The sequence below is a fragment of the Wyeomyia smithii genome, chromosome 2, assembly GCF_029784165.1.
Source record: "Wyeomyia smithii strain HCP4-BCI-WySm-NY-G18 chromosome 2, ASM2978416v1, whole genome shotgun sequence".
Taxonomy (NCBI): domain Eukaryota; kingdom Metazoa; phylum Arthropoda; class Insecta; order Diptera; family Culicidae; genus Wyeomyia; species Wyeomyia smithii.
Window position 1 is genome coordinate 263,129,703 of NC_073695.1, and position 144,179 is coordinate 263,273,881.

At 38.4% G+C, this 144,179-nt stretch overlaps 1 protein-coding gene across 1 annotated transcript; it reads left to right on the forward strand.

The window, feature by feature from the left end:
• Positions 1-32,633: 32,633 nt before the first annotated feature.
• LOC129722115 (zinc finger protein sens) lies at positions 32,634-81,915 on the forward strand. Its single transcript, XM_055675351.1, has 6 exons — positions 32,634-33,202; positions 45,693-45,840; positions 45,898-46,050; positions 46,117-46,847; positions 66,081-66,231; positions 79,789-81,915. The coding sequence occupies exons 2-6, from the start codon at positions 45,693-45,695 to the stop codon at positions 80,307-80,309; spliced, it is 1,704 nt and encodes a 567-aa protein (XP_055531326.1). The 5' UTR covers positions 32,634-33,202; the 3' UTR covers positions 80,310-81,915.
• Positions 81,916-144,179: the final 62,264 nt, after the last annotated feature.

The window sequence follows — 144,179 nt, forward strand, 5'->3', positions numbered from 1 at the left end:
TTTATATCAAACTATCATAATTTGACTTTCTTTTAACCAACGGAGAAACAAACAGAACAGTCAGAAAATGTTTTGATGAGTTATTTAAAAAAATATGAGTACCTACTTAGGGGTGGTTAAGCTTTTTTTACATACTGTTTTCAAAATACAATTAAGCGATGTTAATGAAAGATCTTTCGTTACTCAATGAATTAAAATATAATGGTATTGTGTATGCGCAGTGACAGTTCCTTTTTTGACAAGCGTAGCGTGCAATAAACAGGATAGTCTAGAGTGTAAAGATATATTCTCACTTTTTAGTGTCGGTTAATCTAGTCCAAAAACAATAACCAGCTAAGCTGCTCATAATAAAATGTGTTAACAGCTCTACCCGAATGACACCTTTTGGTCTCACATCGATTACAACATCCGAATAAGTGTTCTTCCTAACCCCCTCCCTAGCGGTGAAAACTCTCCCACTTCATAAGCCCCAATATAAGTTATTATAAAAATAAATTTTAATAACAAAGAAAAAGACCAAACGATCAGATCACCTTCGCCGTCCCCGGCTCAATCGAGCGCCCAGAGCTCAGGTGAAATTACAAATCCTTGAAACAGCAATGTGCCGGCTGAGCGAACGCGGTTGGAGGTGGTGCGACGAGGGGCCGAAGACTGGTAATAAGATCACGCAAGATCCGGGGAAGCCAAAGTGAGATGGCACGTGGATGAGCACGCGTCGAACGGAGAAGCAGTTGGAAGACAGGTGGATTTTTCAGTTGATACCTGATGACCGTTTTATGTTTGTATGTTCTCCGTTCCCGCTTCCATTCCCGGTCCAGGGGTTTCGGGCCCTTCGAGCAAGTTTGGTGTGGTTTTTATTTCTCCACTTCTCGCAGCTTTATTACTGCGACCTTCTCGGTCAAGAAAGAGCATCCTTAATCCATAAATAGGGTGCAGCTACGAAAAGAGGAAGTTTATAAACTAATGTCGGTTGATTTCAGTATTTTTTTATTTAATTTTAATCCAATATCAAAGGTACTAAAAATAAATTGAAGCAAATGGAGACAAACTCTCTCTGCAGTTTTAAGTTGAACGAATTCAAATAACGCCAAAATGTGTACATACTATTGCAACGTTGGCTACGATCGTTCACCTCTCAATTTCAGATTCGGGCGATGCACTTACGCTCCATAATTCATCGGAACTCATCTCGATTAATCAGAGTTCATCGCGATTCGTCGCGCACCTTTAGCTCGCGGGGCGGTTGGACGTAATCAAATCGAAAACCCAAAAAAAAAAACTGAAACAGGCAAAAAAAAAAATCGGTAAAATATAGTCCCCTCTCGACTGTCTATCTGTCTGTACGTACGTACGTATTTTCACATTAAACGGCTATGCGGACGCGTGCCAGCCGCTGGCGGCACCTAACGCCTGGCGTATGCCAACGTAGGGAAGCGGACCGCAAAACCGGTTTTCACCCCTCAACGTGGTCCTGCTAGTGACCCACAAGGATTCTCTGCACGCTTCGGTAAACACATTTTTCAAATATTCTTTCGAGCAGTGATCTCTCTGCGTGTAGGGCAATCAGGAGGTCCGATCACCCGGCAGATTCGGCTGCGAAGGTTTTCGACTTATGTTTATTGTTGTTATAATATCTGAACAAGTTTATCGACTGGATTCTCTGGGGTCATTAATGGCGAATAGCGCTTGGGCCAGTGACGTTAAAGTTAATTGTTTTTAATTTTTTATGGATCTCAATTTTTTTTATTATCTAGCAAAATATCATACCAATATATATAAACGATGGTACTTTTACATTTCAGATCAACAACCGAAAATCAAGCATCGAGTGACATCGGTTTTTTTTTTGCTTTACATGTTCTTACGCAATTACCGGCAATAATAATTCCTTTTTAAACTTTCAAATGTTCCATCACCGGGTTGCACATTGTTATCAGCGCCGATTCCGGTGCTCAATTACGAAACGGTTTCGTCAGTGGCAAAGGTGTGATCTCGATAGTGTGCTCGTAAGATGCGAAAATGGCCTTTACGAGGAGTGCACGAACGCAGGTAAGCCTGGTGCCGATGGTGATGATGGTGGGAATAATTTTCACACCTTTCGCGTGGAGAAACCAAACCAGACGTTCGGTTCTGTCAAGCTGTGTCCTGTTTCTTGGGCTCTTCCCGAATGCAAATACATACGCTTGGAACAATGAGCGACGACCGGTGCGCTGACAAAAGGACAACTGATGTGCAATCATCATTACGGTAGCTCCTGCTTTTTTGTCGCTCTCCTGGAGTTGCATATGGAATTCATTGAATCTAAGTATCATCGGAACAGGACCCGAAACGGTTATGCACGCCCATAACAATTTGGCTGGCGGTGGTACAGCAGTCGTTAAATGTTATCGTACTTGTGTGGGCTTGTGTGATGGCAATCACCGTTTAGCGGTTTTTACAAATAAAAAAAAACTTTGAACATACGAAACATGAAAGTAGTTTTTGTAATCGATCTTAAATCGCAAATTGTGAAGCAGTTCCTAGAGCAAAAGCGTAGAAAGAGAAGTATGGATGCAGGTCAAAAGCTAGTAGGTACTCTTCTAATAATTTCATGAAGTGACAACGTTTCTGTTATGAGATGATGCGATAGGAGATATTAAAGTTTTTCAACCTTTTTTGTGAATTTTGAGGTCCCTAGCCACCTCGGAAGTGCGTCAAAAGACCGCAGATTAATTGCTCGCCGGGCTCGTCGCTTCTACATTCGCTTATGGGAACACTTCTTGTAAGTTTCTGAAGACATTACGCACTTACGACTAGGCCATGGGCACCAAAATTCACAAGAACGGTTAAAAAGCTATTATAATCCTAATTTTTTTCAAGTGCGATTTTATTTTCGCTTTTGTCGATCAGTTGTCAATAGGTTTGTCTTAGAGTTTACCCTAAACTGAAAAAAAGAGAGCATAGCTTTTAAACCGTAACTGTGAATTTTGGTGCCTCAAGCCAGTTCGGAAGTACTTAAAATCTTTAGAGACTCGAATGAAGTTTTCTGGTAAGCAAACGTAGAAGCAGCGAACCCGACGAGTAATTACTTTGCGGCCTTTTAACACACTTTCAAGCTGACTAGCAGCACCCAAGTTCACAGAAATGATTTAAAAAACTGTGATCTTTCATATTTTTCCACTTTAGCTCCAGGGCAAAACCTATGTTGACTTGTGTAACCAATGATGGGTTCCCTCGAAGATCCGGAAATCAAGCAATAAAATAGTGTATCCCACTTTGGTCGAGTAAATCATATGTTTGCCATTTAGAAGGGATTTATCGCTATTTTGGGCTCGTTTTACTTCTTTTTGCTTTTGCTGGCTTTTAGGGGTGTTTTTCGTTATTATGAATTAAGGGGTTATATACCTTTTTGGTTTGAGCAAAAAAAAAACTTTGTATTTTTTTTAAACGTGTAGCATCTTTTGACGTTGACTAACGTCTATATCGAAGTTAGGCCACTGAGTTTGAAAATCTAGTAATTCAACCAGGGAAAACCAGAGAAAAGTGGTCAGGTTTTGAGCGCTTATTTTGCAGTCATCTATAATCAGGTTTTCGAGGTTTTGGCATCAATCGATCAGAAATTCTTTTACGGTTAAATTTATGTAACAAAAACAAACTATTGTTTGAGATACACTATTGAAAAATTGGTAATTAATATCGATTGTCTAAATCATACCGCGCAGCCAATCACTACCTCTCTTCCCAAGCACAGTCGACACTATCGGATACAATCGATCTGACTTTGTTGTTATTGTTGTTGTCACTTTCTGTTTCCGATGTTTATGCTGCTGCTAGCGGAAAAAACCTTGCAAATATGCATCTTTTTGTTGGTGTTAATTTTACGACAGCGGCCGGCGCCCCATCATTCTGATTCCAAAACCGCACCAGTGACATGCGGACGCTAGGTGATAGCAGCTGAAAGGAGGAAATACAAAAGAGTACCGCTCAATGCAATGCATATGAGCGGGGGCCTAGTGTGGTTGGTAACGTCTCCGCCAACCACGCTCGACGCCTGGGTTCGAATCCCACCGCCGACATAGGTGTCGATGGTTGTGAGGTGGCGTGATCCACTCACAACCAACCCAACTGGTCTAGATTCAATCCTAGCCGACACCGGGAGATTTTCTGAGGCGAAAAATCTCTGGGATCACGCCTTCCATCGCATGAGGAAGTAAAGCCGTTGGCGCCGGTCCGTTAATAAACGGGTCGTGAGCTAGGGTCCTGGGTGTGGAGTCGCCTCCCTGGGCGTCGGTGATTGGCCACAACAGTGGCGGAACTAGACCGACGGAAAATAAGCGAGAATAAAAAAAAAAAAAAAAAAAGAGTACCGCTCATCTCGTGCCGGTTTCACCTGTAATGCTGGTGGCTTTAGTAGTAAATGGCTACTGCAAAACACTTAAATGGCTGGAATTCTGGACGGACTAACCAGGAAACTATAATCGGCAACTGGCACCTCTTGGTGCCTCGAAATTTTGGTACAGAAGCGGCTAATTGAATTTTCTGTTTTACCAAATGCTGCTGCTAGCGGAAAAACCTTGCAAAAATGCATGTTTGTGTTGGTGGTAATATTACAACAGCGGCCGGCGCAGCTTTCAAGAAACATTTGTCTCTACCATTCCATCATCTATGTAGCCCCTCCTTCTTTCTAATTATCTGACGAAGCCTTGGTATAAAACGTATCGTTCGAACATTTCACCCCATCAGTTTCATTATTAAACCGTACCGGATACATACGGACGCTCGGTGTTAGCAGCTGAAAGGAAGAAAGACAAAATAGTACCGGTCATCTCGTGCCGGTTTCACCTGTTATGCTAGTGGCTGTTAGTAATAAATAGCTACTGCAAAATACTAAAATGACTGGAATTCTGGACGGACTACCAGTAAACGAGAATAATCGGCAACTGGTACCTTTTGGTGCCTCGCAGTTTTATAATAGAAGCGGTTAGTTGAATTTTATGTTTTACAAAATGCTGCTGCTAGCGGAAAAAACCTTGCAAAAATGCATGTTCGTGTTGATGTTAATTTCACGACAGCGCTAGGTGTTAGCAGCTGAAAGAAGGAAAGACAAATAGTACCGGTCATCTCGTGCCGGTTTCACCCGTTATGCTGGTGGCTGTTAGTAATAAATGACTACGGCAAAATACTAAAATGGCTGGAATTCTGGACGGACTAACCAGTAAACGAGAATAATCGGCAACTGGTACCTTTTGGTGCCTCGAAATTTTGTTACAGAAGTTTTGTAAAAGAAGCGTTGCAATTCCCTCTACTATTTGGTTCAATGGAATATAAGAATACGGTAGTCAACGTCATGCGGTCGTGTCTTGAATACCACCCTCCTACTATTTATTGCATAAGAGTAGTAGGGTAATCGCTCCCATATTCATCTTAGTACCTATATTCATCTCATCACGCCTTTTTGATCAATTTATCGTCAAATTTTACCACATTTTCAACATAAAACTTTCAACCATTTGACAAAAACGAGAAGCAAATAGATTTACTTTCAAAAATTCGCAGAAATTTGACGGTAAATTGGACAAATGAGAGAAATAAGATGAATATAGGTTCAGCTAGCTGTTGAGATGAATAATGGAGCGATTACCCTAGTTTTTTGAAAGTTCTATCAACAACAACAAAACACGTTTGTTTAAATGAAAAATCAATTATTTGTGGAGTAAAGGCCTGGAACGCTGTTTTATGCAGGGGTTTGCGGTGTTGAGTTTGTCTGGCCTTTTTTTTTTTCATTTTAACATCTGCTGTCTATTAGAAACATATCCTTCCAGTTGGTCTCGAGGTACGATGCTAGCCTAACAAGCCAGTCGTCGTAAGTTCGAGTCTCGACTCGAAGGAGACTGTTAGTGTCAATAAAATCGTAGCGTTAGCCCCGCAATTGTCCTGTACACTAAACAGTTGACTGCGAAGTCTGTGTATAATAAACAGAAGATCAAGTTCCGAATCGGAATGTAGCACCAAGGACTTGCTTTGCTTGGCTATTAGAAATGTTTAAGGCCATTGAAAGCTAAAGCTGGTGGAATTTTATATAATTTTTTTTAGGAAGCGTTTCTTCGCTATTCAATTTATAAATTTGAGAAAATTTTACGTTTTCGAGTTTCTGTGCTCAATATACCGAAACAACGACCTCCGGTCTGGATAATTTGTTTTTTGACATACATGGCCTTAAGAAGTATTTTTTCGCTATTCTATAACCTATTGATTGTCATGATGCGGGTAATTACCTGGGTATTACAAATACTTCAATTGTTTTTAAATTGTTTGAGATAATAATGAGCGGTGTACTTTCTGGCAGTTCGATCAGTAACAACGAATCTGGTAAACTTTACGTCAGCAAAGCTGGAAAAGAAAGTTCAAGTCGATGAAATCTATATGGAGTTGAAGGCGGCGTTTGAAAAATTGACCACAAGATACTTCTGCGCAAACTGTCTCGTCCAGGTGTCTCTTTGTAATTCACGTCTTGGCTGGAATATTATTCAACCGAGTGTGAACTTTGCGTTAACATGGACTGTTTCGTAACAAGACCGTTTTCAAACAAATCGGGAGTGCCTCAAGGTAGCAACCTTGGCCCGCTACTGATTTTCAACGATGCACATAGGTGTAAATCAAGTAAAAACCTGATCAAAAGTCAAAAAAGCAAAAGTTTATCAACCATGTTCTGTATAGTTTCATTTCGAAGTGTGATGCCTACTGAATCTTTTGACAGCTCATGAGCATCCAGAAGTATTGTTGTCCTTTTCAACCAGCTGTTTTGGAAAGGGGATGCCACGCTTGCTTCGCGTTTACTGCATCCTGCACTAGGCTGTAGCTATAGCTCTCTAGACTTAAGCAAATCGTGACCTGAGCCTGTAATTTCACACTCTCAGGAACGCCTTCGTCATCACCTTTAACTGCAAGCCAGCTTCCTATAAGAATTAAAATCATCCGAACGTCGCAAAAAACCACGTCGAATAATTGTCCCTTCCTTACAGCTTCTTAATTGTCGGCAGTGCCACGGAACTTTTGCTTACTCGAACGCTTCCAGCTCCAGTGACTCTTCCGTTGGTACCTCAAGATCCAATTTGCTGCGCGGAATTTTAATTTTCTCCCGTATACATTTTTGCTTCGAATTAAAATTCAATATCTTCATCATTGTATGTCTCTGGACCTTTCTTAAGCAGTCATTAGACGAGGCAAATATTTGCAATATTTGTTATGTAATTTATTTGCGCAAATTTTTCTTTCCGGGTAAATATATTTGTTACGCCCTGTTTGCTCGAATGACATCAAAGTCTCCCCGCTCATATTTTTGCAAATATATTTGCTGTGCTATTAAACGATGCATTCGTTTAGCAGCATCAACAAAAAATACCTGTTCTATTTTTGTTTCAGTGCAAATTACCCAGTATCATACACATGTAGTAGTGACATCTTGTTCTTTGTTTACACACTCTGCATCAGATCGCTAGCATTGTTGAGTGAAGTGTAAGCGTCTGAACGTGTTTTTTTTTCGGTTTTGGTGCGTTGCATTCGTTTAGATGCAGTACACGGTAAGAGTCGAGAACCCATTAATGGGTATTGTTGTACCCATTTTTTTCTGTCGTATGTGTCTGTCAAAAAAATGGGTAAATTTAAAAATGTGAAATGGGTAAAATTGTACACATTAGAAAGACATATTCTTAGAAAAAAATGGGTCATTTGTTTACCCATTAATGGGTGAAAAAATACTTCGATACTACTGTCGATTTGTTCGCACGCGTTACTTCTACGATCTGTTTTGTTTATTATTTGTCACAATTGCCATGGAAGGACTTTAAAAGAGATTTGATACTGCGTCGTTTAAAAAGTTGCAAGGTAAAGAGTATGTTATATCAAGTATTGAATTTTACAATGTGAGATTTTTTTTTATATTAGGTCAAGAATGTTCACTATCCGTATGGTATTGGCTTTGTTGCAGAGAATAGCGATTCTCACAATTGATGATAGCAGATGAAATACTCCTGTATTCATAAATAAGATTCATTTTAGCCAATAATTAAAAATAATTGATTTCACTTTCACTTCTTTTTATTTTTTTGACAAAAATTTCACAAAATTTCCGTTTGTTTAATAATGGGTAAAATTTCACCCATTTCCTTGAAAAAATTCATTTCTCAAAATGAATGAAATTGTATCCAGTTTTTGACGTTTAATTGGTATACCCGTTAATGGGTAAATCGAGTTTACCCACTAAATGGGTTGGCTCACTTTTTGGCGAAATGGTTGAAAAAGTACCCATTAATGGGTTTTCGACTCTTACCGTGTAGATATTTAAAGCAAATTTTCGTACGAAAGCTGAAGTATTCGCAAAGTGTTTGTTGTATTTGAATCCAAGTGAGTGTTTTGTCTTATTTAGACTAACTGCTCACCATTTATTTGCATTTTTTCAGGCATGGGAAAAGAGAAACGGTTGAACGACGTGAAAAAGGCCTAAATTAAAGTTCTGGTAGATACTGGTTGTTCAGAATAAATGGTATAATAGTTCGTCAAATCAACAGGTCAGAGAAGATTGTTCGAAATTTTCTGAAAAATCCACAAAAGTACGGAGTTAAGGCACGTACCACCGGAAATGCGAAGTTGACGGCTAGGCAAAAAGGACGAATTCGGGAAGAAGCGACGAAAAATCACTTGAGTTGTCGTTAGATAATTAACAAACTTGATCTACCAGTACATAAGTGCACCGCGTTCTGAATACATCCTCATTAAATAGACGAAACCGAAGGGAAAACCCAGACTTACGCCTCAACACAAAACGAATCGACTAGAATTCGCAAAAAAACACATGCACTGGAATGGCGCCAAGTAATATTTTCAGATGAAAAAAAGTTTAATCTGGATGGCCCCGATTGCTATAGTCACTATTGGCATGATTCAAGAGATAAAGATGTCACACGTTCTAAGAGAAACTTTGGTGGCGGCACAGTCATGATATGGGGTGCGTTTTCATACGACTCTAAGCCAATCTGCTAAATTTCCACAAAACTGAACTCGAGTAATTACTGCGAGCTCCTGGAAGAAGTTTCAATACCACATTTGGACGATCGAATGACCAATTCGATAATTTTCCAACAAGATAATGCTTCGATCCACATATCACGTCAATCAAAAGCATGGTTTGCAGATGAAGAGCTCACCGTTCTCGAATGACCGGCATGTAGCACAGATTGTTATCCGATTGAAAACCTCTGGTGCATACTTTCCTCTAATAACGAATTTCTTTATTCCACCAGCTCACCTCGTTTTGACCTGGAAGCGCAGTAACTGCTGTCAAAACCCTTCTTCATTCGCTCGACATTGACCCAGTTTTGACCTGGAAGCGCCTGCAAAACAGACAGGTTCGCACTGTGATTTTTGCCAGTTTTGCGAGTGGATTCACCAATACTATTACATCGTATCTGTCAAAACGGTCAAACCACGCGGGTGATGCTGAAAACAAAAGAAGAATGTGATTTGTCGTCTGTGCAGTGAAATCATGGAACGCAGAGAAGAAATAATTGCTGCAGCAAAGGTGTTTGTTATGGAATTATTGGAATCGGATTTAGATTTGGATTCCGATTCCGATTCCAAGTTCGAAAGTGCTTTAATCAGAATTTTCAGTAAGCCATCGAGAACAAGCAGGAGTCGGGTGCACAGTGGGGCGACTCCATACAAATGCTGGCCAAGCAAAAAAATGTCTTCAAATCATGGAAAATATATGGTTTTTCTGTAATTTTGGGATGCTGAGTCCGAATTGGATATTTTTGCATGAAAATGCATATTTTTAACGCCAGGGAAATTTTCATGTTTTTATATATATTATATGAGAAAAATTTTACGTCGGTTTCAATCTTTTGGTAAATAAAATGCATGATGCTTGAAAGACTTTCATATGCCATAAAAAAACATAAAATATTGATCAGTTATTATGAAAATAAAAAAAAAAATAAAAAAATATGCTTTGTGTTCAAAATCACTTATGACTTGTTTTTTTCAAATTGACTATTTTACATTGCTTCTATTCATCGCATTCTTCTTTTTATTCACTTCTACCTTCATCTTCATTTTTGTGTTTATTTTCAATACAGTTTTAATATCTTAAGGGAAGGTTTTCCAAAAGCAGTTTCTAACGTCGAAATAATAATTCACTATTTGCTCTGTAGAAATTAGCAGGCGATGTATTATATCATGGTTTATGCTTACACGATTGTTTTTACATGTGACTGGTATGATGTAAACTTAAAACATGATTTTGGTACTCAGTGCTGGTGATCCAAAACATAAACAATGATTAGTTTATGATACTTCGTTAATTATCGGAATATAGATAAGTTAAACTTGTAAATTTGAAAATAGTCTGATTAATTATACTGAAACATGTTTGAAAATGTTGTTATTATCAAACTAATACGAGCTATTTGTTATTCTGTTGACGGTTCGCAGTGTGCAATTTAAATTTACATTTTTAAAGTCCGATATGTGCCGAACGCTCGTTGTTTCTCTTCGAAAGAAGGGTACTCTGCGCAACTCTGCGCAGGATCGGACTAGATGCATTTTAAAGCATTTTTTCCAAGCTATCTCTTAAAACTAGTGCCAATAGTGCCAAACCCTGCCGTATAAACTTCAAACGCTGTTTTATGCAAAAAATACGTAATTTTTTTATTCCGCTTAATTTTTTTAAGTATTACAATGAGATTATACATTGTCCAATGATGAGGATTTCTTCTCCACTATATTATATACAACTTTTCCTTAGACTTCATCAAGATTCAAGTTACGCAAGATTGCATTTTTTGCCAAGAAAAACGCTGAAAAACGCTGACTCAGTACACTTTGAAAAATCATAGAAAATTCAAATTTTGTCGTAATGCTTCAAACATTTGGATTCTAACATTTCAATAGTATTCAACTATAGGAAAAATAAAATTTAAACGAAATTCGCATTTTCAATTTTGGATCGATGGCCAGCGATTCCCCACTGTGGGGTGGCGAGACAAAAAAAAGGCTGACCAGATTTTCTAGGGACGAATAGGTACGAAAAAACGGGACACTTGGAAAAATCAATTTTTGCAAACTATTACTAACCAAAGCGACACATACAAAAAATTATTCATTGCCTTGTTCTGTACAAAAATACTTAACCGGTAATAAAATTTTACGCAGTAGAACGTAATGTTAATGGTCATATAAATTGTCATCAGAAAGATCGGAATCTTGTCTAACAATTATCATGGCTCTTACGGTCTCAACTTGCAATCACGAAATTTAATCAGCTCACATACCGTTGTTGATTGGAAATGCCCTTTACTGGACACGGTACTACCAGCAAAGCACGGCATGTACTCAATAGAGCAAGAAAAACATATTTTCCTTTTCGTAAAATATTTGAATCCAACGGTTTGCAACTGTCATGAGCTCTATTACTGAAGCTTTATCAGAAAAATTTTCAACGAGTAAGTACAAAACGGCAAAAGGACAGGACGGTTGCTAATTGTCGAAAAACGGTACGTCTGGTCAGCATAGACAAAATTCTTACTCGATTTTTTACGGAGCAGCACACTACCTTCACCATGCCATGCGATGCTGCCAAATTTATCCAGAACCATATCATATTCCTGGAGGTTGATGGTTGATGGTCCTTCCATTTGGCAGAAAAGAAAATTTTCCAAATACACCAGAATTTCAGAAAAAATAAAAAGAAAATTGTGCGCGAACAAAAGAGCGAAAAAATGCCAAAACCGATGTGCACAACGCTTATTTTTTATTGTCAATACCAGAACGCAGAGATGGCGGGATGGAGAAAAGTATTTTGACAGCATAAGGCAGTCCACGGGTGGCTTTTCAATGCTTGTACGTTTGTTATTGTTGCTGTTTTTCGAGCTGCAAAACCAAAACACGACCAAAACAGAAATCTTTTAATGTCGGCAATAATATCAAAAATGATTTGTTAAGGGCTATTCCCACTGCTTCCGTTCCGGGATCGGGCCGGGCCCGGGCTCGTCCGGGACTTTTCAGGCATTCACACTGCGCCGTGCTTGAACCGTGCCTGCGCTGCGCTCTGGCTGAGAAATGTTGATGTGTGTATGTGAAAGAACGTCTTTCTCTTTTTTTCATACCGCAGCTCACTCCGCGCGAAATATGTCACTACAACATACACGCATCCACCCGAGTGCCTTCCGTGCACTCTCCGGCCAACACAAAGTATCGTCGGCAACGATAGTTTTTCTCTCGCACTGCGGCAGCACGACGGCAACTCAACGCTGCCCCGGTCTGGGCACGGCGCGTCGGTGTGAATGCGTTCATAAGAACGCATGCAATCAATCTCAAACGAGCCCGGACGACACGCGGAACAGCCACGGCCCGGTCCCGGAACGGAAGCAGTGGGAATAGCCCTTTATTGTTGTATTTAGGATTGGCACCCGCAATACGAGAGTTACCGATCGGATAACATTTGTTTTTCACGCTTCTGGATCCGGGTTGCATCTGCATACGTAAAGCTGTCCTAAGTTGAAAACAGACTGAAATCAGCTGATCGCAACTGTCTCGTGGATTGCCTTATTTATATTTACATCGCACATGGTCTCACGCACACCAACGCAAGGCTTCAGATCGTAGATCGAGATCGTTTTTTTTGAGGATTTCTTCTCCACTATATTATATACAACTTTTCCTTAGACTTCATCAAGATTCAAGTTACGCAAGATTGCATTTTTTGCCAAGAAAAACGCTGAAAAACGCTGACTCAGTACACTTTGAAAAATCATAGAAAATTCAAATTTTGTCGTAATGCTTCAAACATTTGGATTCTAACATTTCAATAGTATTCAACTATAGGAAAAATAAAATTTAAACGAAATTCGCATTTTCAATTTTGGATCGATGGCCAGCGATTCCCCACTGTGGGGTGGCGAGACAAAAAAAAGGCTGACCAGATTTTCTAGGGACGAATAGGTACGAAAAAACGGGACACTTGGAAAAATCAATTTTTGCAAACTATTACTAACCAAAGCGACACATACAAAAAATTATTCATTGCCTTGTTCTGTACAAAAATACTTAACCGGTAATAAAATTTTACGCAGTAGAACGTAATGTTAATGGTCATATAAATTGTCATCAGAAAGATCGGAATCTTGTCTAACAATTATCATGGCTCTTACGGTCTCAACTTGCAATCACGAAATTTAATCAGCTCACATACCGTTGTTGATTGGAAATGCCCTTTACTGGACACGGTACTACCAGCAAAGCACGGCATGTACTCAATAGAGCAAGAAAAACATATTTTCCTTTTCGTAAAATATTTGAATCCAACGGTTTGCAACTGTCATGAGCTCTATTACTGAAGCTTTATCAGAAAAATTTTCAACGAGTAAGTACAAAACGGCAAAAGGACAGGACGGTTGCTAATTGTCGAAAAACGGTACGTCTGGTCAGCATAGACAAAATTCTTACTCGATTTTTTACGGAGCAGCACACTACCTTCACCATGCCATGCGATGCTGCCAAATTTATCCAGAACCATATCATATTCCTGGAGGTTGATGGTTGATGGTCCTTCCATTTGGCAGAAAAGAAAATTTTCCAAATACACCAGAATTTCAGAAAAAATAAAAAGAAAATTGTGCGCGAACAAAAGAGCGAAAAAATGCCAAAACCGATGTGCACAACGCTTATTTTTTATTGTCAATACCAGAACGCAGAGATGGCGGGATGGAGAAAAGTATTTTGACAGCATAAGGCAGTCCACGGGTGGCTTTTCAATGCTTGTACGTTTGTTATTGTTGCTGTTTTTCGAGCTGCAAAACCAAAACACGACCAAAACAGAAATCTTTTAATGTCGGCAATAATATCAAAAATGATTTGTTAAGGGCTATTCCCACTGCTTCCGTTCCGGGATCGGGCCGGGCCCGGGCTCGTCCGGGACTTTTCAGGCATTCACACTGCGCCGTGCTTGAACCGTGCCTGCGCTGCGCTCTGGCTGAGAAATGTTGATGTGTGTATGTGAAAGAACGTCTTTCTCTTTTTTTCATACCGCAGCTCACTCCGCGCGAAATATGTCACTACAACATACACGCATCCACCCGAGTGCCTTCCGTGCACTCTCCGGCCAACACAAAGTATCGTCGGCAACGATAGTTTTTCTCTCGCACTGCGGCAGCACGACGGCAACTCAACGCTGCCCCGGTCTGGGCACGGCGCGTCGGTGTGAATGCGTTCATAAGAACGCATGCAATCAATCTCAAACGAGCCCGGACGACACGCGGAACAGCCACGGCCCGGTCCCGGAACGGAAGCAGTGGGAATAGCCCTTTATTGTTGTATTTAGGATTGGCACCCGCAATACGAGAGTTACCGATCGGATAACATTTGTTTTTCACGCTTCTGGATCCGGGTTGCATCTGCATACGTAAAGCTGTCCTAAGTTGAAAACAGACTGAAATCAGCTGATCGCAACTGTCTCGTGGATTGCCTTATTTATATTTACATCGCACATGGTCTCACGCACACCAACGCAAGGCTTCAGATCGTAGATCGAGATCGTTTTTTTTATTCCACCCGAAAGTTGGCACTAACCCCGCGGAATAAAGAAATTTAGTATAAGATAGCGAAGTATTCGAGATTATTTTTTATTTTGCCTTATAGATCTGTTCTAGTTTTCCACCATTATGATTTCTGATTGAAATCACTTTTTTTGCTAATCTGAGTTCGATTTGAGAATCGTGGTTTTAGGAATAGGAATAAGGTTTAGGAATAGGAATATGTATTGAGATTCGTGGTTCCAGAAATAACCCAAAGAAGCGTTTGTTACTATTCTGCGATTGATTTGGGACGATTTTCCTGTCTTTTTTGGGCATTATCTGGAATAATTTTCTTTCAGAACAAATGAGGCGTTTGGGGATTGTTTGCCCTTTCTGACATTTAAAATCGTTGTTTCACTATTCTAAGCAAACGTTAGTTAGTTTATCTTGTTTGGTCTTGAAAAGCGATGTTTTAGTAATTCTTAGTTAAAATTTGTAATTACGATTTGCCTTTTTTTGGTATTTAGAAGCGTTTTTTTTCCAATTCTTAGCTCTATTTGGGATTACTTTCTTCGTCTCATTTGGGCTTTCAAAGCATGTTATCGCCTGCTGCGTGATCTTAATTTAAAATTATGTTCATTTTTACTTTTTTCTGACACGTTATTTAGCTATTCTTAGCTCGATTTAAGTTCATTTTTTGTTCGTCTTTCTTGGTTTTATGATTGGTATGATTTTTCACCAATTTCAAAATATATTTCTGTAATAAATAATATTTTGCTATTCGGAGATCGATATTAGGTAGTTTTTGTAAGTGTGAACTTAATTTAAAGTTATTTTGTTGGCCATAAGAAGCATTTTTACGCTTTTCTGATCTCAATGTTGGATTATTGTATCTTTTGACCTTTAGAAACGTTTTCTCGAGCGGGGGCCTAGTGTGGTTGGCAACGTCTCCGCCAACCACGCTCGACGCCTGGGTTCGAATCCCACCGCCGACATAGGTGTCGATGGTTGTGAGGTGGCGTGATCCACTCACAACCAACCCAAACTGGTCTAGATTCAATCCTAGCCGACACCGGGAGATTTTCTGAGGCGAAAAATCTCTGGGATCACGCCTTCCATCGCATGAGGAAGTAAAGCCGTTGGCGCCGGTCCGTTAATAAACGGGTCGTGAGTTAGGGTCCTGGGTGTGGAGTCGCCTCCCTGGGCGTCGGTGATTGGCCACAACAGTGGCGGAACTAGACCGACGGAAAATAAGCGAGAATAAAAAAAAAGAAACGTTTTCTCGTTATTCTGTGACTCGATTTCAGATCCTGCCATTCTAGAAACCGTTCTGGGAACGTTCTTCTCTATTCTGCGCACAATTTCAATACTTTTGTCTGGCCTTTGTAAGCGTTTCTCACCATTCTTAGTTTAATTTTCAAACAGTTTTGTTGCCATAAAATACGCTTCATCGTTATTTCGGGCTCAATATGGAATCACTTTATTCTTTTTCATCATTTTGAGCTCGATTTCAAGTCATACTCATTTCTTTCCTTAACTCGGAATATTTTTTCGGTTTTTAGAAGCAGTTTGTTCCGAGTATATTTCGGAATTATTTTCTATTTTGACTTTCAGAAACGATTTTTAGATATTCTATGTTAAAATTGGGATAATATTTTTTGGTTTTTACCGTCATCTGGTTTTTTTTTCGATATTTTATGTTCAATTCGGAATCGTTCTCTTTGTTTTTCTTCTGACCGATTGTTTACCAATTATAGTGTGGATTTCGGTTTTTATCCAAGGACAAAACAAGAACACGTTTTAATTTTTTCACTCCGTATTTTTATTATTGAATAAGAAACGACAAAAGGACTATAGTTCGACATTTGTAATAGATCGATATACACTGACAAAAAATAAAAGAATTAATTCATTTTCGAGGGAAGTAAAAGCGATTCAATCTGTGTACACTGATGAAGACATGTTTTTACTAGTCTGTCATTTATTTTTTTAAGTTTTAGCTGTTCAGAATTCAACTAGGGATCATTTACTTTGCTGGCCTTCCCTGGTCTTGCCCTATATTAGTCTTTAAAAGTGTTCTTGCGTCGGCCTGAGCTCTATTCGGGATAGTTTACTTTTGTAGCCTTTCCTTGCTTCGCTTTTTCTCGCTATTTCTGGCCTTTGAGAACGTGTTTCCGCAATTCTGTGTTTAATTTTGAATTCTTTTTCTGGGTATAAGAATCGATTTTTCGCGATTTTGAGTTCGACTTGGAATCATTTTTTATTCTCATTTTTACTAGTTTTTCGGAGCGTTTTTCGCAAATCTGTGCTCAATTTCAATTTACTTTTTTGCTGGTCATAGGAATCAGTTTTCTAAGTTCAATGTCGGATATTTTTTTGTTTTTTGGCCTTTCCAAACTTCGTTTCGCGTTTTCGCCATTTTGAGCTCAATTTCATTTAACGTATGCGTCATAAGAAGGTTTTAATTTAGCATTAGAAACACTTTTTCGCATCTTTAAGATCAGTTAAAGCTCATTATCTTGTTTGTCCTTTTCTTCACATTTAGAAAAGTTTTGCCATTCTGTGTCCAATTTCGGATCATTTCATCATTTGGTTATAAGAAGCGTTTTCTATTAGATTCGATTTGGAATCATTTTTTCCTCGCCTTTGCAGGCTGCTGAAACGTATTTCGCAGTTCTGTGCTCTGATCCGGTCAATTTTGAAAAATTTATTTTTTGATCATACCTATATTGTGGTGAAGCAAACATAAAATAGCGTTTTTAGAGGGAACGCATTTTCTATTTCCAAGTTTTGTGCTTCTGAAAATTCGAAGTGGTGGTTCGAAACCGGCCGTTGATGGCTTCGACACCTTTTCACCTCTAGGTCGAACGGTATTGAAACCAAAACTGGCCGACTTTGTGCCACTACTTCGAATTTTCAAAGGCATAAGGCTCGGTAACAGTTAATGCGTCACCTGTGAAAACGCTATTTTATGTTTGATGCCGTGAAGCAAACATGAAATGACGTTTCCGCAGGGAACGCATTCTCTATTCTCCGCATTCTCCGAGTCTTGTACTTCAAAAAATTCGAGGGCTCCAGATTGCATTCTACCCCAATTTTAATTTTGATCGCCTTTAGGTTAAAGTTGATAAAAGTTAGTGAAATAAATTGAAAAATTCATAGTATTATTTTGAAGTTAGAGGAACTATAGTTTTATGGAATTTTTATTTTTTTAAGGAACTGGAAAACATTGTTTGGCGCAGACGCATGAACCATGAAGTGTACCAGAGGCGGATATGGAGTTAAGCGGATGAAACATGGCAGGTTGCAGTGGGCTGGGCATGTAGCTAGAATGCCGAATGAACGACCAGCGAAGACTATATATAGCAGAAATCCCGATAGAGGCCGTCGACTTCAAGGTAGGCCCCGGACTCGTTGGATGTGTGCTGTCGACGAGGATGCCAGCGAATTAGGTGTTAGGGCCGTATGGAAGATAACAGCCCAAGACAGAGTGACATGGCGACGTATTCTGGATTCGGCGTTGGATCGATAATCGGTCCGTCGTCGTTCAAGTAAAGTAAGTAAGTTTCATGGAATTATTAAAAAAAAAAAAAACTTAAGTGAATGATCACATGTTGGACAGAGCCAGAGTTCTCCCCTATTTGAAAATTCGAAACATAACCATAGGTAAACCGAACATCTAAATCTATTTAGAAACGAAGGTTAAATGATGGTTAAACTTTTGAATGTTGGAAAGTGCTGAAGATTGACCTTGCGTTTTATGTTTCACCAGTTATTTTTTTCACCTAACAGCTCCATTATATAACGTATATAAATCAAATCTAAACCCAGTATGAAGCAAAACACAAAATAACTTGAGCGCAGTGGATCAGTTCACCCGCCTCTGTTTATTATGAGTTCATTCTTGTACATAAATGCAGTCTATCTGGAGAGTGAGAGAACGAGAGCAAAAAAGGGGTGGAGCTTGCGGCAACGAGCATGGCACATGCTCTTTCTCTTCGACTGCGCATGTTTCAAGAGACAGGAGCACGGTCGATGAATGGTTGAATAAATCATAGGAGATTGCACATAGGCTCTAGTGCAAGCCTGGAGAAACCAACGCTGGTTGGATGGTTTCGTTTCTGATTTCATGGCTTTATGGAGAAATAGACGTAGAGGTTGGGTATGAGATTTTCCCTTTGTTTGCCTATGTTCCGCCGGTGCAATTTCATTGGACTGTTGGCGCGTTGCGTTTGATTTATTTCTCCACCCGAACGCCCGTAGTGGAACTTATGAGAAAATGGAGAACGTTGAGCTTTGGGCTTCGTGTTTTAGTGCGCTGATTGCTTGAGACTAACTGACTCTGTTCGAACCAATGAGATAATTTAAGTTTATTTAATCCATAAAAATAGATAAAGAATCACAACTCCAGCATTATTTCGAAATGCTGACGCTAACACTCAACGAACCATTCGAACCTCAACGGTAGAAATTTCAAGTCGCTTCACATTGGGACACGGTTCAAGCACCTCAACTTGGCGCATCTGCTTTGCTTTCATTATCTCATCCATTTTAATTCCAGTTTGAACCTCAAATGCATGAGGGTGCCCTCAGGTTTCTCGATCCCCGTGTCGGGCGCCTTGCTGAAGAGCGCTCTAGCGTCGTCACCCATAGCAGGGCCTAAAGCAAAACCCAAATCAAAATGGCTTCTAAGCGGAGTAATCAAAATCATCCACGGCACCGAAATGCACCCTCCGATACGATCCAGTGCGTTCAGGATTCACCATTGCCGACAATCAGAGGGATCTTCTTTCAGTTACCCTTACCTACTAATAAACTAGCCACAGCGGGCAAACGAAACGAAACGAACCCCTGACGAAGTGAAATTTTAAAACGAGCAAAGAAGAATGCTTGTCCGTCCATAACCCTCACCCATGTGGTGCATCCTCGATCGTGCAATTTGTAACGGAAAGTCACGTGCCCCACGTTTCATGCGCCGCTAACTTTCCACCGGGCGAAGTCCGGCAGGCTTGGGCAACGAACCGCGAAACATCGGCACCACCCAGCCGCAGCAGCAGCAGCAGGGTGAAGAATCCTGACGGAAAAATTGTCTGTTCGTGCCCTGAATTATAGCGCTGCTGATGGAATAAGTGCTGCATGAGAAAATTACGAAACAAGAGGGCGCGTGCCTGATATTAGAGGCTTCCTGGCCGCTCTTGGAACGGAGGGATGTCGACAAACAGGAACTGCAATAAAAATCGTAATGAAACCTTATAAATATATTCGCAATTAGAGATAGGCTTGAAACGTGAGTAGTAGAGTTGGATGATTTTTTTGTGGAAGAGTATTTCGAAATCACTCAATTTACACGTAAAAGTTGAATGAGGTGGAACCATGTCAGGCTTCATTTTCAACCCCGTTTCATTCCCAGTGACCGAATGTGTTTCAGCTGTAACGCAACTTAAGTAAAGTGTGTAAATATATTGTTTCAACTTATTGAGCTGTAAAAATCACTGGATTATCAAGATATTTGAAGTGTTTTGTATTGTCTTTAGTTTCCGAGAAACGATCAACCAAATTTACTTACATATTGAATGTGAATATTCGCTGTTCTTTTCATACATTTTTTTTTGTAAAATCAAATCAAAACTTGACTAAGTTAGGAGAAACCAGCAACTTATTAGGGGTTTTACCTTTTTTTTCTGACCTTGATTATTTGTACAAATAATAAGTTTTTGATGAGTTTCTAGTATCAAGCGGCCTTATTCTTGAAGAATAACGCTGCATTGTCTGTGTTATACTATTTGAATAGAGTTAAATGAGTTGGAGTAAAAAAAACTGTTGATACCAAATGCGCAACTGCGCAGTTGAAACAACTACCTTCAATCGAAATTATACCACCTTGAACATTTTTGACAGCATCAGTCTTTAGCAAATCCTTGCCTGTCACGAACGGTGTCTAGTTCAATGTTCCCACTTCAATTGTTGTACTGAGAGGCGCACATTAACCCAAGCCAAAGCGGTAAAAAAGCCGTTGACTTATCGAGGGCTGCAGCCGAATATCGTTCAACTTCCCCATCATCATCATCGTCGTCGTTGTATAGTGCAGGGGAAACGAAATTGACGTCGTCGAAAATATGCGGTACCCTCATCTGAAATGAACCGAATAGTGGAACGAAAACAAACCTCCACAACTCATCCTCAAATCAGCTCATCCATCCATCCTCGGCCAGCCGTCGTTTAACTGCCAGCACCAGCACCGCGCGGTGGAAGGAAAGCACCATACAGGTATTATGGTAGAGGTTTTATGTATAGTATTAAAAAGGTTGAAAAAAAAAAACTAACGTTCGGTTTTTTATCTCTATTCCACCGTCTCCTACTGACGGTTGTTGGACCCTCACCAATGACTGCGAAAGTCTGAATGTCGTTGGTTTATCACACGTACATGGAGCAATTCAGCATAAATTTTTCCTATGAGTTGAAATATAAATTTTACGTTTGTTCCGATCAAATGTTTGAGTTCTAAGTTAATAATAGTTTTTTTTTATCGGGATACATTTTCGACCCACAGAAACGTGGTTTCAAATAAATTAAAATGCCGAATTGAATGCAGTTTTAGACACTCACGATTCAATCAATTACGAAATAGGAATTCCAGGAATCTTGCAATACATGTTGTATTCTAGATTCTCACTCTCTGATTTACCAACTTGGATTGGGATTTTCGAGTTTGTTTGATTTCATGCTTCCCATTTCTATTTTGTGTTATCAAAATTTTATTGTAGTCCCTGGTTCGAATTATAATATAGGAATTAGAAATTCCAAATTTGCACATTGGATTTTAAATCCAGACTCGGAGTTAAGAACTTTGGACCTCGATTACCAATGTTCTTCAATAGCTCGATCCCTTCATCTTGGCAAAGTTAGTCTCTCTTAAAATAAACACAAAGTCATACAGTGAGCGTAAAAAGAAGGGTAAAAACATGATAAATAATAAGCATCTCACTAACTCTCAATAGTGCTATGGCAAAAAATATCATAACAGAATAAAGTTTTTGTTCGCAAAGATAAGTCCATACAGGAAAAAAATAAGGTTATCGGATATCGACTTATGCGTTTAAGTTTGTGTGCTTTTAAAATAATAGTTTCGACATTCAAGGTTTGGAGTATTGATTCCTGTTACGTACTTACTTTACTTTCATGGCGACAGATTGTTGAGATCCTATGCTGAACTTAAAATTTGTATCAACGAAACTCGATCTTGGGCTGCTCCTCTCCAGTTTCTTCCTCCACCCGTTGCTCTGGCATCCATGTCGATAGCACACATACAGATCTGCCTCGAAGCAGTCGGCCTCTATCCGGTTTGGATTAATCTGGCCTTTTTCAAGGAAAGCTTAATTAGGTCGTATATTAAACTTCCCTTGGAAAAGCTTGAACAGATTGTCGTATAGATAGTATTTTTAGAAAGACTGAGAAAGCCAGATTAATCCTATCCGTATAGCTTATACCAGTCGATAATAATACACAACCTGACCGGTTCTCTGCTAAATATTATTTTTACCCGTCGGTCATCCGGCATCCGTGCTACGTGGCCAGCCCACTGTAACCTGCCGTGTTTCAGCAGCTTGACAATATCAGCGTGTTTATATACCTACTTCGTACAACTCGTGATTCATGCTCCTGCGCCACACCCCGTTTTCTAGTTTGCCACCGAGTATTGATCGCAGGATTCTGTGCTTGAAGAGCCTAAGCGCTCGTCGCCTACCACGGAGTCGACGGCCTCTTCCTGGTTCTCTACTGAAGATAGTTTTGGCGGCTCTCGTCAGGCATCCTGGCTACATGTCCAGCCCACTGAAGCCTGCCCCGCTGTATTACCTTCACTATATCAGCATGTTTGTATACCTGGTACAACTCGTGATTCATGCGTCTGCGCCACACTCCATCTTCCAGTTTACCGCCAAGTATCGATCGCAGAACTTTATGCTCAAAAACTCCGAGCACTCGTCTATCTGCTTCCTTCAGCGTCCATGCTTCATGTCCGTAGAGGGCCACCGGGAGTATCAGCGTCCTATACAGCGCTAGTTTTGTGCGAGTTTGCAAACCACGGGACCTTAGCTGGTTACGCAGTCTGTAGAAAGCCCTGTTCGCAGCTGCAACTCGTCGTTTCACTTCACGGCTCATATCGTTGTCACATGTCACAAGCGTACCAAGATAAACGAATTCGTCAACCACTTCAAATCGTTCCTCATCAATCTCCACCTCAGCACCAACACCACGGGAACTCCCACGCTCTCTGCCAGCTACCATGTACTTCGTTTTGGCAGAGTTAATGACAAGTCCCAATCTCGCTGCTTCTCTCTTAAAAGGTACGAAGGCCTCCTCCACGGCCTTACGGTTGATACCGATGATATCGATGTCGTCCGCAAAGCCAAGAAGCATGTGAGATTTCGTGATGATCGTACCGTTTCATTCGACGTTTGCTCTTCGTACTGCACCCTCAAGAGCGATGTTAAACAGTAGGTTGGAGAGCGCATCCCCCTGCTTCAGTCCATCCAATGTTATGAACGCGGCTGATGTTTCGCCAGCTACGACTCAGCTTTATTAGTTTCGTAGGGAAACCGTGTTCCAGCATGATCTGCCACAGCTCGTTTCTTTTCACTGAGTCGTATGCCGCCCTGAAGTCCACAAACAGATGGTGAGTCGGTAAGTTGTACTCCCGGAACTTATCGAGGATCTGTCGCAGGGTGAAGATTTGATCCGTCGTGGAACGCCCTTGTCGAAAACCAGCCTGGTATTCGCCAACAAAGGATTCCGTTAACGGTCTCAATCTGAAGAACGGGAGAGCACTTTATATGCGGAGTTGAGCAACGTTATTCCTCGATAGTTGCCACAGTCCAATCGATGGCCCTTCTTATAGATAGGGCATATGAGGCCTTCCAACCAGTCGTTCGACATTTGCTCGTCCGCCCAGATTCTTAGTATTATCTGGTGGATCGCATAGTACAGCCACTCGCTTCCCGCTTTTAGAAGTTCGACCGGAATACCGTCCTTCCCAGCGGCCTTGCCGTTTTTCAGCTCACTAATCGCCTTTTTCACCTCCTCCTGTGTTGGTGGCTCCACAGCTTGTTTGTCACTCATAATCGTCATCCTGTTCCTGCTCTGCTCATCCGGCTCCTCACCGTTCAATAGCGCCTGAAAATGCTCTTTCCACCTGGCTGCAACCGTCGGTTTATCAGTAAGCAGGTTGCCGTCCTAGTCATTACACATGACCGGCACCGGGAAATTCCTGCCTCTGACTCTGTTGACAGTTCTATAGAATCTCCGCACGTCGTTTTGAGCATAGCTGTCCTCTGCGCTGGCGAGCACCTGCTCCTCGTACTCGCGCTTCTTCCGACGGTGGGTTCTATTTTCAGCAGCTCTTGCCACCCTGTACCGGATCAGAGTCCTATAGAGCGCAAATTTCGCACTTTCGCACCCATTTTCGCCGATTTTCTATTTTAGTCCATCCATTAGTTATTATAGTTTCGAATGTGATATTACAGGTTCACCTGAATTTCATTTCATATATTAGATTTAAGACTTTCAATTTCAGAATTCGATATTTGGACTTTGAATTAGGCACATTAGGTTTCAAATATTGTACGTACAACAATTTCGGATGCCAAATTTTGGACTTCAGATTCCGAATCGGATTTCGAAGTGTTGAATTTGAGGAATCATGATACCGAACTTTTTTAGGATGCAAATTTCAAATTTAGGTAACTCCTTTCTAGTTTTTGTATTTATACTTCGGATCCTTGTATTGTGATTCTGGTACGCGATGAAAATATTCAAATTTTAGATTCCGACAATCGGAGATCGAATATCGAATTTTTCGATTTCAGTTTCAGATTTCAGATAAGATTTGGTATTTCAAATTTGTTATTCCATTTTTGATAAATTATCACTCGCGCTCATGTTTTTCGCAAGCAAAAACTCATTTACCGAGCACAATTTTGAACAACTTTGTATGACAAACGTAGAGTCCTCAAGTAGTACTACGACATTGCCGAAGAGAGTACTCGTACTTAAACACCGAAACCGTGAGAGAACATTTGAGAAAATGCAAATGAGACTGACATGCTATGCGACTGAAGCGCATCGAGAGTAAAAAAAAATATGAAAATGCTGCTCCAAGTGAAACCACGTATCATGATTAGTTTTATCGCGTTCAAGACAGTAATTTCGGCGTTAACGAGTGTCTGCGTGAAGGAAGGCCAAAAACTTTCGAAGATGCAGAATTCAAAAATGTTCGATGAAGATCCATGCCCAGGAAAAGCTAGTTTCGGTATTGTGAGTTATTCACCAAGCCATTTCCAAGCTTCAACATGCTTTATTAAAATAAAGTACGAAGGCACGCACTGCGAAGGTCGGCTATCGCGTCGATCCACCAATACGACGGTGACCTTTTTTTGTAGACTGACAACGCCTAGGCATGGTGGCGTCGCACGCCCTCGATAGTGTAGTAATAAGTTGATCAGCACTCACCTCTTCGAGATCCCAACTTTCTACTTCCGAAAATACATCGGCATCAAAGCGCGAAGTCTTCCAGCCGCGAATGGATGGAGTCCCTACTCGTCGCTTGCCGCCTCGTGACCATGTTATGGCTGACCTACTGCTGGTCGCTATTAGTGTGGTCGTCGTCTACCCTCCAGTTCGTGTTAAGGCTGCCGAACGACCCTACACCGTTTCCGCTGTAGGTGCTTTTTGCACCAACATTGGCCAGGTTTAAGTTGAGCTTCCAACAAAGTTTCCAACGAAATCTCGCCTTTCCCATTCGTCAACCCAAGCGTTGAAGTCACCCGCCACAATTGACGACAGTGTTAGGCTTGTTAGTTCGGTTACACGATCGACCATCTGGGCGAAACTTTCTGAAGACAAACGCGGCCAAGCATAGCAATTGCAGTAGAATACTCCATTCACCTTGGCAACCACGTAACTCGAGGTTTCAAGGTTTACACATTTTCCTGAGCCGGGAACCAGCCCGTCGTCCATATGACGACCATCCCGGTCTTATCCGCTTCCCAGTTACCGTTTCCGGGCATGACGGCAATGTCCGACATCGACTCCCTAGTACCAAGATTGGTTTTATCAAAGTTTTATAGCACCTAATACAGCCAAAACAGCGCTATAAAACTTTGATAAAACCAGTTTTGTTACTTGGGCTCAGTGGTAGCTTGGCATAGCAGTTGTTCAGGTTTAATTGCGTCACCCTCACGCCTGCAGCTTAGTAACCGGCTTCCTAACCGGGCACTTGGGGCCTCCTGTGACGTGCTAAGCGTCCCGTTTACCGGTGCATACCAAACATCTTGGAGGCGCCCCGCAGCGGGTATAGTGACCTGCTGATCTTCAGGTTAGTTTTCGTTAGAATTGCCTCTGCAGCCACACCACACTCTTTTTCAAAGGTTTGTGCAATGTCGCACCCTTCGGTGGTTATTCCAGTTTTTCAAGCTGGAGGGTCAACTCTGAGGTGAGGGCCCGAACTTGCACGTCCTTCCCTAACACTTTTTGAGCTATCGATCGTACGAAATCGATGAATGGTCCGCACGTCCTCACCTAGATCATTTAGCTGGACGTCGCCTCTCATGACCCTCAGACCTCGGAATATTTAAGCCCGTCGGTCTTGAATATGAGCCCGTTGCCTTTGCTCCTCTTTTCTTTTCGTGACTTCTTGGAGTGACTTTCGTGTTCTCCACGCGTTTCTCGCTCTTGTCGCTATTTGTCTACCACGACTCTCTGTTTTAAGACTCGGTTTCAAATGCTTCGAGATATTGCTACGGCAATCTGCGGCATCGAACTTTACCAACAGAGCCGCCGCTCAAGGTATGTCCATCTCGGCTTGAATCGTCGCTACAAGCAGGTCGCCGGAAGCTCGTTCGTTGTTAGGAGTAGCCTTAGGCGTACGAGCACTGCTACGCCTTTTAACACATACGTTTAGATGGTCGTGTAGAGACCGCTGGATGCTATCTCTAGCGTATGGATATGGTAGTCCATTCGCTTCCGCCTTAGTTTTTGTAAACCTTTTTGAATTTAGTAAGTTGGGTCCCAGCCGTTATTCTTGTTCATTGGAAACAGTCGCTTATATGGTCTCATGGTAAGCTAGCCGAAACCGAGATGTCATGGCTAGAGAAGATCGTCATAGCGCTTTACGGGCCACTATGTACCACCCCCGACCGGCGTAAGTCAGGAAAAAGCTCTGATCATACTCTTGCCTGATTACCACTAGGTAATGAACGCGGAACGTACTGGAAGGCCTGCCAGATTCTTCGGGACGGAGATCCCTGCATCCGTTTGCTACCTCGCCGTTTGAAACTAAGAGAACTTGGTGCAGGTGTCAGCCAATTCCGTGGTATAGAAGCTTATTTCGACTCATATCCTCAACCCTGCGACCAGTTATCATAACTAAAACCTTTCTGGTATCGGTCCCAATAAACAGGTTAGTGGATTTGGGTGATGCAAGCGGCTCTACTCGCTCTGTCAGAGTTGATTACTGGTACCGTGGCTTTTACGGGAAGTCGGCGGCTCATCACGCCCTAGGCAAGCTTCAGCTCCTGATCCGAGACTGTTATTTCGTTATTTGGACACACACCTCGCATGCATGCCCGCGACGGTCGGCAAACGCGACCCGTGACCAAAGCTCACTGTAACCTTCTGTGTTTCATCAGTAATAAGCCCTTATCGCTGCCGCAATTCGTCTCTTTATTTCGCAGCTCACCACGTTATCACACGTTAGAAGTGTACGTGAAGTGTAAGTGTGAAAAGTTCGGCCGGTAAGCCGTCCTTACCAGCGGCTTTGTGGTTCTTCAGCTCTTTGCAAGCATTCTTCACCTCGTCCAATGTTGGTGGGTCCACAGCTTGTTCGTCCTCCTCAATTTCTATCCTGTTCCTTACTTTTCTTTTGAGAGCTGTAAAGGCCTCCGCCACAGCTCTACGATTAACACCGATGATGTCGACGTCGTCTGCGAAGCCAAAAAGCGTGTGATACCTCGTGATGCAGGTGTCGCTCCTCTGTATACTTTCCAAAGCTATGTTGAACAGCAAATTCGAGAGCCCGTCCCCTTCATATAGACAATGGATTCCCAAATCATGCTCCACGCCGTTTTTATTCAACAAATAAACAGTAAGATTTAGGATATCTTTCCTGTCAGTTTCCCACTTCGGCGGAATTTTTAAACCAATAACATTATCGGAGCACCTGTATGTATGAATCTAGGACAAAAATTTCCCGAAAAAGGTTCTATCTGCGTCAATGCAACAGCTGCTCATAGCCGACTTTGAAAATTTCGGCAGTCCTTTGTGGCTTGTAAGCTCTTTACAAGGTTTCTTGGACTCATTCAAGCTTGGCGAATCTACTGTTGGTCCATCTTCCTAAGTTTCGCTCCTGTTTCTGCCGACAGCTCTTTCCTCTTCGCCGTTAAACCTCCAAATGTTGGTTATCAGGTTTCCTTCCATGTAGTTAAACTTGGGGGAGCTCCGTAGCCGCAAGGTCACAGAGTCCGCTTTGGTAAGCGGGCGGTCGAGGGTTTGAATCTTAGTAGAATCAGACCATTTGGTTGTCAAAAGGACTTTAGCATGGGCTTACCCTGAGGCTCCCCACCACGTACCCTTCCTTCAATCTGAATTCTACAGTACCCCTGTTGACTCTCCTTCTAACAAAAATAAGTCCCTATCATAATAAAACTGGTGTGAGTAACATATGAAAGTTCTCTCCAGGGATTTGTAATTGGGTGATATTATAAGGATGGACAGAGGCTCCGTATAGTAGAGCAGTAAGCTTGAAATGGATGGTAAAACTTACATACAAGCACGGACATGAATGATAGCGTATCACTTACTTCAATAGTGATACTGCCAATAATATGAAGTGCAGATTACAGAAAACACCTGGGCAATATCACAATAATCTTTGGTCGCAGTGATGAGTCCATACAGGGAAAAAATGTAGTTGAACTCGGCAAGGATTGGAACAGTTTAGTTCTGGATTTCGTTGACTACTTTATGAAACCTTCTAGTGTCGTGTCGAGAACTATACCTCAGCTTCCACAAGAGATCGTTCGCAGTGTTCGCGTTTTTTGCGTTGGTAGTGACTCTTTTCAGCTGATCTAGCCTCCCGATATGTCACCCTCATCTGACGTGTCACACAAATTTCTGTAACCATCGTGCGAACACGAGCTGGAAGAACTAATCCTATCCAGCATGTGCGTTTGCGTGACGATATTTATATCATGTTCTGGATACTCGCCGCATATTTTATCGAATAGATCTTTGAACTCCTCTTTTAAATCATCGGGTTTGTCGCTTGGCGGTGCGTATACATTGATTAGGCTGTGATTGAAGAATCTGCCCTTGATTTCCAATACCGCGTGACCGCTAATTGCTAGCGGGTTTCAACCACCAACTGAAGACATGCCAAGATCGGTCTCCGAAACAAAATCAACACTTCGTTCATCTCTGTTGACGCCGTTGCAGTAGATATGGTACATGAAAGTCGTTCTTGCCGGTAGGATATACGCTTGGAACTAACCATCTCTCGTCTTCGGTGATCGCACTTCTTGGATGGCTGCGACTTCTACCTTCACATTTCGCAGTTCTCTAGTCAATTTGCCCACGCGTGCTGGTTCAAATATATTTCTGATATTCTAAGTACCGATTTTACAGGCATTGTCTTTTTTAGTTCGTCTGGCAGGGTTAATATTTGTTGACACTCCTGAGTGAAAGTGAAAAAAAAAAGCATCCACAAACGTTATTTTTTTACAATCCTTTCAGAGTTCTCCCTTCCCGCTTTTTGCATGAAAGTGAATTGTCAAAACACCTTATTATATTTCATGCGATGGAAGCAAGACAACAAAATCAGTTTATCAGTTAACGAATATTGTCAAGGCATCGGTCAGTGTCAGTGAAAAAGTGTTTCGGTGAGGTTCATTTTGGTTGAGTGGGCTGTTTGTTTTTCTTTTTTGCTTTGAAGTGAAGATCATTTGGTTGGATTTGTCGTCAAATTTTATTCCGTAACCGTGAACGATGCGCGCGATCTATTTCATCTGAGTATAACAGCACGTTACTAGGACGAAAATCTAGTTTATCTGAAAGAGTGCTGCGGTCATTGGCAGTGAAAATTGAAAACGATTGGCTGTAATTTTCGAAAAAATTTGCTGGGGAAAATGACTTTTATCAGCACTGCGTCTGAGTTGTACCGGCTGTTGCGATTTGTATTCACGTCTAAATTATTAGTAGTCAGGTACTTTCAGCGGTCCGCCGTCCGCTTCAAATCAGACGTTTGGTTTGACATATTTTCTGATGTTTCCACATTAGCAAGCCTGTGTAGTTCATTCGTGCCAAAACAGCGAGGACGATTCAATATCATTTTCAGAAGTTTATTCTGAATCCTTTCTAGTTGCACAACAACTTGCCCAGCTGGGGACTGCATGTAACATTGCTGGTCTAAATATTTGTTTGTAAATTAACAGTTTATTCTTGAGTATCTCAGTTAGTTCCCGAGCAGTTTAAAATATAGGGATGTTCTTGCTTGAAGTGATAGGTCGCAGCAGCCTAGATTTACACTACAGTCAAAATTTACTAACCAACTTACATTTTTTAATCAATTTACTCATTGAGTTACAAATGCAGGTGCTCCGCCAAATGCTCAGGCTTGAAAAAGTGCTCCGCCGAGTTAAAGATCTGGGAACCCCTACCATTCAAAGTCACAAACGCGTCCGAAAACTCGCTCGCTGTCCTGACTCTTGATGTGATAAAATCATCAAGCTGTATTATCCTGATCAGTTTTGAAGGGAAATCATGTTCAAGTATAACCTGCCGCAGTTTATTGCATTTTACTGAATCGTACGCCGCATTGAAGTCTATAAACCAATATTGTGTCTCCAAGATGTGTTCTCGAAACTTGCCGATAATCTGTTTCAATGTGAACAGCTGGTCCTTTGTAGTTCGTTCTGCTCGAAAATCGTAATGGTATCCACCAATAGAAGCTCCCTAAAACGGCTTCAGTCTATGGAACAAGACACAAGGAAAAATTTTATATGCGCAATTGGGTAGATGTCCCTTTTTGAGTCCTTTCAACCCGTCCGCAAATAGTTTCTCCTCAGACCATACCCTCCTTTAGATTAATCTGATGAAATGCTCTATACAGCCGTTTCCTTTCGATTTTTGAAAAATTCGGCCGCTAAGCCGTCCTTCGCAACGACTTTGTGGTTTTTAAGGTCTTGAAAATTCGAATTCCGGGTAGGGAGTTAGATTTTTAATCCGGAAGATTGTTATTAAAAACAGCTTTGATGTTATATTTCAATAAAACTTGAATCGCAAATTTCGAAGTATGAATCATTAGGTTTTTGCTTTCGCTTTAGAGATCGCGTATCGGATTACGTGTGTTTGTTTTTTTGGATGCGAATTCCCGATTTTTGTTTTCGGTTTGCGGCTATGAGCATCCTAAAGTTCTAGGATTTTGTACTTTGATCAGTAGATTCAAAATTTTAGTTACGATTCCTGATTTTAAGTTGCTCCTGATATCGAATGATGAACTGTAGATTTACGAATTCGTAGTCTAACATTTGAAAATTACAATCTCAATCCTGATTTCTGCAATTAGTAATGATCAGTTTGCTGATTTCGTAAAGTGGATTGAGGCTTTTTAATTTTCAAGTTGGTATTTCCAATGTTTATAACTAATTTTTGTTTTATTTAGGATTTTTGATCTACGCTGCCAAGTTCTAATTCCTCAGTTTTTGAGCTGCCAGATTCGAAATTTTGATACGAGCCTTATTCCTGACTAAAAATTTCACTATTTTATCACAATAATTGATTAGAGGAATTCCACGAAAAAACGGGCAACCATTTTGATCGACCATTTTTTATCTGACTGAAATTTTGTATAGACGTTTCTATAAGCAAAAGATGCCATTTTGTGCTATTGGTTTAATTTTTTGGAACACGACTCATTTTTAAAAGCTATTGAAAAATGCTATTTTGAGAAGGTATTGAAGATTACAAGAATTTTTAGGGCCAAAACATTTTTCGAAAATAAGTTAAAAGAAAAATTAAAAAAAAAGCTCATTTATTTAAAATCTTATCTTTAAAATTTAGTTTAATTTTAACCTCTACAATTTGAGGTTATGGTCAAAATAGAGTTTTCCATAACTTGGTCATTTTTCAACCGATTTTCAATGTTTTAGCAGTTCTGGAAAGGGAGAAAAAGGAAATAGAGCTTACAGAATATATTTAGCTATGTACTAGTTTCACCAAAATATGTTGAGTTATTTGAATTTAAAACTAATTGTTTATACATTTTGTCGCTATTTTTCTACTTGACTTGAAATTTGTCACTTATTTTTGTAGAAAAAATACTACAAACATACTGTTACTTTGGAAATTTTACCTCGTGAAATCAGTCAATCTTAAAGGTGAAGCTATTTCAAATGCAGAGGGTTGTTGGCATGCAAATTAATCCCACTGTAAAATAAGCGGTTCATATTAGTATTCATTTGGTACCGAACATCTTTTTAAAAAACCTAAAAAAAAAATAAAACAAACAAAAATCAGGAAAAATCCTAGTAAAATAGTAACAAAATAAGTGCCGCCACAATCCACCCTCTGAAACTATATAATTACCCATTATGCTGCATGCATGACACCCAAGGCTCATGTACCTGGCACACGACCAAATGAACTCGCCGCGGTTCTCTCACCTGAACCCATCCGAGCTCCAGCTGTTCAATCCGCGGCCCACAACAGCAGGCTTCTCGGCTCTCTCGGTCTCCCCCTTTCACGAAACATTCGCCGCTTATGTATTCGAGTTCCTCTTTCGAACCACTTTTGTCTCTTTCCGCGCTCGATTAACCGACACCGGCTGAGGAGAAGAACAGCAGAAGAAATCGTCCTTCTGCGTTTAATATATCCAACACTCACAATAGCCACCACTAAGTATAAGCAACATAAACGGTTGCTCGCTCTCTTTCGGGTTATCTCTTGTGGTTCGAAAATCCTGCGCAACCCACCGTGCCCCGGTAGTGGTGACCCTTGCTGGCAGCGATCTGCGCCACGGTCGGGATCAGTCAGGTGCGAAGCACCCAAACGAGCGGACGCTTTTTTACCTGCGCTTCTTTTGTATCCTGTGGGCCAACCGATCTCGTCTCGAAAGTGTCAGTTCAGTTCTTTCGCAGAAGAAACGGAATCAGTTCTACGTGCGGAGGTTTTCTGGAAGAATTTAGTTTTTTTTTTGTCTGGCTGCAGAGTTTGGAGAAATTCCGATAGAATCACTGATCAACAGGTGCAGGTGATATCTTCGATTTGAAGATGAGATTTGTGAGTCGCGTTTGAAAAAGGATTCAGTAGTAATTTTCAAATTAGAGTGGCTGCAAGGAATACGCAAGCGAATGGCGAACTAGAGAGCGAAATTCTTGAGTGTCGAGAACTAAGTGATCAAGTGGGTTTGGAAAGGTGACTTAGAAGAGCTACGACCGATAGGAAGGATTATAGTGCTAGAGAGTTTTTTTCTTCGTGAAGTTAGACAGGAAATTGTGCACCGGAAAGGACACCCGCAGCAGTTTTCCAAGTTGATTTCCTGTGATAGCGGACGTGCAAAGCTGAGGGATCCTTTTCGCCGGCCGGTTCGAGCCGCCGCCGAGTTCAAGGTGAGGATTAATTAGGGAGTCATCTGCGGGCGGTTTGAAAGATCATCATCACCATTGGGACCGAAGTTATGATTGCTTCCTCGATGGTTGGAATCGATCGAGGCTGTTGTGCAGTCACCTGCAATCGGTGCGGTGCGAAGGGAAGGGAAGTCAGTGAAGAAACCGCCGAAAACACCTGCCCTGTTTAGCATAAAAAATACCTGGTCTGGCTGCCAACAGCCGACCGGAGAGTTTGGGGAGGGCAAGAGACAGAAAAAAAAGATGCAACTCGAGGCCCGGCGTCTGCTGGTATTTCTTTTTTTTCGTGGTCGCTTTTGATTGCTTTCTTTTGCTCGGTTTTGGTGAATTTTTATACTACCGGCAATCGGGTTCGGTTTTTTTAATGTTCGTCTTGCTTTCGAGATTGCATCGATCGATCAAGCTGCACTCGAGGTTGTGCGGAGGCACGCGGGCCAGCCGAAACCCGATCTGGACCTCTTGGCTCGAGTTAATCCGACTGTTTACGCCCCGGTCTGCAAAGTGTCGCGTGGTAGAAGTGATTAATTTGTGAATGCGGAGATTGCTTTCGAGAGGCATTTGGGGGGAGGGGGACACCACAGCAGCAGCCGGCGATAAGGTGGACTGTCCCTAGCAGACGACCGGTCTGGTAGGGTATGGGAAAATTTCGCAAACCGAGATTGTTGTAGATTCGGCGCGATGATAAGCGATTGTGTTGAACTGTCCTGTCAGCTGGGATTTGTGACATGCGGAAAGCAATATTGGACGGGATTAAAGAATTGAGAGAATGCTGACGGGGGAAGATAAATGATCGTGTCTCGGCCGATCGTTATCCTGACCCTACCGCGGTATACTGGCTGTGGTGGGCTGAGATCTGCATGTTAAATCAAGCTCGGTAGAAAGTATATCTTATGAAGAATGTTCAAAAGTGGATCGAACAGAAAAATTTACTGGAATGTGCATACATATTAATTTTAAATTGAATTATGTGTATAAAAAGAAAAAAATTGAAAAATTTTGAATTTTAATAGCAAAAGTTGCCATTGATGTTAAGTAAATTATAGATATTATAAATAAATTAACTGGATTGATGAAAAATAGCCGAACGAAGAAATTGAGATTCCTCTTCATTTTATGTATGAAATATTGAAAGTTCTTATACAAAATATGAGGATTTCTTAAGACAGAAATGTGTCTTACTGTAAAGTCTCAAACTGCACGCTTTTCAAGTTCAACTAAAAAACTAAGAAATTTTGACAAAATTATCTGTCTCTAGCATGTCTCCTAAAAATTCCTCGATACGTAAAGCATTTATAATAACTTAAACAACATACTGAAAGGCAAAAGCTTACGCGATCTGTAGCTCATAGAATTACCGTAAGTTTTACACGATTTTTATATGCCTGGTGGAATGCGACTTTGTGATTATCCGCTATTTTGAATATGCGCATCTCCTACGGAGTTTAGTGAATTAATGCAGTAGTAATTCACACAGTACATTACTCCTTCCATATTTCTCATATATTACAGAATACAAACAATGATTTTGCCTTCACGAATCAACGCAGTTCTCCACAATGTGTGCAGAAATTTTTTTATTTGAGTAGTACTTAGCATGCACCGAAAAAAATTCTCAGCACTGAAGCATGTTTAACACACTTTTCGAGCGCTGGTTTTGTTGTGATTTTATGATCCTCCGCAGTTTTACGGTATGTTAAATGAACACGTTTTTACACGGCTGATCTAATGTGGTTGTGATTAATTTGGTTCTCTAAGAATTACAGAAAAAAAATGTAGTCTGATTTTGATGTCCCGATGGAAGAATATAATAATTTCCGTATTTCAACGTATCAGAGGAATGTCATTTCAGCCCCAGAGATCAACAAACAGTGAAGTTTTTCCTCAATCATGTTTAGAAACAGTATAGAAAATGATTATTCAAGCTTACTAATGTTTTCAAGCAACTCTGGTAGAAACGAAAATTCAATTTTTTACGGTGGAGGTAAAGAAGTGCTGAAAATTTCATGGTTCGTTTTTTTTTTTAATATTCTATGCGCATTTCGAGTAGAAACTTTCATGAATACAAAATTATAGAGTCTAAGCATCTAGCTTTATAGATTACGTTTTTGTTTCAAACTAATGCTTTTTGGTGAATCAGAGATTCAAACTGATACGCTTTGGTTTGATACTAGGCAATGTTAGTGTAGAACTCCTTAAAATTTTATCGTGGAATTGAACCCTCTGAAGCGATTTTCATTTCGAAAAAAAGGATGTCAATTGCACTTGGAAAGATGATTTTTCCTGGTTACTGCAATACTGGTGCTGGGAGTCACTTCACGGTGAAGTGAATAAAGTCCTATTACGGGACTCACGTAAGTGAGAAAAAAACGTCGCAAAGTGACATCTGCCGTGAAATCTGGGTTATTGTGAGTGTCATATGAGTGAAATGAAAACGAAAAAAGCGAAAATTTCGCATGGAATTATTTCACGACTATTTTGAACGGTTAAATGATTTCACGAAGAAAGGGAAGTTTAAAAATCGATTGATTTGTGATCTAGTGGTAATATATATGGGAACTATTTTCTTGTAACAAGGCGAATCTTTTTTTTTCTTGAAAAAAATCGACCTTCGAATTTCGTTTAGCGGTAGGGCTTAAAAGTTTCCTCTTGTCGAAAAATGTCCTCATACAAAATTCCAGCTCAATCGACTTTCCGGAACTTAGGAATTTTTGAGCTGGGAAGCTCCCACATTTCACTTGTCCTATTCTCAATTTCTTTTCACTGGCAATCTCTCTTCACGGAGGTAATTTTTGTCACCTCACTTGAGGTGGAATCCGGAATAGGTCTAAAAAAGTGAAGTAAGCGTGAGAGTGAAATATATTTCACCGTGAAGTGGCTTCCGTAAGAAGCACATCTGTCATTTCAAGCCTTTCGAAACCATGTCAGATTATTGCGAGGATCATTTCAGTTCACTTTAAGGTTACTATTTTTTCACGTTACGATTTTGAACGTGAAAATCTTAGCTTTCTGAAGTAGTATTTTTAATTCTAGAGAAAATTAACTTGCAAAAGTCGAGGTGATTGCGACCACGTACCGATTCACCTCGATTAGATATGATTTTCTGTAGTCTTATCTTGATGTCCCAATGGAAATAGCTTTTTTCCGCATCTATTATCTTAACTGCACATCATCTGTGATATTTTTTTTAATTGTTTTCACGAACTTTTGTTGAAAATCGTTCCATATTTATATACAATTTCATACAGGGTCTCAAACACTCAATTAATAAAATTAATTCAAATAAATTTTGAAGCGAATTTTTTTCCTGTATGACCAGAATCGTTGATCTATTGTGAGATTAAGACCAATCAAATACCAGAATCAGATATTTAAAGGAAAATTCTTCTTTTCCAGAGCTTTCCTTTTTAAAACTCTGAAATCGAAAAACTGACAAAATGAATGTTATCTTACATCATAGGGCATAGGGCACCACTGTATTCCTTGTTTTTTTTTTCGTAAGGACCAAGGAATAAATCAAGGAATACATTAAAAATGACATTTTTGACTGTGATGCCAGATTTGTATTTCAGAACAAAATTTGTACTTTCGACAAACCAGACCAATTTTTTTTAAAATTTAATTTCTAATTTGATACTTTTCTTTCCTGTGTGGGCTCATCATTGCGACCAGAGATTAGATCTATTGTGATATTGCCCAAGTGTTTTCTGTTCTCCGCACTTCATATTATTGGCAGTATCACTATTGAAGTAAGTGATACGCTTATCATTCATATCCGTGCTTACTCAAGCTTACTACTCTACTATACCGAGCCTCTGTCCCTCCTAACAATATCGCCTAATTACAAATATCAACGTCATTTCTTTCGTGGTAGCATTTTTCTTAACCATCACTATTTGCGTAATGCTACTGTACAGTACACAAACCGAGTTTCTAACATTACAGTTCACAGAGTGAAACTCAGAACAATAAATTTTCAGAAAATTTGAAACAGTTGATATCACACGAACATGTATTCACTGTGCCTGACGGATGACTTGGTATTCATTTTTTGACGAATACAGGTCGGACTCGATTATATACAGTAATCGAATCAGAATTTTTTTGTTTGTTTATTTTGCATAAACATTTGTTGTTTTTGAATAAATAAGTAGGATTTTTTTTGACTAACCCCCTTAAAGTCGCAAAAAAACCTTTCTTACAAAAATATATGTATATATAATCGAATCAGATTTTTTTATTTTATTTTGCATACATCTTTTGTTGTTTTTAAATAAATAAGTAGAATTTTTTTACTAACACCCTTAAAGTCGCAAAAAACCTTTCTTACAAAAATATATGTATGTATAGATTTCGTAGTTATTCTTTATGTTATTGCAGTCAGCCATGGCAAGAACACTACACCGTGCTGCACGGGTGCCACTTTTGCATAGAAACACTACACGGCGTGTATTGCAACTTGCACTGCGTGATGTGTATTGGGTAGATAGTAGATTAGCTAAAAACATCGCCTTTAATTTATTTAAATTTTTGCTCACCAGTATTGATTCAACTTCATAAAAATAAGTATTTGAAAAGAGTCAATCTCTATCACCTCAACCTTAACATTAAAATAGTAATATTAGAGTCCATTCCAATTTAATGTGACATAGATATTGGACTTCCGGAAAACCCTCACCACTTTGTCTAGCATGTTTCCAATACTCAGCACACCAGGCATAAAAAATCACTATCATGAATCTGGTCATTCAAAAACATCATCGAATCAATAACAATTAAAAACACATTGGATTCGTTCCAAACATTTTGCATTTAACGACGACTCTGGTCTTATTCAAATGTATTCGGTTCCACGCTACTGACACCAGCGTCAATAACTTCGGCGGCAACAAGGCTCGCTATTGGCTGTTTCGGTTACTGACGGTGTTCAGGGATGCACAAGCCTTTGATACGCACCGAATCGCGAAAGTAACCAGCGCTTTTTCGAGCGCCCCAAAACTGATCGTTTGCCCAGACCCGAAGTCTACCAAAACACTACGATTTTGTGTGTATTATACATATTCCGATTTCGATCTCTGTCAATGTATCCATTACGCAACTGTTGCGTTATTCTGTTGACACTTTTGTTGTGCAAAGCCAGAGCATTGCAGAATGTGCGTTTTGAGAGGACACATCGGTTGATGTAAGCTTGAACTTTTGCGTGTAATCTAATCGTAAAAATAAGATTGTTTGATTATTATTGATGAGGGTGAATACGCTTGTACTATTCAAAAACCAAGAAAATGTGGCTTGTGTACGTATGGCAAATGGGCCCTTTTCACATGTTTGACGAGAACTCTCCTGTGTTGCGGAGAATAGCTTCATTGTTTGAAAATTTGAGAAATCGAGAACATAACGTCATCGACACTGGCTACAAAATTTTCGATTATTTTCAATTTTTGCTGCCGCTTTCATTCGTTCCAGTGCTCACTATAAAGTAATTCTTTTCTTAGGTTAGGACCAGCTTGATTATGAAAAACAAGTTCAATTGTTCATGTACATCGTGAAGAGCAACAGTCCTAGATTTCTTCCTAATCCACATAAGACGGTCCCTATACAAAAGAGTGGCCAAAATTACCAAAATGCGAATTTCATATTCAGGATGTTTTGAGCACATGATTTTGTAGTATTTTATCTATATTTTCATAATTTTTGAATGAAATCTTGATACAAAAAACGGTTCATGTTGAAAAATGCCTTCAAAGTTACCTATTTCAGAAACGGAGAAAAATAGTTTTTCTGAATATTTTGGAATATATTAAAACCTACTAAAGCCATCATGATATGTTCACATATGATTGAAAGCTTATTAAATTAGTTTCCAAAAACAAGATGGGTAATGGATTTCAACCCTACAGAGTCAGTCGCAGGCCACATTGAAAATATGCGTAATTTTCCTAGTTTTGACCATCGAAAACATTAAATGTAAGCACGTGTAAGCACAGCACCTGATAGTGTGTCTGAGAGCCCTACTTGTGCCCTTCAAGAATATGTGTTAAAAGTTTGCGGAAAATTTGCGTTTTGGTAGAAAAAGATGATTAAAAATTTTCCATTTTTTGCAATTTTTGAATTTTTGGGTGATTTATCAACAAAGTTTTTCGTTTATTATAGCAATTTGGTTCAAAACACACTAAAAAAACGTGAAATTTTTAGATTAATTGGTTTATTAGAATATACGTTGTTTAAAACATATGTTAAAAGTTTGAGTAAAATTTGCATTTTTGTAAAAAGGTAAGTTTTTGGAAAAAGGTAATTTAAAATTTTTAATTTCTTATGTAATTTTCTGGAGTTTTATGAAGACTTATCAACCTATGTCATAGCAATTAGGTTCAAAAATGTACTGGAAAAACTTAAAATTAGTATGATTATTCAGTTGTACACACTTAAGTAAAAAAATATTTTTTTCATTTTGTTTGTAAAACAAAAATGGTTAATATTAGCAATACATTGGTTTTCGCGTGTATCGATGTTTTTTTACCAACCCAAAGTTTTTTTCTGAAATTTATTATGTTAACCCATTACAACTTAGCGATTATTCATGTGAAATCATACTTAACCGAATAAAAAAATTAATTATTATCCCAAAAATGATTCCCAGTGTTTGTTTTATGAAAACAGGGCCATGAAACACCACACGCAAACTTCTCTCACCAAACACAAATATCACTGCCAGAGTTAAACAAATGGTTCGAGCTTGCCCTTGGGTATTTACTCGTCAGTTACAGCCGAAGTAGAAGCTGTGTACCGGATATGTCGGCATACAGCATAAACAAATGGAGGTTCTCATGGTCGAACTTTCCAACACTACAGTCAGATGTTTCATACACAAAATTGCATTGAGTTAATCGTCAATCTCACAACTACTCCCACGCATAAACCCGCAATCTCACACATATTGTTATACTCTTGAATCATGCGGCTCATATGTCTTTTATGGCTGACTGATTCTAGTTTATTCCTTTGAGTCGGTCTGATTGCTTGGGTATGTGGAGGAAACAAAGTTTTATGTGTGCTTTACAGTTCTGAAGTTTTATTCAAATGTTTCACGAAGAAGCGAGCAATGTCTTACGAGGAAGTTCATAAGATCGATTTAGTGAGTTTGTTCATACAACCTAGAACAGAAAATGATTGCATTGAATTGATCAAGCACCGTTTTAAAACAGTTTTTTATAAACAATACCATAGAAAACTGTGTCAACAATCGAGATTTGCTAAATCGTTTCGTCTTCAGTAGTTTTTTTTTGAATTGAAAAGCTTCACAACTTTCCTGAAGAAACCATATCTCTTGAATCCTATCAAAAGTTAGATTCGTGCGCCATCTCTGCGGACAAATCGCGAACTAACTCTCAGAGCCATAAGAAGCGTTTTACTATTATGTGCATCTTAGCTGAAAACCGTAATCGTTTATCTCGTTCCACTACCGAGTTATTTACGTTTATTCGAAAACACAAGACATTTGCCTCAGTTTACGTGGTTTATAGACAGCCCCTTGTCAGTACAAAACTTTTCTTATATGTCATAATCATCTGCAGTGGAAAACCAACAATTTGGCACAAAAAAAAGAAATTTTGGTCGGAAATTTCAATTTTCCGACCATTGTGTAATCAACATAATGTATTAGAATTCACAAGACACGATTTATGAGTTTAACAGAAGGCAATGATCTTGGATGATTTTTTGTAGCCTGATTGCGATGTCCCAAAAGAAAAAAAAAACAATATTTCAATTCAAAACTCCACTTAGATCTAAAGGATTTAACTTTAGTTGTATTTTTTTCAGTAACTACAGAATAACAACTTTTCTTACATCGGAGGCAAATGAAAACCCCCTTGTGTTGTAGGTATGTTGCGACATTCTTTTCTTATGGAAGAAATGTAAAAATTCAAATTGTAATGAAATTGTAAAATGTGAAAAATTAGTATTCGAAATTTTTTGTTCCGATTCTGCTCAAACTCGCTGTAGTTGGTATTTATTGTAAAATTTTGGATCCGTATATTTTTGTTTGGCGGTGATGGTCATGGTGGATATTGAAGATTAAAATAATTTTAGCTCCAAAATAAAAAATAACTTACTTACTTACTTTACTTTGTTGGCTAACGGACTGTTTACCGGTCTAGGGCCGAACGAATTAGAGATGTCCAGCTTTTTCTGTCTTGGGCAGCCGTTCTCCAGTCTCCCCGTACACCAGCAGATCGTGCATCTTCTTCCACCGCGCACATCCACCGCGTGCGAGGCCTACCACGGAGTCGACGACCTCTTCCTGGTTCTCTACTGAAAATAGTTTTGGCGGCTCTCTCGTCAGACATCCTGGCTACGTGTCCAGCTCACTGAAGCCTGCCCCGCTGTATTACCTTCACTATATCAGCTTGTTTGTATACCTGGTACAACTCGTGGTTCATGCGTCTGCACCACACTCCATCTTCTAGTTTACCTCCAAGTATCGATCGCAGAACTTTACGCTCAAAAACTCCGAGCACTCGTCGATCAGCTTCCTTCAGCGTCCATGCTTCATGTCCGTGAAGGGTCACCGGGAGTATCAGCGTCCTATACAACGCTAGTTTTGGGCGAGTTTGCAAACTACGGGACCCTAGCTGGTTACGCAGTCCGTAGAAAGCCCTGTTCGCAACTGCAACTCGTCGTTCCACTTCTCGGCTCATATCATTGTCACATGTCACAAGCGTACCAAGATTAACGTATTTGTCAACCACTTCAAATCGTTCCCCATCTCTCTTCACCTCAGCACCAACACCACGGAGACTACCACACTCTCTGCCAGCTACCATGTACTTCGTGTTGGCAGAGTTAATGACAAGTCCCAATCTCAATCAAAAAATATAAAATTAACCGCCATGAAAAGTTGATATTTTGTGTGGAATTTCCTTGGGAATCAAAAAAAAAGTATTAAACGATAGAGTTTTCTGGGACCAAAACGGCAATACACGATCTGTATCGTGATTTTTGCATAGCATTCTTATTTACAGTACAGTTTGGTATCTTTATTTGAAAGGCGCAATAATTACTTTCAACGTGGAATCAAAAGATTAAACGGCCCAAAAGTTATAAATTTTTGGAAAATCTAGATTCCGATAAAAAGCGATTTTTTGAACCATTTTATTCATAGGTCCAAACAAAAAATATGAATCTAAAATTTTCCTTTTAAAACCAGCGCGATTATAGAACGAAAATTTATTAAATACTATAGCAGTTTTGAGTATGATCGGAGTAAAATAAAGTTCGGGTAGAACTCATTTGCGTGGAATTGCTGTACATTGAAAAAAAAAAAAACTCAATTCTAGTGTGAGGAAGATGATAGTCGAAACCTGTAAAGACACTGCTGACAAGTCCGAAGAGAGTTCAGTTTGCCACATAGTTCTAGAAACAAATTGAAATGCGATTGACCATGTACATCATAAAGAGTAACAGTCCTAGATTGCTTCTCCGTGGTTTACACATTATGTTCTCCTTATAGTACTGTTTTAGTAGAGATGTCAAATTAGCACACCATTTTATTGTAAAAAAAGCGCATTTTGTTGCGAATGATTGGGACGCTCGAAATTTTATTGCAAAGCAGAATTGTTTGGTTCAGCATGTGGGTCTTAGCACCTCCACGCTTTTGAATTTCTAATCCGTGTAAAACAGTAAAACTTTTAGCTATTCACGCTTTTTACAATAGCTTCTGTATAAAGCTAAACGAGCTAAACAAACTTTCATCCGCCACGCTAAACAGAGCAGCTACGGCTTTCGATAACTTACTGTCAGAGAGACGATGAGCAAATTGAAAACACGCGTAAAGTAATTTCAGTTACTTTATTATTGTTCAAACGTTCTCAGAGCACTGTGAAATTAACCTTATGGCAGATAAACGTGAGCTTCAACGATAATTCATACGCTTAGCTTGTACAAGTTTAAATCTGGTGATTTCAATAAGCCTCACGCTTATTTAGAGCTCGTCATGAAGCTAAGGACAAGCTTCGAATGCAGAAACTTCTAGCTACATAACTTTTCGAAGAATAATTTTCATGAAGAACATTTTCATTTCGTGAAATATAGATAAATCATAGATTGGAACTGTCAAAATCATGCCAATCGAAGGTCATCAAACGCATTAAAGCTAATGATATGACTGTTATAGTGTTAATACCTGATATAGATTTACAAGTTAAGTTCTATACAATAGGAAAAAATCTTTGCTTAAAAAATGTACAAGAGCTGAATAGACATTTCTTCTCAAAAAAGTTATGTTAGAGCTACATAACAGTTTTTAATGAAGTCCGCATTTTTTTATAATCTATCGAGAAGATCTTTTTGGAATTAAAATACACGAAAGTGTATGTATTTGTATTCAATGACCAACGGTGTAATTACGATATCAGGAAGCAGAATGAATGCAACAATGTTTATCAAGCACGTATTTGATCGAAATATTTACTCAGCATCGGTTACTTTTGTTACCAAATTGATCTACAATTGCTTGCATAAGTGTTGTTTTTAACTAAGAAACAATAAATGGCTGCAACATTTATTCAACATGGCTGGCAGGGCTTTTCAGCATTGGTTGCTGCAATACAGCTTCTATTTTACATATGAATTTCAGTGCTTCTGGGTTCCATGAGGGATCCGAACGATAATGGTGACCGTCTTGAAACTGTGGATGTATGTGTGATACGACCACAACTAGATCATGGTCTACCTTTATAATGAGTAATAATTGGGATCTGAAAAATTTTAGTTGCCTACCAGCCTAACTGAATTTGAAAGCATCAGAAGATCAACAATTGACCGGTTTACCATAGCTAAATCAATCGATCATTCACAGCGTTGACAGCGCTCTCGATACTTACATATCACCGTAAATCACTTAACTTTCAATTTCCCAACAATCAATTCATCGATAAATAGAATCGTCTCTGTCATGTTTGATGATCTTTACCAATTTTTTCCTTCAACAAACGGATACGACAAGGAAGGGAAAAACATGCTCTCACAGCATTGAAGCTGGCGAACTTTCCACGGTTGACGAACCACACATCGACGGAGGGAAGCAAGCTTCCCATGTTTTGAGCGTTCGGTTGAGCAAACACACACACACACACACACACGGGCACATGAGCGAACTTCAAGTTTCCCCAGCCAGTCAGTGTCAAGCACACGTTCCAGATATTATCGTCTAATTTGTTAATGGTTATCAATTATGACGTGAATGTGTTGTTTACCTCTTCCGTTTGTGTGGGTTGCTGCCGGTCGAGTTGAGTGCTGGTGATGTGTCTGTCTATGTGGGGAGGGTGGGGGTTGTTCGACACTTCTTTGCTTAGCCGCGTGTCTGCTAAAGTGGCTTGGCACACGCTACTTTAGGACCCAGCGTACATTCCAACTTGGATGGGAGGTTCGGTTTGGAATGCGAGGGTCAGCAGCACCGGAATGAACTGATTCATGCAACTTTATGATGGAATTGCGGAGTTGGAATTCAAATAAGTTATATTTGATTACTTGTTAGTTTCAGCTTCAATATCGATCTCAGATATTATCATCGATAGTGACATAATTATGCTACTGTAGCGCAGCTAATTGGATTTTGCAAAGCGTGTGTGAAAATTTCTACTGACGACCTGATTTGAATCCGTATTGATTTTCTTCAATAGAAAGTCGTATAAGTCTAGTGGGGTGGAAAATACCCCCCCAAGAAACCACAGTTTCAACTCTTGTCAGCCAGTGACAAGCTCGAACTATAAATAATCAACATGTACTAATGACAAGGATGTGATTCTATAGAAAGGACAATCCACTTCGATTGAAATCTGAAACGTTGTCGTTAGGAACAACTGAATGTGAGCTGACATCATAATTGTAGTCACCGATCGAAAGGGGGCTGTCAAACTGTAGCTGCGGTTTGTTTGCTTTGTATAATGAAAACAGCAATTATCAAGTTCATTACAACAAGAAAACGGTCTTTAATTTTTGTTGAAATAGGTTAGGTTTTTTTTTGCTCAAATGCGATGCCAATTCTCTAGCAATGCAAGTCTAGGAGAAACGCAAAATAAAAACGCATTTCACAAGCCAACACAAACTAGAATAGCGTATTTATCTGCTGGCTCCGAACTGGCAGCCCACCGGCGGGACGATGATTTTCTGTGTTTTCCGTTCCATTTTTCACCATAAATTATTCATAATTTGCACAGTCGGCCTGAAACGAGAGCACTCGCGCACCCGTGAGTGAGCTGAGGGCATGTTTGACATTTTCATTCCACTGTTCAAAGCGGCGACGGTAAAGTTCCACAGGTTGCTGGTGACGTTTAACGAACGATCTGCTGTTCCATAATAGATTAGATTGATTTGAATGTTGATTTCAACACACTCTGGGGCTATTGTTTGCTTAGGCGTTTTCCATTAGGAAGTAGTGCAATTCGATTGATTAGTTTGCGTTTCGATCTGCTTCCAGATGGCACACTTGTCGCCTCCCCCTTCGCCACCCGCTTTGACCAGCCAAGGCTCGGCCAATCCGCTGGAGCTGAGCGCATCCTCCACGAATTTGATCCAGCGGGCGTCAGCCTTCAGTTCCGTGCTGGGGCAAAAATGGAGTGCCAGAGGTGAGATACCCAAATGCCTCTACTTCTAGGTTAATTACAGTATTTCAATCCAAACAGATCTTCCCTTGCTGTACAACCCGCTGTTCTACTCGGGTGCTGCCTTCCTGTGGCCTCAGTTCCTGCTGCCTCAGCAGCCAATCACACCAATCTCACCCAATTTGGCCAACTATCGAGACTACACGTTAACCCCAGAGAAAGAGGAAACTATCGGTAAGTAACTGTGCGCCTCAACTTCAAGTTAAACTGTTTGTTAATTGTCCTCCCCGCACCAAACAGACGAAGACATGCCGCTGAACCTGTCGATGAAACCATCCTCGTCGACACCGAATTCGCGTTCCTCAGTGACAGCTGCTGCCGCTGCTGCAGCAGCAGCCGCCTCGCTAGCCCACTCGATCCACATTTGGTCCCCGGCTAGCATGTGCGAGAAGGAAACCACCGATGACACCCAGAGCAACATCGACATCGAGAACGATAATGACGGCGCTTCGTCCAGCGGTGGTGAGTTGCAGATCGATGAAAGTATGGAACAGCATCGGCACCACCATCAGCAGTTGATGGAAAGTCAGAAGGCTCGTATTCTGACCGAATATAACAACCTGCTGCTAAATGGGGGTGCTACTAGTGGGAAAGGAGGTGATCGAAATTACTTCAACTACAGTAAGATTAGCAAGGGTTATTTCACACATCTGCAGCAGCAGCAGAAGAATTTGGAGATTCTTCGTCAGAATCGTACCGATGTGTTTGTGGTGAATAACAATAACAACAACAACAATAGTAGTCAGAAAACTCTCAACGGGGGTAACAGTAACAACAACAATAATAAGGACGGTGTGAAGAACAATAATGTGAGTGCATTCAGTGATAGTAGTGGGAGTGTTGAGTTTCGAATTAAGAACGAAATCACCAGACCGGATTCGACGGGACACAGTGAGGGGTACGTGTTCAAGCGGGAATCCGGCCACGGGATGGGTGGAAGCGAGGAAAAAAAGCCGGCTAGGTTGTACCAGGTGAGTGACGTAATTCAGTGTCTATATTATTATTTTTATTTTTTTCTGTTTCGGGAGGCTGAGCTACAATTAGTTGGAAAGCTTGTTTTAAGCCAAACTTTGAACCGAGAATTATACAATATATTTTGTGAATCTAGAACATTCTACCTTGAACCTTTGCGTTTTTTATATCCATTGCCAGCAGGTTCTGATCTCTGCTGAGATGAATATTAATACTATCTCTAATTTCACCTATATTAATTCAGTCTAATTTTGTTTTGTGTTATGTTTCTATCAATATTTTGAGCATTTCGATTGAATTATTACGTCTTTCATGCAACATATGTTGTTAGTTTTGAGCCTGCATCGAATGCAATTTTTCCTTGCTTTAACGAAATTTCTATGCAATACATTGTTCTCTTTCTTTTTAAAATCAACGAAACATTGGGTTATTTCTATACCACCTTTTATGGATACTCATTTCGCTTACAACATGCAATCCTCGTTATTGTGCTATGACTGATTTTTAGATTCTTTTCCAGATTTTTTTCTCATTTTCTGTAATTTTTTTTCAATTTGGTTAGAATTTTGTCGTTAAATTAGTATAATTTTGCAGGTGCCTAAGATTGCATATTTCGCATTTTGTTCACCTTTTTATCCCGCGGTGTTGTCGCGCTAACACAAAATCTAACGACTTTGCAATATATGCCTTCGTTTTCCTTCGTGAAGAGTTAACTTCGCGCGCAACATTGTTCGATTCGTCGCTTACCACGGTGACCAAACCCCAACTTCCCACCGCAGTTGTGGAGGTGCAGAGGTAAACTCCGTCTCCGACAACAACGACTGTGACACCTCCTGCCTTAGAATCTCCTTCTTCAACCTAAAGACCGTAGGGATGTGGCCGGCGCCGTTATCGATCTGAATTGTTGTACTTTGAAGATGGTCATCTAATCCCATGTAGCCATATTAGAGTGAGACAAAAAATAAATGTTAGCTCCCATGCACTATTCGTGTTCCTTATGGGTCCCATAAAGACTGTGTAACTTTTCAGATCGATATATATATATATATATATATATATATATATATATATATATATATATATATATATATATATATATATATATATATATATATATATATATATATATATATATATATATATATATATATATATATATATATATATATATATATATATACATATATATATATGGGAAAATCCACTTTTTCAATACTTATTCTCTAGAGATTTCCAGTTGGCTGTTAAAAATATATCAATACATGATATTTTTAGGAAATTTTCCTGGGAAAAACTCTTCTGAAGACCGCAAGGCACCCTGTCAAATTCAATTTATTTATCATTCATTTACTACTACACTTGGGTTTTGAGGTAATGTCATCTGCTCTAAAGGATTTGTCTTTTAGTACGAGGAAAAAAGTTTTGTTTATACAATGGCAAATAAAATAAATCACTACATTTAGCAGCTTTGAAAACAAACCAGTATCTTGTAATTTTCACTACTAAAAGGCACGCGGAAACAACGATTTTTATTTTCAAAACGAATCGTATGTTTGGAAACGCAAGCGATTGCTTATGTGCTACAAGCAGGCCATTCCCTTTAATATGTCGAAAGGGCAGAGTGAATATTCACTGCTCACTTCTTGCCCAGCATGAGCGCTGAGTGTAGAAATTTTTCACATCATACTCCTTTCTTCTGCTTTGTGCTGTGTTTCCGCTTGCTCGTAGAAAAATTAATACACTTGTTGCTTACACAACGGCTGAGCGGAACAAGAGTGTGAAAATACACAGAAGTACATCGCGGTGCGCAGGGCTGAATTGCTCTCGCTGCAGTGCGATGTTTTAGTGTATTTTTTCTGCAACAATGATTGGTCTTTCAAAAATAAAAACTACAACGAGTTTGATATAACAAAACACGCAGGGTCACCGAAACAAGTTTATTTTTATCTCTTATATTTTTTGGTTACTGAAGACTTATTTCAAAATAATCACGTTTTTGCAACTTTGCTAACAGTATGCGAAGTAGAGAAATAAACTTTTGCATTATTCGAAGGTAAGCTTGAATTGTTTTCAAGTAATTAGGCACGCCAATCCAGCATGAGTGCCATGTGAGATCTTGTCCTGTTTCATGTTTGAATTTACCTTCAAACAAATGTATAAGATTATTGCTCTGTATCGCTTTTTTCGCATTGAAAAAATATCCAGGAAAAACACCTTTTTTAAAGCAAGTCGCAAGCGTTGCAAAGCGAGCGAGAAGTAAAACATTTCTCCTCCTTCCTGCTTGAAGAGGAGACATATGCTACGCTTCTCAAATCGTTTGCACACACGCTTGCAAGATACTCTTCATTCTTCATGCATTCCCCTGAGTAGCAACAAGCGCCCACCGACACACAAAAACTCTTTTGTATTGTTACTCAGCGAACGTAAAAGAGTACGCGAGTTCCTGCCTGCGAATAGGAGTACTTGTGCTTGAAAAACTGTGCTCGAAAACGAAAATACTTTCTTCCCGGGTTTGCTTCATGCACCGACAGCCGACAGTGGGGCAACGTGTAGGGTATCGGACTGATTTGGTAAGTTTTTTACAGCAGTCTTATGCAAAACTAGCCGAAGCAAACCGCTGCCGAAGTAGTCCGATACCCTATTATTTCGAAGTAAAATACTTCTCTCAAGAAGTTCGGCTACATAGGAATGTGAAATGAAAATCTAAAACCGAAAAATTTGTCCAATTTCAAATGCTGGATTTCCGACGTTCTTCCAGCAATAGATTGGAAAATCTTCTAAGATTCTTCCCAAATGAAGATAATTGTAATTTTATTTTACTATTGAAAATAGTCAGCCCTTGTCAAAACGAAAAATTCGACTTCTGATTGGTCGTTATATGATTGCTTCCAAACGGTCCAACGGTCGACAGAGTCATATACCTTGCAATTAAAAATATGCTATTTGGCCTATATAAAAGCCTGTTTAAGCCGAAGCCGCTCATAATAGTTCTTGACAGCGACAACAGCAGTCAACCCTTAGCAGCAGCCAAGCCAGCCTCTCCTAGGCTAAACGCGAAAAGCGGCGTGGACCGATTCGCCCGGCCGTAGGTTAATGTACAGCCAGAAGTAGGGTTTCGGCCTTCCTCCGGTGAAGCTCTGCTTTGTTCTGGCAATAAAGTTGAAAACAGTTCTCCACGGACATCTGCCTGGTCAATGATTTTTAACTACGATGCCGTTCCTGAATGCAAAACCACTATTTTCCTGCTATCGGAGCATCCTTGCCGGTTGAGGGTTTCGGGCTTCCTCCGGTGAAGCTCTGCCTTATTTTGGCAACTACACAAGCATTCTGGATTTTGGAAATAAAAACTTCTGCTGGCTGTCTAATTTGCAGTGTGGAAACAGCATTCTACTTTGTTATCAGAGTGCCTGACTTCGATTTGGTAATATTGTTTGTATTTAATGATTACAAAATTTTACAATAATCCTCTTTCTCCCATTCAATAAAACAGGTAATACGATGCCTTCATCATACGCAAGTTCACCATAACTCCCGCTATCGGCGTAACACAGAGATGCAATCAGCGTCATATCCGATTTTGGATTCAACAACAAACTGTTCTTTTTAGGACAACCAGACAAATGAATTGAAGATTTAATATTTTCTCGTTCTGAGCTTTAACCAAAAGTTAATTATCTTTATTTGAATTCACATGTACATATACTCAGACTGTTGAAACTTGTTTGTGCCGCAAAGAGTTTGTTATTTTGCTGTTCATTGAGGTCGTATTAATATGTGCAAACTCAAATTGAGTAGTACTTCAACTTCATTTGCACAGAATTTTCAATACTGCCAATGAACGGTCAACATTTATTAACTAGGAAAAATGACTGACAAGCAAGCAGCCGGGTTATCTTTCTTGTAAAAGTATTCTACTTCAACCTTGCGGTCGTGGCTTTGCACACAACCCTCCTGTTATTCTTGTCCCTCTGCAACCATCGCAAAGCATATTGAAACAATTGTCTTCGGCTGGTCGTGCTCGCGAGTAGGAGAGTAGGTACACACGAAAACACACGAGGAGAGTAGACGAGAGTGTGTGCATATGTTCTAGGGAGTAAATGCAAGCCAAAAAGAAAGTTAAAAGGGACGAGAAATAGCTTGAATGGTGAATTCTCCAGTGTGTGATAGCGGTAGCAACGAGAACATCACATAAGGTGTTGCGTCTGCTTATGAGCGGGACAACAACACTGAAAGCAACTGAGTGACCTCCTTAAACCTACACTAAGGCTGCTTTCTGTGCATATTTTACGCAAATTTCGGAATGTAAACGTTTTTAAGTAGCTTTTCAAAAAATGTTTAGCCGAATATTTGCAGATTATTAGATCATTTTATTTTTTCCAAGGTCCTACACAAGAATTTCGGAATAATCGCAGTTTTTTCACGTGGATTCCGAAACTTGAACGGATCTTTTCCGAAATATTAGAAGATTTACTGATCTTATCTAATCTTTTTTTTAGTATTAAGCAGTATTTAGTAGACATCATTGAAAACTTTTTACAAATACGGAATCGACGGGGTTTTTAACGCAAGTTTCGATATTTGTATAGTTTTTTTACGCGCCTTGAATCCTCCGCGTGAATGCAACCTCAATTACACTGTTTTTTTTAACCATTTCTATCAATTTGATGCACGAAGTGTGTCAGAAGTCCGCGGCGTATTTGCTAGCTGGATTTATCGTTCTTCCATTTGCCCACGGGGAGATTTCATTGAAACAGTAGGAGCACCAAAATTCACAAGAATGATTGATGGCTCTACAATCCTTAATTTTTCCAGTATGAGCTCTACGGCATAACGTGCAGGCCCGGATTTGAGGGGGGGGGGGGGCAGAGGGGGCAAAGGGGGTAAATGCCCAGAGCCACCCGATTAATGCCCCCCCTAGGCCTGGGGGGGAATTTTTGTTGGCTCGTCACCTTCCAGAACGTTTCCTATAAATGCTTTTAAAAAAGCGGGCCTCACAAACAAATTTGCCCCGGGCCTCCACCGTTTAAATCCGGCCCTGATAACGTGTGTTTACCAGAATCGACAAGCTGTGTTTTTTTATAAAAATTAACAAACTACGCTAGTGAAATAGTAATTAATAATTAAATGAGAAATTTAGGGAAAAGGCGGGGTCATACAGATAATGGAATGACAGAAAAATGGATATACTTTTAGACCGGTCGTGTTTGACAGATGAACTGTCAGATGCAGAAAATTGAGAATTCAACCTATTAGTTATGGAATAATTGATACTATTCGTTCGAATCGCGTTGTATAGAAATTTAATTCGTTTTTAATAATTTTCAGTTATTAGACAAGCCCTTTTTGATAATTGGAACAGCAATAAAATTGAACGGTGTTTGAACAAAACGACCTTTTTACCACGTTAGGAGCCTTTTAAGAGCTACTTTTTTCTAATTCTATTCACCGATTTTTTTTCCATTTCAGTTTAACATTCGTTCCAATATTATTTAACTATATATGGTGTATAGCTTGTGTCAAACAAAACACACAGTTCAAGTTCTGATTTAAAAGAAGAAGCTGAGATAAAACATTTGCTGTTTAGATACAGTTTAATTTTCATATTACCCTGTTAAACAGAATTCTAGTTTTTAATTGACTTCAGACAAGCTTCACGAGTTGATGAACAATTTTTGATATTTATCTAGAGAACAAGGAATACTACCGGAACACTGACAAAAGTATTAGCGAAATTATATCGAAGAGATATTATCTAAACGCTCTGTATAATTCCAGTATCTCAGAATCAAACGGACCTAAAAAATAACAAGAATGAAATATATTATCAAAATCCTAGATTATATTTCAAAAACTGGCTCAAAATGATCTCAAGTCACACATGCGGACGTGGCCCAAAAACGCCCCGTGCGTTAATAATTTAAAACAGGAAAGTTGTTAAAAAACCAGCAAACAAATTTTTAGTAATAATTTTAAATTATTATTTCTTGTTCGAAGATTATTCTTCTGTTTTCATATATAACTGCAAATTTTCGTAACGTAGTTAATCTCATTGATATTGGTTCCTCCGGTTCTGAGGTGTGGTGTATTTGACTGCAGAATGATAAAACCGCATCCTCTGTGAATATTTTTGGAACCAAGATGATGCCTAAGGGCAATCGACATCAGACGCCATTCAAAGATTGCATAATATGACCGGATACCAGCCTTTCCAAAATCGGAATGATGCTCAGATTCAGGCTCATACCGGGATTGGACTCCAGGGGTCGTTTTTAAATTCAAGATGGCGACTTTCAGTTTCTAAAATGAAACCAAAAACGGTACATATTAATTTCAATATGAGTAGAACCAACATAGACAATTTAGTAGCTTGAAACTCTTCTGAACAATTCAAAATAGGCAGATTTTGGATAAACAGTTTTTTCTGACAAATTTCTTCATGAATTACGTATATACGTGAAATCCATCATCATATGAAGCACAGGCGAAGTGGAGCGGTGAAGTCTCAGAAGTAAACTGATCCGAGCATGATGAAAAACAAGCATTCGTATTTCACCATAAATTGCAACTTTAAAGCAAATATTTCGCACAAGAAGTGTACTAAATGTTGCAGAAGCATTGTGCTAAAAAATATGCTGCAATTTTTGAAAATTCGCTTGATTACATTTTTATTGCTTGAAAACAAGAGACCTGACAAACAGCAATAGTAAGGGCGAATTGTACTCGGAAAGGGATGATTTTTGAAAACTTTTTCACTGATATTTCCTTAAAAATCTTAATAAAACTATCTATACAACATCCGGAAAAGTGGTTTGATTATTCAGGTAAATACGATTGTGATAGTGTACAGTGTTTCAATGGTGCAATTTTTGCATTTGTTTTTGATGAGAGAGCCGACAAACAAGTATGGTTTATTACCTTCATTATCCGGTAGATAGATCTGTTTGGCCTGGCAGATGGTAATAAATCGCTTGATAGTTACAGTTTCATTACCACATCACCCCAATAGTTTTTTTTTTCTTTAAAAAGACATGTAGCCCTCAGTCGTGAAACCCTAATCACGTCCCCTATTTGGCATTAATTTCATCGAAATAAATTTTATCGCATGATTAGAATACTCCAATTTCCTATCACCTTACACTGTACCCCCTCCTACGCTCGAACTCGACTGTCCTTTCCGGGCGAAAGAATATATCACTATCCTGGTGAGGCATTCAGTCCGATTGTGTTCACACCTCAGCCTTTTTCGTTTCTCGAAGCCCGACGAAACATGCCGAGGTAAACAAAACCAGCAACTCAAAGTGACAAACCCCTCACCAAACGGGCGGACGCTAAAATAAATTATACACTTGGTCGTCCTCGTCGTCCTCATCATCCTCGCGCGACACGAAATGGTGATTGTAATTTACAGATAATCGCGCGGCGTGGTGCTCTGAGCTTTTTTTTTGCTGGACAGCCAGCGGCCAGCAGCAGCACGAAGCAGAATTTCTCGCCGATCGCTTTTTTCGTGTAAATAATTAATAATTGTGTTGTTTAGTTGGAGCTCCACCTTACCCCCTGCCGGTGCTAATTGAGGATGGTACGTCCCGAGCGACCCGGCTAAGGCGGAAGAGCACGATTTATTGACCATTCTGGAAATTGTTCCAAGCCTGGGGCGCGCGGGAAAGTGACGCACGGGTCGGGTGGTTAACGGAATCGGAAGGATTGATTGCATTGACCCAGTTGTTGGAGCGTTTTCCGCCACTCGAAGATCCTTGGTGTCATGCGACAGTGACTACCAACCGGACGCGGGAAAGGAAAAGTGTAATGAAATCAATTTTCAATCAATTTCGTTTGCTCATAAATTTACTGGATGGGATTCCGTCATGAAACTTTGATGACCGGCATTCTGACTGGTAAATGAATGCTTTATGGTGTACATTAGTTTTGATTGGAAGGGTCGTTTAGTGGTGCTATCATTTGTTGTATTTACCCTTTTAGTTATATTTTTTCCTGATAAATAATGTCATAATATCGGTAAAGTATTCGAAAGAAGGGATATTAATTGGAAAGTATCAACCTCGAGTTGCCAGCTGAAGTTGAAAGCCAGATTACAAACGAAATGATTTTTCCTCAGCCATTGTGAACCACGCCATCGCATCTGAAAACCACATCGGATACGAACCAATATTTACGCAAGTGTGGTCCACACATGCTGGGAGCTAGAAATCCGTCCGACAGCGGCCACGACGGAACGGAAGCGGCCTGAATGCAATCGATTCTTTCCATTCGGTTGACATTCCAACGCTTGTTGGGCGTTGTTTGTGTCAGCGAGACAATTCCACATAGGCTTTCGCTGCTGCTGGTTTGACAAATGAGCTGAAAACAATCCGACACGAATCAGTTAATGAGAAACGGGGTTGGCGCGGCAATCGCATCTCGGTTTAGTTAGGAGTCCTATGCTGGTTCTGCGACACAATGACTGCTCTGTGACTGTTTGCGCAAGTGTGTGCGTCATCGTCACTGCCTTTTCCTTCGGTGCCGGTATAGGCGACGAACCCGCATATTTTGCTGCTGGCGCGAGAAATTATGCTAATAGCTGCTGCTACCCGGAACGTCTGCGTCCAGGGATAAGAATCACGTTCTTGTTTTGACCCTTCCGGAGATGACCAAAGATGTGCAGCTGAAAGCGACACGCACCGGTAACTGGAACAGGAAGAAGGGGGCAATAATAACTACTAATAAAAGTAAACAGTACTTGTCGTAAGCACCGGGAATCCGGTTGAACTTCATGAATATTGGTTAAAGATGCGTTCGGTTGGCGGCGCGGCAGTATTGATTTATAATTCGTTCTCGCTCTACTTCACGGTTCGGTGCGGTGCCACTTGCTTGCATGCATTAATTATGACCGAACCGGGCGACTGTCCACCGTACCGTTGCGTTGGGGAAACAGCAGCGAAGTCATCACTTTATTGCTGCCCCGTTTAAGGGGTCATGTTTTCGGTCGCTCCTAATCGGGTATGTGTGATTCAAGTATCTCGGAAAGATGGTTCATAGTGCTGGTTTGATGCGGGCCACTATCGACCGCGATTCGGGCGTGATTCAGTGGGAACAAGATTTACGACACTGCTGGGGCCGACTGCAACTTTTATAGCGTGTAAGCGATTAAAAATTGTGTCTATCGTTTAAGCTGTTTTGACAAAGTTTGAAAACCTCAGCGAAGCGTATAATTTTAACTGGCTGAAATGACCGGAGAAATTGTTTTTCTATATTTTAATAGAGCAATTGAGTTTATCTCTATCAAGATTTGACCACAATATTACCCTTTTACTCTAATACTTGGTCAAAATTGGCTGCAATTTATTTATAGTTACGACCAGCTGTGTTCTTTCTTCGTAAAACATATCGACAACAAATGCCAAGAAAAAAGGGAGCTTTGTAGCCGCAAGGTTACAGAGTCCGCTTTGATAAGCGAGTGGCGAGTCGAATCTTAGTACAATCAGGCCGTTTGGTTGTCAAAGAACTTCAACATGGTTTAATTCTCAGGCTCTCCACAACATACCCTTCCTTCAAGCTGAATTCTATAGTACCCCTGCTAACTTTCTTTCTAACAAAAAAGTCCCTCTTATAATAAAACTGTTCTGAGTAACGTATAATAGTTCTCTTCAGGGAATTGTAATTATGGCGCGGTCTTGGCTGGAGGAACGAGGTTTCGATAAGACTCCTTCCTCTTGACAAAATAAATCCTTCTTATAATAAAACTGATCTCAGGAATATTTATCCTCTACAGGGAATTGTAAATGGCGATATTGGCACGAAAAACGAGGTTTCGATAAGACTCCTTCCTCTTGACATGATAAGTCTCTCTTAAAAAAGTTAACCTGGCCAGAGAGGAACGTTAGGTGTAACCTCAGTTCAAGGAATTGTAATTTGGCGATATTGGTAGGATATAGACTGTTCCGAAAATTATAAATACATCTTCTTTCTTGAATAAAACAAAAAAATACAGGATTTTTCGGGTCATTTTATTCTAAAATATAGATAATGAGTGTTTTCTTTCCAGTTTCAATAGGATACGCGAGTTCTCTAACTTTTCTCTTAACACTACTCATAAGCTTTTGCACAGTGTGTTCTCCGACCATTTTTACCACTTTAAGGCAATCTTTTTTAAATTTTTCAACATTGTCCGCTGGTTTGACATATTTCCTCAACTTTGCCTTGGTCAAAGCCCAAAAAGTTTCAATAGGGCGAATTTCAGGGCAGTTTGGAGGATTCATCTCCTTTGGGACACATGTGACATTATTTGTTTTATACCACCCTAGTGCATCCTTAGAGTAATGGCAGGAAGCAAGATCGGGCCAAAAGATTGGAGGATTGTTATGCTGCTTAACCATGGGTAACAACCTTTTCTGCAAACACTCTTTCACGTAAATTTTACCATTCATTGGGTCATTCGTAATGAATGGACGAGATATTTTCCCATATTCACAAATGGCCTGCCAAACCATTACCTTCTTGCCAAATTTTTCGATGTGAATGGCTTTCATTGGTCCAGGGACATCTTTTCTCTTCGGTGATGTATAAAATTGCGGTCCTGGCAGAGTCTTATAGTCCAGTTATATGTAGGTTTCGTCATCCATGATAACACACCCCATTTTTTTGGTCAGAAGTTTGTCATAAAGCTTCCGAGCTCTCGGTTTCACAGATTCAGCTTGTTTTGAATTTAGTTTTGGCTGCTTCTGCTTCCGACGGGTCTGCAGACCCATTGTTCCCTTGGCACGCATAACGTTACTCGCCGAGGTTCCAAGCTTTCTCGCCACATCTCGTACTGATACTGAAGGATGCCGTTTGTAGTATTCCTTTACCTTTTTGTCCATTGTGGGATCAACAGGCCCGGGTTTTCTACCACGTCTTGGGGTATCAGTAAATGTGCACTCTTCACAATACTTCCGCAATGCGGTTTGAACTGCTCCGACACTTATACCTTCTTCTCTGGCTAATTTTCTTATAGAAAGACCACTCACGGTGCCCCATTTGTGCACAATTCGCTTTCTTTGCTCGGGAGAAAAGCCACGCATTTTCAAAATTTCGCACTAAATGTTAGAAAAAATGACAGCATCTGTTTCTTTTGGATGTAAACAACAGGACGCAGCCAACGTTTGGTTGAATACTGCACGTTATTTGAAATGACGGTTGATCGTAAGTGTATTTATTACTATCGGAACGGTCTATAGAAAGAGGCTCGGTATAGTAGAGCAGTAAGCTTGAAAACAAAAGGGTGAATTCTCACACACAAATGAAAAGCGTATCATTCACTTCAATAGTGATACTGCCAATAATATGAAGTGCGGAATACAGAAAACACCTGGGCAATATATATCACAATAGATCTAATCTCTGGTCGCAGTGATGAGTCCACACAGAGGAAAAAATGCTAAGAAAATTGTTGACGTAGAACCACGCCTTACTTTAGTAGGGCTCGCCAGAAAATGCATATTATGTTACCACTACGTCACACTATCACCAAAGCTGCATATGCGTGATCGAAATTATTTTGACACAAAAAACTGATATTAGAACCATAGTGTCAGCAAAGTTGTTCCATTAATTATTTTCGTTTTTATAGAAGTTATAACTTTGTTTTGAGTCCAGTTAAAAGTGAGAAACGAATTTTACTTTTCTCATTTTTGCATAAAAAATCTACTTTGTTAGACAATGTTGGAGCACATTTTATAACAATAAAACTTTATCGAACAAAACCATTCTTCTATCTGGCTATCAAAATGTACTTTTGTGAATAAAAGTTTTTATAGTGATTTTCTACAATTTTTCAATACTCTACAATGTTGTTAGCTATAATAAAACGCACAATTTCACTGAAGGAAGTTTATTTTTATACCTCATATTTTCGAAGTTATCGGAAAAGGAGCAGAAACTATAATGCATTAATTATATAAAAAGTCATTTTATTCATATTCAAAATATTTAAATGTACGAAAAAGATTCTCATTTCGTGTTGGCAAACAGTGAAGCTCTCAGTCATGGAAGCTCTTCTTGTATCGGATGAAAGCAGATAGCAGCACTCTCAGCCACGTAACAATACAACACGCGTGTTCAATCTTGCAACTCCGGCTGAAGGGAAACTAAATTCGAACTATAAACCTCTTTCTAAAAGGTTTGAATATTTCTTGTAATGAGTATTTTTTAAACGAAACTAGCAGAACACACTAATTTTTTATTGTAATCAGATTTTCTTCGTCGTAATTACATTTTAAATATTTTTACCTTTTCAAAAAAAAAAAAAAGACAATTTAACGATTTTACAATTAATGCATTTTCGACATTTTTGACGTTTTTAAAACTCCAGTCGTTTTCGATATTTCTGTTTCATTGATTTTAATTATTTTTTTCTGTTCTTCTAAAACTCTAATATATTTTCCGAGGTATTTTCAAATATTTACTTTCGTGATCATTTAGAAATTAGTTTATTTCTCATTTATGTGCACTCGTTCTTTCTTGGATTTTGGTGCCTTTCAAATTGAAAGTATTATGCAAAACTGATTTAAAATTACGAAGTTTAGTAGAAGAACAGTGAATTGAATGAACATGGAAATTAGTTGTTCGACCAGAGGATGTTGAATGAGAGATTTAAGTTTTCAGAAATACAGAAAAATGAATCATAAGATTATAGTTTAAAGAAAAAAAAAACATTCGACATATACCATATGAAATGTATCAGGAACTTCTCAGACTAACTAAATCCAATCAAAACTTAAAAACACGAAAAAATATTATTAGGATACTTCTCTCTTATATATAATCAAATTGTAATTAAACTTGTCCAAGTATGTATTCCATGTTTGAACATTCGGAAATTTTTGACACTTATAATATATTGGGTATACCATTATCGTCTATTATCGTCAGGTTTTACCAACTATCGTCATGAGAGTAAATAACGTTCTAAAGCATTATTGATGCATAATGCGTGCATGATGGTTCTTCATGATGCAGAGTATCTTCCTGCAAAACATTAGTGCAAAAGAACCCTCCGGACGATAGTTGGACAAACCAGACGATAATAAGCCGCTGCCCTATGTAATTTTTGAAATTTTTTTATTTGTGAAATTTTTTCATTTTTGACATTTTCTACCTTTTTGAAATTTTTGACAGCTCTGATATATTTTATTTTTTTGTAACTTTTAGCATTTGAGATCTTCTTACATTTTTGACATTATAAACATTTTTGAAATTTTCGACATATTTGACGTTTTTGACATTCCTGGTATATGTGACATTTTTCACCTGTTGTTCCTCATTAAAAATTATTTACGTTTTTGTCTTCTTGAACATTTTTGACTTTCTTGCCATACATATAGATTTGACATTGGCAACATTCTATTTTTTTACATTTTCGACATTTTAGATATGGTATCGAACGTCTTTATCAGTGGTTTTCTTCGGCCCCTTTTGCATAAAATTGCTGCAGAGAAACTGCCGAAGAAAACCACTGACGAAGACATTCGATACCCTATGACATTTTGGATGTTTTACCATTCTTTGACATTTTTGACATTTTTGATATTTTTGACATTTTTGACATATTTGACATTTTTGGCATTTTTGACATTTTTGACATTTTTGACATTTTTGTCGTTTTTGATATATTTGACATTGTCACGTTTTTGGCATTTCTGATATTTTTGACATTTATTTTGATATTTTCAATTTTTTTTTTGACATTTTTAATATATTTTGATTTTATTGGCATACAGTTGAATCCCTCTAAAACAACATTTTTTAAAACGACAAATCTCGCTATAGTCGAATCTCTCTGTAACAACATATATATATATATATATATATATATATATATATATATATATATATATATATATATATATATATATATATATATATATATATATATATATATATATATATATATATATATATATATATATATATATATATATATATATATATATATATATATATATATATATATATATATATTGTAGACATTTTTCGACATATGTTGACATATTTTAGACATTTGTTGACGTTTTAACAGTTTTTTACATTTTTGACAATTTATGACATTTTTTAACATTTTGCCTAATATTTGACATTTTTTATATAAATCAAATTCCTGTAATTTTTTTCTATTTTAACATTTTTGACATTTCTAACATTTTTGAACATTTTTAGATTTTTTTAATATTTTCAGTTGTTTTCACATCTCTGACATTTATGTGTTTTTGACATTCTGTGACATATTTTGACATTTTTTGACTTTTTTGTCATTTTTTGTCATATTTGATATCTCTGACATTTTTTACATTTCTGATATTTTCGGCGTTTTTGAATGTTTTGGCATTTTTGACATTTTTTTAGTAACACTACTTATAGTAACAGTGATTTCTAAACAAAATTTCAATTTCGTTTTTATCCTGCACCAAAAAAATGATACAGGGAGGGCCCAGCCCTTGCATAAACGACACTCCCAGCTTGCTTGCGAGATCTCGGACGAAAATGTAGGGATTCCACTTGAAACTGCTGGCCACTCTTTTCGTCGTTTTTGCGGCCTTCGGAATTCGTTCTTACCTTGATGTTGTTCTCCTGGACAAACGTTCTCCAAATACTTTTATTACGTTTAGTGACGGTTGATTTGGCCACATTCAATAATTTCGCTAAGGGGTCATCCACAAATTACGTAAGGGTTTAGGGAGAGAGGGGGGGTATCCGAATTTCTTACGAATGCTTACGAAGGGGGAGAGGGGGATTCAAGATAATCTTACGTAAGATTGAAAAAAATAAAAAAAACTGAAAAAAAAGTTTACAAAACTAAAAAAAAAATCAAATTAGTTGAATTATTTATCGCTGCGATCTTAACAGTCGAACCTTGGGAAAGCAGTGAATTCGCCGTCGCTGGGTGATTGCGTGCTTTACTTCATTTCTACTTAATTTTGAATTTTGTTTACTTAACGTAGTATTAACTGTATTAACTTGTTTTGTGTTATCCTCTCCGATTATGCTATGTGTAAAAAAAAAGTTCTACCTTCGAAAATTTTTTTTCCCTAAAAAGACAATATTACGTAAGATTCGTGGGGGGGGGGGGGGGTAGAGGAGTAATGCAAAATTTTACTAAGCCTTATTTTGGGGGGGGAAGGGGGGTGGGTCGAAAATTTCGAAAAAAGCCCTTACATAATTAATGGATGACGCCTAACTTGGGGGTGCGAGTAGTTCGGATTCTCGCGATATGCGAGCAACATTTTGGCTGCGAAGTCTGTATATAATAAACAGAAGGTCGAGTTCCGAATAGAAATGTAGCACCAAGGCGTTGCATTGCTTCTCTCGCATCGACACCATTTTCACAACTGGAGAGCAATCGTCAAAATCAAACATCTTGAAAATGAGAGGTGTCCAACTTTTTTTTCAAACATAGAAAAAAATGGTCAATTGAACTTGACCATTTTTTTACCGACCACCCTTTAAGTGTATTTCATTCTAGAATAAATTTTTGTCTTCTTCTTTTTTGATTTTCAAAAAGAACTTCATGTCGTCTGCATAAATTAACACATTTAGTTCTATGAAAATAAAGGAAATGTCGTTAACGTACAACTTGAAAGAAAGATGTCCTAAGTGAGAGCCTTGTAGCACACCAGAATCGTTTTTGAGGTTCGTCCGTTAAATTTATTTATTTGTTGGCAGTTAGTTAAATATGATTCAAGCTGCTTCACAAATTCTGGCTCAAGCCCAATATTTTGCAATTTGAGAAGTAGCATTGGTGTCCTATGCGATCGAATGCCTTGCTTGAGTCTGTATAAAAGGCTTCTACGTGGTTTCCGTTATCCATTGCATTCAAGAAATACATATGTCAGATTCCCGGTCAGATTTGGAAACAGGCATTAGAAATGAGCTCTCCATTTTTTTTGGGAAGCTTCCATGTTCCAGTGACATGTTGAATAACCAGAACAATGGAGCAGTGAGTCCCGATGAAAGATTTTTCATAAATACTGGCGGGATTCTGTCAGATCCAGGACCTTTTGAGGCATCTAAGTTATCCAACACTTGCAAAATATCATGAACATGAAGTTGGTTTGCCTAGAACTCAAACGAAAAAAATATAAAAGATTATAGTTTTTTTTCGTTCCTGTGAATTTTGGTACTCCTGTCCAAGGTAGAAGTGCGCAAGTTATTCAGAGATATTGTTTTTTCGTAAGCAAACATACAAGTGACGGACTCGGCAAGCAATTGCTCTGCTGCCTTTAGACACGTTTCCAAGCTCGCTAGAGGCTGCCAAATTCACAAAAATGTTCAGTGTTATCTATCCATCCATCCATCGAAATGGCATGATAATATGATAATATTGATTATCATTTGTATATTTTTTATGCTGTTTTCCAGCAACTAAAAGTCACCATCTTGGAACTTGAAAATTGCATCTGGGGACGAGATCTTGCTCTGGGCATCTTCCTCGTTCTTGAAACACTTACATTTTGTGGTATTTAATCGGTTAAAACTGTTCTATAGAAATTGTAATTCGCCATTTTGGATTTCAAAATGATGCTTTGAGTTGATTTTCGACATCCGGATATTATCCCGATTCTGAAAATACTTTTATTCCATGGGTTTTGACGATTCAGCACCGTTCTTCTGAAACTAAAAGTAACCTTCTTGGGCTTAAAATTGTTTTCTGGGGTTGATTTCTGTCTGTCCATATCATTTTTAGACTGGGTGGCTTTTGGCCATAGAAAAACCTCTAGTGCGAAATATTTGATTTGAAGTTGGAATTATTGAAATTATTGCAAAGGCCTGTTTTGTATAATGAACGGAACAGCTTACTTCTGAGACTTCACCGCTTCATTTTGCCTGTGCTCGATATAATGATGGATTTCAAAGTACAATTCATGGAACAGTTTGCGTAAGAAAACATTTTTTTCTCAAGAAGGCCCATTTTCAAATGTTATCAAAAGTTTTAGGCATTTGAATTGTATCCTCCACCCCCAAAATTATTCTGAAATAAAAGTGCTAATCCGATTATAATACCTTTCGATCACCCTGTTCCGATCAGGAAAAAAATTCTGTGGTCAGATAAAACGATATATTTTAACGGATTCTCGTCGGATTTACTATAAATATTTTTTTCTGTTAACTAGATGAAGATATTGCTTCAATAAACGTTAATTGTTCGCATGTGATCCGAAATTAATGGTAAATAAATTGTTTGAAAATAGCTTAAGTAATTCCATTAATTATACATTACCTAATTTATATTGCATGGGTTTTGACTATTCTACATAGTTCTTTAGAAACCAGAAATAACCATCTTGAACTTTGAAATGTTTTCTGGCTGTAGTCGTTTGCCACAAACCAGAAATCACCATTTGGAATTCAAGATAGCAATTGATACTCAGCTTCTTGGTATTATCCTGGTTACGGAGATACCCAAACTAAAATATATATGAGCTTTTGAGGCTTAACTTCAATAAGCGGAAGTCACCATATTGGATTTTTTTATTGGTCGCTTGAGTTTTTTTAAATAAAAAGGAGAATGGTTAGTAAAGTTTGTGTGTTGCGTCCTGGTTTTTCAGCATCATCCCATTTTCCCATTTTTGGAATCGGTGTAATTTGGTCATTTTGGGCTGTTTTCCATAAACCTAATGTCGCCATCTTGGAATTCAAAATGGCTTCTGGTGTCGATGTGATATGAGACTATGTTAAGCCAGTTTTAGGATTTGAGTCCTATAGTAAACTCTAATAAATATTCATTTTTATTATTTTGGTGGCCTTGAAGAAAAAGATATTGTTTGAATTGTTGATAAAGCATTTTGTGAACCTGGAATTACATAGAAGGTTCAGTTAGTGGCCCTTCTTGACAAAAAATAAATGGTCAGCGTACAAGTAGTACTTCTTGTTATCCAGGTGAAATTAAAAAAATGTTGATTAACTTGTGAGGCTTGCCTGAACTCAATTTCAAGTTCGTTTGTTACTGTTTCCGATCATTAGATTGATTAAATTTTTTTCTTTCATTTATTTCAATTATTTTATCATGTTTTGAGCTCTCAAGACTCCACTGCTCTCTTCTAAAGAGTTTTATTGCAACGTTAACTATTTTAGACATTGTAATGCATACCGTTTTCGATCAATTTAGACTTGTTTTTATTGCCTGTTTAGCTTCTTTTAACCTACAAGCATACATGGCTATAGCGGGTCTCTAGTTATTTGCTTGCTTGCTTTACCTAATCCAGTCTCCAGTAACAAATCGAAGCTTTTTTTTCTTGAAAAAAATCGGCTATCTGGGACTTACAAATTTTTGAGCTGCGGCCAATGGAACGTAAGGGATAAATTGACCTTCGAATTTCGTTTAGCGGTAGGGCTCGAAAGTTTCCTCTTGTCGAAAAATGTCCTCGTACAAAATTTCAGCTCAATCGACTTTCCGGGACTTAGAAATTTTTGAGCAGGGGAAACTCCCACATATCACTTGTCCTATTCTCAACTTTACTTCATTGGCAATCTCACTTCACGAAGGTGATTTTTGTCACCTCACTTGAGGTGGAATCGGGAATAGGTCTCAAAAAGTGAAGTGAGCGTGAGAGTGAAATATATTTCACCGTGAAGTGACTCCCGTAATAAGCACCATTATATTAAAAATCCCTTTCACGTCACTCAAGGCTTTCATTAAGGATTTTTCATGTTTAGTCAATGCTGTTGAATAATACTTCCAGTATTTTTCCCGAACATATTTTTTTATGATGACAAATTTTTCTTCTCCTCCTCCTACAAATTTTACCCAATTTCGTAAAGATATAAATAAACTTAGGTGTAGTACTGGAGCTAGCCTTAGTCACACATAGAAGCAAACTCTCCAAAACTATTGGGTTAGAACAATATTGACTAGATTGGTAAAGATTCATGAACCATAATAATTACAAAATAGTAATGGAATACACTTTCAAAATTTTTCCCACAGTATTACAATTGTAGCGAAAAATATCTGAACAAAACCAAATCACATAATCACTACTTTGTCACGGGTCTGGCCCACAATCAAACAGCGCTTATCAGCTGTATTTTTTCTTCTCCCGCTTAAATTAACCTCACTCAAGAATGTTACCCCGTAGCCAGCCACCAAAGTAAAACAGAAAATGTAAATTTTATTATTTTAATATTTCCCCCTTTACTAACCACTTTGTGTTTTCATGTTTTTCTCTCTCTCTCCATCTCTATCGCTGCTGCATGCTGGCCGACAGTGCAAACAGTGCGGCAAAACGTTCAAACGCTCCAGCACGCTATCGACTCATCTGCTGATCCACAGCGACACCCGGCCGTACCCGTGTCAGTACTGCGGCAAGCGGTTCCACCAGAAGTCCGACATGAAGAAGCACACGTACATCCACACCGGTGAGTATTGTGATCGTGTGTCCTTTTCAGTTTTTTGTATTTTTCATCCTGGTTTCCAAGAATGACACGGCGGAAAAACCGCATCAATCAGGCAAATTTGGTACACACAAACATTTGCGTGCCAACCATTTCGCGCCTTACTGTGGTCGTCTGGCTGTGGTGGGTTAGCAGCGCAGCATCTGCCTGCCACCTTTTACGAGGCGAGGATCAATCAGGGCGCGGAAGAGAGGCTGAAAGATTCTTGAACTTGACTGCCGATCGGCAGGCAGGGGGGCGAGTGTGCTTTTTTTGTTGTTGCGGTTTCAAATGAATAATGAAAAGCACGAGCCAACATAATTTTTTGCGCTCGATTCGTGCGCCTTGGATTTTTTTATCTTTTATTTCGGAAGCGCGTCTGCCACATTGGACAAGAAGGGGGTCAGTGATTTTCAGCTGCCGCTTTTTTAGTGCCGGCATGTCCGTGCGCCAGTTTGTTGGGGTGTGTATATTTGTGGGATAAACAAAATCTGTACGATCGTGGCGCGTGGTCATCGTGGTGGGAACGAAGTGAGGTAATACGCTACACGAAACAGGGTGCCTGACATAAGGGATGCCCTGGCAGATGGCGCCCCTGCTGGGATCTCACCGCAGTAGTGTTGCTAGCACGATCTGTATGGTCAGCGAGTGTCTTGCCCTCTTCTCGAGTTCGGTTCGGAATTTTGCTCGGTTCGCTTTATAATAGGTGTCGGAAAACGTATCTTGTTATAGCTTGATTCATTGTTGTGATTACAAAAGAGTTTGTGGAAAAACTTGTGTTTAATGATTATTCTTTTTTTTTCAAAATCATTTGTTTACTGCAACTTTGTTATTAGTTGAAATCCTTTGCTTAAACATTGTTGAGATATCATTATATTTCAAACTAATGAAATTAACCGCACCAATCGATGAGGGACCACCGAAAGTCGCAGCCACTTTCAAATGAAACGAAATTAATGTTCACCGGTAATTATGGGCATGATAACATGCAACTGCACAGCCAGAAACGGCTCACCAAACCGCATGGTGCGGTTCGAACACAGTCGTTTCGAACGGCCGGCCGCGGCGCTGTCCGCTGGCATGTTTGCAATTGTTCTCTTTCAATTCGAACAAAACTGTTGCTTCCTTTTTCGGTGTTCGGCGGAAAGTTGTATCGTTCGCTGTTTCGGGTGCTGTGGCTTTGTCGTCTCCCGCCGCGGCCAAGGTATCACAGCATAACATAAGTGGCGTGTGATTCATACAATATGCCGCACAAAGTAAGGAGAAACAAAAAATCAATTCCATTACGCTCTGTAATCTGGACTGAAGCGAGTAAACCGTGCGCCTCCATCAGTCGCGTCATAAATTTATGATTTCACCAAACAATTAAAATCATATTACCCACCAGCAATCCGTGATGGAACGAAACGTGCTGAGTGTCGTCTGTCGTTACCGACTATACCTGTAAATTACGCAGGTTTTTTCTCTCGAGTATTAGACAACCAGCAGACTAGTGTCATACCGAGAAAACTATCATTATTATGTAAATAGAAAAAAAAAAACTACAATGTTCTAAATTGGAAATCAGCGAAAGGTACACAAACACACGCCTACACGCGCACGTGTGGCTCAGGCAAAGTGATTGTTTGCCCCTTGCCTGGCGGATGGCAAGCAGCAACAGTAGAAAATGCTTTTCACGCCGATAGGTGCACTTAAAAAGCTACCACCACAGTTGCGGCGGCTCGAGACCACTTTGGCCGTGGTTTATATCTTGATTTAATTAATTTAATTGATGTGTTTGCATGTGTACGACTGTTTCGAGTTCGAAGGAGTGCGATGGTTGTCCCAGATAGCCACCCGTAGGGTGGTGGTTGAAATTAGATGGGTAGAATGAATTATAAGTCCTGGAAGTGATTTTTTTTTGTAATGCTCGGTTCTTTAAAAACTTAAAATTTCTACAAAATTTGCTCTTAATTAAAAAAGTTTCCTACCCTGTTTCAGAAAATTTTCGGTTTAGTTCCATTCCAAATCCCTACGTGAATTTCCAAAATTCACAGTAGAAATATCGACACATATTACTTTAGAGATACATCTGAATTAGTTATTGATTTATCTCCATGTATTGGAAGAGAAAAAATTTGCCTTTAATTTCTACTATTAATACTGTAAGATGCTGGTTACTTACTTTTCTTTTATGTTGACAAGTCATTGACTACCCTTCCGAATCCTTAATTACTCGATCTTGGGCTAGTCCTCTCCAATCGCTCCTAACAATCCCAATTATCCACACCACACATTTAACGGGTATGGGGTCTACCACAAAGGCGTCAATTTCTGTCAGCCTTCCTTTTGAATATTGTCTTCGCTAGTCGCTACTCCAACATTCGTGCTGCTTGGTATACCTCGTGGTTCAAGCACCTGCGCCACCCTCCATTCTCCAGTTTGCCGCCGCTCGAAGACTCCAAGTGCTCGCCGGTCGGCCTTCTTAATCAACAAACATTTTTAGCCGTAGAGTACCTTACCTCACCTTACTTCAATCCGTCCAAAGTCCCAAATGGGTTCGAAAATACGCTCGCTATACTGACTAAGGGTGACACGAATAAGCTTAATTAGTTTTCTATTATGCCATAACTCGTTGCGCTTAACTGAATCGTATACCACCTTGAAATCTATGAACAGATGATGAGTCTGCAAGTTTACTTCTCTGAACTGATCGAGAATTCGACACGAGGTGAACCTTTCCCGGAAAACTGCACTGGTACTCTCCAATATAGGCCTCAACAGCCTTAGTCTATTAAACAAGATTCCGGGGAGATCTTATAAGCAGAATTGAGGAGTGAAATACCTCGACAATTACTGCAATCGAGTCGGTGGCTCTTTTTATAGACTGAGCAAAAAAGTACGCCCGACCAGTCCACTGATAGCTTGTCCTCGGCCCAAACTTTTAAGATGAGTAGGCTGAGAGGCCGTTCTTTCCAGATGTTTTGTGTTTATAGCTCTCTACAAGCTTCCCTGACTTCGCTCAAGTTCGGTGAATCTACAGCTTGTCTATTATCCACTATTGCTCTTCTGATTCTGTCGATGGCTCTATCCTTTTTGCTGTTCAACAACACCTGTTGTTACCAACGCATGGCCACCAGCATCTCATCGGTAATCAGATTCCCTTTCCTGTCGTTACATGGCTGGGATTGGCACACTCTGATCCCTGATTCCGTTCACCGCTTTGCTCACACAAAAGTGACGCTAATTTGTCGATTCCTGTTCCTCCCGAGAAGTTTTTGGCGCGAAAAACAATCGCTCAAAGTTTGACAGTTTAGAAGTGTTGCTAGAGGAATTAGAGGAACGTAAAAACGGAATCGTTTACACTCTATTAAATAACTACCAAAAGATGGGAATATAACACTACAACTCAGCCATTCCTGACCAATGATCGGTTACCGGCATCCTACTCTGGATTAGTAAACGGAATACGAAGTTCCTTCTTTAGTTTCCCGATTATTTCTGCCATTGTGACAGGTTGGTACTGCAAAAAATGTACTCGAAAATCGTTATAGTTGTTGGAAAGATCGATGCGTAGGAACAATTCATCCTCGGTACCTGGCTCCATAAGACGGCGTACACTCTTCAGTCGGAAATATTTATCTCCTCGAATCGATTCGCAAGCCCGTTCGCAGTCGTTCAACCATCTTTCGGGCATACATGACACTGCGCCTGCAAACAGTGAAACTAAGCGACTGAAGTAAGAGAATAATCCGAAGCACTTCTAGTATCATGTTAGTGAATCTTCAAAATACAGCCGAACTTTCCATCCCCTGGAATGTATCATCACCCACTCGTGCTGCCTAGAAGGTGCTACAAAAGCAGCATGCGGAACGGAATCCAGAGCCTTGCTTTCTTGACGAAACCCACTCTTAGAGTCCAAAACTGAGAAAAACTTCTTTCCCTCAATCCGCTTCCAATGACCATCTATAGGCGGAATAGGACAACTATAGAGCACCGTTATTTAGCTTAAAGCCCGATAATCAACACACAATCGTCGCTCACCGAATTTTTTAATCATTAAGACAGCCGGAAATAAATACGGGGAATTGCTCGGCCGAATAGTGCCCACGGATAGCAGCTCTTCAATTATGTTATCAACTTCAACTCTGTCGAATATGATCGGACCGAAACTTATTTGTGCATCGAAAGTCAGCCTTAACCTTATATCTTAACCTAAGAATGTTCCCGCACCGGAATTGGCGAAGTTAATTCGGAATTCTCATTGATCACTTCGAGCAGCTCGTGTTGATGCCCTTATTCCATCTTTGAATAGATCGGAAATTCGTCTATTCTGTCGAATGCGTAAGTTTCCAGAAAGGCAGTTTCGGCAGAACCACTATCGATATGTGATATGTGTTGTTTGTGCAGAAGGGACAATTTTCCAGAATTCGATATATCGCTCCTGCAGCCACTCCATCGGCCTTGTTTTTAACGGGTAGCCATCTCGTATCTTACTTCTGACGATGTAAAGTCAAAAGGATTTCACTAAACACGCTGCAATAAAACTTTGCGATGGATTCAAAACTATTTATTTTAAAACGCGGCCAGTCGCTACGGTTGTTCGCACAAAAGTGACGCTTACTTGTCGATTTCTGTTCCTTCCGAGAAGATTTTGGCGAGAAAGATTATAACTCATAGTTTGACGGTTCGGAAGTGTTGCCGGCAGAATGGGAGGAACGGAAGAAATGGATTTTCACACATTAGGGAGATAAAATCAAAATGGCGGAGTCGTATACACTCTACTAATAAAATACCCTAAGAAGGGAGAATATCATTACTCACCTAAACCAGCACCCGACCGGCGTAAATCATCTCTTTTAGATGGTTCACTGCGTGAGTGGGAGGAGATGAACCGGCCACCTTCTCATAATAAGGAGAATCTGTATGTCCAGCCATATTCACCTGCGGTTTAGATATATATCTGTAGGAGATTCTACATTACAGAGCTAAAGAGTTCCGATTGCTCGAGACTCTTCTACCTTTTGCCATTTATTTTAGCGTTATTTTGAGAGCGTTACAAAGAATTGCGACCAAGTTAAGATTAGGTCAAGAATTTGAGTCCCTGCTGGACAACAGTAAAAACACGCTCAATTTTATTCAAATAATTAGTGCCTGAAAAATAGACTGAATTAATATTTTTTATAGTTTGAGATTTTTTCTTGAGCGTCTCATTGTGTTGTAAATTATAATAGACATTTGAAGCCGATCGCAAATTAAGGAAAAATTAACTGTTCTAATGATGAGTCTGTTCTAATGATGAGTCTAATGATTTCAAAAGCAACTGGGGAAAGGTATTAAAAAAGAATAGCAGGAGGGTGCTATCAATGACACGACCGCATGACGTAGGACTACGATATTTTATATATTTTCTATTTAATAGTGCATTTTTACTTGCGCTTTGAACAATAATTACTATCAATAAAATATATGAATGAAACCTTATTTATATTGTCATTTCCACTTCCCGGATATTCAAATAAGAAAAGCATATGTTCGTAGCTTGTAGTGACAAGACAAACATTTGAACTAGCGAATTCGGTGTATTGTTTTTTTCTCAGTAGGCAGCGAATACAAACCTATTTGGTATTTGAGACCAGAACGATTTCAGTACTTTTGTAGTAAGCATGTACTACTTACAGCCGCCAGCAGTACGGGTGAAGCCTGGCACGAGATGACCGGTACTGTTTTGTCTTTCCTCCTTTCAGCGGCTAGCACCTAGCATCCGTATGTCATTGGTACGGTTTTGGAATGAAAATGATGGGGCAAAATGTCCGAATGATACCTTTTATATCAAGGTTTCATCAGTTATTTCAGTTCAGTCAGTAAGGGAGGAGTTAAGAAGAATAGGGAATGGTAAGGAAAGTAAAAAAGCATTGAAAACAGAAAGTGACGGAGTAAAACAACAACAACAAAACCAAATCGTTTAAAAAGTCAGATCGATTGTATCCGTTAGTGTCGGCTGTGCTTGGGAAAAGAGGTAGTGATTGACTGCTCTGTATGATTTAGACAATCGATGTTTTTTTTTTACCAATTTTTCAATAGTGTATCTCAAACAAAAGGTTGTTTTTGTTACATAAATTTAACCGTAAAAGAATTTCTGCTTGATTGATACCTAAACCTCGATAACCTGATTATAAATGACTAAAATATAAGCGCTCAAAACTTGACTACTTTTCCCTGGTTGAATTACTAGATTTTCAAATTCAGGTACCTAACTTCCAGATAAACGTAGTCCTACGTCAAAATTATTGAAAATAGGTTGCGGCGGCTATAAAGAAAGAGAGGCTATCAAATTTGATATTGTTAGATTGCTTGTATGAAATAACCTGAAGGAATTGAGCGTGAATACAATAATATATAACTTTTCATTGGAGAAATCTTGTAAGAAGATGTTCGAAAAATTTCTGACCAATTTTTGTTGAGTTCTCGAAGACAAATATAGGTTTCAAATACGTACGCTCAAAAACGGTTTTGGTTTTTTTGGGGCTCTCACACAAGACTCCACCCGGGCCCCAATTACAGGTTTCGGAACTTGTTGAAATTATTGGACACTTCTCATCATCATTCACATCTTTATTTAACAACAGACTTCTAACATCTGTTATTCCATACACGGAATCAACATAGTTTCAATGTATACCAATTCAGAAAATTTAGTTCAAAATATATCGGACCGTTTTAGTTTATATTTATATTGAACATTAGGAAAATCAGATTTTCGCAGAGAGAGGAAACTGGCAACAAGGCCGAGTGTTTGTGCGCGTTTTTATCTCCACGTAATTTTTTCAAGTGTGTTTTGCGCGAAAATAAATGGTGAAATCAACTAAAATTACAAGTGTTGGTGTTTCAAATAACAGAACTATTGGAATATACAGCCTTAGGAGGATTTCGTGCGAAATAAGTGATACGATTTATTTAGATTTTTTTCTGTTCGTGTTGTTTGCGTTGGCATACTATATGCTCAACTGCAATTGTTTTTGACATGTAGGCGGCGTTGTATTTTCTTTCTTTGATCATTGACGTGTAGAGGTAGATTCATACAGATGTGTTTCGTATGTATTTTTGGTTGAAGGTAGAGGAAAAATAAACTAATTTTTTACTAAAATGTTTGTAAATAAACAGAGGCTGTCTTGTTCATACGAATGCGTCACTTAGGACTTTATTTTTAGGGTTTCGGGTTTTGTGTTTCGAAGAACATTGGACTTTGTTCGCCTGGGTCTTATTTGTGAATGTTCAACTAAGAGGTGAAGCCCCTTTAGGCTGGCTGACTGAAGATTGATTTGCTACTAATGAAAGTTACGTCAAACCGGTGGATAAAAATAAGCATAAAACTAAATTATTAAGACTCTAAACTCTACGTATTCATTCACCCACAATTACAAATATAAAACAGTAAAATTGCTATATAAATTCTAAAAATTCAACTGATAAAATACAAATTAAACTAAAAAGTCGATAAATCACAATAGCTTCAGCTCTTCGTAGCTCTCAAAATTCATACCTACACCCAACGCAAACGGGGAACATTTTATTACTTAAGGGCAATTTTTCATTACTTATTGTGTCTTATGATTGCGCATTATACACAAAGGGTAACAAACAAAAAGTAATAAAAATTATGCCGGCCACACGTTTGTATGTGTTTCTGGAGGAGAACATACAGCCAAGCACCGCAATGCATGTGTTAGCAAGACTTCACTCGCTGCATTTGTATTGATGCAACGATCACGTTCATTTTTCATCCACACATAATCATAATCTCAACCGTCAACCTCAAATGTCCAATTAGAAACACTTTCGTTTCGTCCCCCAGTGTTTACTTGAAATGGAAATATGTAATACTGTCTGACCAGAGTTGCCGAAGTCGCGAATATTGTCTGGTTAGGCACGAGTATTGTATTTTCAAACAGGTGCAAATGAGTTTCCATGAACCAATGAGTATGTGTTTTAGATATCTTGCAGGAAAGCGGATGTTTTTGTTTTTCTCGCAGTTTACAGTTTACAGATCGTGATGTCATTTCAAGACGCATTTCAAGTCTTTGAAATCATCATCGTTTGCATACTCTATGACGGGGAAAATGCTGCTTGGCAGCTCTTGTCATATTTTTTCTCTACTCCGTATGCGAACTAATACACGCACACCGGATGAATTGGAGATTGAAGAAACTTGTAACATGTGCAACATATGCGACGGTGTGTGATTTTTCTTTGCTTGAGATAGAAAGGGAGCAGTTTCGACAGAAAAAATCTTGCATGTGGTTGAAAAGACCATTATTAGATAGTCGTACTCCCGTAACACGTGCTTAATATATGGAAGTATGTGTTGTTACTCGACTGGGGAAGAATTTTATTGCCTTTAAAGTAATAGGTTTGTTACCCAAATGGCAATTTTGCGCTATTGCTTCTAAAGTAATAAGGAAAAGTTTTGCGTGCGGTTTAAAAAACATTTATACTGCAATAAACCAACCACATGACGCGCTTGGAAGGATGTTTCATCAAACCGGTGATCTAGCGTTCGCGTATATGAAAGCTAAAGAATTGCTCCTTAAAAGACTTCAAACGCATATAAGCAGTATATGAACAACACGTGCAGAATGATAGTTGCCGGGTTGCCGTTTGAAATGTTTAAATAACTTTTATTAGGCTAAAACGGCCACTGCTGAATGGAGACCTTTAAAACGCTTCAAAGTAGCAAATATTTATTAGTGTTGCTGGTTATCTCTTGCAAACGTCTGAACAACTTCTTTTAGGCTAGAGTTCCACTATTTAAAAAAAGGCTTAAACAAAAAAATGTTGCAATGTTTGTAAAACAAATAATTTAACGTGTTGTGCCAGCTGCTTCTTTACTGCTTTTATTCCACATTTGCTTTCATGAAGGCTTGCATTTTTTTGTTCACAACATTTATTTGAAACGGCACAATACAAAAAAAGTTTACCTGCCTCAATCATGCGTCAAATTGACTCCCGACTCTTGAATAGTTAAAATGCAAGTTTTTCTTCATAAATTATCGATGAATGGTCACTACGGTGTTAACACACCTATAAATAGGGTTGCCACCTCTCTGGGTTTCACCCGAATTCTCCGGGTTTGGGAAGTGATCTCAGGGTCTCCGGGCGAACGCGAATTTTCTCCGGGCCTGGGAGGTAGTTTCCGGGTAGAAGCAAAATTTTGCTGAGCCAACGAAATCATGTTCAACTTGCTCTGGAAACGTCATAAGTCATACGCACTTAATAGCCAAAAAACTCAGATATAAGGCTGAGTATCTCAAGAGTTTTTGGGATTTTTTAAGAATTTCGTCTCCCAGTTGGTCTCCAGGTACGATGTTGGCCTAACAAGCCAATCGTCGTATGTTCCAGTCTCGGCTCGGGAGAGACTGTTAGTGTTAGTAAGATCGTAGCACTAGCCTCGCAATAGTCCTTAACAGTCGGCTGCGAAGTCTGTGTATAGTAAAACAGAAGGTCGAGTCCCGATACGGAATGTAGCACCAAGGCTTTGCTTTTTACGGCTGTTCAGTTTACGGCGAATATTTATCAATTTGATAATTTCAATCCGATTATTTAGCTGACATTGTCACAAAAATCACCGAGTTCGATCGGCTTTTGGGAACTGCTAAGATGAATAAAGAATAGTTCATTTATTTATAAAAATAGTTTAGAATAATTTTGTGTAAATAAATTTTTCTTTCTGAGCGAAGAAATTTTAACTTTTGCAGTCATCATCCCCTCCCCCCCCCCCCCCCGCTAACGACTTTCAAAATCTTTGGGTAGGATATCCACATCAGGTGGCAACCCTAACTATAAATAACGAGCACCAGAGTTCAGATTTAAATATTTCTTCATTGATTAGGAAAAAAACGGAGTCAAATTGACGCAGACTGTCTTTCCAGGGTTAGAAGAAGAAAACAAAAGTTGAAATTTCGCTTTTATTGAATTTTAATCGAAATGATATATTTTCCTGAAATGAGTCATTTTGGGATCACTTATGAGTTCGGATGTTAGTTTTCACCAAACGATGTACGTTTTATTTGTTTTAGTTTTCATAATGCAAGTAGATTTAGCACCATATTTGTTGTATGGTGAAAATGAATTATTTCACCATACCGTATTTCGTAGGCGTTTAAGGTTTTTTATCAAACCTTAAAATGTCTGAAGAATAGATTTTCGTTTGGTGTACAACTGGAGAATTACTAATAAATCAAGTAAAAATAAAATATTCTCTACGGACGGTAAATGTGTGCTTTTTGGAGATTGGTTGATTCTCAAAAACATGATAAATATTGCATCACAAAGTGCTATTAAAAGTGAAGTTAAGCTAAGTAAAAAGAGGCGCTTCTCTGAAAAGATTCGAAGACGTGTTTTTAATTTGCTTCTGATATCTGAAGCACTACGTTACGCACGAAATGTCATATTCAATCATAGTCTTTTTAAGAATAAAAACACGAGCTGCTTACGAGTGAAATATTTCGGTTGCAATATTTCAAAAACTTAGGTATCTTGTACTGCTGCGAATTATGTAGTAAAATGCGTAATTAGATTTTAGATACTTACACAGTAAAAAGAGTACACTTTTTAAGAGTTATTTCTAGTGGTGGGCACCGCGAACTGTAAGTTTAGCCACGCTAATCACTAATTCACTAACTGGAGAATTTAGCTCGATGATCGCTAAGCGCTAAACGCTGAACTCATATTAGCGGAACTATCGCTAATCGCTAATCGTTAACTTATTATTACGTAGACTGTCATGTGGTTGTATTTATTGCTTATTAAAACGAAAATAATTGAATTATGGTGCTACTTACTAGGGTGCTAATGGAAATCGACTTTTCGAACTCCGTTTAGCGATAAGGTTCAACAGTTTCGTCTTCTTGAAAAAAGTCATGCAAAGTTTCTGTTCAATTGGTCTTTGAGAAGTCGTGCCTCATAACGGTTGAAATTTCCTTTTTTTGACCAATTAAGAAAAGCAATGATATCGAACATTACACGCACCACTAGCTGTGCTTTTTTTCCCGGTCAAAAAAGTGAAACTTCTATCGCTTTGAGGTACGACCTCCCAAAGTCCGATTGGAATGAAATAAGCGAAATCGCTAAACTGCTAACTGAAAATTAGCGTCCCTAGTTAGTGAATTAGCGAAATGGTGCCCACCATTGGTTGTTTTGAAGGACAAGTTTAATAATTTTTGTCAGAGTGGTTATATTTAAAAGACCTATAATTGAAACCTAATTTTGTACAGTTTGTCAGTGCCTTAGAACACACTTTGCAATGTAAAAAATCAATGTGGTTGAAGAGAATTTCCAAAACTTCAACAACTCGGCAACAGCAAAACTGTTAAAAATGTTTTTTTTTAAGTTACCATTTTTATTACAAATGGGTTCTATTCACAGCAGCGATTCTAAACATAAGGCTCGAAAACTGTGGTTTATTTCCACGGTGAAGTGTATTTGATATTATAGGTTGGAAATTCTATTCTCACGAAGATGAAATAATACAAACAAATTTTTCGAATATTGCCTGATAAACTTGATTCTTTTGGACATCATGTCCCTCAATAATTCGGAAATCATAAACCGGCAATGAATCAACAGACACTGAAATTTCAGAAAAAAAATGTTATCTGAAATAAATGTTTGAACAATAATTTTAACAATGTCTGCGAACTGGAGAGCCAAATCGTAAAACAACGCCAGAATCACCTCCACCCTACCGAAACAGGAACCAGCAATCGTGGTGTGTGGTTGCGCTGCGCAAACCTCAGTCCCGCGCAAGATCAACCAAAGGCAGCACCACTGGGAGTAACTCAACCGGTAGCCCCAATCCGAAACAATGATTACCGCGGCAAAACAAAACGTCCGTAGAAAAACAAATACACTTATTGGGAAAGCAGTCCCGTTTTACAACCGATATCCTTATACGGCAGTCGGCAGTCTTTGTGCCCCGGCGGCGACCCTGCTGACACATAAACATCGAGTGCTGGGCAACCATGGGCAGCTGAGCGACTGCGGAGTGGATGGTTCCCACCATCATCGGTGGGGATCTAGAGGGTGCAGGATTCAGGAGGGAAATTTATTAATTCGAGATAACTAACTACGGCGCTCCACTCCGCCGTGCCGTTCGATTCCGTGCGTCGCGCACCGGTGGAAAGTGAAAACAAAGAGTTGATTTTCCTCTTCCCCTTGGAGGGGATACTCAGATATACAAATTTGAACAAATTTATTACCTCATTTTCTAATGGAGAGCTGAATCGATTCGAATGAGGACAGAGACTGGTGAAGGGTTAATGTTTATTTTAGAATTGCGTGTCAAGGTTTTTTTTTTCTCACTAGCACGAATAGCATGGACCCATCCCTTCGGTAATTGGAACTGGTTGAGTGTTTCCGGAACGGGGGAGGCTATATGTTAGCGGAGGCAGGGCATTAACAATCACAATTTGTGGGAAATTGAAAGATTACTACTTTTGGTTAATTGAATACTGGGTGACTAACGAGTATTCGGATAGGTTAAATTTCCACTATTGACGTAGTAAGTGTAAACATTTCCAAATTCGAAATCGGTTCACGGTTCACACCTTGGGATTTTCCAGACCGCTGATCCCCGGTACAACAATCGATCGCATTGTTCGAAGGCCGCTCGGGTAACCGAGAAAACCAAATTTACCTCTCCGAAATGTGTAAACGATTTGAACAAGTCGATCGCGCGGTGATGGCCGGAAACAATATTTGTCTGGATTTGGCGGGAGTAGCGGCAGCACAAAGGATTCGATTGTCGTTTGCCGCCACACACGGTAGTAGTTGGTAGTAGCTACTCGCATTTGGTGCGATCGGTGTCACTTGTGTCAACAGCAGCAGAACTCGCACGGGGAGGCTCGGAATGAACCACGTCGGTAAACGTTGGAGCTCAGTTTTCTCGGACAAATATTGACGACAAGTGACGCAAGTGTTTGTTTGTGTAGGTTCCGAATAGTTTAGTTTGCGTAGTTTTTTTTTCGAGATCCAACAATGTCAGGGAATGTTCCGCGAAAGGATCGCGTGCCAGTACAGGCTCCACTTAAAATAATGATATAATTTTCTTTGCGAGCGACTCAGTGAGGGCCAATTTTCCGTGATTATTAATCACATTAAGCTGTTACTTTAATGCGAATTTAATTCACTTACCGGGTTTACTTCGTCTACCCCTGCAGTCACGGTTCGGATTGTTGGGTGCTTGTTGGTAATTTGTTTTATTCTGCCTCCTGGTTCTGCAAGCAGCTGTGATTGTCTAGATGCAAAGCCATGCGCAGGATTTTGGGAGGATTTTGCATAAATAATTCACATAACAATTATTCCCAGCTTGTGTAAGTTTGTTCCGAATTGAGACAGCTTTTGGGGTTCGTCGTCTGTTGCCAGCATTAGATGAGAAAGAACTTTTCTGATTGATTATCTGGCATTTCATGCCTTGTCATTGTGAGTGTTTCAAGTGATTGAATAAAGTCACGCAAATGTACACTAAACACTAAACGCAAAATTCTCTATCTTTTTATTTTCCAGGTGAAAAACCGCACAAATGCGTCGTCTGCCTGAAGGCGTTCAGCCAGAGCTCGAATCTGATCACCCATATGCGCAAGCATTCCGGCTACAAACCCTTTTCATGCGGGCTCTGCGAGAAGGCCTTCCAGCGGAAGGTGGATCTGCGGCGTCATCGCGAGGGCCAGCATGGTGACATCGTTGGCAGCGGGGCATCGACCATGCTGCCCTCGGAGGACTACAAACCGCTCGATAGCAGCAGTGCCGCCACTAACACCGCCACCAGCATCGGCGCTCTGGCAACCACAATGAACAGTACCGAGAGTGGAAGTCCCGGTCGCGATTCACCCAGTTCAGTAACAGTGGCGGCTCTGGCAGCAGCCGCTGCTGCCGCCGCCGCCGCCGTTTCCACTGCTAGCTCCGGATTTCATCATCAGCCGCACCACCACCACCACCTTCACCATCACCAAGAACAGCACCACAGCCAGCAGCTCCTGCGTCACCATGCGGATATTAAAATGGAAGTTAGCAGCAGTTGTTCTTGATTCCGTCCGAATTGGATCTTTCCACCGATGCCGATTTAGCTTTTATTAATGTTATTTTTTCTTCAAAACCTGGCCTAATGATGATTTGTTTTTTTCTTTCGAAAAATGAAAATAATAAAAAAACACCGAGGGCACGATTACCAAACTAACCGGGCAAAGATGCACCGACGGACAACAACAGATGTTGCTCAATTTAGGTGCTTCTCTTCTGGCGACGGCTGTTGGAAGGGCAAACCGTCGTCGCCCACTGCTGTTGTACCGTTCTGCTTCTCGCTCGTTTGCCACACGCGTCAGATGACGTTTCGGTTAGCTTCGTGTTTCGTTTGTGCCTTCCCTCCCGTCCCTAGCTTAAGCCGCCTTGGCGCGAAATGCCCGCATGTATTCGCGCTAACCAGTGATCGATAATAGAGTCCTGAAATACCTGTACAGCCTAGTGGGTACTATCCAGTCGAGTTACAGACGTACTGTTCATAGTTGCATAAGTTTTTTTCTTTATATAATCCTAGAAAATGTTTCAAGCCAAAGCTACAACTTTGTTTGGCTATCCCCTGATAAAAAAGCGAAGCTTCAAAAACCAAAACCCGTAAATTAGCGTTAAAATATTTTATTTCTACATCACTAGAACTAGCCTGTAAATATCAGTAACTTATTTACGAAATTAGTTTTTTTTCACTTACTGTAATTTTTAAATACCGTCTAGTCTTCTGCATAGAGAATGAAACCAGCTGCCCAAATCCAAAAGGATTATGCGCAGATTTGGAAAGGGGGAAACGAGAGGCGCTTTTGTTACCGAAACAACGTGTCAGCACGGGGTGGCGGGTGTGCCACCCCAAATTAACACACAAACACACATACACACACACACACACGCGTTAGTCATGAATAGAGTTCGCACTTTTATTCACAAACAGCTACCGAACCAAAGACTCTATTTGTAAACTCGAGAAAGTCGAAGGCACTTTTGTAATTTTTGTATCTCGAACTGTTGCTGTTCCTGCCTATTATTCGTCTCCTGCTGTACTGTACATTTCCCAGAGCTACTTCATTCGGTAGGTCCTTAGGCACTACACTCCGTCCGCTTGGTCGTACTTCTTATGTTTTTTTTTTAACAAAAATATTTTGATAAAAAAACAAAATTTTTTCTTCAAATTTTCATTTTCAAAATTTGTTATTTAGTGTTTAGTGCGTTTAGGGAGGAAACACACTCGTTAAGAGGGATGGAGGAGAAAACAAAAATCAGCTGAAATGAAGATCATCCAAAAAAAAAAAAAAAAACACTGCGTAGACGCTAAGGAATCAAGTTTTTTTTCTAATTCATATTTTTAGCTAATAGTCAACCGTTAGCTCAATAGTAACTTATGTTAGTCAAATATTCTGTGTACATAAGGGAGACACCTGACGAATATGAGTCATAATCCTTTTAACTTAACTAGCGATTAGTATTTACTGCTATTTTCTATTCATTATATCCGAGTACCGTACGTAATAGGTTTTACGTTGCAAACTGTAGCGCTAAGTAGCTGAACGTTGTATATTTTTAATACAATGTATTCACTGTAAAAAAATCTTCAAACTTGTAACTAGGAATAAATGCAAGGAAATCGTACTCCGCTGGTTCTATCTATATCCGAATGTCATTTCCCTTCTTCTCAATTCTTCGGTTCTAAACAAAGGCGTAAGTACTTTTGCTGAAAAAAAATTAATTCACCTAGCGGTCAGACCCAGCCATTTTCATTCAATTTTTTATTTGTAAAAATAGATTTACATGCACGCTTCAATCCAATAAATGTATATTCACTCTTTAGGTTCTAAAATGTTGATGTTGTAATCTTTACATATAAAAATGCACTCAAGTCTGTTTGTCTGTCTGATCCATATAGGCCCGAAAACTACCGAACCGATCGACGTGAAAATTTGTATGTAGGGGTTTTTGGTGCCGATAAAGGTTCCTATGATTGTTTGAGACCCCTCCCTCTTCTGGAAGGGAGGGGTCCCATACAAATGAAACATAAATTTCTGCACAACTCAAGAACAAACCAAGCGAATGAAACCGAATTTGACATGTGAATGTTTTTAGAGGTAACAAAAATATGTCCATAATGGTTTGACGCCCCTCCCTCTTCTGGAAGTACATGTTTCTTCACAAATTTTTGCACATCTCGCGTGGTTTTAGTGGTAACAAATATGTTCCATAATCAACCTCAGACAATATTTTGGATTGTAGGATGGCAACTTCCGGTTTCTGGAAAACAGCCGAAAATGGCCGATTTCCACCCAATATAATAATATCCGGATCTAGAATAATACACAGGAGCTAAAATCGACCACAGATAGCATTTTAAATTCTAAGATGGCGACTTCCGGTTTCTGAAAACAGCAGAAAATGACCAAATACCACCCAATATTAGTTTTTCTTTAACCAGTATGCCGTTCAAAATCCAGAAATTGTCTCCAAATGCCATTATGAAATCCAAAATGGCGACTTCCGGTGTCGGAAAAACAGCGGCAAATGACCAAATATGGGTATTTCCCAATATGGGTATTTCCGGAACCGTAATGTTGCACTGTAGCCACAAATCGACTTCAGACAACATTTTGAATTGTATGATGGCAACTTCCGGTTTCTGGAAAACAGCCTGAAATGGACGATTCCCATTAAATATTAGTATTTCTGGAACCAGAAAGATGCACAGAAGCTAAAAATTGATCACAGACACAATCTTGAATTTTATGATGGTGACTTCCGGTGTCTGGCAAACAGCCGGAAATGATCAAATACCATTCAATATGAATGTTTTCGGAACCAGAATTAGGCCCAGATGACAGAAATTGATTTCACAGGCAATTTTAAAGTCCAAAATGACGACTTTCGGCTTCTGAAAAACAGTCCAATGTGATCAAATATCACCCAATATGAGTCTTACTTTAACCAGTATCCTAAATATCATTTTGAAATCCAAGATGGCGACTATCGGTTTGTGAAAAACAGCCTAAAATAAACAAATACTATCCAATATGAGTATCTCTGGAACCAGAACGATGCAAGGAGCTAACAATTGACCTCAGGCACCATTTTGAATCGCTAAATGGCAACTTATAGGCAACAGTCGGAAATGACCGAATAATACTCAATATGGATATTTCCGTAAACGTGATGAAGCATAGAAACCAAACATTGACCCTGGACACTATTTTAAATTTGAAGACGATCACTTTTAGTTTCTGGAAAACTACCAAAAATACCTCCCAATATGGGTATTTCCGGTGTCAGATTGATGCCAGAAAGTCTGCTGATAATGACAGAATACCAGAATATATTCAGAATTAAGGCGATGTACAGAAGCCAAAAGACGAGGATGTTTCGATAAAACCAATCATTTCAAACGATTTGTTATTTGACTTTGATCATATCCTATGGCCGATTCGTCGTGCATTTGCAGACTTTAAACACATCGCAAGGAATCAATGAATTTGGAACGTTCAAATAGTACGACACCACATTTAAATTATGTTGAGGCCACATATATCGATCAAAGCAGGTATAGTATTAAATAGTCTTTGAATTTCTCTTCTTTCCATAACTTTTGGGCCACATATCAAATTGTTATGAAGTTTGTTATTTGTAAGTTTGAGAGATGACTCGTTCGTATGACACTAGTTATGTTCAAATAAGTCATGTAATCTTTGAGATAATAGACTTTCGTTGTTTTATTAACAATTTTATACATAACGGTTGCTTAAGTTCGGTTATAATCAAATGAAATGGGAACGCGTAGGGCAGCCAAACTTTGAAACCACGTGTTCAATCATAATTCATCAGTTAACCCTTAACAAGCCCGCTCATCTGATAAAAATAATCAAATCGGTTGTGTAGTTTCTGAGATAATGAAGTTTCGTGATTTTCACAAGTCGGCACATTACAAATGAAGTTACAGTTCGATTACAGTAAAATTCAATAGGGTCTTCTGAGGCAGCTAGACCATTCATTTGACACTAATTTTGTGGAAATCGGGTCGGCCATCTCTGAGAAAAGTGAGTGAGTCCAAGTAGTCTTCGGAATATGTTCCTTTGCTTAGCTGGATTTCACATTTTTAAACATAACAGGCAAAGTAATAGTCCGACTGAAAAACAAATCAATAGGGTCTTATGGGGCAATTAGACCTTCCATTTGACACTGATTTTATGAAAATCGGTACAACCATCTCTAAGAAACATGAGTGAGATTAAACAGTCTTCAGAACACGTTTCTTTTCATAACTTTTGATCCACAAGTTCAATGTCATGAAATTCAAAACTTAAGGGTTTTCTAGGTAGCCCGTTCTTTTGAGACCAATTTTGTTCAAATCGGTTGTGTAGTTTCTGAGATATTGATGTTTCATGATTTTCACATTTTTAAACATAACCTCTTAACTAAAAATCCGATTGCAATGAAATTCAATTGGGTCTTATGGGGCAACAAGACCTTTCATTTGCAATTAATTTCATGAAAATCGGTCCAGCCATCTGTGAGAAAAGTGAGTGAGAATAAAAATCTGCACATACACACACACACACACACACACACACACACACACACATACAGAAAATGCTCATCTCGTCGAGCTGGGTCGAGTGATATATGCCATTCGGGCCTTTGGAACACTTTTGTACTTTCGGTTTTGCAAGTGATTGCTATACCTTTCTAAGAGAAAGGCAAAAAAGACAACAATAGCGAAAATCTTCAAAATTTCCAAGAAATTTGCTGTCAACTTGACGCAGCCATTGAAATTGCACATGAAGAACATAACCGTAAAATCGAACATCAAATCAAGTCTTGCCCTAAGAACTTCTTCAATTACGTAAAAACCAAACTAAAAAGTAACAACTTTCCATCACGAATGCATCTTGACAGTAATGTAGGACACACTAGTAATGAAATATGTAGTCTTTTTGCAACTTTTTTTCAAGAAATATACACCACATTTAAAGAAACCGCGACCGCGAATATTTCTCGTATTTTCCTGAATATTCGAATTCTTTATCTGTCAATCAAATATCTGAATTCGAAATTCAGAACGCACTTAAAAATTTAGACGCTACGAAAGGTCCTGGACCTGACAGAATAGCTCCTATTTTTCTCAAAAACTTGGCAAAAAAACTATCTACACCTTTACTATACCTCTTTAATATGTCTCTGAAGAATGGAATTTTTCCAGAACTTTGGAAAACCTTATATTTAGTGCCAATTTTCTAATCTGGCGCTAAATCTGACATTCGTAATTAACGTGGAATTGCCATTATTTCATGCAAATGTGCTCCAAAGGGTCGAATTTCGTATATCAATCGACTTAGTTCAACGAGCTGAGCATTTTCTGTATGTGTGTGTGTGTGTGTGTGTGTGTGTGTGTGTGTGTGTGTGTGTGTGTGTGTGTGTGTGTGTGTATCTAACGGTCTCCCAATCTCACTCGATTTCCTCAGAGATGGCGGGACCGATTTTCATGAAATTAATTGAAAATGAAAGGTCTAGTTGCCCCATAAGACCCTATTGAATTTTATCGTAATCGGATTCTTAGTTTAGAGGTTATGTATCAAAATGTTAAAAACACAAAACTTCATTATCTCAGTAATTACACAACCGATTTGAACACATTGGTACATTGGTATCAAATGAACGGGCTATCTGAAAAACCCTCAACTTTTGAATTTCATAAAGACATGTAGTTCAAAAGTTATGGAAAGAACCTAAATTAATCCACCTAGCGGTCAGACCCAGCCTTACTCATTAATATTATTTGTAAAAATATATATACATGAACGTTTCAATTCAGTAAATGTATATCCACTCTTTAGGTTCTAAAAAATTGATGCTGTAATCTATACATATAAAAATGCAGTCCGGCCTGTCTGTCTGTTTGATCCATATAGGCTTGAAAACTACCGAACCGATCGACGTGAAAATTTGTATGCGGGGGTTTTTGGTGCCGATAAAGGTTCTTATGATAGTTTGAGACCCCTCCCTCTTCTGGAAGGGAGGAGTCCCATACAAATGAAACATAAATTTCTGCACAACTCAAGAACAAACCAAGCAAGTGAAAACGAATTTGGCATGTGGATGTTTTAAGGGGTAAACAATATGACGATAATAGTCGGACGCCCCTCCCTTTTCTGGAAGGTAGTGGTTCCATACAAATGAAACACAAATTACTGCACATCTCGAGAACTAATCAACTAAATGGAACCAAATTTGGCAGGTAAATTTTTTAAGTGGTTAAAAATATGTCCATAATGTTTTGACACCCCTCCTTCTTTTTGAAGGGCGGGTGCCATACAAGTTAAACACAAATTTTTGCATATCTCGAAAACTAACCGAGAAAATGGAACCAAATTTAGCATGTGAATGTTTTGGAGGTAACAAATATGTGCATAATGGTTTAATACCCCTCCACTTTCTGGAAGGGAGGGGTTGCATACAAATGCAACACAAATTGCTGCACATCTCGAGAGTTAACCAACTAGATGAAACCAAATTTTTCAGGTGAATGTTTTTAGAAGTAACAAATATGTGCATAATGGTTTGACACCCCTCCCTCTTCTAAACGTGAGGGGTCCCATACAAAAGAAACAATAATTTCGCACAGCTCAATAACCAATCAAGAAAATACAAAGCTGTCCATAGTGGTGCACAAATTTCTGCACATCTCGCGAACTAATCAACTAAATGGAACCATATTTGGCAGGTGAATGTTTTAGTGGTAACAAATATGTTCCATAATCGACCTCAGGCAACATTTTTTTCTGAAAAATAGCTGAAAATGACCAAATACCACCCAACATGAGTGTTTCTTTAACCAGTATGACGTTCAATCCAGAAATTGTCTCCAAATGCCATTATGTAATCCAAAATAGCAACTTCCAGTTTCTGAAAAACAGCCTGAAATGGAAGATTCCCATTAAATATGAGTATCTGCGGTACCAGAAAGATGCACAGAAGCTTAAAATTGATCACAGACACAATCGTGAATTTTATGATGGTGGCTTCCGATGTCTGGAAAACATCCGGAAATGACCAAATAGCATTCAATATGAATGTTTTCGGAACCAGAATAACTCCCAGATGATAGAAATTGATTTCACAGGCAATTTTGAAGTCCAAAATCGAAAAAAAACAGCCAAAAATGGCCGAGTTTAAGTAGTCTTCGGAATATGTTCCTTTTCATAGCTGAATTTCACATTTTTAAACATAACAGGCAAAGTAATAGTCCGATTACAAAACAAATCAATAGGGTCTCATGGGGCAACTAGACCTTGCATTTGACACTGATTTTATGAAAATCGGTACAGCCATCTCTGAGAAACATGAGTGAGATTGAACAGTCTTCAGAACACGTTTCTTTTCATAACTTTTGAACCATATGTCCAATCTTTATGAAATTCAAAAGTTAAGGGTTTTTCAGGTAGCCCGTTCATTTGAAACCAATTTTGTTCAAATCGGTTGTGTAGTTTTTGAGATAATGATGTTTCATGATTTTTACATTTTGATACATTACCTCTAAACTAAAAATCCGATTGCAATGAAATTCAATAGGGTCTTATGGGGCAACAAGACCTTTCATTTGTAATTAATTTCATGAAAATCCGTCCAGCCTTCTCTGGGAAAAGTGAGTGAAAATAAAAATCTTCACATACACACACACACACATACATACAGAAAATGCTCAGCTCGTCGAGCTGAGTCGAGTGATATATGCCATTCGGCCCTTTGGAGCACTTTTATGCTTTCGGTTTTGCAAGTGATTGCTATACCTTTCTAGGAGAATGGCAAAATGTAAAAATAAATGTCATGGTAAATAATATCATGATCAAAGAGAAGAATGTGGGTCATTCCATACGTAGTGATCACGAAAAAGTACAAACTTGATGCGACCATCATAGATTTTGCCCAAAGTGTTTGTCTAAACCACTTTTTTCTATTTCCTATTATTTTATTATTTTCGTCTTGTGGAGATGGAGCTAGATTACAGTGCTACGTTTGTTAGTCTGTGGTTTTGATCTGGGGTCAGTTTTATCATTTATTTTTTTAATCGTAAAATTAAAATAACTAGGTTCTTTTTTCGTATGGTTTCTGGGGTCGATTTTTGACCTTCGAATATTGTTTTGGGTTCAGAAATACAGGATTATTTATCATTTTCACTATAAATTTGGAATATTTTCCAATGCACCAACCCGATGCACTTCCAAAAAAAAAAAAAAAACGGATATAGGTATTTCTCATAAAGACACATTTATTATCAATGAAAAAATATTATTAATAAATATTTCAGAAAGGTCCGTAACCGGTTTTCCGCCAAAGATTTTCAGGGTGCCGAAACAAAAGTGTAGTACGGCTTTCCGCCAATTTTTGTTTATTTAAATGATTACAAACACTCTATATTGATTTCATCTACATCCAAAGATTTAACTTCCTATTTAATAATAGTCTGCAATAGCATAACGAATCGGACATTGGATACGTTCAAACTCAAAAGGTGGTTCCGGAAACACCCATGTTGGGTGATTTTCGGACATTTTGGGCTGATTCCCAGAAACCGGAACTTAGAATTTAATATAGTGTCTGACGTTGAAGTTTAGCTTTTGTGCATCATAACGATAACGAAAATACCCATATTTGGTGGTATTTGGTCACTTTCGGCTGCCTTTCGTTCCCCCCTCCCCTCTTCCTTCCAAAGTACGGAGGGGTTTCAAACCATCTTAGAAACATTTTTTTACTCTCGAAAATCTTCATGCGCCAAATTTGGTTCATTTTGCTTGATGAGTTCTAGAGTTGTGCAGAAATTTAGGGGGGTGTCGAACCACCATGAAAATATTTTTTGCCTCTAAAAATTTTCACATACCAAACCGTCATTTGGCCGTGAGTGGTAAGGCTGTTCCAAGTACTGATATCGATAAAATATCGATACAGCAATATTTATGAAGTGCATGCAATTTACGCAAAACAGATGACGTAAGTGTCTTAATGTATTTCGATTACAAGTTTTCACACACGATTTTCAATTTTTTTTATATGAACATGCATGTCTGTTCTCTGTGGTGTAATACCTTCTGTTTGATTTCGACATTTGCTCTTCAATTGTGAAAACGGTTCGAAGCAAAGGAAGTACGCAGCAACCGTCAACAACGTAATGAAACTGTTTGGAGAACGTTTGTCGACTGCCAGGAAGACAGGACCGGGGGAAATCAAAATCCGAAAGCCGCAAAAACCAACGAAAAGAGTGGCCAGCAGTTTCAAGCGAAATCCCCACCTCTCTGTCCGAGATGTCGCGAGCAAGATATCACTTCAGGACTTCCACACCTTCATACCTATATTTCGTAAGCAGACATCGGCCTCCAACACACCCCCGACGGCAAAGCCCATAGGGTTCAGGTCCAGTGAATTCGCTGGCTAATTTAAGCTCGAAATGAACCCTGGAAAACCTTCCACAATTTGGAGTTGGGTTTTCTTCGCTTTGTGAACCGGTGTCGAGTCCTGTTGAAAACCCAATTTCTGGTACGATTCTGTCCTAAACCATCACCAATGCTTGTTTTTGTCGCCCGGTGGCTATCAGCACACCGGCACAGGTTCGTGATCTTTCTGGCAGCCGAACCGTGTCGTTCTGCTTATCCACCAACCTTGCTTCCGCTGCTTTTTTATTACGGCTTCGCTTTTTTTACTCGTTCAAGTTTCTGTCTCAGCGAAAAACCTTGAACCATCTGAATCAGCGGTTCTCAACCTGGGGTACGCAAAAATAAAGCAAAGCAAAGCCTTGGTGTTACATTCCGATTTGTAACTTGACCTTCTGTATATTATACACAGACTTCGCAGCCAACTGTTAAGTGTACAGGACAATTGCGGGGATAGCGCTACGATTCTAATGATACTAACAGTCTCTCCCGAGTCGAGACTCGAACCTACGACGACTGGCTTGTTAGGCCAGCATCGTACGTCGAGACCAGCTGGAAGAGCTGCAAAAATAATTAAGACAGATATTACCAGGTGTGCAATGACTGCCGTAGCAATCATTAAGTATTGTAAATTTCCCCGTTCACGGCCAGTCCGGAGCGAAAGAAAGTCAGCTACAGCAGCACCTTTTGGGGAACTTTTTTCCTTGTAGGAGCCTATGACCACTGCTACCATTAGATAGATATATTGTGTCTTGGAGAACTTGGTGTGTGAAATAAATTTTACCTCGGGGCTCACTCACTTCGTGGGTTCCCCCAAGGAAGTAAAATGTGAAGTACCCTGCCAGTCGGTGTTATCCAGGGTGAGATAGATCTCGTCGTCCATCACCATCGCCACGTCGCGATTCGCCGGGGGCTACAGCTGCGTCATTGTTGGCAGCTCCGAGATCAGTGCACGAGACTGCCTCTTCCTGACATATATGTCCTGGTACTTTTCCACTGTTTCATCGGTTGCACCGACCGCCAAGCGCACGCAGTTTTGTAGTCACTTTTCCCACGGTCTTCCTCTACAGCATCCTTTGGAGCTTCTTGTCACTCAGGGTCGTCGGCTGTCCGGAACCGGGCTTTCTTGCCCTGCAAGATGTCTAAATGCACATATAGGGTGTTTGTTCCATTATTGATCTCATTAAGCCGATATTCACGAAGAATGCACGGATTAAATACCAATTTCTTACGAAATCATTGAACAAGTAAACAAAATACGCTGACATGCTCTTATGGATTCGCCCCGCATTGGAAATTTAGTAAACTTAGCTAGATTTATCCTGAATTTTGTAAAACAAACCATTTTCCACAACGCTTCCATATTCATCTCAAAACTTAAATCACTGCTCTATTATTCATCCCACGACACCCCCATATTCATTACACTATTAATCATGAATGAATCACACTTTCAAGAATGAACGCAGCCGCAACCGTCGTAGGAGGTTACCTAGGAATCCGCTGTATTTGTTTACGTGCAAAATTGGTAACCTAGGTAACCTCTGCAGTGCTATCCATTTGTATCAATTATGTCGGAATAATTAAACATTTTCAATATGCCTTTTTCGTATGAACAGAAACTGATTTGGCAACTTTTGATTATCCTCAACGCAGTGAAAACAGATGAAAATATCTACAGCTGAAATTAAGCATTTGTAAAAATTCATCTCATTTATTTCTGCTAATTAAAGCTTGTTTTTGGAAATTTTAGGTGAACATTTGAAAGATTAAAGTAGTCTTAGTGATTTTGTTTAGTGATAAAAATGAAAAGTGGTCCGCTAGTGATGAAAAAAGCTTTGGTTGGCTGCTGAACGAGTCCCGTTGTAGCAGTATAGAACATTGCGCGGATTTTGTTTTCAGAGGTAGGTGATTGAATTGAATGTGTTTTCGAGTGCAGATGCCCGACTATAATATCAAATTTAGAGCTTTTAAGTGAGTTTTTGAGGATTCTTCTCCATGAGAAAGCTAAAGTGAACATTCCATGGATCAGTAGATTGGTTTAGTTAGAAAATATGCGTTTTTTCTTGTTTCCAATTGTGTTTTCATGTTGTATAAGATGAATATATGGGCTGAGATGAACAATTGAATAGTTCCACTAGTTCTGTTAGAATTCGATTGATAGAGATGTCAAAGCTAAAGTGAACATTCCATGGATCAGTAGATTGGTTTAGTTAGAAAATATGCGTTTTTTCTTGTTTCCAATTGTGTTTTCATGTTGTATAAGATGAATATATGGGCTGAGATGAACAATTGAATAGTTCCACTAGTTCTGTTAGAATTCGATTGATAGAGATGTCAAACTGTTTCTGCTGACTTATGGGTTACTGTGATTGATGCTGCATGGGTATTTTCGCCGGTGCATATTAGGGTAAACCCATGAAAAATTGGCAATTTTTGTTCACCTTTTTTCATGCAAACGTTTTTTTCCAGCTAGCTGACATCGCACCATGTTTAAAGAGCAAACATCTCTGCGTGTGGATAAACGAGTTAGCATATCACCACCACTTTTATATTGTTTTTTATATTTTTATGCATAACATAGCGTTTGTCAGTGGGGCCCACAAATCGTGGATCCGCTGCGATGAAGCAAAGCAAATAAGGAAGAGATGCCAGCTAGCTGTTATTTTCACTATGGCAGGTGTCATCACAGTAGCTCGACGTCATCCTTCATTTGGTACCTTTTTGATTGTACGATATACATAATTTCTGTGAGCACATAACTCGGACATTTGTCGAACTATGCAGGCCTGTGAAAAGACGCCATTTTTATGACCGAAAAATAACAAGCAAAATATTGTAAGGCGTCGTACACAAATTACGTAAAACCTAGATTTCAGACCCCCTCCCCCCTATGTACCAATGAGTAACGCAGACTTAACCCCCCTCCTCCCCTTTATGCGTTACGACGCCTAACCACGGTGGGTTCGAAATGGAAATGGAGCCACAAAAAGTCACATACAACCCAGTGCAAAAGCATAGGCGCGTCTAAGGCCTGGAACTATGTCCTTGTGTCGTTTTCCGGGTCGGACCAAGGCAACCACAATACTACGTTTCTCTTTGGGATCCATTTTTCCGGATGACACTCGATTACAGAAGTAACACATGCATCCACTGACAGCTATGTCACTATTTTTTCACTGTTGTTGCGAACATATCGAAATTTACTGAAAACTGTTCTATTGGTTTGCGTTTCGGTGTCTTTTTTATTGATTAAGCGTTTTTTGGAAAATATATAGTTTGCTCCGTTCAGTTTTGGTCGACTTGCGGTAGCGCGTCTTAATATTTTTGGATTGAAAAGTATCCCACTTCAAATCAATATTGTGTTCTCTGTTACCTGATGTCTATGTTCTTTGTGTTGTTTGTTGTGGTGTGGAATAAACCAGCAAACCAAGTCCATCGTATTTTGTATTTGAATTCGTATAGGCTGAAAGCCCGTTACCCATTCTTAATAATAAATTTTACATTACCTTCCTAATGATAATTAATTTCACATTACATTTATACAGGTTAGCTACATACATAGATATAAACATAAGACTAATAAAATTACCTAGACTAGTCAAACATTGAAATTAGCAGTTGTCGTTTGACGTATAAGCTAAGCCTATGTTTTAACGCTGATGTACTCATGTCGATACTGATGATCTGCTGCACAGGGTTGCCACATTTATATCTGTATTTTTCTTTGAAAATATCTGTATCTCGGGCCAAAAAATCTGTATTAAAAATCTGTATCGAGCAAACTCAGAATGTTGGATGGAAAGATTTACATATTTAAACAAATTCATTCATCTCTACGTGATGTTTAAACAGGTTTTTGTTAAATTTATTTTTTAAAGTTTTCGTTAATTCAATATAAGTGTCTCCTCCTTGGTCTGCAACGTAGCTTTCAGCTTTTAAAATTGAGATCATTAGCTTAGGGGCCATACAATTTCTGGTTCCAACTATATATTAAAAGTATGCGTTCTAAACAAGCAGAAGAGTGTGAATTTATTTAAAAAATTCTCACAAATGATCTGTAATTGAAATTACCATCCCGCCTAATGGTGTTCAACAGCTCAAACCAAGTTATGTCAATTGTTTCAATCTTCCGGTCAAAAAGTTTTTTCAAGTGTGCGAAATTCGTTAGACAGCTTTTGTCAGTCAGTTACTGTTACGAATTTGGGGAATTGTCGCATCAAATCGTTTGAATTTTCCATTTTCAAGAACGATTTAAGATTTTTTAAAGCTGCCATTTTTACAACAGGATCGGTAAAATCGCACCTATTTGTAATTTGTTTTACGAACTTTGAATAGAAGTTCTGACAAATATTTCGAAACGTTCATTTTCGCGCAGAGCTCAAGTCACATTCCATTTCTTCTTCATCGATATCTACATAATCCTCATGATGTTTTTTTTGCAAAACTTTGAAAATCGTATAATCGAATTCCACCTTTGAAATTGATTTCAATTCGTCGTTATAACAAAGAAAATCTGTAAAATCTGTATTTTTGGCAATATTCTGCAATTCTGTAATACAGATTCTGTATTGCTTTTTCAGTTCAAAAATCTGTAAAATACAGAGAAATCTGTATATGTGGCATCCCTGCTGCTGCAGTGTGTTGAAGGTATTCATAAATCGAGTACCGTGTTGGATCGAAATCCGTACACTTAAGCACATGATAATCTTAGATGGTCAATATAAAATCAAGAAATCACATATTGCCTTAAACGGACATGTTTACTCATAGGTCTACTTATTTTTTATCACTATTTTCAAGCAAAATGAATAAATTCACTCCGAAACTCGAAAAAACCATGTTTAAATAAAACATGTTTTGAATCGAAATCCTTACACAGTTTTTTGTCTGAATGAAAACCCGTACACTTTTGAATCGAAATCCGCACACACGCGATATAGACTGGATCAAAGTCCATACAGCAATGGATCAAAATCCGTAAGTACAAAAATGAACATCTTTCATTTATAATTTATCTTTAAATTTACGAATAAATATATTTTGAGGATCAATTGGCTTCTAAAGTTTCACACGGTTTTCAAATTTTTTATATCAGCTGAAATTGTGAAATTTTCGTAGCGTTTCGTTGCGGCACCCCTTGTCGTAGTAACCAGAACAACGGAACCTCTCGAAGCTTCCCGGTACGACTTTCCCTTGCGCACCTCAATCACAGCTCCTTCGAAATTGTTTGCCATATATTTATACTTGTGTTCTTCCATTATATGCTGAAAACAAGAAGAAAATTCAACAATATATGCATGATACACACGCGGCACGGATTTCGATTCAAGCAATTAACAAGGATCAAAATCCGTACGGCACAGTTTTTGTAGAATAAATACAATATACACTATTTACCAGACAATATACAGCTCGAAAATGACAAAGACTTACCTTTTCCATCAATTTCAAAAAGATTCACAGAGTAAAACACTTATATCCCACTTGAAAAACGTTTTTATCTGATGAACGATTCCTTAGTAAATTCCCTAACGATAGAAGAACTTGGCTGTCCGTACGTCTGGACAAAATGTTCGTGAAGAAGACGATGTCGTTTATCTTGTGTCGTGAGTTAATCGTGTCAAGGTTCACCAGAGAGCACAGATCTTGATAGGGAGGTAGTTCTTCTCCATTCCACCCGAGATTCCTGAGCACAGAGGGAACTGGCTGCACGGCCAACAGTAAGCACGAAGTTCTTGTGTGCTCTTAGTTAATTTTCAAATTAATAATGTTTTCTATAAGTATAGATAATTCAAGTTTTTGAAAATCTAGATAAACATTTCAAAAGGTCCTATCTGCCATCATCGTTTTTCCGGAGAGTCTTCATTTTGGTAATGGTTCAGCTTTAGTAAGTCTCCCAAGCGTGGTTTTCGTTCAGAAGGCTAGAGTGATCCCTCCGCTATCAACTTGTGCAAATTACATGTCATAAAAGATGTTTAATGAGTTGTGGTGATTGACTGAAAGTGAACAATCATAAAATCGATCAAAGCAGATTGGACCTTTTGGAATGTTTCTCTAGAAATGGTGAACTTGTGCGTGTTGTGTACGATAGTGATAAAAGTGATTGGATTAAAGTGTGCAAAGTTAAGTGAAAAATAATTAAAAAAACGAGCAGTGAAAAGCATTCGACATGGCTGAATGTGAACATGTCTGGAGTGTGAGCAGGATAGCGCTAGCCCGTTCATCGGAACAGCATGTGAAGTGGAGACCGTTTTACTTTGATTCGACACGGTCAGCACGGCCATGCGAGTGGAAGCAGGAAGAAAGAGACAAAACTTGCTAAGTATTCCTGCATATTCTTTTGTATTATATGGTGGTCGTGCCATGTATGTATTTACGAGAGCGACAACGACAGCAGTCCGGCAACATACACGCTCGTAAATAATAACTCATGAACTGAGCAACTCTGACTCAGTTTAGAACGATGTTCGTAGACGTCAAAAAATGAGTAGAAGTCCTTTTTGATTTTGAGTAACTTTGACTCACTTTTTGGGTTCCCTTCATATAACTTCTTTCTGAGTAACGTCGCATATAACGACGTCCATTTTGAAAGGTGATTATGATGTGCTTCAGTTAGAAACATATGTTTTTTATATTGTGTGCGCCTCAGAAGGCATAATAACTGTTTACTTTTATTACAAGGTATAATTATTAATGGTGTCGTTTATTGGTCGTGGCGGATTTCTAGCTAGTAATGAAACTGAACTGTACCCAAAAAATGAGTAGTGTTGTACTCAAATTTTGAGTAATAATGACTCATTTCCAAAGACGCCTAATGTTACTCAGTTTTGGGTATTTGTGTAGTTACTCAATTTTAGAGTTGTTCCACTTTTTACGAAAATGCGTCAAATGTTACTCATTTTAGAGTTATTATTTACGAGCGTGTAGCTTCCGTTGACGTAAAGTTCCTTGCGTGATTTCCAATAGGATTTTTTTTAACCTTGTTACCTTGGTGCTGGTGAATGAACGTGATGCACAATAGTGATGGGAAATATCGCCCAGAATGGACATCGATAACAATCGATAATTCCGGGGCTTCTATCGATATTATCGATAAGTATCGATAATCTGACAGCTAACGTTTGCGGTAAAAAAAAATTCAGATGGTGATAAAAAAAAAATCTATTTCAGATGGTGATGAAAAAAAAACTATGACAGATAATTGAGTTGGATAAATCTCCCATGGAAGGATATCATATTAGCTTCCTCGCAAAAAAATATTACGTCCTTACGTGCGGCCTTCCAGCAGTTAACCGGAACATTCGCCATGGCGGACGAAAACATGAGTGTAGCCATGTTTTTAAGCTCTTTCTTCGTTTTTTATTAATTCCTTCTCCGTTTTCGCGACAAAATTGTTGGAATAGATCTTGCGCTTAAAGTTTGCCCAGAAATTCTCGATGGGAAGCAGGTGGGGGACATTGGGCGGATTCGCCGATTCCGATACCACATCGATATTCAGCCGCTCCATCTCCTCCAACGATCGCTTCGAGTAGTTGGCCGACGTCAAATCTGGACAGAACACCGTGTCTTCGTGCTTATGGTATTTCTTGATGAACTTCGTACTATAAATTTCCCCGTTCACGGCCAGCCCGGGGCGAAAGAAGAGCAACTTTAACATCCCTCTCTCGCTGATTGTCAGCCACAGCCGCACCTTCTTGGGGAACTTGGTCTGTGAAATAAACTTTACCTCGGTGCTCACTTCCTTCGGGGAGGTAAAATACGAAGAGCCCCGCTAGTCGTTGTCATTCAGGGTGAGACAGGTCTAGTCGTTCATCACCACTGCCACGTCGCGATTCGCCGGGAAAATCGACTTGACCATCTTATTCAACCGCTGTCGCTGCGTCATTGCCTGCAGCTCCGAGACCAGTGGACGGGACTACCGCTTCCTGCATGTATGTCCATGTTCTCCAGATACTTTTTCACCGTTTTAGAGCATGCACTAACCTCTCGGCCAAGTGCACGGAGCGATTTAGCCACTTTTCCCTCGGTCTTCTTTTTCAGCATCGGTTGAAGCTTCTTGTCGCTCAGGGTCGTTGGCCGTCCGGAACCGGGCTTTCTTTCGATGCTCTGATCGTTGTCCAATAGTGTCAAGATGTTGTAGATGCCAGAACCGGCATACCCGGCGTCCACAAAGTGCCGCACGATGTCCGTTTTTGACGCGGCGGGGTACCGTTCTTTGAACGCGCACACTTCTGAACGGAGTAGCTTCACTTTTTTCGCTATCACAGTAAGAGTTTGACTGATAGAGCTGTCAATTTTTTTTTGCTAACTCATGGGTTACTATGTTTGGTGATGCATGAGTAGTCAGTTCGATTAATGGTAAACCCATTAAAAATCAGCAATTTTTGTCCATTCTTGTACCGCAAACGTTATTCGACAAATGCAATTTTGCTATATAAATTTGTTAAAAACAGAGATAATGGCCTAAACAGAATGGCTAACTGTCAAATTGCCGCAAACAAAATTGCCGCAAATGAATGACAAATCTTACGATAATGCGAATGAATTCAAACAACCGGACGAGTTAAACAGTTTGTTTTGGAAAGTCTTCGGATTTTACGCCAGGAATGCTTTCTATGGAGTAGTTTCAAGCCGAAGTTCATTTTGAAGGTTGTATAATAAGGGAAATAATTGAAGTAGGCAAAATTCTGTAAAATTTTTAAATGGCCAAAACATCACGAAAAATGAATAAATTCTGTCAAAACAGGTTTCATTACACTGGAAAACTGTACTAGTTTCCTAGTATTACTTGAGAACTGGACGTGACCAAGGGTCACTGGAAATGTTTCGGATTTTTGCAACGCGTAGAACTTTTTCTGACATTCTGTTTCACTTAGGTTTATATGTTGTCAATAATCAGAATTTATTTCGGGTTCATTGGTAGCCAAAGATTGAAAATTCGCCAAGGAATCATCGAGGTATGAATTTATTAAGTATGGGTGTTGATTTTGGCAGTTTTTTCCCTGTTGGGTACTAATTTTCTTTGAGCTTGCAGCACTCTAGCAGAATTCAATCGAACATTGTGGGTGTGTAGGTCTTATTAAACTAAGCAACTTTGCAAACTTGCGTTTGAAAATATATCTGGATTAACATTTAAAACTAGTTCTAAATTAGATCAGATTATTTTCACGCGGATTTTCTCTACAAGGTGATTTATAGTAAAATATATATATAGTAAAAATTATCTGAACTTTCCATCAAAAATATAAAAAAAATGAGTTTAAGATCCTATTCTGAAAAAAATATAATTTTAAAAACAAAAAATGATTTTAGAAAATATCGGTGATCTCAGATTTTTTTTAAATGAAATATTTTAGATAGACAATTTAGTTACCTTAAACGTTCTACGCGTTGCAAAAATGTACACTTTGACACACACTCTTGAAATCCGAAACATTTTCGGTGTAGGTTGGTCACACCAAGTTCCCAAGTAATACTAATATAATACTGTTTTCCAGTGAAATGAAACCGGTTATCAAAATTGATCCATTTTTCGTAAAGTTCTGGCCATTTGTAATTCGAGAGAATTTTATTTATCTTAATTATTTTGTCTATCCTCTGTATAAATCAGGATACTTTTTTTGGCGCAACAATTTCGTTGATTTGGATGTTTAGTGGAACTAAAAATTGTTTGTTGGGTAACAGATACTTTAAACTTAAACAGTTCCAAGTTAAACTTAACAATTACCAGAAAATTACCAATAGACTGTCGCTATGCATGTCCATCATAGTATAAGAGTTGGCAAGCCAAACAAAATGCATTTTATCACAATGTCGTATCATTACTTTTTATGAGATGGTGCAAAATGTTTGGATATTTTTTCAAAGTTCTCCAGTACTAAGTTGTCGAATTCATCTGTTCTTAGGAAACTAAAAACTATAAATACCTTTCTAGTTACCATTATTCCTCAGAAACTTAGTGACACCCGGGGCGAACCTTCACACCTCCCCCAACAATGCTAAATCTTGTAGAATAGCAGCACCCAACAAATACCTAGCGACAAAAGCAACTCCTGGGGTAGGGTAGGTGAGTTCTCCTTCTTTTGGGTCTCCTCCAGTAACCAGCCGCACTGACTTGTGCTCACCCTTATAATATCGATAATTATCGTTAATGCCAAAAAATAAACGATAATATCGATACCCAGCATTTATCGATGTTATCGATAAGTATCGATAAGTTTCCCATTACTAATGCACAAATGATTGTTTTGATGTTGTTGTATTGTAGATGCCAAACACATTTTTGTGCTGTTACCTTTTTCGATTTTTCTAGCTTTTGAGCAGATGTTCATATGGACATTTTTATCGATTGGGATCATAACTGATTAATTTATCTATTCTTTCATTCATTTATTCATATAATTTTATAAAGTGTATTGAAAACCGAGTTTAAAGCATTTAATAAATGATCAGCTGAATAGTTGTTGAGCTGCTTAAATCATGCCATTGCGAAAAGGGCAGTGATTTGGTTTTTGTTTTCCCATCAGGCTGCAGGCTTTAAAGTAGCGACACGTTTGTGTAAGCTTTGCGATGCTGTTATAATAACTTATTTTAATTCATATTTTCAGCCACAGAGAAGAGACCAACAACAACTATTGTTATGTCATGAAATAGCCTCATAAAAGTTCATCACTTTTTTTGAGAACTCAATACATTGGACACTTTCAATATGTTTTTCTAATTTATTTTTATTTTATTTTTTTTTGCACTTTCTACGTTGAAAATTTGAAAATTTCAGCTATGGAAGGCAGTCAACCGAGATTTTCTTTACATGCCCTAATATTTCATATTGTATTTTATAATTAATTTATATTAATCTGACATTATATGTACATGATCATATCTATATTTTTTCAACGGCTTTTGACGGTGAATGGTTGCGCTACAATCGTGTTGAAATAATTTATTTCAATTCATGTTTTCAGCCGCAGAGAGCAGCACAATAGGAACTACTGATATGTCGTGAACTAGACTAATATAAATTTATCCATTTTATTTTAACACAAAATAACAGACACTTTCCATACGTTTTTCGAAAATTGTTATTATTTTTTGCGTTTTATAGGTGAAAAGTTTTGAAAATTTCAGCTATGAAAGGCAGCCACCCGAGATCTTCTTTAAATGCCCTAATATCTTCTATTGTATTTTGTAATTCATTTATTACAATCTCACATTATATGTAAATAATCATTTCTTTATTGTATCGATGACTTTATACGGTGAATGGTTGCGCTGCAATGTTGTAGAAATACTAATATAAGCTCATCCGTTTTATTTTTTTGTTTTATACGTTAGAATTTAAATATTTCAGCTATGGAAGGCAGCCAACCGAGATCTTCTTCACGTGCCCTAATACTTCTCATTGTTATAATTCATTTTTATGAACCTCACAAAATATGAACAAGATCATATCTATATTATTACATTAATCCAATTAAATCATGGTCATATCACTTATCAAAGTGAATCCTGATCAAAAACCCAACCCACTAACAAAAACTCCCTTCCGTGGTCTTTGTAGGGATGCAGAGGTATACTCGGTCTCTTACAAAGCAAAGACTACATTCTAACATTCCTTCCTTATTGTAGGTTTCGTGCGGCAGTGGCATAACTTGGAATTCTAAAAGAAACGGGATTGAAAATTAGCGTTTAAATTTGCCTTTATGACATCCACGAAAACTATAAGCAAGTTACAACCTTTTTATAACGTTTTTCCAAATTTCAAAGACACATCAGCTTATAACTCAGTTTTTTTGGTAAATTTTAAAACAAGTTTTTGTGAAATAAAACTTAATCGTTTTCGGCGTCGTTTGACATTCAAATTTTAAAATGGAAAAATTTTGAGTTGTGCCGATGTTGCACGAAACCGACGATGTAAGGACGTGGCCGGCGCCGTTATTGGTCTATAAAAAATCGGGCCATTGAATGATGCACAGTGAGAAGGAATTACCACTCCCAGTCGTTCTTTCAGTTGATTCATTGTGCATCTTGAGTGGCTCGGACCCATCACGGAGTAGCAACCATTGATATGTACAGTCAGAACTAAGCTAAGCTATTCCACCCGAGATTCCTGAGCACAAACTTTAGATTTTTTTTCTGGACTGCTTCGATTTGCTGTATGTGAGTTACGTAGTAAGGCCGCCAAGAAAGACAGTGTACAGTCGAAGGTTACGCCTAAATCGCGAACATATTCAGCACGTGGTACAACATTATCTGTATAAGCATAATTGTACAATACGGGGTGAGCTGTCCTAGTAAATGTCAATACTGAGCATTTGTTCGCATTCACATGTACATAGTCCGCAACTAGCACAGAATCTTCCGAAGATTTCTAAATCACTCTGCAATCTTTGGCAGTCGTCATTATTAATTATCAGAACGATTGCATGACAGATCACATCAGGCAGTTTATTCATCAAAAGCACGAACAGCAATGGGCCTAGACGACTGCCTCCTGACTGAACAATAACAAGTTCGATCTATACCTCCGGATCTTCACAAACTGCATTCTATGTTCCAGATACGACTTGAGCCAATTGTAGAGTTATAACTTCGTTTGTATACTTGGGTTTACTGGTCTATTTTGACATCGTGAAGGTCGAATTTGTGTTTGTTTTCAATACAAAGATACAGCAGTGCCGTCTTTTTACGGAGTGTTGTGAATTGTGGATCTAGATGTTGGTGGTTTATAATTTTTCGAGCATGTAGTTATTTAATTTGTGGCCACTTTCGCGACTTTTTTGTTTGTTTGTTGTCAAGCCTATGTACTGTGAGTGGCAGTCATTGCATGGGATGCTGTAAATAACATTATGTAGATCCTTTTTCGCTACATTTTGCTACAACGTATGAGTCCAATGAACAAGACGTCGAATTACGATAACGAAATTATAACTCCTAGTCTTTGCTTTGTTTTGCTTTAAAAATCTTAGAAAATTATGCGTTCGCACAAAAAAAGACTTGTAAGGGCTTCTAGAACCTGGCATCATGGGACCTAAATATTAGTAATTGGGCAGCGCGAGTTTTCTCAGTACACGATGTGATCTCCGAACAAGTGTATGAATAATGTAAAAAAAAGGAAGCCATACGTATCGGTTTTGAACTTTCGTCAATAATTTATTCTCATATATTACTTTTTGCTTTTAAAGTTAAATAGCAGCTAAACTAAAAGAGTTAGATGCCTCTAGTCAAAGAACAACTTGTAAAGTAGACTTCAATGTTTAATTTAGTAAACTACAAAATTCATGTTTATCACACATTTCAGGCAAAAAATTGCAGTTTAGTTCACAAAAAACATTTGATTTCACATTTGTTCCTTTCTAAATGCTGCTTAATTTCTCTAGTTGGACGTTATAAGACACTATATTGATTACGAAACCAACAGAATTAAGCTAGCTGTCACACTTTTTGTGCTAAACCGCGTTAAAGGCAGACAGAACCGAAAACTGAAAAAGTGAATAACTCTGCAGTAGTCGAATTTTGACCATATGCATAGAAGGATTTTTTTCATCTAATAGGGTCCTCTATGGGTCTCCTACGAAAGGCAGAAAATCAAAAGGCAGAATCATGAAAGGCAGAATCACGAAAAGCAGAATTACGAAAGGCAGAATATTTCATAAGGCTCCGCTACCGCTACCGCTCGTGCGGACTTAACTAAGGAAAAGAAAACCTATTTGAATAATCCTAGAAAACCAGTATCAGTTGTTTGTATGCGAGAGGCCGCCGCTTCCGACGGCGGGTCGGCGGCCGGCTCGGACCACGGAAACCATGGCGGCTTTGTGCCGCCTCGGTTCCTTGCCCTCAATTATGCGTCTTCGCCGCATGAATTGTTTTTTGTTTACTATAACCAACAAGTCGTTGAGACTAGTGTAAGTTATACCTAACATCGAAAAATTACTCTCCGCGAAGCCGTGAGAGTCTGAAGGACCTGAGCCAAACCAGTTTGCGCGTTTCGGATCTAATAATTAGGCTTGATTTGCACCTCCTATCAAAACGGGTCATTGCTGTGTGACCAGTTATTATGTCTGGTTACCAAATAATATCAAATAATAAATGTAGAGCAGCAGCTTTGATACCGTGACCAGGATTCGCACCAATTTGCCATCACGCACTTGGCTATCGTGAGTCAGGTTTTGATCCAGTGATTCTGCCTTTCGTGCTCTTCGAAATTCTGCCTTTCGAAATATTCTGCCTAGTGTGTACGGTCATAGAGTTCTGCCTTTCATGATTCTGCCTTCTGTGGCGAACCCTCCTCTATCACCCCTTAATGGATTTTATGTGAGCTACCTAACACTCTGTATTCTCATATATAATAACCCCTAAAACAGTACGCCCGTCAGGTCTTTAGGCATCTGACCATCATGAGACAAACGGTAAAGCCACTCTGAACACAATTTCTTGTAGTTAAATGCGCGTGCAGTTCCTGAGCGCAAACTTCAAAAATCTGGCCACATTATGTAGTAGAATCGCGAAATCGCTGAGAATGTGTAATTTTCTGAAGCATTTTCATGAAATTTCGGATAGATGAGATGACGCGTTGTACTGGAACTTACGATATGAAGAATGCATACTGAAGAACGATAAAATGTACGAGAAGATGGATTTTTAACAGCTCTCAGGCCTGAAATTCTACCAGAGAAGATGTCCCCAGTAAATTTAAGTTTGCTCGCGCTGATGATTTCGCCAAGAAGTTCTTGTTTTGGTAAGGGATTTGCAGCTGTGTCCAGTAAATCTTAGTTATCGTCAGATTTGGCCAGCTGTCACTCCAGTCGAGAGATGCTTCAGTGTTACCTTGACAATAGGGTGGATCGCTTTGTAAAAAGCCTCAATCCATCTAATTCTGTCCAATCGAAAAGGAAAAGGAAATTTCAAGAAGAGTGCCAAAGTGACTTGATATGCTGCTAATATGAAGAGGTTGTAGAACGAAATGTCGCTCAGGTTGACCCATGGATAGTTAGTCCAAACTTCGAAGGAGGGTATGCGATCAAAACTGTACCGGAATATTTTTTTGTATATTTTTTTCTGAAAAGAACAGCTACATTTGCATTTTGATTTAAAAATATTGTTTGCATCTCTAACCAGTCCCGAGACACAACTGATTTCCTGATTATAAATGAATCAAGCTTTAGTCAGATGATTCTAATAAAAGACTAAACTTCGAACTACTCCAAATTGATGTCGTCTGTGTATTCATCCGTTGAACGCGAATTGTATGTACTTATAGTCAATTTCTCTTGAAAATTCTTCGCCTGCTAAAACAGAATGCCATTTGTTCACAGCGATCAGTGATTGTTAAACTACAATTCCAGATCTCCGTCTGGTCAGTTATAATTAACGATCGTGCAACTGCTTCTGCAAAAAAATCACAGGAGGGTTGTGTGCAAAGCTACGACTGCAAGGTTGAAGTAGAATACTTTTACAAGAAAGATAACCCGGCTGCTTGCGTGTCAGTCTTTTTTTTTCCTAGTAAATAAACGAACGTAAAATTTTCGAACGTTGTGAAATGATGGAACTGGAAAAATAGGTGTGACCTAATTATTTCCAGTTATAGCATTCTACAACGTTTGAAAAATTTTATTTCGCATGTCGTAATACTAATGTACGAAAAATACATCTCATTCATTCAAGCCCCGCCTTTATTTTCAGTTCCTACAGATTTTCTCAGTTTCGTAACACGGATGTACAAAAATGATTTCTTGTGGACATTCTGTCGAGCCGGACCGATAGAGCTCTCATTAAGGCAACAAAATAACATTTATTGTGTCGTGTTTCGCGGTTTGGAAGAAGAAAATGTTCCCGTCCCCGTGTCGCATGGATCTGCATCCGTGTTTGAAATTGCCAATGGTAAACATGAGTATGAAGGTCGAAATACTGCTAAATACTATAACCGTCTTCTTCAAGACGTTACACCCTTGTTAATGAAGTGTTGTGAATTTCCTAAAACAGACTCAGCATCGTGAGCAGAACGTGCCGTACTTTTCTGTTGGAAATCGGATTTGTTTCGTATATACTGCTTTTTAAGCACAGTATCAACAAATCGTAATAATCATCACACTGCTGTGCATTTGCAGCAGCATCAAACCTCAGTTGCAGTTTATTAATAATCATTCATTATGCTCTCCCAAATACATTTAGTAGCCTTGTAAAAGGCCGATTGCTGCAATTGCAATTTTCATTCAATTATTGCATAAATGCTTCATGGTCAGATATACCCGCTGCAACTGCTACGCTATCCGTAACCATGCCACAGTTGTGGCCGCTACACACTGCCATTGGTATCCGCTGCCCCTGCATCAGCTGGCCCAGCTTCTATCGATGCTGAGATCCGCTGCAACTAGTGCGCTATCCATTGCTATGCCACAGCTGTGGTCGCTATCCGCTATCGCTGGTATTCACTGCACTGCAGTAGCAGTGCATCCCTTAGCTGCTGCTAAGGGATGACTGCTGTTGTCGCTGTCTAGAACTATTAGGAGCGGTTTCGGCTGAACTAGGCTCTTATATAATCCAAATAGCATATTTTAAATTGCAAAGTATATGATTTTGTCGACCGTGCTTTGGAAGCAATCATATAACGACCAATTAGAGGTCAAATTTTTCGTTTTGACAAGGCTTGACTATTAACAATAATACAATAGTGTGAATAATAAAATTACAATTAACTTTTTTTGGGAAGAATCTTAGAAGATTTTCCAATCTACTGCTGCAAGAACGAAGGAAATCCACCGAACACTAACCGATTTATTAGCATTTGAAATCGGACATATTTTTCACTTTTTTCATTTTTAGATTTTCATTTCACATCCCTATGTAGCCGAACTTCCAGAGAGAAGTATTCTACTTCAAAAAAAAAAAAAAACACTGTAAAAATAAGAAATCAAGTTGAGATACTCTTCTCGGTATAAAATTGATGAGTTATTGGAAGAACACTTGCATTTTACATTCAACTCATTGAAGGATGGCGTTGGACCATACTTTGTTATCTAATCTTGAAAATTGAAGGGTTCGGTAAAGAAAACCAGAGAAAAACATATTAAGCCGTACTTATAAGATGCTGTAATTGAAAAAGTGCAACCTTTTTCATTTTCGGCTTGAAAAAGATTGAAAAGGGTTGCGTAAAATCTGTTTTCTCTAAACTGGATCTCATGATCGTGAAGCCACAGACACAAATTGCAACGAAGGCTCTCCGAAAAAAAAAGATGCACGTCATTTGGCTGGAACTGGCGGATCCGAGAAAAACGAGCATTCAGGGGAACAACATTTTTGCCACCAGTTCGACCGATTTTCGGAAGGCTATTTTGATCGACCTTCCATCGGTTGCATCGTGATGTACGGGCTGTCGCCGCGCGGGGAAGGAAATTAAACGCACGCAGTGGTGGTGCGGGCATCGTACAGAGAAGCCAGATTGGGTCCTCTCGCGTGCGATGAAAGGATCCGCGGGTTCGCGCTTCTCGTTTCGAGAATGTTTTAATTTTCGATTTATGATTTTCGGATATGCACGCGAAAAGTGCGGCGGTGAAACTGAAGCAATGAGAGCATGGATTGATTGGAAAAGAATGAAAATAAAAAACGAGCATTGAACGCTTTCGGTGCGTCCTTTGGCGGAGAAGTGTGCGGAAATGCTGGAAATATTTTGGGTCAGCGCGCTCCAAGTCGAGGCCGCCGCTTTGAGAAAAACTGTACACGAGCGCAAAGCACGGGCAAGGGGTAGAGGACACACGGGTCGTTACGATAGAAATTAAAATTGCTGATATTTTACTCATTAAAGCTACCTGTGCCCCCGGAGAGGTGATCGAACGATTGAAGGGAACCGATTTTTCGCCATTAAAGGTACCGCCGACCCAGCGAACCGGAAGCCCGTGTTTATTGAGAGCAACAGATGGGATAGAATAGTTGGCAGGATTTTTTCCCGCAACTGATAATTGACGGCAAATTTTGTGATTGATATGAAAGTGCATTGACTGTTTCTTTTGTTTGCCAACATTTTTATGCAGTTGTCGTCGAAAATCTGCAATGAATAAGAAAAAGACGAATATTTTTTTTGCTAATGAAAATAATTACTAACAAAGAATGATCGATGTGAACGTTTTATAAACAAAGAGGCTTTCTCATACAAAAAACCTAGCAAACAAAAAAAAGTTCCTATAAACAAAAGAAATTCGAAATTCCATGACAAAAGCCACTCATCAAATAGTCGGGTTGAAAACTGTGTCAATTACGGCTTATATGAGGCAGCTGAATCTTCGATCACCTTTGCAGCCATCATTGTGCAAAAAAATATGCCATCCTCGTGCCGACGCCCGAAAACGGGAGCCGGTTGGTGTTCGGAGCGGCTAGGAGTGCAGAGGGAACCACAGCACCTGGGGGAGATTTCCCTCTGGAACACTTGATCTCGCACCAATTGCTGGGTCCTCTTTTCGAGTTTTCGAGGGTGTAACAAAGGGACGAAATGCGGCTCAGAGCTGAACGGGAACAGTTGTGCATGTGGACCCTGTTAATAACATGCGTTTACCCATCCATCGCACAATAATAGCTGGATAGGGGCAATAAGAGCAGTGATATCTCTGCACAACTAGTAAGTAAGACAAGATCTCATAGTCTCTTGAAATGTTTATTGTTTAATTTACATACCTGTAATTTCTGCTCGAATAATTTTACAAGACTAAATATTCAATTATTCAAATCAAGTAAAAAGTGAAATGCATGAAAATGATAAAGTAAGCTTCATTAATTAAAATATGTCTAAAATTAATGTAATAGATTTTGTTCATTATTAGTCTAGATATATGTTGGATAAAAAAGCATCCCTCATTTATTTAAGTAGTTCGAATCAACGAAAAAAACAATTTTGTCTTGTTTGACATTATTGAAATTTTCGAAATTAATGACATTGACAACGAAATCTGTCAAAAACCCTTACAACCAAAAGTTCAAAGTACAAGTCAAAAGTATAAAGTACAATTCAGCAACTCAGCAACGGAAAGCAGCCAAATAAATAAAAAAGTGAATGCAAACATCACAGCTGTTACCGTAGATAAGCCACTAGAAGTAACGGAGTCTGGTTGGTTGATCGAATTTAGACACGAACAGCACCCGAAATCAACCTGCAACATTATTGGCACGGCCTCATTCGAGACATTTCCGTACGTTCCGTATCATTAGCCGCGTGATATATCCAATCGGTCTGAACGAGAAGGTACGTATACAAGCGACAAGAAAAGGTGGAAAATCGGTTTCCCCCGAAATGTGGGATGACATATGTTCCGACGGTATCGGCAACCCCAGCTTCGAATCGCATCGATCATTCAGCTGGGTCTCCGAAAGACGCTGGTCGTGTGGCAGTCCGAAAGATGAATGCACCCAATCGAGATCGAAAGTAAGAGGGTTAATAAAAAATATCAACATATTCATCACATAACGCGCCTGCTTTGCATAGCCTGCACCGCAGGATCCGTGCGGGGGGGGACTCCTGAAACCGAAACCGAGAACGAACATGGAACGCAAAGATAGAGAGGGAACAGTAAAATGATCAGCTCAATTACACGGTTCAAACCCGACGGCCAAGACAAGAGGAGATCTCTGCGCGGCTACCACCGAAAAAAAAAAGATGAACTGGATGGCAGTTGGCTTGGCAGGACTGTGACTGTTGTCTCCCTGTGTCCGGACTCCACGGACACAGTCAGCAACAGCAGCCAGTCGAGAAAATAAAGGAGCTTTGAATGGTTTGGCTGTGCAACAACCAGGAAGACTACGACGGGGAAACCACAAACTGCACCTGACCTTATACAACGCAGCCTAGCCATCGCACACACGCGCCAGATAAAGAAATTGCAGCCGTCGCATTTTTTTCTCTTTTCCTACTTTGGTCCTGCCTTGGCTCTGCTTCAATCATTTCATACGAAGGGATACTTGGTTTGGTAGGATAGTGAACTTCGCTGCCAGCTCCGAGATGAAAGAGGTTCGGAGTCGATCCGGCATTCGGGTTTCTAATTGCTTCATTTTCCGAAATAGAACTCGCAATTGCGCCGGTGAACCAGAAACGAATGAAAAAGACTAATTTCCTAAAATTAATATCCTTTTACAGAAGCAAAATCCCGTCCCGAAAAGGGTTGCGGTTTAGGGTGAACAACAAAAGAACATGTGAAAAATTAGCAGGATTTAACCGTGAGAATGAAAATTATTGCGAAAAAACTGCGCAAACCACAAACATGCGGGTGCGAAATGGGGAATCGGTGTTTCAAAGAGCTTTTTCGGAGATTGACGTGCCATATTTCATCACCGGTAGCATTTGCACACTTTTTTTAGAAATAAGGGTTACAATGTAGCAGTCTTTGTTGTTAAGTGTAATTTATTTTGGCTGCTTAGCACCACAAAGTAAGGTTCCTTAGTCGAGTTTTAGTTCAAGTATACTTTTAGCTGTTTTTTACAAGCCTTAGGATCTGCGAAATTTTGGTCAAAGAATCGAAGGTGAGATGTCAAAATTTTAAAGAAATGTTTGGTTAAAAAATTTTTATTGTGAGCTGTGAATTTTTGGACTCAAGAACATCATTTCAAACGCATTCGAGTATGAAATTTATCCAAAGCCTTGTTCATGGAATGTTTTGGTGGTATAAAAGAAAGTGTGTAAAAATCAGCTATAGAGAATTAATTTGTAAAAAATGTTGGTAGAAAAGATATAAGAATGGACCTGTCAGTAAACTTTACTTGAAGATAAACTATTGAGTATTTTCTAAAATTTCAGCTTAGAGGATATAACTTAGAATTTGGTCACTGACACTGTTATGTTTGTTCATGTTTCCGTCATTCTTCACATTACTGACTTATTTTCTACGTTTTTTATATTCGATATTCGACCACGTGTTAACTTCGAAATTTTTTGCTCGAGGGCATTTTGTCTCAAATGTCCAAAAGAGAGTACAAATGTGTTAACGAGTTCCTCAAATTTGAATCAAAGTTTGGGAAATTATTCATTTAAGGTTCCCTTGTAGAAGACTGAACCACTGCGACCATTGAAGGTTATTTAAGGTCATTTAAGGTTACTATGGTATATTCTCAACTTCGGTGCCGATAGGACTACCACTTGCTCCGTGGGGCTCTCCGTTGTGTTTTTTATTCTTCATCTACTCCGTTGTGTTTTTGACGTAGGACTACGTCTAACCGCACTATATTGAGATACATTCTGAGAAAACTAAAAACCAAGGTGTAACGCCGGAATGAAAGATTTCAAACGGTAATACTTGTGTAACCACATGATGGATTACAATGATCAATATGTCGTTGGATTGATAAAATGATGGACATTTTTGTGATACTTCAGTGATCATTATTACTTAATTGTTCAACAGTGAAAATTAGTGAAAACTTTCAAGATCGAATTTCCCCTACAATGAACCAATCACGTGCGCGCATGCCTGGCACAGACTTCATGAGTAGACACAAACCATGGCGCATGTAAACGTAAAATTGATTCTTGAAATGCCACGTCGTGATTGATTTTTTGTTACGCTTTCGGACATTTTAAACAACTATTCCAATTAAAATACAGCTTCGAAAAAGTATGAATATCCTTGGTTGGATGAAATTGATTTAACTATTCTTATACATTTTTCAAAAGTCTTGAAAAAGACTGTTTCTGAACTGCTTGATAAAGTTGTGTGCTGGGCTTCGGCAGATTCCTTCGCTGCAGCAAATTTGTTTACTACAAGTACTGCCCTTCCAAGCATAGTTGTCCCAGCGTGCATAAGTTTTGTGTAGAACATGGGACTACTATGATTGGAAGGGCAGAGTAGCCTTTCGACAGCCCATCACTTTCATCACAACTATTTTTCTCCGTCTCCAGTGTTAGCGCTAGAATCAGTCAAATGATTAGAGTTCGTTGTCTAATCCGAACAGGAACATCCAGCGTTCCACTAGCTCCAAACAGAAATGCTGCGACCGCCATGGAATTCGATTTTGGTCTTACATTACAACAGTAATGCTGCCCGTTAAAACAAGCTAGCGCACCGTTTCTGAAGCAAAACGAACCTGTTATTATTCACTGTCCATTCACTGGGCTCGAAATTCCCATCGTTGAGTAAAATTGAATTAACTTTCTTTATAAATTTAATAAAAGTCTTGAAAAAGACTGTTTGTAAACTGCGTGTTAAAGTTGTCCAAACAGGAACATCGGGAGTCCGCCAACTGCAAACAGAAATGCTGCGACCGCGACGCGCACAGGTCTAGCTCAAAATGCGAAATGACTGAACGCGCGGACGGTTCTTTTCCTTTTATACTCGCACACTGGCAACTGATAAGCTCCGCCCGGTTTAATTTTTCTTTCATTTCCTTAGCTGCATATGTTCCCGCAATCACACGCAATGAGAAATTATCTCAAGCAATCTGCGGCAGGACAAATGAATTCAATTTAAGTTTTGATTTACGACGGCTTGCCACTGCTCGTCAGAACCCCCAGAAACGATTTTAAAACACTAATAGCCATGAAATTCGATTTTGATCTTACATTACAACAGTATTGCTGCCGGTTGAAACAAGCTAGCGCACCGTTTCTGAAGCAAAACGAACCTGTTATTATTCACTGTCCATTCACTGGGCTCGAAATTCCCATCGTTGAGTGAAATTAAATTAACTTTCTTTATAAATTTAATAAAAGTCTTGAAATAAAATTGAATTAACTTTCTTTATAAATTTAATAAAAGTCTTGAAAAAGACTGTTTGTGAACTGCGTGTTAAAGTTGTCCAAACAGGAACATCGGGAGTCCGCTAACTGGAAACAGAAATGCTGCGACCGCCATGGAATTCGATTTTGGTCTAACATTACAACAGTATTGCTGCCGGTTGAAACAAGCTGGCGCACCGTTTCTGAAGCAAAACGAACCTGTTATTATTCACTGTCCATTCACTGTGCTCGAAATTCCCATCGTTGAGTAAAATTAAATTAACTTTCTTTATAAATTTAATTAAAGTCTTGAAATAAAATTGAATTAACTTTCTTTATAAATTTAATAAAAGTCTTGAAAAAGACTGTTTGTAAACTGCGTGTTAAAGTTGTCCAAACAGGAACATCGGGAGTCCGCCAACTGCAAACAGAAATGCTGCGACCGCGACGCGCACAGGTCTAGCTCAAAATGCGAAATGACTGAACGCGCGGACGGTTCTTTTCCTTTTATACTCGCACACTGGCAACTGATAAGCTCCGCCCGGTTTAATTTTTCTTTCATTTCCTAAGCTACATATGTTCCCGCAATCACACGCAATGAGAAATTATCTCAAGCAATCTGCGGCAGGACAAATGAATTCAATTTAAGTTTTGATTTACGACGGCTTGCCACTGCTCGTCAGAACCCCAAAAACGATTTTAAAACACTAATAGCCATGAAATTCGATTTTGATCTTACATTACAACAGTATTGCTGCCGGTTGAAACAAGCTAGCGCACCGTTTCTGAAGCAAAACGAACCTGTTATTATTCACTGTCCATTCACTGGGCTCGAAATTCCCATCGTTGAGTGAAATTAAATTAACTTTCTTTATAAATTTAATAAAAGTCTTGAAATAAAATTGAATTAACTTTCTTTATAAATTTAATAAAAGTCTTGAAAAAGACTGTTTGTGAACTGCGTGTTAAAGTTGTCCAAACAGGAACATCGGGAGTCCGCTAACTGGAAACAGAAATGCTGCGACCGCCATGGAATTCGATTTTGGTCTAACATTACAACAGTATTGCTGCCGGTTGAAACAAGCTGGCGCACCGTTTCTGAAGCAAAACGAACCTGTTATTATTCACTGTCCATTCACTGTGCTCGAAATTCCCATCGTTGAGTAAAATTAAATTAACTTTCTTTATAAATTTAATAAAAGTCTTGAAATAAAATTGAATTAACTTTCTTTATAAATTTAATAAAAGTCTTGAAAAAGACTGTTTGTGAACTGCGTGTTAAAGTTGTGCAAACAGGAACATCGGGAGTCCGCTAACTGCAAACAAAAATGCTGCGACCGCCTTGGAATTCGATTTTGGTCTAACATTACAACAGTATTGCTGCCGGTTGAAACAAGCTGGCGCACCGTTTCTGAAGCAAAACGAACCTGTTATTATTCACTGTCCATTCACTGTGCTCGAAATTCCCATCGTTGAGTAAAATTAAATTAACTTTCTTTATAAATTTAATTAAAGTCTTGAAATAAAATTGAATTAACTTTCTTTATAAATTTAATAAAAGTCTTGAAAAAGACTGTTTGTAAACTGCGTGTTAAAGTTGTCCAAACAGGAACATCGGGAGTCCGCCAACTGCAAACAGAAATGCTGCGACCGCGACGCGCACAGGTCTAGCTCAAAATGCGAAATGACTGAACGCGCGGACGGTTCTTTTCCTTTTATACTCGCACACTGGCAACTGATAAGCTCCGCCCGGTTTAATTTTTCTTTCATTTCCTTAGCTACATATGTTCCCGCAATCACACGCAATGAGAAATTATCTCAAGCAATCTGCGGCAGGACAAATGAATTCAATTTAAGTTTTGATTTACGACGGCTTGCCACTGCTCGTCAGAACCCCCAGAAACGATTTTAAAACACTAATAGCCATGAAATTCGATTTTGATCTTACATTACAACAGTATTGCTGCCGGTTGAAACAAGCTAGCGCACCGTTTCTGAAGCAAAACGAACCTGTTATTATTCACTGTCCATTCACTGTGCTCGAAATTCCCATCGTTGAGTAAAATTAAATTAACTTTCTTTATAAATTTAATAAAAGTCTTGAAATAAAATTGAATTAACTTTCTTTATAAATTTAATAAAAGTCTTGAAAAAGACTGTTTGTGAACTGCGTGTTAAAGTTGTGCAAACAGGAACATCGGGAGTCCGCTAACTGCAAACAAAAATGCTGCGACCGCCTTGGAATTCGATTTTGGTCTAACATTACAACAGTATTGCTGCCGGTTGAAACAAGCTAGCGCACCGTTTCTGAAGCAAAACGAACCTGTTATTATTCACTGTCCATTCACTGGGCTCGAAATTCCCATCGTTGAGTGAAATTAAATTAACTTTCTTTATAAATTTAATAAAAGTCTTGAAATAAAATTGAATTAACTTTCTTTATAAATTTAATAAAAGTCTTGAAAAAGACTGTTTGTGAACTGCGTGTTAAAGTTGTCCAAACAGGAACATCGGGAGTCCGCTAACTGGAAACAGAAATGCTGCGACCGCCATGGAATTCGATTTTGGTCTAACATTACAACAGTATTGCTGCCGGTTGAAACAAGCTGGCGCACCGTTTCTGAAGCAAAACGAACCTGTTATTATTCACTGTCCATTCACTGTGCTCGAAATTCCCATCGTTGAGTAAAATTAAATTAACTTTCTTTATAAATTTAATTAAAGTCTTGAAATAAAATTGAATTAACTTTCTTTATAAATTTAATAAAAGTCTTGAAAAAGACTGTTTGTGAACTGCGTGTTAAAGTTGTCCAAACAGTAACATCGGGAGTCCGCTAACTGGAAACAGAAATGCTGCGACCGCCATGGAATTCGATTTTGGTCTTACATTACAACAGTAATGCTGCCCGTTAAAACAAGCTAGCGCACCGTTTCTGAAGCAAAACGAACCTGTTATTATTCACTGTCCATTCACTGGGCTCGAAATTCCCATCGTTGAGTAAAATTAAATTAACTTTCTTTATAAATTTAATAAAAGTCTTGAAATAAAATTGAATTAACTTTCTTTATAAATTTAATAAAAGTCTTGAAAAAGACTGTTTGTGAACTGCGTGTTAAAGTTGTCCAAACAGGAACATCGGGAGTCCGCTAACTGGAAACAGAAATGCTGCGACCGCCATGGAATTCGATTTTGGTCTTACATTACAACAGTAATGCTGCCCGTTAAAACAAGCTAGCGCACCGTTTCTGAAGTAAAACGAACCTGTTATTATTCACTGTCCATTCACTGGGCTCGAAATTCCCATCGTTGAGTAAAATTAAATTAACTTTCTTTATAAATTTAATTAAAGTCTTGAAATAAAATTGAATTAACTTTCTTTATAAATTTAATAAAAGTCTTGAAAAAGACTGTTTGTGAACTGCGTGTTAAAGTTGTCCAAACAGTAACATCGGGAGTCCGCTAACTGGAAACAGAAATGCTGCGACCGCCATGGAATTCGATTTTGGTCTTACATTACAACAGTAATGCTGCCCGTTAAAACAAGCTAGCGCACCGTTTCTGAAGCAAAACGAACCTGTTATTATTCACTGTCCATTCACTGGGCTCGAAATTCCCATCGTTGAGTAAAATTAAATTAACTTTCTTTATACATTTAATAAAAGTCTTGAAATAAAATTGAATTAACTTTCTTTATAAATTTAATAAAAGTCTTGAAAAAGACTGTTTGTGAACTGCGTGTTAAAGTTGTCCAAACAGGAACATCGGGAGTCCGCTAACTGGAAACAGAAATGCTGCGACCGCCATGGAATTCGATTTTGGTCTTACATTACAACAGTAATGCTGCCCGTTAAAACAAGCTAGCGCACCGTTTCTGAAGCAAAACGAACCTGTTATTATTCACTGTCCATTCACTGGGCTCGAAATTCCCATCGTTGAGTAAAATTTAATTAACTTTCTTTATAAATTTAATAAAAGTCTTGAAAAAGACTGTTTGTGAACTGCGTGTTAAAGTTGTGCAAACAGGAACATCGGGAGTCCGCTAACTGCAAACAGAAATGCTGCGACCGCGACGCGCACAGGTCTAGCTCAAAATGCGAAATGACTGAACGCGCGGACGGTTCTTTTCCTTTTATACTCGCACACTGGCAACTGATAAGCTCCGCCCGGTTTAATTTTTCTTTCATTCCTTTAGCTGCATATGTTCCTGCAATCACACGCAATGAGAAATTATCTCAAGCAATCTGCGGCGGGACAAATGAATTCAATTTAAGTTTTGATCGTTGAGTAAAATTTAATTAACTTTCTTTATAAATTTAATAAAAGTCTTGAAAAATCAAAGATGTGGTAATTCTAGTTTTCTTTCCTCTTGCTCACTGTGTTGTGTGTCAATGAACGATTACTCGGAGTAGTCCTACGTCAATAATGCGGTTGTGTGTCAGATATAACCTTCTACTTTTTTTTTTGCTCACACAACATTTATTTGACACGGCACTGGATGCTCTGCAAATAGCTGTAAATATGGAGCATGTATGGCAAGTTTCGCTGAGCGATGATATCACGAACTGGAACATAGGGCTGTATTCCTCGGGCCTTGAGGGTATCCAAAAGTAGAAATCTGGCGCCGCGGAACTCAGCACACACCCAAACCACGTGTTCAATGTCTTGATACCCCGATCCACAAGCGCAATGATTACTACTCGCCAGCCCAATACGCAGGAGATGTGCAGTGCATCTAACCCGTACTGGTTGGACATAATCCGAGACATCATGCGAATAAAGTCTCGCCCTACATCCAACCCCCGAAACCAAGGTTTGGTGGATACCTTGGGAATGATGCTGTGTAGCCACCTCCCTAGTTCTCTCTTATCTCACGAGGCATGCCAGTTGATAAGTGTACTCTGACGTGAAAATACACCGCTGTGTTGATAAAAGTTGTATTTTTCATCTAAACTCCTATTTTCTTCTAATCATGGCGACAAATACATAATGTCTTTAAACAAACTGATACATTATTTTTAAAGAAACCCGGCCAAAATATCTGAATAAACATTCATTTTAAGTGACTGCGTGGCTAGATATACCTTTTTGCACTAAATTATTATCAAATGTATTTGCAAATTGCGTTTTTAGGTTTTTATTGAGTTATATTTTTCGAAAAAGAAGTATAATTTGATTCTAAATTTGGCATTTTCATCGTATTCCTGAGAACATTTTACACGAAAAAAATTAAAAAATAAGTCAAATTTTTTCTGGTTTTAGGTGATTTTCTTATCTAAGCTATTCTATATCCTTGGATATGTATGGAGATTCCAGAAATTGTATTTTCAAGAATATTAATCGAGAAATCCAAAAAATAGAAATTTAAGGCTCAGTGTGGCCGAATATGTCATTATTTTGATTTGCCTTTCTATTCTTATTTCGACGGATTTAGAGGATGCAGTTTGAAGGAAGTTAACCAAGGAATTCAGAAAATTTAATTTTACTCAACAGCAGTGTTGGAATAATCATGATAAAAGAAAGTTCACTCACCGCTCAATGCATAAAAAAATCGCTAGAGAACTTCGCACAAGAAGATCATCAACGATATTTGATCTAAGAGTTCATGAAAACACCATACAAGAATCAGTTTCAGCTGGCATTGTAGAGGCATTATTTGTCTCCATCTCACATGCGAGCGAAACGCAATCGGGATTCGAATCATTCGAGCATCGTATCGCCTTCGTGATTTTCCTGCGTTGAGAATAGGTAGCCTATATCAACGAACGCACGAACTCAAATTGATGTTCGGTTTTGATATTTTTCGTTTCACTCAACCGCCCGGGCGAGAATTTTGTTAGTACAAGTCTTACAGACACGACGTGTATTTTTGACTCTGACAGCAATTTGATGCGAGCTTTTAGGCAATGGATAGTAACCGAAACCAAAGTAGACGGTTGAAAATCGAAAAAACTGTTGACGAGAATGAGACTTCTTCCCATTGAATTGCCGTACGTGGTTGTGATTATGCACAAAGCAATAAACACTTATTTACCGTTTGAATTTGATCACAAATAAAACTCAAATATGGTCCTTTTTCATTAACCCTTTCTAGGTGCTATTGTTATAGCATATGTCTGTGCTAATAAACAGAAGGTCGAGTTCCGAATCGGAATATAGCACCAAGGCTTTGCTTTGCTTTGTATGAATGCTTTACTATAAAAAACACATCCTTGTCATCTGTTTGATATATAATTAACCCTATTCCAGCGGAGAAAAAATACTTTTCAACTCTTCTTACTACTAAATTAGTTCGAACTGTCATCTGCAACGACTCTGAAGCTTTACATTAGAACCACCCATCAGCCCCTTCAGTGCACTTGTCGTCAATGAAATGTATACAATCGGTCATCTGGTTGAAGGGCGGGTAAAGATCAGGATAATTCGTCGAACAATATCACGAATCATTTCATGATATTTCATCTACGATATTTGCTCTGGGTGTATCATGAGCGAATCTAATGTAAAAAGATAGAGAGAAAGAAAGATTTGATTCTTTTCATATCGTGGAATCAAGTTCATGATGTTTCATTTTCTCGCACCTTGAAGTTCAATCGGGATATATAGCGTGTGAAACGATCGACAAAAAGTTCGAAGGGAAAACGTATCGCATTTGAAAATGATATTTCGCTGAGAATTCCAACACTGCTCACTGTTTCCCAGTTGCTCCGATACACTAACAAAGTTATTTAATGGGACACCCGAAACAATTTTAAATTCTAAGAGATGGCGCTGTAGTGGTAGTGGTAGTAAAATCGAATTTTCTAGGTTGTTTTATTAATGAAATTCTCACTAGGAATAGATTCTCGAACCTCAAAGCTATTTATTTTTCGATGTAGGCACTCGCCTCTTCATAATTTCTACACCGGTTGTGTCATTGTCACTAAACAACTTCAAATTTTCCAATTCTCTTTTGGTTACATAAAATTACATAAAATACATAAAATTGAAATCCAAAGTTTATATTATTTTTTCCTGAGGCAGTGTTGTTTATTGTTATTTTATACTTGCTAAATAACAATGTTCTATTTATCTTCAATACCCTCCTAGCTGGTTTCGAGGTACGATGGCGGCCTAACAAGCCAGTCGTCGTAGGTTCGAGTCTCGACCCGGGAGAGACCGTTAGTGTCAATAGGATCGTAGCGCTAGCCCCACAATTATTTTGTACACTTAACAGTTGGCTGCGAAGTCTGTGTATAATAAACAGAAGGTCGATTTCCGAATTAGAATGTAGCACCAAGGCTTTATTTATCTTCAATATAATATTTCATTACAATCTGCGATAGAAAAATTCAAGAACATTTATTCCATAAACGAGAAGCCGTTCCTAGTGGAAATTTCAATAATAAATAACCTTTTGTTTGGATTTGAGCTTTAAAATTCCAAATAATAAAAAAAAATTTTTTTTGTGAATATCAAAACCACTGTTAACATTTCCGGTCAATCTTTGTATATATTTTTAAATTTTATGGATACTTACCTTGGATTGCTTTTTATCAAAAGCTAATTAGAAAAAAAATTACTTTATTTCTTAAAAATGCTGTAATTAAAGTTTTAGTCATAAGGCGGCATCCATAAATTAGGTAGCGCTCATAGGGCAGAGAGGGGTATCGTTGGGCATTACAATTTGTTACATGGAGGAGGGGGGAGGTGAGATAACCGTTACGTAACGAAAAATCTTTATTAAGTAAATTCATCTCCAGCGTTAGGTAATTTTTATAGGGGGTAGGTGTTGGCGTTACGTTTCGTTACATTTGGGGGGTGAGGATCCAAAAACTGTTTTTTTTGACGTAGGACTACGTCTTTGTTTTCTATACTAGATTACACTTTGTGAAAATGAAAAAGGAAACTGGCAAATGTTGCGTCAGATTTCAAACGGTTTTAGCAAGCGAACGACTTAATGCATCTTAGTCATTTATATTTCGGTGGATAGATAAAATGTGTAACAATTTTTTGATATTAAAAAAAAAAAGGTGAAAAGTTTCAAGGTCAAGCTTTCCCATACATTTCCCTTGTTCTTGGCTTGCTTCCCAAGCACAGATAACAATAACATGGACGAAATAAATTCCACTGCCTACATATTTTGACTCAACAAAGTGTTTTGGTTTGTTTGTCTTTGTCTAAGCTGCGTGGCCACGCCTCAATGGTAAAAATCTACGCTGAACTCGATACAAAAGACTGCGTGTGGAAAATTCAGCTTCAGTTTAGTTTGTTCCACAATAGCGAGTGCGGTGCAGCCGTTAAAGCTTTGCGACATTGAGAAACGAGAGCTGCATACGAGTCAACTTCCAGGCACCGCGGAGCATGTTACCTGTATTCTGCACACGGCAGCAAAAATAACCATTGTACGCTGCAGGATTTTTTGCTGGCACAGCTGCTGGAGGGCACAGCGGAGAGCAAATTTTATACGCGGCCAACAAAATAATCGATGCTACCGGTGGTGGTGTGATTATCAGCATTCTGTAGCATACATTTCGAGCTGAAGGTTATCGAATCGGTTCTTTTCAAAACTATAAATGCTTGAAGATAAGAGTTACGAGAATTTTCACAACTACTCCTAGTGTGAAATGTCTATCTATTTCTCAATAATCATTTTTACAATAACGACCAGGGCGCACCAAAGATAAACGGTAGTGTTGCCTATGAATAGTTTATCACAACAAGATATAACCCTCATTTCAAGAATTTGCACTGCTAAATTGAGTGATTTTCCGGTTTAATTGTTTGTTTGTGTTCACTCGAACACCGTTATCAGTCAAATGTTAGAAACGAAAATTAGTTAATCTAAGAACCAGAGTGATTTTCGCATCGGGAAAGCAAAACCTTTCTTTTGATGCTTATGAAAATCATTCAGTAGTATCGAAGGTGTTTTGGTTTGTTCCTCTTTCTCGAAGCTACGTAGCCACGCCTTAATTGCAAAAATCTGCTCTGAACTCGATACAAAAGACTGCGTGTAGAAAATTCAGCTTCAGTTTAGTTTGTGACACATAAGCGAGAGCAGTGCAGCTGTTAAAGGTACGCGACATTGAGAAACGAGAGCTGCATACGAGTCAACTCAAAATATTCATGGTGCGATTATCAGCGTTCTGTAGCACGAATTTTTAACTGAATATTATGGAATCGGTTCTTTTCAGAACTATAGATGCTTGAAGATAAGAGTTATGAGAATTTTCGCAACTACTACTAGTGTAAAATTTTCATGTATTCATGCATCGTTAGTTTTAAAATAACGACTATCAAAAATAAACGGTAGTGTTACCTATGAACAGTTAAGCGCAGCATATAATAATATTTAGTTTAGCATATATTAAATATTTAGTCCTACGTCACCATTCCATACAACCCCTAGGGCTGTATACCTTGTAGTATTTTGCGTTGCGTGACTTATGGATGTCGCCTAATACAGTCACACCTCGATACAAGGCAACTTTATTTTTATTTTCGTTACGTTATATCGAGTTACGTTATATCGAAGCAAAAAACAATTTTTTTTTCTAATTTATGCAAGACTGTTAGTGGTTACTCACAGATGCGCGAATACCTATTTTTCATAACCTATCAGTATTTTCGAACCTTTCTTATGTCCATTTAGAAGTATTTTAATAGTCTTGCATCAATAAAAAAATTTTTTTTTTTAATTGATGCAAGACTGTTAATTGTTACTGAAGGATGCGTGAAAAGCTATTTCCTATCACCTACTAGTATTTTTAAACCTTCCTTATGCCCATTTTGGACAATTTTCGCATTGGTTTCATTGGTTTCAAAACTTACTACAAACATTTTTTTGAAGCAATTTATTGCCCAAAAACAGTTGCTGTATCGTTTATTTTCAATTTCAATACATTTTAAAAAGTTACGTTATATCGAGGTTGCCTTATATCGAGGTATGACTGTACCTTTCTTAAGCGGACATTAGACGGAACAAATATTTGGCATATTTTTCACGGAATTTATTTGCACAATATTTTTCTTCGGAAAAATACGTTTGCCATGCTTTTACTCTATAACGAATATTTGCACAAAATTTTGTTTGCTTGAATGGGGATTTTAGATATTAACATGATGGTTTCTCCATCATTTGACGATTTTCATCGAAGAACTATGTATATAATTGCGCGTACCATAACTCGTATTGGTGCTGGGAAAGAAAGAAACCTTTGACATTGAGTTTAATTAAAATATTTATTACAGGTCGCATTTTCGAAAAATCAAATCAATTTTCAATCTATTAATATCGATTATAGGTAAAATTTACCGTATTATTTGACCCTGCAGTTATACAATAATATCGAGTTCAATGAAGAAATTAAACAATAATTAAATGAAGCATTACTTGTAAATTTGGTTTTAATATTTTTTACGGATTTAGAAACCTTTGCTTAAGTGAAATTATATCAGTTTCACGTGTACTGATAACTACAAGGACTACTGCAGTTTGCTCGTACCGAATTTCAGTATGAACAAAGGAAACATTCAAGCAAATATTCGCTTGGCTGTAACCTCACCAGCAAAGAACGACATCAGATGAATCAAATGTTTGCCAATTTTTTTGTGCAGCAAATACGATGGCAAGCATCAACGAAAACACGCTACCTTTTCAAACCGTTGGACATCACTGAGCTAAATATCATGGAACCCGCCGGATGGCTGCGGCACACAGCAATCTTTTCTAAAAAGTCATTCTTAGTTTTATTTTAGCTCTGGAAGATGCGTGAAGTCTTCTATACTTATTTTCGGCATCGATTTCACAGAAATGTTTGTTTTTTTTCCATGATGGGTATTTTCGTCACTACGACCAATTCTTTGATCATTTGTGACATAGGGTGAGAAACGGCGTAATCAGTGGCGCCTATTTTAATCATTTGAAAAAAAACGGGCCTAAAACTCCTGAGTTTTGATCAATATCAACAATGGCTAGAACGAAAACTCTGATTAACTAGCTGTCTTACGAATGCCTAAAATATCGTCCAACGTAGAAAAACGTTTGAATAAACATCAAACGAAAACAATCATCCGGAATTGCAGCCATTCAGGCGCTGTTTGGGTGCTAGAAAAAATTCCCTGCGAAACAGATGCTAAAAATAGGCTCGTAGTGATTGGAATAGTGTCCCCTGATTGGGAACTTTAATTGATTATCTTTAAGGTTCGCTAACTCAGTTTGGCAATCTGGAAGCAAGTGCTGACAGAGAAGAAGATAATAACAAATTGCTATAAATATGTTTGTGTTTCACCTTACAAATTTCGAGTATTTCGTCTCAATACATAAACGGCTCCATAAGGGGGCTTGGGCAGCACGGCTTCGTCAGCACGTGTGAATTCTCTGCTCAATAAAAGTTTAGATTTCTAGTTCTTTTTCAACAGTATTTTGGCTGCAACTAGTGAAATTGATGTGAGTGCGGGCTTTAGAAGCGCTCGAGTATGTAACAATTTCAATGAATTCTGTAAGATAGGTACAAATTATTGTTTCGACTTTGTAATGTATTGATATTCGAGCTTATACCCAAAACATAATCAACGCCCTATCTTATGCTGCACTGTTTCTGTTTCGCTCAACCTGTAAATCGTCGCATATCGGTGCTCCGATTTCTTCACTTTTTGCGTGATAGTGATGATCTATTTGGCTGATTTCATGCAGTGAATGGTAGTAGAAAAGAGCGACACTTCTGTTACCTAATTATGGAAAAATGCAAAAATTACTCCAATTTTAAAGCCGGATGAGAATGCAGCTGAGGTTTCAAGTTATCGACCAATCAGTTTGCTTTTTTCAATAAGTAAACTGTTTGAGAGAATTATTCTTAACAGGATTATGTCACACATCAATGAGAATTCAATTTTTGCAGATGAACAGTTTGGGTTTCGCCATGGGCATTCCACTACTCATCAACTGTTCAGAATTACTAATATGATACGAGCTGACAAATCTGAAGGTTATTCCACTGGAGCCGCTCTTTCAGACATAGAATAAGCATTCGACAGTGTTATCGAAAAAATATACTGAAATGTGCTATAACTTTGTAAGGAAAAGTCCTGGATACATGTGGTCTTCAACAAAAACGTGTGTTTTGTATGCCTAAATGCTTCTTAAAAACCACGTTTTCTTGTAAAATGTAACTAACAAAAGTAAAGTACAAAAACTATCTTTTTAGTAACTTCAAAAGAATATACTCTGTAACTCTGTACCCAATGAAGATAGGAATTTTATTTGTTCAGCAAAGTTTCATATTTTTGCACGTTCTAAAACTTTGCCGAATAAATCATTCCTTTATCTCTTAACACAAAAAAGTTAGAGTTTGGATATATGAAAACCTACTGTAACATATTCTCGCGGTACTCTAATATGGGTGGATTGGGACAAATGAAACCTGAATGAGTTTATAGTACTTCAGCCTAACTTCAAGGAAAAGTATTGACATCATGATTCCACTTGCCCCTTTTTAACCTATTCGTTCTCGAAGTTATCGAAAAAATAAGCTAAAATATGATATAACTTTGTGAGGAAAAATCCTGGAGATATATTACCTTTAGCAAAAATGTGTGTGTTGTATGCCCTAACAATTCCTCTGAACGATACTTTCGTGTAAAATGCAACTAACAAAAGTTAAGTACAAAAAACTAACTTTAAAGTAAGTTCCATGTAATATACTTTATAACTTTGTACCGAAAGAAGATTGGATTTTTATGTGTTCAACAAAGTTTCATATTTTTTAGTTTTTTACAACAAAAAAGTTATTTATTTTATTTCATTTTTTTTATTTATTTCTTCATACTCTGACAATTTGCGATTATGCGGGTCATTCATCGCTATGGAATTAAGTTCCACCTTTTGCCTTATTGGACCACTGTGCGGTGGCTGTATGGAAACAAACTCATCATCGAATTTCAAAAACGGCCATGTACATTTTGTTTTTTTGGCCCATAAAAATGACCTGTGCTAAATTTCAGCTCAATCGGACAATATTCATGGGTGCCTCAAAGCGCTCAAAGTTGTGATTTTTCGACCCTCAAAAATCTACCAAGGCGATATCCATAAATTACGTAACGCAAAAAGTTCAATTTTTGAACCTCATCCCCCGTATGTAATAAAACATAACGCAAACGCCAACCCCCCATAACAATTACGTTACGTTGTAGAAGAATCTGCTTAATAAAAATGCTAGTTTTTGAGTAGTCTCTCCAGAGATTTTTTGTTACGTAACGCTGATCTTACCCCTCCCTCCCCTGTAAAACACATGGGAAACTGAATCTCGATGCCAAATGACTTAAAAATCTATAAAACGTCGGGAACTAGTCTGCCCATAGGCTAATATGCCATAGGCATCAAATCGAGAAAAACGTATTTGAAAGTTTTTTGTCGGTACAACCTATTTTGACTGTTCATGACGCCTTTTTTATTGAGTATATCACCCTTCATATATGCTGGAACCTTGCCGTTGAGTTGAAACAGAGAAATCTGTAGAAAAAATCCATCCGACACGTTTTTTTTAACACAGTAGCCGTTTTTTCAATTATAAACGAAAGGTCAGTTGACAAAACGGTGTGCAATTTGGCTAATATCCATACGATGTGAATTATATCGTACTCGTTGGTGATGAAAATGGTTTTAAACTTATTTAAACAACACGAAAGCACAAGTGAGGATGAAAAGGACGGCGAGACAATTGTTACGTGCTGCAATATGATAATATAACGAAAATATCATTATTCATGGTAATCTCACAATCCACTTTCCTATTTTTTCTCATCAAATCCAAAATGAATTCTGAATCTCCTCTTTATTAATATTACTCCTAATCAAAGCGCTGAATGTCTTTTTTTTAAATGTAAAGTTTTATGACAGAAGGGAACAGTCACACGTTTTGATCATTGGGTTTCGCAGCACAACAAATAAATTCTTGTAGCCACAAATATTATTCGTGAAAAAGTCAAATTTGATGCAAGGGCCTTACAATCGCTCACCTGTCGCCAGTAACCACCAAGCTACAACACACTTTCGAAAGTTAGAAGAAACACAGTACAGTCATAATACACTGGTTCGTGAACCTGCCACAGGTTCATATTGGACATTGGATATGAGCCAAAATTGTTTCACGTTTGCTGCCTTCCCAATTGCATTTTTTGACAATCGGCTTCCGTAGGGACCTTGTTTAGGGTGTGTACCATCACGAGAAACTGTTTTCTCGATTTTGGTAAAAATGGCATATTAGTAAATTTTTGAATTATGGGCAGTAGTGTTATTTCGAAAACAAATTTTGGCCAAAAATCGACCTTCTGGGACTAAACCGTTCTCTGGGCAACCAAAAACTTGATATGAAATATTCATAAACTGGCTTCTGGTCATTTTCACAACTCGTTCCAAACCAGAGGGAAATTATTTTAATGTTCATTCGGTATCTTAAACTTTATTTTCATTAGGGTGGTTCATTTATTTTTACTAGGGTGGTTCAAAAAATAATTAAAATGAAATTAATTGTTATTGAATACTAGAAAGCAATCTAAGTAGCAAACTTTTGTTATTAATATTGCGTTACTCTCGCCATGGCTAGCAATACTTCTTGTATGGGAAATGAAAAAAAAAATTAAACAAAATATAACAGCGCGTGTAACGGAGGGTTAAGAGGTTAGGTTTCTCCTTTCCTTGAGTGTCATAAAATTTCATGGTTTTCGTAATTGCCACCATCCTTACAGAAACTAGTTGGTCCATCTTTGTGGTACATCAAGTATAAGATACTTGATATTAGAGATACTAAACAACGTTGCATTAAATTTTACCTGTATTTGGAACCATCCTAGTAAAAATAATGAACCACTCTAATGTAAAATAAGTTTGAGATACTAAATGATCATTAAATTAATTAACATCTAGTTCGCAACAAGTTGTGAGTCATTTCAGAAGCCAGTTTTAAAATTTCGATTGAGCGCTTTGAAGCACTCTCAAATCATTGAGCTAGAATTTAGCACAGGTCATTTTTTTGAACCAATAACCAAAATGTATATTTTTTTCGAAATTTGACATGACTCTTTTCGGTGCCACCCTAATGCACATGATCAATGTGTATTGCATATTGTGGATCGATCTGTTCTCTAACTCTAATCTCTAATTTAATAGTTTCATCGTTTAATTGTTAAGCTGCAATCAAGGTTTAGATGTCAGGTGAAGGCATACGGCATCATCCACACGGAATGGGTTAATCCAATTAAATCATGATCATATCACTTACCAAAGTGAATCCCAATGAAAAACCCTCAACAAAAACTACCTTCTGTAGTCTTAGGGATGCAGAGGTACACTCGGTTTCTAACAAAGCAAAGACTACAATCTAAAACTCCTTCCTAACTGTAGATTTTGTGTGGCACTGGTACAATTCATTGTTCAAGAGAAACGGGATTCAAAAATTAGCGTTTAAAATTTCTTTTATCCAAGAAAACTATGAGCTAGTTAAAACCTCTTGTTAACCATATCTAAAGCATGTTTTTGATTTGAATTCCAATGATACATCAGTCTATAACTCAGATTTTTTTTGTGAATTTTGAAACAAATCTTTGTGAAATAGAATTTAACCGTATTCAGCATCTTTTGATATTAAAATTTCAAAATGGAAAAATTTTGAGTTATGCCGCTGCACGAAACCAGCGATATCTCCGCCTGACTGTAAGGAAGTGGTTGGCGCCGCTATTGGTCTATAAAAAATCTGATTTCTGATTTATTGTTTTATTTTGTTAAATTATATGTTAAGACGAACCAGTTCAAGGAGATAGCCTCTCTGATGAAGAAAAAAAAATAGTCAAATTATTGTATGTAAATCTATGTTAAAATTTTTCCTTAAAACAAGAACTAGAATTATCCCAAGCTATAGATAGAAAAAAACTTTATACATAAGAATAAAGAAGGAAACAAAACGAGAAACCATAAATAGAAAATATTAATAATTTTGATTATCAGAAATTTTTCCCATAAGGCTTCCAAATATATTCGTGTCATTCAAAACGTTGATAGAAGCAAATGGAGATTAAGAAACGAACGAGAGAGTAGTTATGAGTTTCAGAGTTACAAAGAGATTGGAACAGGTCATTCCTATATAATAGGAATAATAGGAATGAGAATATATGTTCTAGTAAGTATTTTAAATTGAGTTTTAATTGTTAAGTTTCTAGCCAGAGAATTGACTGGAATCACGGAAAATATATAACGCAACCAACTGACTTTTCTAGGAAGTTTAGGTAAAAAAAAAAACGTTAATTCTGAAATCCATATAGAATAAAGCGTCTTGGGTGTATAAATGACTTTTCAAAGAGAAACAAATCTTATTTTTTGAACCTGAGAGTTTTGATTTGAATTTGAGAGAAAGTTGATACCGATAGTCAAGTCGTCTCTTTAGCTATAACAACAAATCAACATCAAAATGGATCCAGGTGAACACAATTACTGTTTCTCTGATCGGCAAAATTATTTAATCATCATCCGGTTTACCCTCAGCCACTTGGCTCTAAAAAACAAAGTTTAGTTGCTTTGTCTGACGAGCCGAAGAAACCATAGAACAATAACAGTCCCGCATCGAAACGCAACTCTGAATACGGAACCGAAATTGTCTTCACCTGCCTGCCGGATCGGTCGATCGTAATCATTCGGTGGAAGGAAGAAAAAAATCACGGATGAAAATCAGCTGCTCTCGTCCCGATCGATTCCAAAAGCATATTTGGTTGATTACGTGAGGCCGCGGTAGTCACCGTTTATGCTCACGGTGTAGATGCCTAAGCTCTCAGCGCCAACGATCGCCCGCCGCTACCTTCACCCTCCCATCGTCCGCCCATTAGCAGCTATTGAGGGCCTGCTGTTGAAGTCACTTTGCTTTGCGCGGACTGCCGTTGCGCGTTGATGATTATGATGACGATAATGGTACCTTTTGGCAGGTGTATTCATAAATCGTACCATTTTTTTCACCGTGTGTACCTACCTACCTGTCTTTTTTTCCTTTCCTTCGAATGGACGAGGTTTCCTTTTTGGTACTTCTGCCTCTTTATTCAGCCGAAATCACTTTCCGATGTAAAATAGTAGCTCGGTTGTGTTTTCGACACAAGAAGCATTAAAAACAACGATCGAAAATCTCTGAACCGATTTTCCCCCGTTCGGAGGAAATCGACCCAAACTGTTGAGTTTTGCTGCTCCAACCAGACCATATCGGTGGGGTTCTCACATTTCCATTAAAACTAATGCTCTTACACTCTTGTAATAACAATCAATTTTATGCCCCCAAATTGACTGATGTATCCTAAGTACATCGAGCAGCGGGAAGTCAACGAACCTATCCGACAACTCGGAAAGTGCTGTACAGCACGTATGAAAATGAGTTCAAACTTTTCAATTACTCCGAACGCGATGGGTCACATGTGAACCGCCGTCATTGGACGGGGCTCGGTTGGCGAAAGGTGCAAAAGCCGACTTCGGTGGCTCCTCCATGGCCGGAGAGTAATTTGACAAACGCTTTTGCGATCTGCGGTTGAGATAACATCAAATCGGGGAACCGCTTTCGATTCATTTTTATCCCCTGTGTGTGCTGAAAGTAGTGGCTCCGTTCTCTCGGGGTGTCTTCTCTTTGTTTACCACAAACGGGATGCCATTTGATTTTAACGGTTACTAACATCGGGCAAGGGCGGCCAATGCAAACAAAGACGTCCGCCTGTCGGTTGCGTTGCACGAAAGGTGCAAAATTCTTTGTTATCAATTTCTCTGTTTTTTTTTTTTATGTTAGCAAGTATCAGAGGAGCAGTTTTGTAATGCCAGGCTTTGACGTTCATGCTAGGATGAGTGATTGTTTTTTTCATTGTAAATTTTCTCATTGAAATACATATAATTGGGAACCGGAATAAATAGAATTTTATTCCCGATAGTTTGGAACATTATTTTAGGTGTTAAACAAAAACCAAAAAAATTATTATTGATAAACAACTTATTTTTCAAACAAAATATGCAATTTCTACTCTACAGAATCGAAACATTTTTTTTTATTTTAAATTATTAGCGATTCAATTGATTTGATTCATTAATTTGATATTGCTCTTGTCCTATTAAGTCTTCTCTTGTTACCAAAATTCTGGCATTGCTCTCATTTTTGATTAACTTGTTAGGGTCCCCAACATGTTTTGAATTTCTGACTTTCTAAGGGATTTAAACCCTTTTCAACTACTAACCTTATAAGGCAGCCTATTAGAACATTTCAAGATTGGCTTTTCATGGCGTTTTGATAACCAGATTTTTATTTTTTCTTTGTTCTAAAACGGCTCTATCATCCGGATACATTTTTGTTCGTATGTTAGAAAGCAGATGAGGTGTACAGTGCATTATTTCATAATCATAAATTTTTCCCAACATAAGTTCTTAATAAGAATGTAACATGACTATTCTATGATTAAAAATATTGCATGAAAAAATTACCACTCCGAGCAATATCAGATTAGAACCAGGTATCTGAACCACTGTATCTTTGCCTTTACTGCGTTAAGCGGGACAATGACGCCTCTATTTCCCTAGTTTTCTAAAGAATCACATGGATAATACAAATAAAAGAAATAATTATAACAATAACATTCGTTATGGGATGGAGCAAGTGGTCAAACGAACACTTCTAGATAAGGAGATGAGGCAGGGTTTAACCTGGACAGCAATTCGCTACAAAATTGCCTATCGGCCCTCTGTATAATCCTCGATTCGCTATCGATGGTTACCCAACTTGGTACGATTTGATCCTGGGTCAGATTGCGGTACAAGACTCTTCCCTACTAATGCCTAAGTTCAAGAGTTATCAGCGCAAACACGGCTACCTTTACTTTGATTGTGTGAAAAAATCAGCCCATACCTAACACCCTGGGAAGAAGCATAACTGTGTGTTTTCAACACGGATAACCTACTAAAAGCAATCCTTTTCGCAAGTTATTTAGCTAGCAGCGTGGATGCTTGAAAAGAGAACATACTGTGATTCATCAAAAAACAGAACGATACTAACTCTGGAATGGGGTGTGGCGTAAAGTTGCGGATCTTTACGCAACATCCCATTCCAGAGTTAGCATCGTTGAGCAACGCTTTTTGTCAAACCATATGTTTTGTAAAGCTCAAATGCGAGTGATGAGCAGGCCGTCGACCAACGCAAAGAAGGAAACTTCTGTTGCAACGAGCTAGAAGATACATGTAAAACGATCAGTTCAATCATCACCTCCAACTCAACGGCATCCCGCAATGATTAGGTAGCTACTTGCGGAACGTCCAGCACCGTCACCACCACCTGCACAATGCAACTCTGCTCTGTTCTAGTAGTCACGGAACCAAAAGGCAGGTTTATTTGCTCTATCAATCTGCCCGAACATAGAACTGCATTTATGTTGAGCAGAGTAATCAAATCAATCAATCAATTAGAGAATTTATTCAACTTATTCATTTTTGGCTCTTATTCAACCTCAACACGCCTGTTGTCGCTCACGGGTTGGAATTCAAGGGCGTGGCTTGACGCATGGAAAGCATCGCTGGTGATCGATCCGCAGGTCCCTTGGATCCCATGGGAGGTAATTATGTTAACTTACTTGCAAAATATTCTGCTACCTCGAGAGCGGCATTCCGGCGGGTAACCGGAATATTCGCCGTGGTGGACGAAAAATGCATGTAGGAATGTTTTTTAGTTCTTTCTTCGTTTTCTTTATCAATTCCTACTCAGTTTTCGCGACTATATTATTGAAGTAGATGTTACGTTTCGGGTTCGCTCAGAAATTCTCGATGGGACGCAGCCGGGGGCCGTTGAGCGGGTTCGCCGGCTTGGGTATCACATCGATATTCAGCCACTTCATCTCCTTCAACGATCGCTTCAAGTAGTGGGCCTGGGCCGACGCCAGATCCGGCCAGAACATCGCGTCTTCGCCCTTATAGTATTTTTTGATGAACAACGAAAGTAAAATACGAAGTGCCTTGCCAGTCGTTACCATCCAGGGTGAGATAGGTCTCGTCGTCCATCACCACCGCCCCGTCGCAATTCGCCGGTAAAATCAACTTGACCATTTTATAAAGCCGCTGCCGCTCCGTCATTGCTTACAGCTTCGAGATCAGTGGATGAGACTGCCACTTCCTGACATGTATTTCCATGTTCGGCAGGTACTTTTTCACCGGCCTCCCAGCCAAGTGCATGCAGCGATGAATGATTCCCTTAGTCTTCCGCTAGTAGCAACTTTTAAAGCTTCTTGCCGCTCAGGGTCGTCGGCCGTTCGGAACCGGGCCTCATTTCGATTCTCTGATTGTTGTCCAACAGTAGCAGGAGGCGTGAATGCCGGAACGGGCGTAAACCCCGTCCACAAAGTGCCGCGGTGGAGTACCTTGCTTTAAACGCGCATATTTCTGAATGGAAAAGCTTCACTGTTTGCGCCATAATGGTTAGAGTTCGACTGATAAAGCTGTCAATTTTTTTCTGCTGACTCATGGGCGGGTCGGATTAAGGATTGCGTGGGTCCGGAAATTTCAATAAAGGAATTCGTCATACAATTGCGTATGTTCTATTGAAATTTCATGTGTGTTAAAGTGCTGCGATTTTTTTTGATTTTTATTTTTCTATATTCAATCATGACGCATGAGTCATGAGAAGTGAACTTTTGTTGGAGGCCCCAAAAATGTTTGAGTCTGGGGGCCATTGTACCTCTGCCAAACCCAACCCCCCTGCAAATCCGGCTATGCTCATGGATTACTATGATTGATGCCGCATGGATAGTTTCGTCGAGGGATCGAGGGGTTCCAATATCCCACCTCTGTCACCAATGCACAATGGTCCAGAAACCAAATTTAGGGGGAAATTTGGGTCTAGAGCTCTATAGCAACATTTTAGAGAAAAACTTTCTTTTACGAAGTTGTTACATATGATAAAGCGCTCATTGAAAAATTATCAAAAATTAGGGTGACCAACATTTTCGATGCAATCAAGTATCTAATTTTTTTATCTTTGTAGATAGAAGAAAAACTTGTTCTACAATGTTATAGCTCCATGAATTTTAGGTAACTTTGTAAAAAAAGTTTTTCTCTATCTTTGAAAACAACCGATTTATATTGAAAAAACACATTTTAAACTTTTTGCCTTTCTCCTAGAAAGGTATAGCAATCACTGGGAAAACCAAAGGTATAAAAGTGGTCCCAATGGCCGAATGTCATATATCACTCGCCCTCTTTCGATGAACTGAGCATTTTCTGTATGTATGTATGTATGTGTGTATGTGTGTATGTGTGTGTGTATGTGCAACTTTTTTTTCTCACTCACTTTTCTCAGAGTTGGCTGGACCGATTTGCATAAAATTTATTGCAAATGAAAGGTCTAGTTGCGCCATAGGTTGCTATTAAATTTCATTGTAATCGGATTTTTAGTTTAGAGGTTATGTATCTAAATGTAAAAATCACGAAACATCAATATCTCAGAAACCACACAACCGATTTCAATAAAACTGGTTTCAAATGATTGGACTGTCTCCAGAACCCTTAACTTTTGAATTTCGTTATGATTGAACATATGGTTCAAAAGTTATGTAAAGAAAAGTTATCCTGAGGTTGTTTAAACTCACTCATTTTTCTCAGAGATGGCTGAACCGATTTTCACAAAATTAGTGTCAGATGAAAGGTCTAGTTGCCCCATAGGTTGCTATTGAATTTCATTGCATTCGGATTGTAACTGTGTCCGTTGTTCATAAAAATGTGAAATCACATAATGAAAGTAAACATATTGACTTTCGCCTAACGATCACTGGCTAATTAAAAGGTAGAAAAGTGATCCAAATGGCCGAGTGTCATGTACTACTTGACTCAGTTCGACGAATCGAGCATTTTCTGCATATATGCATGTATAGGTGTATATGTTTGTGTGTGGGTGTGTACGTGTGTATGTGCACCTTTCTTTCGCACTCACTTTTCTCAGAGATGGTCTGACCGATTCTTTCTATCTTGGTGTCAAATGAAGGGTCTATTTGCCGCCTAGGTTGCTATTGAATTTCATTGTAATCAAACTTTTAGTTTTGGCGCTGCGTCAGAATGTGAAAAACGCTCTTATATCTCAGAAGCTATGAACATAGTTGAATTCAAATAAATGGGCCTTCAAACTCATAAACAATGAATTTCATAATGTTTGAACATATGGTTTGAAAGTTATAGAAAGAAACGAAACCCGCAGACTGTTAAAAACTATAGCTACGATCAAAATATTTGGCCTCAACATCATTTATATTCAATATTGTACTATTTCAATGTTTGCGGCCTTGCTCGGGATTGAGGTTGAAATTAAAAGTCATTTCTATCATTTCACTTTTTGCCTTTCTCCTAGAAAGGTATAGCAATCACTGCAAAAACTAAAGGTATAAAAGTGCTCAAAAGGGCCGAATGTCGTTAATCACTCGACTCAGTTCGACGAGCTGAGCATTTTCTGCATGTGTGTGTATGTGTAACGCTCTCCCAATCTCACTCGATTTTCTCAGAGATGGCTAAATCGATTTCAATTAAATCAATTGCAAATGAAATATCTAGTTGCCCTATAAGATCCTATTGAACTTTACACAGTCAAGTTAAGGATCCTACAAATAAAAACGAAAACAGCAACATTATTTATAAAATTCCGTGCAGCGGCTGTAACAGCAGCTACATTGGAATGACTTCAAACAAATTAAAAACCAGACTCTACGGACATGCATCGAACGTAAACAAACTCAACCAGATACTAAGTGCGGACACACAGACAAACTACCAGTTATCCGAGCTAAGAGAGAAAACCGCTCTCATTGAGCATTGCATCGACGCATAACACAGATTCGACTTAGAGAATACATGCATAATATATAGATCGAAACACACAGCTTCACTACCATTTTTAGAAATGTGTCACATCTACTGTACACCACACATAGTGAACCGCCGTATTGATGTGGACAACCTCAACACAGCATACACGGGGATCTTACACAAAGCCTAAATGAAGATGGTATAACAGTTAACTGAACAGAAACACAAGTTGAAACCGCCACACTACTCCGACAGTGAAATAAACTCCTCCCACCACCAAACTTATAAACGTAAGCATTAATGTGTATTTCGATGTTTAGGCTAGTTTTTTCATGTTGTTTCAATTTGTTTAGATTGTCAAATGATAAAAAAATTTTAAAATTAGTGACTAGTAAACTTTAAATGCAACCACTTGACGTAGTCCGATAATCATCATTGTAAGTCGAGGGAAAAAGTTTTGTAAAATGCAAAGTTTTTAATAAATTACTCCTTTGAACAGTTTCCCCTGATGAAGGCACCAATAAGTGCTGAAACGTTGGGACGAATGACAATAACTTCGTTCTAAATTCTGAGATGAATGACTGCTAAGCCGAAATCCCAATTCTTGATACCATCTACAGTCGAACTCTCCCACCCAATTAAAGGTTATGTATCAAAATGTAAAAATCACGAAATATCTCAGAAACTACACAACCGATTTGAACAAAATTGGTTTCAATTGAACGGGCTACCTAAAAACCCTTAACTTTTGAACTTATGAAGATTGAACATGTGGTTCAGAAGTTATGGAAAGAAACGTGTTCTGGAGACTATTTAAACTCACTCATGTTTCTCAGAGATGGCGGGACCGATTTTCATAAAATCAGTGTCATATGTAGGGTCTTGTTGCCTCATAAGACCCTATTGATTTGGTTTGCTAACGGATGATTACTTTGCCTGTTATGTTTAAAAATGTGAAATCCAGCTATGATAAGAAACATATTCCGAAGACTACTTGGACTCACTCACTTTTCTCAGAGGTGGTTGAACCGATTTCCACAAAATTAGTGTCAAGTGAAAGGTCTAGCTGTCTCATAACACCCTATTGAATTTTGCCTTAATCGGAATGTAACTTCGTCTGTAATGTATCGAAATGTGAAAATCACTAAACTTCATTATCTTAGAAACTACACAACAGATTCGAACAATATTGATATCGAATGAACGGGATAGTTAAGGGTTAACTGATGAATTATGATTGAACACGAGGTTTCAAAGTTTGGCTCCCCCATACGTTCCCTTTTCATTTGATTGTAATCAAACTTAAGCAACCTTTATTTTTTTATTTGTAAAACAACGAAAGTCTATTATCTATTATGATTGTCAGTTGAGTTCATGAAATCAAAAGAAATAATTATCGGTTTCCGTTAGACTCTACTAGAAATTTGGGAAATAAATATTGAAATTTAGTCCGCGCCCGAATTCGAGTTCATCATGACCTGGTGAGATGTATTATCCTTTGAAACTTTCAGTAGATGCATACATTTCATGTGAGTTTCACGAGAACTCATCTACTGCTAAACGACGAATTTGCATACCTGATTTATTACGCAACATATTTTGATAATTTCTATAACCCGTTTCCTAGCTCATAAACATTAGAGAAATAAATGAAAATTGTACATTTCGTAAAACGTGATTGCTATCAGATATCACTCAGGTATGCAAATTCGTGAATGAATAAAAGAACAAAAAACTGATAAATATTACGACGTTCCCGGGGATTGTTATTATCCGCTGCAGCTATTTTCGTTCAGGTAACTCTTCCACCTTTGAACTGAAGCTGTGTGAAACCTGTAAGCTCAAGTCTCGAGTTTATTAGGATTTTTCGAAGATTCACTTGTTTGCAAGCCATCCAGAAATTCTGTTCTATGTTCAGAATCAGACAACAGCTTCACCATTTTGATTTTTGGTTCATTTCGCACGGAGAATTCACGCGATACATTCTGTTTGACGTTGTCAAGTTCACGTAGATGGTACGTGATTAACCATGGTATGCATGAAATTTTCACGTAGATGTTATGTTTGTCACATAAATCATGCAAAATGACAGGAAATGAACAAATATAGGAACTTTCACGTAACAATAACGTGAAAAATATTTTGAGTGTACGATGAAGACATCCATTTTTGTGACGACAACGTGAAGACATTGGAGAAAACATGTGAAGGCATTGAAAAATATGTGAACGACCCGAATTTTGCATTAGTGCATTGGTGGTGACCTGTATTTTTTTTTGCTCGACAGTTTTCGATTTGCCGGAAAGTTTTTTCAGCCTTCGGGCTACGGGTAGGAAGACATTTTTTCGCGAACCAGACTTTTGAAAAAAATACCTGGCATCCCTGCTCTCACACCAGATCGCGGTAAACAAGTGTGTTCGAGTGTTCTAGAGAAAAGGAGAAATCATGCGCTCACTCACGTCACGTCAGATATCGTTACTGTGAAGCATTCTCAGCTGTCAAAATTCCGCTTGGTAAAAAGGGCAAAAATTCGTGAACCTCTTCTCTTTTCAACTGCGTTCCACGCTTAACACTGGGAAGAAAGCCGGTACATGGGAATGATGTCTCGAGGCCGAGATAGATCTTAAACATCATTTTAAAATCCAATTGGAATGCTTTTAAATTATAAAACGGTTCAACGGGCTCGTTAGAGTAGTGTCGTATAAACTATGGGCACATTTTCTATCCTATTGTTCTCGTTCATTATTGAACAAGACCAATAACATTTACAAGACTCAAATGAAGACACAAAATTGACTTCCTACACTGATCTAACAATTGACTTTGCTAAAAGTGGCGGTAGAGTTGGTTTTACTAAAATCAACCAACAATACAATTTTTTTTTGAGTTTGATTATTTTCACTGCTTCGGCATTTTACTTTATGCAACTATAATTCACAGTAAAAAAGGAGGTAGAGCAAATAGAAAAAATAACAAAAACAATCTTGGAAGACAGATTGCCAAGAATGAAATTTCTTGTTGCTTATTGCGCCTTAAGTGGTGTTAGCTATGAAATATCGAATATTCAAATTTTCAAGTACCAAAAACAATCTTAGAAGACAGGCTTTTCAATATTAAAAATTAACAGTACACAGGCAGTGCGTCTTGAACTGTCCTACAGATCAGACGTTTTTTCGGTTGCTTGTGGACTGGTCTTTGACTGCCTATAGCTTCAAAGTTTGTGTTCTGTCAGTGTGTCTTTTAAAGACTACCTGAAAGTTATTTCCCATCAGTCTTTCTCAAGACTACCTACTTTTGAATTTAACATTTGTTTCAACTTTTTTCGTATCACCTGAAATGGCTGGACGGAAAAAGAAACCTCGCATCGCTGCGGGGAGGAAAAGAGAGGCATCTCTTTCTGACACTTCGAGTGTCTGTAGTGACAATCCTTTTGATATTTTGCCTGAGCAAGAAGCTGGTGAAATGGAAATTATGAGTAATGAAATTATACAAAATGTCAATTCTTTAAAAAAGGAAAAAGTTCCACCTATTGTGGTAACTATTTCTTCTGAATTCAATATTTTCAAAAAGAAACTTTCATCGTTTGTTTCTGACGTTAAAGTTACCTATCAAATTGGTCGTAGAGGCGAATGCCGCTTATTAGCCGACGCTATAAAGGGTCGTCATCGTCTTATTCAGTATTCAACTGAAAAGATGTATAAATTTTCTACATATGACACGAAGAGCGCCAAGCCGTTCAAGATCGTATTGAAAGGTCTCACCAACGATCAAACCGTTGATGAGATCAAACTTACTTTAACAGAATTACTTGGCATAGCCCCTACCCAAGTAATTCTAATGAAACAAAAATCGCGAGGCGATAACAGTCAGAGAACTGGAATTTCCCTTGTTAATTATTTAATTCATTTTAACCGCAATGAGGTTAACAACTTAAAATTTTTTGAAAAAGCACATGTGCGTGTAAAGTGGGAAATTTATAGGAAGTATGGCGGAGGTGAAAAGCATATCACCCAATGCCGTACATGCCAACGTTATGGCCATGGTTCCAAATTCTGTAACATGGACCAAAAATGTCTTAATTGTGGAGACTCTTCTCACAAAAAGGACACATGTCCTGTGAAAGAGAGTAAAAATTTTCGCTGTGCGAATTGTAACGGCAACCATATGTCAAATTTTTATCAATGCCCAGTCCGTTTAGCAATTGTTAAGGCAAGGCAAGGTAAACAAAATTCAATTTCTCAATTAAAACCAACTTCAAAACAAAATTCTTCAAGCGTACCAGTGACGCATAGTTTACCTACTCCTTTGCATACCCGTTTAACATATGCGCAGGTTACAGGTAGTTCGAACATTATACCGCCTAGTGTTGGTAGTTCGAAAATGACCGTTAATATGGGTAAGCAAAACACGCTAGAAAATAATTGTACACCTATTACTCCAGCTAATATTGCTGCCGAAAATATTTTTTCTAATGTCAACTGCCTGGGGCCTATTACGGCAGGTAAACTTTCTTTTTTGCAACAGGCAATGTTCGATCTTATGAACGCCATGTTGCAGGCAAAATGAATGTTTGAAGCTATTCAAATAGGCACAAATTTTACTATTAAAATTGTTTCTAATTTAAAATTTAGCAATGACTTTAAATAAAACAATTAAAATATTCAATTGGAATGCTCGCTCATTGAAGGCCAATGAGAATGAGCTTTTTAATTTTTTAACAGTAAATAATGTGCATATTGCAATTATTACTGAAACATTTTTGAAACCTAACATAAAATTAAAATATGATTCCAATTACGTGGTTCATAGATATGATAGGATTCAGGGTTCCGGCGGTGGAGTTGCAATTGTTATTCATCGCCGAATCAAACATCGTGCTATTCCCCATCTTGAGACGAAAGTTATTGAAACTTTGGGAATTGAAGTTCAAACTGAACTTGGGATTTTATTTATTGCCGCAGCATATTTACCATTTCAATGCACACGCGAGCTCAAAAATTATTTTAAAGGTGATTTACATAAACTCACCAGAAATCGTTCGAAATTTTTCATAATCGGCGATTTTAACGCTAAACATCGTTCATGGAATAATTCTCAAAGTAATTCCAATGGCAAAATTTTATTCAATGATTGTTCTTCAGGATACTATTCTATTTTGTCTCCGAATAGTCCTACATGCTTTTCTTCTGTAAGAAACCCTTCAACAATTGATTTGGTGCTGACAGATCAAAGTCATGTATGTAGTGATTTGATCACACATGCTGACTTTGATTCTGACCATCTTCCAATAACTTTTTCTGTATCACATGAATCAGTTTTAAACCCTATGAGCTCTGTTTTTAATTATAACAAAGCTAATTGGGAAAGATACAAAGCTCATATTGAGAGAAACTTCAATAATGAGCTTGATTTGCAAAACGAAGTGAATATTGATTCCGCTTTGGAAGCATTAAAATGTGCAATTGTTGATGCCAGGAATTATTCTGTTCCAAGGCTCAAGTGAAATTTGATTCACCAATAATTGACGAAAATCTTCAACTTCTAATTCGTTTGAAAAATGTCCGCAGACGTCAATATCAACGTTCTCGTGACCCTGTTTTTAAAACTATTTATAAAGATTTACAGAAAGTAGATTAAACATCTTCCGAGAAATCAAAATTTTGAGACAAAAGTTGAAAAATTGAAACCATATTCAAAACCCATTTGGAAGCTGTCGAAGATTCTTAAGAAACCTTCAAAGCCTGTTCCAGTTTTAAAAGATGGTGAACGTTTTCTTATATCCAATGAACAAAAGGCTGAAAGACTTGCTCAGCAGCTTAAGAGTGTTCATAGTTCAAATTGGAATTTTGTGAGTCCAATTGAAAATGAAGTCACACGTCAATTTGATTTGATTTCTTCCCAGAATTTTTTACCTACAGAAATAATTGAAACTAACTTGAATGAGATTAAATCAATTATTAAAAATTTCAAAAATACGAAAGCACCTGGTGACGATGGAATCTTTAATATACTAATCAAACATCTCCCTGAGAGCACAATGGAATTTTTAGTGAAAATTTTCAATTGCTGCTTCAAAATTGCATATTTGCCCAAATTATGGAAAAATGCAAAAATTACTCCAATTTTAAAACCGGATAAGAACCCAGCTGAAGTTTCAAGTTATCGACCAATCAGTTTGCTTTCTTCAATAAGTAAACTGTTTGAGAGAATTATTCTTAACAGAATGATGTCACACATCAACGAAAATTCAATTTCTGCAAATGAACAGTTTGGATTCCGCCATGGGCATTCCACAACTCATCAATTGCTCAGAGTTACTAATATGATACGAGCTAACAAATCTGAAGGTTATTCCACTGGAGCTGCTCTTCTAGACATAGAAAAAGCATTCGACAGTGTTTGGCATAAAGGTTTGATTGCGAAATTGCAAACTTTTAATTTTCCAATTTTCCTAATCAAAATTTTAAAAAATTATCTTACTGATCGAACTCTGCAGGTTGTCTATCAGAATTCAATATCTGATAGATTTCCTGTCAGAGCAGATGTACCTCAAGGTTCAGTCTTGGGTCCAGTCCTGTACAACATATTCACTTCAGATCTTCCTGATTTGCCTCCAGGATGCACAAAGTCATTGTTCTGCGATGACACAAGCATTTCCGTAAAAGGAAAAAAGTCTTCGTGTCATATGCAGTCGATTGCAGAAAAGTTTAGATATTTTTTCTTCCTACTTGTAAAAGTGGAAAGTCTCTCCCAATGCTTCTAAAACTCGAATGATAATTTTTCCTCATAAGACTAGGGCTTCTTTTCTCAAGCCAAACAATAATCACGTTGTCAAGATGAATGGGGTTATTTTAAGTTGGTCTGACAAGGTTAAGTACTTGGGACTAATTTATGATAAAAAACCTATTTTCGAAGAGCACATTGAGAGTATACAAGCCAAGTGCATCAAATATACGAGATGTTTATATCCTCTCATTAACAGGAATTCTAAACTTTGTTTAAAGAACAAACTTTTGATTTACAAACAAATTTTTAGACCAGCAATGCTTTATGCTGTACCGATCTGGGCAAGTTGCTGTTCAACTGCTGTTGCTGATTGTCACCGTTTGCAGCAGTTACTGGATATGTTTGTTGAATGGTGCCATCGTAATAAGCTGATTGTCAGCATCCCTAAATGCTCTGTAATGACATTTCATCCGATCTCGCAGCCTATAACGTTCAACTACTATACCGATGGAGTCGTGCTCAACAGGGTTGAAGAGATGAATGACTTGGGTGTGACGAGGGATAAGAAACTCTCCTTTGCTAGTCATCGATCGGCCGTCATTGCTAAGGCTAATCGTCAGCTGGGGTTTATAACCAAAATAGCCAAAGATTTAAATGATCCGTATTGCTTGAAAGCTCTGTATTGCTCTTTAGTGCGACCTATCTTAGAGAATGCTTCACTAGTTTGGCTTCCACATCAACTGACCTGGAGTTTACGAATTGAAAGAGTGCAAAAGAGATTTGTCCGAATTGCTTTGAGAAATCTGCCTTGGCGTGACCCACAGAACTTGCCTCCATACTGTGATCGGTGCAAGCTAATCAATCTTGACACCCTAGCTCGACGACGGAAGATTCAGCAGGCAACATTTGTCGCTAAGCTCCTGAACAATGAAGTTGATTGTCCCAAACTACTATCTTTACTTGATTTTCGTGTTCCATCGCGTGCTTTAAGGACTTCTACTCTTCTCCAAACATGGTTTCATCGCGCAGCGTTTGGATTTGATGCCCCTATGTCTTCGATGATACGGGCATTTACTTCTGCTGAAGATTTATTCGAATTTGGTGAGCGTTCCAGTTGTTTCTCCAGTCTAGTAGCAAGATCTGCTTGTTTTACATAATGACGTTGACGATAGTGATATATTCATATTCATTAAGACTTTATGTTAGTTGGATAAATAAACTAATAATAATAATAATAATAATAATAATAATAATAATAATAATAATAATAATAATAATAATAATAATAATAATAATAATAATAATAATAATAATAATAATAATAATAATAATAATAATAATAATAATAATAATAATAATAATAATAATAATAATAATAATAATAATAATAATAATAATAATAATAATAATAATAATAATAATAATAATAATAATAATAATAATAATAATAATAATAATAATAATAATAATAATAATAATAATAATAATAATAATAATAATAATAATAATAATAATAATAATAATAATAATAATAATAATAATAATAATAATAATAATAATAATAATAATAATAATAATAATAATAATAATAATAATAATAATAATAATAATAATAATAATAATAATAATAATAATAATAATAATAATAATAATAATAATAATAATAATAATAATAATAATAATAATAATAATAATAATAATAATAATAATAATAATAATAATAATAATAATAATAATAATAATAATAACAATAATAATAATAATAATAATAATAATAATAATAATAATAATAATAATAATAATAATAATAATAATAATTGCTACGATAAGCTCTCTTTATAGCCAATAAGTTAGCAATTAAGTTAGTTGTATGTTTACTTCCCCTTTTCTGACAAGTAGGTTTAAATCCCTACGAATGATAAGTCCTAATTGCGAAAGCAAACAAATCCTAACAATTAAAATTACAAATTTCTAACAGTGTTGAGAAGTCACCATTTGTGATTGGACACACATACTCATTTCTAATATTTATCATAAATACTTAAGCTACTAACAAATCCCCAAAAAAAAAAAAAAACAGTACACAGTTTCGCGGCTTTCTGAGAGGTGATTGGCATTTTCTTGCACCCAACCGTAATGGATGTGTCACCTTCGTGCTTCACAGAGCTGTTAGTCAGTAACAACCTGTCGAAAAGAAAGACTGAAAAAAAAAAACAGAAA

Excerpts from the sequence above, each read along its gene's own strand:
- LOC129722115 (XM_055675351.1), top strand. The coding sequence starts at position 45,693 with ATGGCACACTTGTCGCCTCCCCCTTCGCCACCCGCTTTGACCAGCCAA. Across the intron at positions 45,841-45,897 it reads GCAAAAATGGAGTGCCAGAG|ATCTTCCCTTGCTGTACAAC; the intron begins GTGAGATACCCA and ends CAATCCAAACAG. Across the intron at positions 46,051-46,116 it reads AGAGAAAGAGGAAACTATCG|ACGAAGACATGCCGCTGAAC; the intron begins GTAAGTAACTGT and ends CGCACCAAACAG.